This window comes from Lygodium microphyllum, chromosome 9 (genome assembly GCF_053477565.2).
Source record: "Lygodium microphyllum isolate KBCC chromosome 9, Lygodium_microphyllum_v1.1.10, whole genome shotgun sequence".
Taxonomy (NCBI): Eukaryota; Viridiplantae; Streptophyta; class Polypodiopsida; order Schizaeales; family Lygodiaceae; genus Lygodium; species Lygodium microphyllum.
The window spans coordinates 131360480-131504658 of record NC_141143.1 but is presented as its reverse complement, the minus strand read 5'-3'; the positions used below and the strand labels follow the sequence as shown (position 1 = coordinate 131504658).

Here is a 144179-nt window from a genome sequence, read left to right as displayed (position 1 = left end):
GGAGAGAAGACCTCATCAAAGTCCACACCATGTTCCTGCTTAAAACCCTTTGCTACCAATCTAGCCTTGTATGCCGGGTTGGGGTGTCCAGGGGTACTTTTCAGCTTGTACACCCACTTGCATGGCAAAGCCTTCTTGCCCTTAGGCAAGGCAACCAAATCCCAAGTCTCATTCTTATGCAGGGATTCTATCTCAGACTGCATAGCCCTCTCCCAGGAGTGCCTGTCACCCCTCTGCATAGCCTCATCATAAGTGAAAGGCTCTCCTGCATCTGTAACCAAAACATAATGCATAGAGGGCTGAAATCTGTCAGGTGGACGTCTGTCTCTAGCAGACCGTCTCACCGCAGGCTCTGCTGCCTCTCTAACTGCCTGTCCAACATCCTGGCCCTGTGGAGGAACTGCTGCAGGCTGTACTACTGGCTGTGCTGGAGCTCTAGGCTCCTCCTGAAAGATCACTCTGCGGATCTCAACCACCTTCTCAGGCTGCCTGTGCATCTTGTCTTCATGGAAGACGACATCATGGCTGCGTACTATTTTCCGCGCCTGTGGATCCCATAGGCGATAGCCCATCTCTCCTGACTCACCATAGCCAAGGAATATGCATTTAATGCTCTTTGGATCCAATTTACTCCTCTTGTCCTTGGGCACATGGCAGAATGCCTCACATCCAAAGACACGGAGATGCCATGGAAGACATCATGGCAGCCTGAGAAGGTGGTTGAGATCCGCAGAGTGATCTTTCAGGAGGAGCCTAGAGCTCCAGCACAGCCAGTAGTACAGCCTGCAGCAGTTCCTCCATAGGGCCAGGATGTTGGACAGGCAGTTAGAGAGGCAGCAGAGCCTGCGGTGAGACGGTCTGCTAGAGACAGATGTCCACCTGACAGATTTCAGCCCTCTATGCATTATGTTTTGGTTACAGATGCAGGAGAGCCTTTCACTTATGATGAGGCTATGCACAGGGGTGACAGTCACTCCTGGGAGAGGGCTATGCAGTCTGAGATAGACTCCCTGCATAAGAATGAGACTTGGGATTTCGTTGCCTTGCCTAAGGGCAAGAAGGCTTTGCCATGCAAGTGGGTGTACAAGCTGAAAAGTACCCCTGGACACCCCAACCCGGCATACAAGGCTAGATTGGTAGCAAAGGGTTTTAAGCAGGAACATGGTGTGGACTTTGATGAGGTCTTCTCTCCTGTGGTTAAGATGACCACCCTGCGCTTAGTCTTGGCTTTGGTTGCACAGCTTGACTTAGATCTATATCAGATGGATGTCAAGATGGCTTTTCTACATGGGGACTTGCATGATGAGATCTATATGGATCAGCCTAAGGGCTTTGCAGAACCTGGCAGGGAGTACCTAGTGTGCAAGTTGAAGAAGAGCTTGTATGGCTTGAAGCAGGCACCTAGGGAATGGTATCATAAGTTTGATGCCTTTATGCAGTCACAGGGCTACAGCAGGAGTGCTATGGATCCGTGTCTTTACACGAAGAAAGCCCGTGATGGCAGTTTGCTTATCTTGGTACTCTATGTTGATGATATGCTGATAGCAGGGAAAGCTCATGATGAGCTAGATGCTCTTAAATCTCAGCTGAAGAAGAGCTTTGAGATGAAGGATTTGGGACAGGCCTCACATATACTTGGGATGCACATTAAGCGTGATAGGCATCAGGGGCTTTTGTATCTCTCACAGCGGGAGTACATTCATAAAGTCCTTGAGCGCTTCCGCATGCAGGACGTAAAGCCTATTGGCTGTCCATTACCTTCTTATGTGAATGTATCACAGGCCGATTGTCCGCAGACAGATGAGCAGAGGGCCGAGATGGCCAAGATCCCTTATGCTTCAGCCGTGGGCAGTTTGATGTATGCCATGATAGCCACTCGTCCAGATATTGCGCATGCAGTTGGTGTTGTGGCACGCTATATGGCTACACCTGGCAGCAGACATTGGAATGCCGTGAAGGGTATCATGAGGTACCTGAAGGGCACAGCAGATATGTGTATTTGCTATAACAGCTAGGATACAGGGGTCGTGGGGTACACTGACTCCAATTATGCAGGACATGCAGATAGTAGGAAGTCCACTTCTGGCTATGTATTCACCTATGCTGGAGGGGCTGTCTCTTGGATGTCCAGGGTTCAGAAGTGTACGGCTTTGTCTACCACTGAGGCCGAGTATGTTGCAGCCACTGAGGCTTGCAAGGAGGCCATATGGTTAGGCCGTCTAGTTGCTGACCTTGGGATTGATGCTACACCTACACTGCATTCGGATTCTATGAGTGCCATTCAGTTGGCTAAGAATTCGGTCTTCCATGCGAAGACAAAACACATTGAGGTGAGGTATCACTTCATACGTGGTGTCGTGGAGGACAAGTCTGTTGACCTTGTCAAGATCTCCACTGACGAGAATCCTGCAGATCTGCTCACGAAGAGCCTCACTACTGAGCGCTTTGCCTTCCTCAGGAGGTTGATGGGCGTTGGATGAGATGTCGCCTTCCCTCATCCCTTGTACCTATGTACATTCGTACTGTCTTTTCTTTTTCTTTTCTCTCTCACTAGGGCAGATTCGCCTTTAAGTGGGAGGTTGTTGGGGGTAAAGGCGCCTCCGCCGTGCCGCCCCGTGTATTACTACACTGACAGTACCCGCCACTGCACACTGGAGGTGGCGGGCGCCCGTCACGTCACTTTATTCTTTATTCTTTTAGTGACAGTTTGAATAAAGGAAGGCCCGGTCACACATTGTGACTGTTGGAGTTCCCATTTCTTGTCTCTCTCTCTCTTGCTCTTGCTCTCCCGCCATAGCTCGCGTGCAAGCTTCGATCCTTCTCACCTTTCAATACCACCACTAATTAAGAATGCACTTGGTAGCTAGGTGACCCAAATTACTATACTTGATATACAAGAGGGTTTTGATGGTAGGTTTTCTAGCGCCCTCTTAGGGTTTGCGGGCCTTCTCCTTTCTCTTAAACTTAGTGGGCTTCTAGCATTCCTCTTCCTTAGAGTCCTTCTTCTCATTGCTACTCACTTTCCCTAGGTCATCCCAACTCTATATCAAAGTCATTGGGTTCCTTACAATGGGATTTGTCAGCGGGTTTGGCCAATTTCCTCCCTTTTTTTGACTTTTCCTTAGCCAAAAATATCCCATTAGAACTAACGCATTGGTAGAAATAATCCATGTTATTAATTGATAGGTCTTCCAAAGCCAAATCTTTGCAAATATCTTGGTTCAAGCCTTGCACATATAGAGAGTGCAACATTTCACCATTGGGTTGGGTATTTTGGGACATATATCCTCTCAAGTCCTTAAATTGAGCTATATAGCTTTGGGCTCTGGAATTACCTTGTTTTAGCCTATGCAGTCTCTCTAAATTCTAGGCATTGGTTTTGTTCAACTGGAACCACGAGTGGGATGTTGTCTGGGTAGTGTCAAATGTTACCCAGTTGTTTTCTCCCATGAGCCAAGTTTCCACCTCTTTCCACATCAATGACTTGATATATGGCCACCTTATGGGCCTTATGGGCCTTATGGGTAGGGAAATTGACAGTATATGCCACTTCGAATTCCTAAAGAAAGGCATTTGGATCCTTGATTGATGGGGGCCATCAAAATTTAGAAACAAAAGCCATGCATGGGTAATCATCAAGCGTGGACTATAATAACACAAGATAGAATGGGTAAGACCACGATTGGTTTAGCTAATGCAAATAGCAACCTTGCTAGCTCTAACAACGTCATAAGAGCAATTGGTGGACTAGCATGCACATCTCGAGGTCTAGGAATAGAGAGTGAGCATTGTTTGTGTGGATGTGGAGTGGACTACTCTTCTTGGAAATCATCATCACTAACGAATGCCACTATGAGAATACAAGCTGGGGGTGGTGGACCCTAAGAGCATGTGTACATACAGACCTTTGCATGTGGGAAAGATTAATGTGTTCACCATGTGTAACCGAGTCCAACTTTTGATTGTGGTCACCAAGTGCAAACTAATTGCACTAGCTCTATAGTAGAGCCTTAAATACCTAGACCAGGAACAAGGGTATGCTAGCATCATAAGTTTAACAACAAAGTATATGAAAAGAAGAGACTATCATTTTTAGTAACCGAGACAAGTACTTAATCGGGAAAAAAAAACTCATATATTCTAGGAAGAGTTTACAAAGTTCAATAGCAAACTTGGTGCATGGAGGGCATCCCAAAAGGATAATCACTTAGAAAAAATACATGACAATGAACTAGACAATCATAGTTGCAATTGCAACATTACAATATATGGAATAATGTAAGGTGACCTCGGAGTTTGGGAAACATTAAGACCCAAACAGAGAGTCAAAGAGAGTCAAAGGGGAAGCTAAGAGGAAGAAACACAACACTTCTTCTCTGATCTTTTATAGCTTCTAGTGCTAGCGGTGTCTTAAAGTCCATCTGCATAATCTATGGCTAATTTGTTGCCTTCTATTACTGTGCCATTGCCATTAGCACTGATGGCCCCTTTAGCCACCATTCTATAAATTCTATTTTGGGCCAACAATAAGGGTGTCCTACACCTAACACTTCACTTGAGAACTCTGTTTCATTTGAGATAGCCTCCTCAACTCTCCCTTGCCCAACCCACTATTTGGATTAGGAACAACAAGCTAAGATTGAACATGCATGCAGTGAATATCTACAAACCCACCTCCAAATCAATTCCACTACTCCCAATCCACCTTTTAACTATAAACCCCTACTTATTTGCCACTCTCTTCGTAGTATGGCTACCAACTTAGCCAAGAAAGACAATCTCTTTGAAGCTAGATGGTTACTCCAATTTGATTTCATACTCACAATTTTTGCTAAATTATTCACCATGATTGATTTGGACCTTATAGACAATGAGCCAATTGAGATTTCTTTCAAATGGAATCCTATATGAGAAGAGAATGAAATTTTGTTTTACAAAACTCTCTTAGCTCACATGTAATATGCCAAGATTCTTTCACAGAAGCATCCAATTCAACTTCATGATCACAACTTTTGCTAAGTTGTTCACTATGATTGATTTGGGCCTTGTAGACATTGAAGCAATTGAGATTGCTTCCAAATGGAATTCCACATGAGAAGAGAATGAACATTTGTTTTGCAAAAATCTCTTAGTTCACATTTAATATGCTAAGTTTCTTCCATAAAAGTTCTCTAGTCATCCCGTTTCATACCTTTCTATTGTTCAATCATTAAGTGTGAAGATGAAGCTACAATTATAGAACATAAGGCTATACAAACCACTTCTAGCCACTTTTTATGTTGATGGTATGGTCATTAACTCAAAATCATGTTAGTAATTGCCTTATGACCACTACTTGTCACAAATCACGTGGTGGGGGGACTTGCTTAAACTTTGTGCCAAACACACACCATACACACAAGAGGAAGCTCACTCAAGAACACAAGAAGAGAGATAAATGCCAAAAATATTTTCTTGCTAGTTTCTTCTTCTTCTTTTATACAGAATACAATGTACACAAAGTGTAGATAAGATACAACATAAAGGAAAGTGGCCTACAAAGTCAAATAGTGCACAACTAACTATACGGATCAACTAGTCCTATAATTATGCTAGTTGTAAGTAGGTGTAACAAACTATATATAATTTTTTAAAATTTTAAATTTTAATTTTCATTATTTATTTTTATTATAAATATTCATTATTTTTTAATTTTTGATCATTAAAACCGTGACTTACATTGGGAAAATAGCTTAATTTTTCATGATTTTAGAGACACATGGGCTACCCACTAATGCTCTACATAGCCGCTGCCAACCAGCTTCGCACTCCCTTGCTCCATTTCTTGCATATTGTCATGATCTGACACTCCTTTTCCCTCATCCTCTCAACCCACATGAATAACAAATTATGGCAAGAGAGAAAGACTAGATTTCCAATTCTTTGCATATAGTGCATCATTTTTCATGCTACAAAAATGGCTATTTGAAGCAAAAAATTACTACATCTCATGCCTAGGGCTACTCCTTCTAGATCAAAAATCTCATTTTTATAGGCTATGAGGGGGTGTGCCAAAAAATGCGACCCCCTCCCCCTCCCCCCTTGCCCACCCCTCTCATGAAGATTATGGTTTCATAGGAGGCAGTCAACTACTCAAATCTCCCTAGACATGCCTACCCTAATCTTGAGAATTTATGCCTTGACTACCAATCCCCAATAAAGAAAACCCATCCCCCAAGTACATTGACACTTTCTGCTTACAGAGAAGGAAATTGGAAAGGAAAGACATCACTTGGACTAGCCTTAAGAAGATCCACGCAGTAATTGGATCCCTCCATGTGATTCTCCAAACCTATCTAATGCAACACTAAAATAAAGAACCATTAAACACACCCGCACCAAATAGACACATGGCCCTCTTGGCCTAATGAGATAAAATATTTCACTGCAACAAAAGAAATGGCCCTCGTAGCTTAATGAAATAAAACAATACAGGTTATATGAATTCCCCCCTTGGAGTGGTACTGAACATACAACAAGATGTGCCATTGAAGCCCTTAGAGTGTGTTGAACATACAACAAGATGAGCCATTTCAAGGAGAAAATAGGGCTCTTAGCCCTAAACTAAATGCATCAAATTATGACCTATACCTCCTGTATATATAGCAAGAGATCTATGTATAACATGCCATCTAACAAGCCTATGGATCCAAGATAATAACATAAGATGGATCTTGGCTACTTTATGCATCACCCCAAACTATGCCATATAAAGCATGTTTAGATAATAGTCTCCATAATCGACCAGGTCCCATCTCATCATCAAGAGATATATTCGAGCCATGACCAAAGTCGAAAAAGAGGTCTTCTTCATAAGCATAATTTGCTAATGAATGGGCAAATTGGTTCCAATATCGTGGAACAAGTTGAAGAGAGACCCTTTCAAACTCATCGATTAGGTCTATAGTAGCATAATAATACATGGAAAGGATGGGATTGCGTATTGTGTACATCCCATTTAGTTGATTCAATATCAACTAGGAGTATCTCTTTACTAATAAATGGCAAATATTGCCACTCTTAGTAATGTTCAATCCCATTATCGAGGCTTTATATTCTGCCATATTTTAGTAAAGTCTACCCCAAAGTAGGCAGCTAATTTCATCGTGACTCTACACTGGGGATCTCCAATCCTTATGGTTCCTTTCTTATTGGGACCCCTAAATGCTCCATCAAAATACTTTGTATAGGTCCATAAAGGGTTTACACAGCCCTCACTTAGCCATTCATGGTCACTTTCTTTATTCATAACTATGATAATCAAAGGTCAGCATATACAGAGGGTGAACCAAAGGCTCCATCCCACCTTATTCATTGAAAGCTATAGGGATACTTGTTAAGAGACTCATATAGTGATGGTAGAATACCTTAATCTCCCAAACAAATTTCCCATCTTCTTGCTCAATCACCTTATATCCTTTGCTCCACCAAACTAGCCTTTCCTAATACTATATTTGTTCTAGGTATGGATACTCCAAATAGGGAATTAGTTGCCTCATCAACCAGTTGCAACTTCTCTTGTAGGTTTCAGATCAACATGGCATAGATCTACAAAGCATTTGTCCCATTAGTATGCTTATAGGTAATAAGGTTTAATCTAGTTAAGCTTAACCTTATTCTTAAATTTCACCCCCCATAGATCCACTAATAATGCGATGGACTTATTTTTACCTATTCCAACTATCTTGTATAGGGACCATCCCACTTAGGCTCTAATTTCCGAGGAAAAACTTCCCTACACACATCATAATATAGGACAAGTTGCTCTTTTTTAAAGGTGTACTTCTTTATTTTTATGTCATGAAGTTGTTTCATGCAATGCTTAGCCCACCTCTTGATATAATAAACTCCAAAATTTCAGCTCATCAAGATGTGCTAAGGTCGTAAAGCATTCAAGAAGTGCATCTTCATCCCTTAGAGAATGGTTAATTGCAAATCCTATTGTAGGCAACTCAATCTCAAGGGAAAAAACACCATAAACTAATTGGGGTGTGGCCCACTTAGGCTCTTATTTAAACTAATTCTAGCAACTAGACTAAATGTCTCTTCATAATCTATGCCATATGTTTGAGCATAGCCTTTTGTAACTAGCCTAGTCTTAAACCTGCTAACATAACCATTTGCATTATGCTTGATTTGGTAAATCCACTCACTTATAGCCAATAGATTTTTTTCCCTTAGGAAATGGTACTAGATCCCAAGTATTATTGGCTTTTAATGTAGCCATCTCTTCATCCATTGCTACATCCCAATGAGCATGACCAACATCATTCTCAAAAAAAGTGAGCTCAACATCATCAACCACCGTTACCATATAAGCATAATGGTGAGCTCCATAACCTTTAAAACCAAATATTTTAGTAGGGTATTTGACCTTGTTAGACTTGCATATCACTGGATCACTTATTGGAGTCTTTACATTATCATGTACTCTTTGTACACCTGGTGCCCTATGGACTAAAGGAATACTAAGCTCATCATCCAAACTCTTTGAGCTACTCGAATCTCCATCAAATCCCAGTTGACTACTAGATACATCATTACCATATGATATTTTCTTCTTCCCTTTGTATTCACCTATAACACTTGATAACACTTGAAGATGCACCTGAAGATCTGGGACTACTCCTTGGTCCCCGAGACCAAGGGATAATTGTAGATGTAGTACAGATGATGTTTCTAGTCCACTAAGGCTCCATGATTCTTGCTTCTTTTTCCACACATAACTATCATGATCATGATCATCATCCAATGCATCATCACTAGATCCATACCAAATGCTCATCTCATTAAAAATAACATCCGTGCTCAATCTAAACTTACCTTAGATGACAAGGTTATAACAACGTTACCCTTTTTGCTCTAAAGAGTATCCAATAAAATTATATTTTTCAATTTCTTTTGTAGCTCATATATGCAATACAACCAAACACTTTCAAGTGTGACACATCAGGCTTCTTACCTATAAGGCATTCTTCAAGGGGTCATTCCATGAGCTGTAGCTGCTGGAGGAGTTCTGTTCATAATACTAAAAATATTTTGGCATATTCTTTTCAACCACAATTAATGCCTATGCAACTTCTACAATATGTTTGCTTTTCCTTTTTGCAACCCCATTTTATTGTGGAGTATATCTGCAAGTAAACTATATCTTTATCCCATGAGACCTCAAAAAGTTACGAAACTCATTAGAGAGGTACTCTCTCTCCATCCGACCTCAAGTACTTAACTTTCAAGCCTATTTCAATTTCAACAATAGCCTTGAAAGTTTTGAAGTGCTCAAATACATCACTTTTTTTCTTCATGAAATATATCCATAGCTTTTTTGAATAATAATTAATAAACATGACAAAATATTTACTGCGACTATGAGATATGTTCTGTGTAGGCCCCCAAACATCTATATACATAACATCAAGTATATTTCTGCTCATATCTCTATCATGCAAAAAATGTTGTTTTGCATGCTGACTAAACTAACATGCTTCATATACTTTACGAAATTCTCCAAGTCTAAAAGCAGGTAACCCTATAACCAACCCTTTGGACTACATTAATTTCAGTATTTGCACATTTGTATGTTGAATACATTTGTGCCTTATTTCAATGTCTGCAACACTCATTTTTCTTTAGTGTACATAGCATCATTCATAGCAAGAATTTTAGCATCTAAACTGAACATGCAGCTAACTCTACTTTCTTTTACAACCCACCTACACTTATCATTAAAGTCTTCTACAAAACAACCTTTTGCCTTAAAGCGAACTTGCAATCCTTGCTCTATCAATTTGGCTAATATACACTAAATTCTTTGTGGTTGATGGCACATGTAATACATCTAACAAACTCTTTTCTGGCCACTATGCAAGGATAAGGAAACATTTTCAATATGTGAAATTGGGTGGCATGAATCATCATCCATCTACACATAACCTGGACTTTATAAATCCTACATCTCTCAAAACCATTCACTATGACTGGTCATATGATTAGATGCACTTGAATTAACATACCATACATCATCATGTGTTTCCTTTCTTGTAATAACATTCATCATATGTTGCATACCAAACAGACACTCATTTCTGTCTTCATTCTATTGTAAAGATGGTGCATAGTTTTCTTGTTGTAATTTACTACTATGGATATCATCATCCTTAGCATAATAATGGGTTGCAATATGACTTGTTTTGTGACAATAACGATAAATAATACCTGAATTGCTAGAATATCTCTTCTGTCATCCACCTCTTCTTCTAGATCTCCCCTTGCCTCTAAAGTTTTCATGATCTCCTAAAACCTGCATTTTTCGAACTGCTCATTTAAGTTGTTTTGCTAGTTATAACCAGCACGTCCCATATTACGACCTCTTGTGAAGAGGATCTATCACGTCCTCTGATTAAACTTGAGTACTTGCTTGAACCTGTTCACCACTTCTTTTAGATGATTCAGCCTATATATTGATCTCTTCAATAATCATGAGAGAGGCTAACTTATCAAAAAGTGGAAATGACTTTCATACATATATATAAGTGACAAATGATTCCAGTTCTTCTCATTATTAAGGCCACCCAAAGTAGATGAAACCAACTCATCATCATAAGACATTGTATCAATAGTTGCTAAGGCATATGCAATGCTTCTCACCTTCAAAACATACTCATTGAACATACATTTTCCCTTTCTTCGAAATATTCAACTCTTGCTTGAATTAAATCTTCAGTATCTTTGTATTTACTAAGAATATGTTCTCAAAAATGTCCAAGTTACATGTGAAGTTTTTACATTTTTGGTATATTCCAACATAGTATTATCGATAACTACAGGTAACCAATACATCACCTTTTTGTCTTTTGCATTCCATTCTTTCCATAGCAGTCATCATAGGTTGCTAAGCTCTTGCTCATTTTCATCCCCTGAAACAAATATGTAAATACATTTTTCAATAAGGAAGTTTATCACACAAAACTTCCATGATAGATAAATATTCTTGTCCAACTCCTCATTGATGGGATTTTCACTATTCTTATCATTTTTCAAAAAATTGATACAAAATAATAAGCAAGTCTTTTGCAATGGTTTACAACAGGTGCACAATAACACATGAAGTAGCCTTTTTCACTGACTTCTCAATAGTACATGTAATCTGCAACTTGTTTGTAGATAAAACTTGTGTTTACTTCTTAACAAACACATCAAAACTTACAAATTTAAAATCTATAACTTAGGCACCTACTTTCAATCAACACAATTGAAATCATAGCATACTCTGAAACTATTGTTCGCAACCTTATCGGTCTAAAATGGGGCGTGAAAATGCTTCAGATGGTCAAAACAATAGTGAAAAAACCCTAAAGGGATATTCTAAAAAATGTGCAGTGCTTTAATTGTATACCAAATCTCATAGCAATCTAATATTTTCGGTTTTCCCTACTTCTAATGCCTCCACATGCAATATCCAAGAGAAGGAGTATTGAGAGGTAAGAAGGATCGAAGCTTGCTTGGAAGAGCTATTGCGGGAGAGCAAGAGTAAGAAAGAGAGAGAGAGATAAAATGGGAACTCCAATAGTGACAATGTGTGACCGGACCTTCCTTTATTCAAATTGTCACTAAAAGAATAAAGAATAAAGTGACAGTGATAGGCGCCCGCCACCTGCAGTGTGCAGTGGTGGGTACTGTCAGTGTAGTAATACATGGGCCACTAGGCAAAGGTGCCTTTACCCCCAACAACCTCCCACTTAAAGGTGAATTTTCCCCAGTGAGGAGTGAAAAGAAAAAGAAAAGAAAATACAATACACACATGTACAATAGGATGAGGAAAAACATCATCTCATCCAACGCCCATCAATCTCCTGAGGAATGCAAAGCGCTCATCAGTAGTGAGGCTTTTCGTGAGCATATCTACAGGATTTTCATCAGTGGAGATCTTGACAAGGTCAATAGACTTGTCCTTCATAACCCCACATATGAAGTGATACCTCACCTCAATGTGTTTCGTATTCGGATGGAAGAGCAGATTCTTGGCTAGCTGAATAGCACTCATATAATTTGAATGCAGTGTAGGTATAGACTCAATCCCAAGGTCATGAACCAAACAGCCTAACCATATGGCCTCCTTGCAAGCCTCGGTGGCTGCAACATACTCGGCCTCAGTGGTAGATAGAGCCGTACACTTTTGAACCCTGGACATCCAAGAGACAATACCTCCAACATAGGTGAATACATAGCCATAAGTGGATTTTTTACTATTTGCATGTCTTGCATAATCGAAGTCTGTGTATCCCACAACTCCTGTATCCTGGCTACCATAGCAAATACACATATCTGCTGTGCCCTTCAGATATCTCACGGTATCCTTCACGACATCCTAATGCTTCTTGCAAGGTGTAGTAATATAGCATGCCACTACGCTAATTGCAAAGGCAATATCTAGACAAGTGGCTATCATGGCATACATCAAGCTACCCACGGCTGATACATAAGGGATCTTGGCCATCTCGGCCCTCTATTCATCCATCTATGGACAATCGGCTCGTGAAACCTTCACATAGGAAGGTAATGGACATCCAATAAGCTTCATGTCCTGCTTGTGTAAATGCTCAAGGACTTTATGAATGCACTCCCTCTGTGAGAGGTAGAGTAGTCCCTGATGCCTGTCGCGCTTAATGCACATACCAAGAATGTGAGAGATCTATCCCAAATCCTTCATCTCAAAGCTCTTCTTCAGCTGACTTTCCCTGTTACCAGCATATCATCCACATAAAGTACCAAAATAAACAATGAGCCATCATAGGATTTCTTTGTGTAAAGACATGGATCCATAGCACTCATGCTGATACCACTCCCTAGGTGCCTACTTTAAGCCATAAAGACTTTTCTTCAATTTGCACACTAGGTGCTCCCTGCTAGGTTCTGCAAAGCCCTTAGGCTGCTCCATGTATATCAGATTATGCAAATCCCCATGCAAGAATGTAGTCTTGACATCCATCTGATACATGTCCAAGTGAAGCTATGCGATTAAGGCCAAAACCAAGAGTAGGGTGGTCATCTTGACCACAGGAGAAAAGACTTCATCAAAGTCAACTCCATGCTCATGTTTAAAACCCTTAGCAATAAGTCTTGCCTTATAAGATGGCTTGGGGTGCCCAGGGGTATTTTTCAGCTTGTGCGCCCATTTGCATGGCAAAGCCTTCTTGTCGTGAGGCAGTGCAAACAAATCCCAAGTCATATTCTTATGTAGGGAGTCTATCTAAGACTGCATAGCCCTCTCCTAGGAGTGATTGTCACCCCTGTGCATAGCCTCATCATAGGTGAGAGGCTCTCTTGCATTTGTAACCAAGACATAATGCATCGAGGGCTCAAATCTATCAAGTGGATGTCTAGCTCTAGTAGATTGTCTCATTGCAAGCTCTACTGCCTGTCGAATACCCTGGCCATGTATACAACTGCTACTGCAGGCTGTCCAACTGGCTATGCAGGAGCATGTGGCTCCTCCTGGAATATAACCTTGCATATCTCAACCACCTTCTCAGGCTGCCTATGCATCTTATGTTCATGGAAGACTCCATCATGGCTGTCGATGGCTTTCCATGCTTGCAGATCCTAGAGGCGGTAGCCCATCTCGCCTACATCTCCATAGCCAAGGAAAATGCATTTGACAATATTAGGATCCAACTCACTATGCTTGTCCTTGGGCACATGGTAGAATGCCTCACATCCAAAGACACGTAGATGCGCATAAGACAGAGGGTTTCCCAGTCCATACCTCCTCTGCAACCTGAAAATCCAAACCACTGGAATGTGATCTATTTATGATATGCATAGCTATACTGACTACCTCAGCCCAAAAGCTCTATGGTAGGCCTACATGGCTAAGCATACTACGTACACGCTCCTGGATGGTTCTATTCATCCGCTCAGCCAAACCATTCTAGGGTGGGGTGTAGGAGGCTGTCAATTAACGCTTAATACCCCTCTTGTCACAACCTGCTCAAAGGCAAGTGATACATATTCTCTCCCATTGTCAGTTGTCCTAAGGCATTTCAATCTATGCCTAGTTTGGTTCTCAACCAATGCAAGCCATCTTTGAAACACAGCCAAGACATCTCACTTAAGCTTAATGGGGTAAGCCCAGACTTTATGTGAAAAATCGTTAATGAACGTCACAAATACTTTGCATCACCCATAAACTGACATGGCATGGGCCCACAGACATTTGAATGTACCAATGCCAAGGGCTCACTCATGCATGACCTACCAGACTTCTTATGCGAATTCCTAGTCTGTCTGCTATAAAGACAATGCTCATATGAATCAAAACATGCATAGTCAAGGGGCGATAAATACTGCAAAACTAGAAAGCATTTTCATTCCCTTTAAGGACATATGGCCCAAACGGGCATATGCCAAAGAGATGCATGTGGGATGGAACTCATTGACAAAACATGCTCAACAGAGGACTCATCAACTATAAGAGGATAGAAGTTGTCAGCCTTGGCACCTCTAACAAGCACAAGTCTGCCACCAGGGGTGATCTTCCAGGCAGAATCCCCAAATGAAACATGAAATCCAACATCATCAAGCTACCTTCTGTAGACATACATGTAAGCACAGGTACATGACATACATCCTGTAACAAAAAAGTACTGCCAGTAGAGAACTGCAGCTATACATCCCCAATGCCAACAATAGCAAGTGACCTATCATCACCCAAGCGAATTGAACCAAAGACAGTGCGGTAGGAATGGAATCACTCATGGCATGGTGTAACATGAAATGAAGCACTAGAATCCAAAAGCCAACATTGCGCATACATAGAGTGAACCTCGGTCAACGGTGTAGCATCACAAGAACTAGATGCAAGTATGTATTCCCTATCGGAGTCATCAATCTTCATGACATTTATCTCCTCGATTTTCACATTGGATTTCACAGGCATAATGTTGTGATCAGAGAACTTTTCATGTGCTTTGTTTTTTTTCCTTCTCTTGCGCAACTTATGAGACTGTGGACGTATATGACCCTTCTTGTCGCAATGATGATATGTCATATTAGCATTTTCCCTACGAGACTTGTTACGTGACTTACCACGTGACTTACACCTAGAATTCTGCGAGTCTTTGTCACATCCATACCCACGGTCATTCTTTCCATTACCGTGTTTGCCTCTAACGATCAAAGCATGCGGCACATGAGAGGCATCCAAGTTCTTATGGTTGATCTCTTCTTGTAGAAGAGCACTCTCTACATAAGGCAAGTTCAAAGTGGTAGTAGGAGCACATAAGGCAGTGCGGAATACATCCCATGACTCACTCAAAGTCCCAAGCAAAAACAATGGAGTAACCTCATCATTGAAGGTAATGCCCTGTGAAGTCAAGTTCTTAAGAATAGCATGGAACTGGCTCAAATGAGCAGACATCATCATATTCTCTTTCATGCGTAGGTCCATAAGTTCCTTCAACTAATACGTTTGACTTGGTGGGCATTTCTTGTCATAGAGATTCTTGATTTTATCCCAAAGCTACCAAGCACTCTGTGCTTCCTCAACCACATTATAATGCATCTATTTAGTGAGAGACAAGATGAGGGTGGACTTGCATAACTCATCAAGCTTATCCCATTCGTCATCAGTCATAGTTTCAAGCTGCTCGTTATGCATCCTTAGTGTCTTTATTTGTGATTTCTGCACCAATACTAGCCAAACTTGGCTCCAATAGGTATAATTTGTACCATCAAGCTTAGTGATGTTGAAGATAGCATTGCCAGTGGAAGAAGATGCCATACTACAAGCTGAAATAATGCAGATAGTTCAAAAACTACTTGTTGTAAACAGCCAAAATACCACCAAAACCAAGGCAAAATGATTTTGAACAGATAGCTAATGATGTTGCCCACCAAGTACCATAAAAAATACATAAAATCATGATGATTTAGCATGAAAATTCCATGTCAATCCATGCATAACTGCTTGCTGTAATAAATTACAGTCAGGTACAATGAGGGAAAACTATATGTAAAATGAATGCACCAAGTCAACCACTAACTCTTAAAGCATAACTAGCATCAAGCAGGCATAAATCAACATGTGACAGTCATATGAACATCGAGCAAACACCTAATCATGTCAAAATGAATCCGTCAATAAGCCGGCACACCCCTTGTGTAATAGGGCAAAGTATCCACAACACTAGCAAGATCTGACAAAATAGGTGTATGCTCAAGGAGTACAAAGCCCAAATCAGCTCAAGTACATATGTGAGGACCACGTCATATCAACCATGCAACATCCAAGTGAAGATCCTAGTCTCAAGTATCCAAATGCTCAAGTAGCATAAACTGCCTGCTCAATGTCTGTCAAGCATCCAAAGATGCTCCCAATCGCACAAAACTCGTAAATGTCAAGCAAGAAAGCTCGAACAAAGCATGTAAGAGATACTTGTGATAAGTGTCCAAGATCAAGCATCAATGAGACCTCATGAGCATATAGGACGTGTAGTATCCGTACAAAGCATTGATAGACATCAAGTACATCCAAACTGTAACCCTGGCAAGCCGAGAAATAGTGAAAGTGAGCTCTAGACAATCAAATGTCAAGCCAAAGCAAGGCTCGATAGCATCCAACTCCAAACAATGTAACGAGCATGTAGTAGTAGCATAAGCCAAGCATGTCAAGATCGGTCAGACACAAGCAAAGTACATGCCATAAGTACATCAGAGATGAAGATCCAAATGCTATGCAAAATGAGCTCAAGCTCAACCAATGATTTGAGAGCAAATCCAAGCTCTCTGTCGATCCTCGAGAGTCACTACATCAATGTATATATCCAAGACAAAGACCGAATGCAATAGGGATATCCAAACATAAGAAAAATAGCTTCAACCTTGAATATTCCATCAGCAAATAAATGTCTAAAATTGAGCAAACAGTGGCTCAATCCAAGCTCAAAACCATAGGCATACTTTCCCATATGTACAGGCACCAACCGGGCATAATTGGGCATCAAATGACCATGTAGCATAAGCATAAAATGTAATGAAAGGGGGCTGCCCTATTTTGAGCTGCCTGTGGACTATGTAAAACAGTCAATGACTGAGCAAATTTAGGCCCCAAAAGCATCTCATATCATAGGCAGACATTTCCCTAGCATTCCGGGAGCATTCGAGACCAATCGAGCAACCAATGTCAATGCCAAACAAGCATAAATATAAAGTGCTGATGTAACAATGTTTGTGTGTGGACTTTGGAAAATAGTCATGGATTGAGGTAAATCATTCCACAAATCAATGCCAATGATAACCACCAATGTCGAGCATCAAGGGGGTGTTCCCAAGTGCCAAATGAAGTGTTTTCAAGCTGTCAATGAGTGCCAAGGGAGGACTAAAGAAAAAAATGAATTTTTTTACAGGTCTTCAAGCTATCCCAAATTGATCTAGGGCCTGTGGAAGTGCTAGGCAAGGTGAAGGCAAGGTTGGGGGAGTAGTCAAGGACCCCCAAGAGCTCCCTCTTGAAGGAAAAAGTCACCAATAGAGTGTAGGCTTCACAAGAAGCAAGAGGACATGGATGCCTTGCTTCACAAAACCTGTGGACTGAAGTGAAAAATAACAAAAGAGAGCTCCAATACCTCCGAAGGAATGCCCTGAGGGTGGACAAATGGGCCGGATAGGTGCTTGGGAAGTCGAGGAGTGATCGGAGCTCAAAGGAGTCGGATATGGTTGCCGGGAAGGAGACCCAATGAGTGTAGGGATTCAATAGGAAGCTGAAGGAGTCACGAACCAAGTTAGAATGCTCGAGCAACCATGCTCTGATACTAGTTGAAAGGTGAGAAGGATCAAAGCTTGCTTGGAAGGGCTATGGCGGGAGAGAAAGAGCAAGAAAGAGAGAGAGACAAAATGGTAACTCCAACAGTCACAGTGTGTAACTGGGCCTTCCTTTATTCAAACTGTCACTAAAAGAATAAAGAATAAAGTGATGGTGATAGGTGTCTGCTACTTGTAGTGTGCAATGGCAGGTACTATTAGTGTAGTAATACACCGGCGTCTAGGTAACAAGTATAAGAATGGAAGAGCTTCTTACCCGTTGCTTACTTGCTTGAATCCTTGCTTCTTCTCCTTCACTTCAGCCTTCAAACAACTAGACTCACTTAGTGGTACCACTCTAATACCATATCACAAATCACATGGTGGGGGGACTTGCTTGAGCTATTGCGCCAAATACACATCATACATACAAGAGGAAGCTCACTCAAGAACACAAGAAGAGAGATGGAGGCCAAAAACATTTTCTAAATGGTTTCTTCTTCTTCTTCCACACACAATACAATGTACATAAAGTATAGATAAGATACAACATAAAGGAAAGTGGTATACAAAGTCAAACAATGAATAATTGACTATACTACGCTATAATTATGCTAGTTTGTAGATAGGTGCAACAAACTAAATACAATATGCAATAAGTTAGTAGCCATGTGAGGATCGTATAATGACAACCAACATACTAAGTGTAGATATGTGGACCCATCTAATTAGGAGATCCATTTTCAATGTCCACACGTGTTGAGCCCATCTCAACACTATTGAACAATGGTGTGCCATTAGCACTCTTCATGTTGATCCTATGTTCCATACCAATGTTTCACTCCATTCTATCATTTTGACTTGCAAGCTAGAGGTACCCCCTAATTTGTAGCACCACCCATTACTCGTTAGTATCTATACTGAGGAGGAACCACATGCGTGGATAGTTGGTTTGCCAACCTTTGTAAGCACTTGATGGTCATGTTTAGTTGGGAAGTCAAGAGCTTTCATCTTTTAAAGCTAGCCACATTAATATATGGGGTACTGTAAGAAGATACATCATGAATTGTAATTTGAGATCATGATATTTTGACCTTTTTTGTCTCTCCTATTACTGTTGGAGTTTGCCATTGCACTCTAGCTAAGCCTTTGCTCCCTTCTCCTTTGAATTCTGGGGGAGGTTGAAATATGGAAGTGAGAAGAGGTTGGGTATGTTATACCTAGTCTATGCATTTAAACTTGTAAATGAATGTAGCCTTAAGGAGCTTGCTCCAACTCCTCCCATATTGCATGCACGTATCTTGGGTTCATAAGGTATGGCCATTGTTTCATTGGTTTGATGTAAGAAGGCATTGGTATATGTGCGTAACAAACTCAAGGGGCATTCCGTTTAGGTAATCAAATGACTAGGCAAACATGTTAGAGTATTCTTTGAGTAGATCTAAAAGTTTGGTAAACTCTTCCTTCGTGAGAATGCGAGTAGTAAACATGGGTTGGAGTGTTTCACCCTCTCCAACTAGATTTACCTTCTTCATCTTGGTGGGTTCACTAGTGCCCCTATCTCATTTTTATCATAGCATCATTACAACTTGACCTTCTTTTTAAAACTTGTAAAGCACTAAGAGAGATCTTATGATTTCTTTTAGAATTTGGCTTTAGGGTTTTTTACTTTTGTCCATTGCTTTAGCTATCTTTGTGATAAGTGACATGATATATCTCTTTTTGTGCCCCTAACTTTAGCGAATTGCGGAAATTTAGGATCCTTGTTAGTGATAATTTCTAACTTTGAACCAGACTTTGAAAAATTGTTTATGGATTCTTTCCTGTCAAAAGTTTATTCACGTGCTTTGATATTACAAAGAGTAGCCATGAGTTATTTCAAGTTTAGCTACTTTGTAGTCCAGGACTTCAAGAAATCCTAGCCATTCTTGTTCGATATTGGGGTTAATCACTCCATTGTGGACTAATATTCTTATAGTATCTTTTGAAGTATGATTGGCTAAGATCTACCCTATAGATCATCCATTGGTGTTATGATCTATCATTTCCCACTAATTTTTAGGGGCTTCATACTCAAGTTCACATTCAAACTCTTCTTTTTTTTCGAATTCTCTTCCAAAGAATCATCACCATTAGGTTGTCCTTTAATCACTTTGGGTTGAGTGCTAAGAGTGCACAATCATACATGAAGTTCATTGATGATGGTTAACATTTAATCTTGACAGTTGCATTTTATGATGAGCTCAACATCATGCAAAGTGGCACAAAAGGTATGGTGTCAGGCTCTTCTAGGCATTACTATGGCCTCTTTGTTTTCTTACTTGCTTGCTTGAATTTTTCCGGCTTTGTTTGTACTTGTCAAACTTTGAGAAGTGTAGATTGATGGTTACTAGTACATGCTTCCAATATTTCTCATACAATGGGTATAGAATGTGCTTGCTAAGTGGCATAAATCTTACAAAGCATTAGATGTCATTTTTGAGAAGTGAAAATATAGTTGATGAAGGACTGTACTGCTCTAATATGGAACGACTAATCCTTAAGGATAGATTTCACTTTCGATCCATTCGTCATTTTCAAACCAAAGTGTATGCTCTCAATGGCTAGATTTTCCCATCCTTGGAGTCTAGAGTTTACAATTCTTACACTAGCAACCATGACACTGATCCCTCCTCGGCATATAAGCTAAGGCAACCACCAATAGTATAATGTGCTTCTTGGTTCCTTTCAAAAGGTATTAACTCTTAGGGATCCTAGGGTTTTGTTGGATATAATGCTATACATGATTTAAATGATATCCAAATCAAGGGATATTGTTTTTAAAAAAGTCTCATGATACATATGTGGATAACATGATCATTTCTAAATCCAATTTAAAATTATCGTGTTTAGTTTTTTGAGCCATATCACTTCATCCTTGGAAAGATATTAGTCAAAACTCTAATGTTTGACTTTAAGCAAAGAGATTGATTCCCATGTAGAATTCTTTTCCAAAGAAATTATCACACATTGCATAGCCCTCTACCACTTATGACTGTCATCCCTAGCCATAGCATCTACATAGGGTCAGATAAAGTAGTTAAGATGATACCAACTAAGTGACCCTTGGCTAGAGGGTATCAAGGAGGCTAGTAGCACCCCTGAGGATAAAGGGAATATTCCCTAGCTGACTAGGGAAGACTCATAATATGTTGGACAAGCTAACTAAACTACCTTCTCGGGCTATAAAATGAAGACACCTCCAAAGCCGCCATCAATCTATCCTTCACCCAATCAGAGTTCTTCCAGCTAGCATTAAGCTCTTTTCTTGTCATCTCTCTAGATCACCATCTAAGCTTCATAGTGGAAGTGCACGTGTGGATAGAGCCATGCTTGTATTAGTTTTTTTTTTTTTTTTTGGAATTAAAGAAGTTTCTATTATTTGTTGTGTATTCTCTACTCCTTGCTCAAATTTTGTTCGTTGTATTGTGCAATTTTTACATTCAATACACAAAAGTCTCTTTGAATCTAATATAAAGTTGAGCATCTAGTCCCATTCAAAGATTTGGATGCTACCAACACTAGAAAGAAGGCTCTTCCCACAAATAGATATTGCATGAGGGTCGCATTCGTCTCAATGGCATTCTAGAACAACTTGGAAGACCCCTTCACTGAAATCCCCTACATATAAAGACCTCAAAGGGCAAACTCAACATACAAATTTTTTGATCCTTCAAAGAGAAAAGGCCATTGTGCTCATACACTTTTCTTCTTACATGAGATTACTACACATATCGTCTCATTGAATCTTCACTAGTCCTCTCAACATAGTCTTTCTAGGTAATTTCATTCTAGGTAGCAAGCAAAGTAGATGTATAATCCATCTCCACATTTTTGAGCTTTGCCAATCATGACCTTTGCTACTCTCTTGCCCCTTAGGTGGGCATTGGTAGTGGCATCCCTCATGCATGCATGCAATAGAGGGAGCTTGCCACATGTCAAAGAGTTTAATGATATTAATGAACACTAACTCACGATGGCTATTGCATGCACTTGATGAGCACATGGTGTCTATGTGCTTGTATGCCACTATTTCAAGAGGCAAACAAAGAATTGGTAGAGGTCTCATGAAGATTGTAGCTTGAGAGTAGATCAAGCTTACTATGCTCTTGCTTGCTTGGAGCTCAAGCTAGCTATTAACCATAAGAAATGCACAAATCATTAATAGCTAACTTGAGCTCCAAGCAAGCAAGAATAGAGCAAGTTTGATCTACAAGCTATACCCTCCATAAGGCCTTGATGACAAATGCCCTAACACACTTTAGGACACACAAAGATTCATGCTTCATCTTTCCAATAAGAACTCGAGCCTTTCAAAAACAAAGTGGAAACTTCGTCTAACATGTGTAGCTAGCAAAAAGACAATTAAAGTCCATTCATTTGAGTGGATTTCCTTCTCTTAAGAGCATGGCCCCTTGACACTACACAAGGACAAATTTCCTAACAAGTACAAAATTTCCATCAATGCACTCCCTATAAATACTCAATATGAGTAAGTGTGTCAACATCAGTAAAAGAAGTACAACACTTTTTTGCTTCAAATAGGAAAAAAGACATAAGCATTGGGGAGTTAGAGCTAGGAACATTGATACTCTTGTACCTAAAACATTCAATTTATGGTGAATAGTTGTATGCATGTGCAACAAAACTAAGATTGTCACCAATCATAAAAGACCTAGTACTTACGTACTTGATCCATGTATAAATATATATGTGCATGACAAATCACAGAGATGTAGAATAGGAGATTAAGAGATGTAGAATAGGAGATTATCTAGGCCGATGAGTGTAACCTAGATAATAATATTTTCATGAAATTTCCTTGCCACTATATGACCATTTTAGATATGGCCATAGAGTCTTTCTTATTTGAAAGGCATCTATATTAGTCATTGATATACAACAATGCTAGATACGGATGCAACGATATACATGAATACCGTCCAATAGTAGCACTCAAAAAAGGAGCAAAATAGCTAATGCATCATATGGTGAAAATGCCCTCTATACGTATGAGAAATAATAGAGAAGTATGAAGCGATTGTGGAATCCTTGGGATGTTGGTAAAGAGCGTAGGTAATCAAGGATAAGAGCATAGGGTTAGGAATAGGATAGAGAAGGTAGGACTTACAAAGTGGTGTGGAGAGAGAGAGAGAGAGAGAGAGAGAGAGAGAGAGAGAGAGAGAAGGGGTGGTAAGTAGTTAGGCGTGAGGGGGAGGGATGGCGTAGTAGAAGTTGGGAGGGAGGGGAGGAAGAGGAGGGAGGGGGAGGGGACTGGTAGTAGTACACTACAGGCGGGAGCTGGGTGATAGGGGTGACCGGAGCAGCCGGTTGCGTAGTAACGGCGGGGGTCGACGGGCTGGCATAGTTAACGGCAGCTGGCGGGGTGGTGCTGGCCGCGGTGACGGAGGCGGAGGGCGGGGAAGGGACGTAAACGATGACGGTGGTAGGAGAAGCCGGAGGGGAGTCAGAGGAGGTCCTCCAGGGCCACCATTTGGCCCATCCACGGTCCCCCCCCGTGGGGGCGGCAGTGGCTGGGACAGTGTAGACGGGCACCGAGGGCGTCGTCGTCGTCGTGGCCGGCCCAGCCGGCGCCGTGCTCCACCACCACTATTGGCGTCTGCGGCTAGATCACCACCACCGGGCTGCCTCCGCTGCCGGACGGGAACGCGAACTTGCTATCAGACGTCAGCGGCGGTCGCTGCTCTTGGCTGGCTGCAAGCTGCCGGTGCCTCGGGCATCGTGGCTCCGACGATCAGGATGGTCAAAGCCAGCGGCAGGAACCTCCTCTGCATTTTCAAGGAGCTCTCTCTCTCTCTCTCTCTCTCTCTCTCTGTGTTTTCCTGCGTCTGCCACCCTCGCCATCATCGCGTCCAGCTTTGCACCTGACTAAAAACCCATCGTAGCTCCTTCCATCCGTCGACGTCCACACCAAACAAATAAATTCATACATACCGACGTGCTCACTTATTTGTGATTGCCGCCAATCTTTCCACCCCCAAGGTTAACACTTTGCTTTTAAAACGCTACTTTTTGTCAAGTTATTTGCGATTGCCAATCTCTCCACCTAGAAGGGTCGGGCATCGCAGAGCCACTCACGTGCAAGAATGAACTGTTGACCTTCCATTACTCACACATCCATCTTGCCAACTAAGTCGCTACTTTGGTATGATGGGCATTCTCCATGATGCTAATGGCCCATCTACTAAGTTTAACTTGCCTCACAAAAATGCATTGCTATGATTACAAACAAATGCACAAGATAGGTCTGCCTACTATCTTACCAAAACAATTGCACTGCTGTAATATTTTGTTTTCTCCCTTAGAGCACATGGCAAATAGCTCCTTAGTTCATAAGAGCAAAACAATTACACTACTTTAATATCTTTTTTCTCCCCTAGAGCACTTGGCAAATAGCCCCTTAATTCAAAAGAGCAAAACAATTGCACTACTTTCATATATTTTTTTTCTTCCCTCTAGGACATGGCAAATAGCCCCTTAGTTCATAAGAGCAAAAATTATTGAAGGTTGAAACACAATGATAAAAGCATAAGGACTTACCAAAAGAAAGGGTTGAAATATTGAGAAAAGCTAAAATATAAGCCTAACAATCAAGATATACAATGTTGTAGCTTAGGACCATGTTTTGTTTCGAGATTGGCCATTTATCAATGTTAACCCTTAGGAGACAAGTAAAGAGGCTGTTGAAGTCAAACTAGAGAGAAGCAAGGGAGATTGGATGGTACCAAAGCCCATACTTTTTAAAAATCATAGTGGGAATTTGCGGAGCTTATTATTTGACCTTGATGCTTCCCATTTATAGGATGCACATGTACAAAATTCTAGAGAAATAATCCAATGACATTTTTTAAGAGTCAAAGTTGAAGAACCATGATTGTTGCAAGCATCCTCTATTCCTTTCACTTAGAGTTGGTCTAATCAAGCCTTGTCGTATGCACAAATTAAGGGAAGAATTGGCCAAGAGCCACCAAAGAAGGGCATGTAGGACAACTTAAGTGGGAAACCCTAACTCTACCATATAAAACGTGAAAAAAAATGAATGGATAGCTCATTCACGTGTGTGTGCACTTTGAAGTTTACTCTTCTTCTTTGTTTACACACTTGTGACCATTGTTGAGAGAGAGAGAGAGAGAGAGAGAGAGAGAGAGAGAGAGAGAGAGAGAGAGAGAGAGAGAGAGAGAGAGAGAGAGAGAGAGAGAGAGGAGAGAGAGAGAGATCCTTTGAGAAAAAGCTCTTTTCCTTTCTCCTCTTCATCTTTTTCTTGTGTACATTGCTCCCTTGCAATGGGGTATCTTGAAATGAACATGAAGTAGTCAAAGTGACAACTTGAAGCATGTGCTAGTTGAATTGTGAGATTACACATTGCCCATTCATTAGTCTACAACGTCAAAAGGTGATAGATGGGAATTTGAATCCTCCATGCGTTCTTGCTTGTGTAGAATAGGAAGGTAGAAGCTAGATTGCTTTGGAGATAGAGTATTAACCAACTAGGTGAGAGATATTTGAGCCATGGTCAATTTGAGCTCTTGAAAGAATAAGCGTGTTGTCCAGTATTCTATTGTTGAACACTATTGAAGCCAACATTTTGGTTCCATTAATAGGGCATAGGACGGAATCAACTTGCCAAGGTGCTTGTATTCTCATTGTGTGGTAGAATACGAGGCTTATGTGCTTGAGTAGGTTGGAATGGTAATGAACATATTTCCCACTGTTGGGCCAACCACTATCAACACATGGATTTCTATAATTGTTTAACTTGCATTGTGTTTATTAATAAATATAATCATTCTCATTTTCTTTGAAGTGCAGGTTTCTATGTGATTGTTTTATCTCCATATTATACTATGTATATAAATTGAACCAATGCTTAGGGTGCTTAAGGTTTAGAAAGATCATTATCATTATGACCTTGTCATGAGAGGTAGCTATGATATGTATTAGTATTTGTGTGATGTTGATTGGATTCCTATTAGAGGAAACTCTAAAACCAATGGAGTCAAGTGTAGACAAAGAAGAGGAGCAAGAAGAGATCCCATTAGAATTCAATTTTAATTAGATTCAATCACAAAATGTATCATTATTCTTCATTAGTGTAAGATATGTTCAAGGTCATGTCATGTGTTTTTTGGGCATATGAGAGACCACAAAGTTTCATGTAGAGATATCTATTTGGTTGCTACTCTAATTCAATGTTCAAGCATTGCTGCGACTTAACAAAGGCACATTCCAGTTCATCTATAGCAAATTGGCTCCTATAATGGCACATAAGAGCACACATTTCCAAATATTAATAACATTGGAGAAATGTGTGTGCATTGCATTGCATAAACTTGCAACATGTGTTCGCATACTTATCACAAAGTCCTTAGGGTAGTTTAGGGTCACCCAAGTGTAGGTATGTAAAATTTTTACTCCTAACGTTGTTAATATGTTCAGGGAATTGTCTTGTAAGGGTGGATCTCGGGACAGGTAATGAGAGGCCTTTGAAATCTTGTCACATGTTCTTCAATCATCATGTGTGGAGAGTAGTGTTGTGAGATGCTCTATGAGAGTTTCTCAAGGGACAGGTATTGAGAGGCCTTCAAAATCATGTCACCTATTCTTTTAATCATTGTTTGTGTAGAGTAGTGTTGTGAGATGCTATGTGAGAGTTTCTTGACCTGGCTCCTAGTAAGTTACTAATGATGTGCTTGTTTATGTTTAGTTGAAGGGAGCTCTCTAGCCTTGGGGAAGTTACTGTATGTATATTATGTACATCACGTGCATTCAAGGCCTAATTATAAATATCCTTATCTGTGAATTTTTCCTAAATAAAACATAACCCTTTTCTATTCCATTTGTAAATAATTCCTCTAAACACTATAATGGGGAATATGGGAATTTCCCATAAGTTTGGGACACGTGGTCAAATCTTTGGATTTGTCATAACTTGAACAATATAACTCCAAATCAAGCACTCTATAGCTCAATAGATTCCATTTTTCAAGCGCTTTCCAATGATAGGTCACATCATATGGTTTTGAGAAATTTATGGGCATGTTATCCAGGTGCCACCTTTTTAGTATTCAAAAAATGGGAATTGGGAGATTCCCAAACTCACTAATATTGTGTTTCTAGATTACACCCTTCTATATGTAAAAAATGTATAGAAATGGTATTTAAAAAATACCTTATTTTGAACCCACGTGATACACACATATATTCATGAGTAACTTACCTGATTCTTGCTCAATCCCCGAGACCTACGGACCACTTATTGGTGTTTCAAGCTGAGTGGCCATGGCTACCTCTCACATAGCCGACGCACTATCCTTACCCATGGGGTGTAGTGAGCTTACCTTGATGCTTGATCGAGTATCCTCCTCTCTCTTGCACGCTGGTAGCTCTATGATCCTTGAGGTAAGCTCAAGCAACCTCAATCCCTCTCTGTCAAGCTCCATCCTCCATAGCTGTGCGAGACAAGAGAAGAGAAGAGAAGAAGATGAAGAGAGGAGATGGGGAGCTTCTTCTCCTTGATTCCTCACTCTCACACACTCCCTCACTCAAGCACAAGCACAAGCAAGGAGACAAGAGAAGAGAAGAAGAAGAAGAAGCTTTTTGCCACACGCCAAGAATGAGCTCTCATTCACTTTTTGAACTTTATATACAAAACCCTAAGTCCCTTTTGGGCGGTCATCCCCTTATCCCCTTTTTCTTACATGGCTAGCCGTGGCTCTTTTTCCCATTATCCTCGTCTCTTCCTAGCTTAGTCCTATCACCCGTTCGTGGTTACAAATTGCACATGAGGGAGCCTAGTGCTCTTTTACAAAGGTTTTGTCTGCGCCTTTATATTTAAAGGTGTGCCTTCTTGCTTTTGGCTTCTTGCGCCTTCCATGGTTGTGTCTTGTACTCATGGTGGTTGTTCCCATGCTTTTAGATTTCTTTCGGGCTCACTCTCTTGTAGAGTGTCATTTTCTAATTTCTGTCTTGCGCTTTTCCTCTTGATGCCTCCTTTTCCACTTCCTTCGCTTTGCAGTAAACACATTACCCCCCACCTAGTTGAGTGCCAGTCCCATGGCACTGTTGGGTGGTGAGTCGAACGGTGTTGCTGGGGTAGCCAAGTGGCTCTTTGAGTTTGTATATGAGCCCTATTGGAAGGTGTGTTGGAGGGATTTATGGTTTTGGAAGGCCCTTGAGTTGGATATGAGCCATGTTGTTGGAGGGATTTATGGTTCTAAAAGGCCCTTGAGTTAGATATGAGCCATGGCGTTGGAGGGATTTATGGTTCTGAAAGGCCCTTTGAGTTTGTATACGAGCCCTGGTGGAAGGTGTGTTGGAGGGATTTATGCCTTTGAAATTGAAGATAAAGTTGGACGAATCCATGCATGGAGAGAGGTGGATGTGCGGATCCATCTTTGAAATTGAAGATATAGTTGGATAGATCTCGTTGTTTGGCCCTCCATGGCTACCTTCTCCTACGCTGTTCCAAATGAGCTTCTTCATTCACTTTTTGACTCGGGTTGTTGTGTCCGTCCCTTGCTTTGTTGTGCTTGCATGGTGACATGTCGCATAAGATGGGGAATGCATTGCATGGATGATGGGGCCTTTGGAGCTAGTGGTCGAGGCCTTTGTTTGTACCTGGAAAGAAAAGAAGGTACACTACCTAGGGTTGTTTTTGTCTTGCCGTGGAGTGCGTGGTGCCCGTGCTTGGGGAACTGGGAGATGGGTTGGTGGTGTCCCACACTTGAGGATCCAGTTTTTGCATCAGGGAGGTGCGGTGCAGGGGGCTTAGGGTGACGGGTCAAACCATAGACAAGAATTACCTTGCTAGGTATGTCCTGCCCTTGATGTGCCCTAAGCATGTGTCGTGGGGGACGGGGCTAGGTATGGAAACCCTAGGTGCAGTGATTGTGGCGCTCAAAGTGCTTTTGGGGGGGTTCAATGTTTCCACTTTTTCTTTCTTTCTTTCTTTCTTTTTTTTTGAGTAGATGATTAGAGCCAACATTTGGATGCAAGGGGTACTCTTGGGCTCTATCCAGACGGTTTCGCAAGGTGGTCTTAGGGACTTAGTCAAAAAGGTGCATCTTTGCATGTATTCCTTGATGCTAGCCTTTGCATTAAGAGGTGTGGTTGACAAGAAAGGATGATTACACCTCGTAAAGTGGCTATCACTCATGTCTTCAAGGATCCTCATACAAAATGAGGGAAGTAGGGTTGCCCTCATCATGAGCCTAGCCATAGCACATCTATCTATTCCTAGGTTAATGTCAAAAAAGAGTGGGGGAAGGTGGGCTTCCTCAGCTCTGCTGGCTTTTGTTTAAGCAAAAACCTAATGGTCCTAAGGTAATTACAAGTAGTTATAAAGGTTGGGTCCAAGGAGGAAGTGTTTGAGGAAATGCTACATTGACATTGTAGATCTTTGGGAAGTCATACCTTCCATGCACCCCCCTATCATAATCCACTTCGTGTTTGCGAGGGTAGGGCATGTAGATAGGATCATTCCATTCTTCTGTAGTGTGCGCAAAAGGCCATCCATGCATCAAAATTGGTGTCCCAAATCCTCCTCTGCCACTTTGGCTACACCTCGTAATCTTGGACGATTTTGGGAACCTGATAGACCTTATCTTACCAGTAGTCTGTGGGTTCCCACCCCATTGTGTGATTATAATGCTCCACTTCTCGACCCATCGGTTCGCTAGAGTATTACCCAGATGAATGATCCTTTTCACTACCTCCAGGGGTAAGACTCGGTCCATGACTCATGGGTAGAGGAAGGAGAACTCGAAGGGTCGGGATTGGAGCTCCTGTTGTTGTAGGATAGTCAGCTCCTACGCCTAGTTGATAGGATGGTGATCCTCGCATAGTGACATAGTGGCATGGGCTCCACAAGCTCCCTCTTCTTCTTCTTGCAATAATAATGCGCTTGGGAACCTGGGCACCCCTCTGGCTCTTCTAGGGGTGGATCCGACAAGGGCGGACTGGGGTCTCTGATTTGTGATTCTTCTTCAAATGCCCGCTTGAAGTTCGGCCCTTCCTCGGTGTTTTGTTCCATTGTGGGTTGGATTGGGGGTGGATGGGGCTGCTCTTGTTCCTCGAATCCAAGTTCCATGAGCTCATTGGTGGAGAGGCCAGCTTGTCGCAAGTACTTGCATTGCTGCTCCTTGTTTATGAACGTGTTAGTTGGGAGTGTGCACTCTTGCAGGCATAGCTTAAAGCTTTGGTTGTCAATTCCAACTTCCTTTTCATTCTCTCCACCCAATCCTTGCCTTTAACTTGTGTGACATGAAGCAGAATGCTCAAAAGGGCTTGCCTTTACATGTTGGAGCACACTTCAGTGGCCTCAGCTCTGGATTTTGTGAGCACCCTCTCGCACTCCACCACTGCTAGCGCTTTGTCAACCCTCGCACTCTTTCAAAGTTGTGTTTCTCCCACTGATGTGCCTTCTCTTCCATATCTTCCTTGCCCCTTTCCATCTCCTGAGACAACATCATTACCACCTACTGCTGCTCATCCCACACTTCCAGCATTCGGGTCTTCTCTTTATCCTAGCGATTCTCAGCTGCTCTTCACCTATTCTTCTACCTTGATTAGCCACGAAGAACTGCTGGAGCCTTTCTGATAGATCTTCGGTAGTTTGTGTGTGGCTTTCTAGCTCTGTCAGGTGTAGTTTTATTTCAATCATGGCCATGGCCATTAGTCCCTCCACTTTATGTTTCTTCGCAGGTTGTCCTGCAGACTCTTGGTCACTTCTTCTATGGCCTCTTCCTTCTCCTTCGACACGACTCCTATCTCTCTCTCTAGCCTTCCTTACTCCTCCATTTTCAACCACAACCGGAATACCATGGCATCCTTCTATTCTTGGCATCATTCTTCTAATGCTTGGTCGTCTCCTTCTCACTAGCTCTTCCATAGTTCTACATACATCGCTTCCACCCGTGGCATTTGTTGCTAGAGCTCACTGTATTGTTTGATGAGCAACTTGTGGCCCCACTTTGTCTGCCACTAGGTCTTGGGCTTCATCCTCTAGCCTTTGCCTTAGGCGATCTTCATTCTCTTGTGCCTCCTTTTCTTTAGCATTGAGTCACTATTTTAGGTTTCAAATTTCTTTTTGATGCTCCGTGCCTTGCCGTGTTATCTCTAGCCTTAGAGCCGCAGTAACTTCTCGTTCGGCCTCTAATTCTATAGCTGCGGCATTATTCTCTTCCTTAGCCTTCTCTAGTTGGGCTAGGAATTCAGCTACGTAGGCATCATAGTCCTCACTCGAGGGCATTGTTGGTGGTGCTATGGTGGTGGATGCTTCCAACCTTTGTCGGTTTGGGTCTTGCCTTGACTCGACATCTGCTCTACAACCGGCCTTTTGGCTCCTACCCCCTCGTACTATCTCTTGTACTTTCGTGACTAGGAACTGCATCATGGACATGAGTTGAGTGGTGTCCATGGCAGGCATTGGCTCTTGTGTTGTGGAGATGGTGGTGGTGTTTTGAGGTGTGAGAGTCGAAGGGAGGGGATACAACAAGGCTTTGCCCTTTCATGCAACAACTGGGGTTACTTCATTGCTACCACTTGGTTTGCCTTCATGCCGTGGGCTCAACGTGGCCATTTCTATGGGGCCATGGGTATCCTCTACATACCTGTGCATGGCCTTCACCATGTCTCCATCCTTCTTTCTCCTTAGCTCCTCCACCTCTTCTTCTCCTCTCCTTCTCCTCTCCTCCTCAACTCTTTGTGATTATTCTCTCACTTTCTTCATTTCTTCCTCCTTTTTTCGCCTTTGTTCTTCTTCCACCCTTTTGGATTATTTTTGAGCTCTTTTTAGCTCCGCCCGTTCTTCCTTCATCATCTCCTCTCTCCTTTGTCGATGGGGCTTCGTGGCCTTCTTTTTCTCTTATGCCTTGTCCTCCTTCTGGATTGCTTGCACTTCCTACCCTCCCCAATCCGCTGATGGTTCTCTCGCTAGATTGCTCTACATCAGGGTGCGACTACTGTTGGGGTATCTCTCCTACCTCCTCCTCAACTTATTCTGCCTCCTTTATGGCCTCTTGGATGTTAGCCTTTTAAGACTTCATCGAATCTAATCATGGAGGCCTCTGAGGCAGGCTTCTTACACGTTGATTTGGCTGTTGGGACTGGGGACTCCCCTCCTAGTGGTGCTGCGCTTATGGCTAGGACGATGGCCAAGGTCTTGATGGTTTTTATGGCAAACCCATTCTAATGCACCTCTTGAAGGGACCCTATGACTATGCTCTCTAGCAGTGGCACGCCATTCCTGTTCATCAATGCGTTGTACCTCTTTCCCGAGAAGAGGGCATGGGCCATCTTTGCATGCATCCTCACTTTTGGGTTTGGGATGTCTACCAAACTTATCCCGTCCACCGTGTGCACATCATTCTTATTCATACCCAACATTGCATACACGTCTCTTCGATGGCATTTTTCTTTCTTGGGGGTCAAACCTAGGGCCTTCTCCACCATTGTAGCACTTAGGGGCACCTCCACTTGGCCTTCTTCTCCTCCTGTCGTCCTGACTGTTATTGTGCTGCTGCAGTTTCTTGCATCATCAAAGCTTCTCAAGAACTCTATGCACATGTTGTAGTCAACTTCTTGCCCTACTTTCTCCATGTACTTCCGAAGGGCGCATTTGTCCACCAACTACTTTATAGCCGGCTCTTCCAGGATGGCTTCGTCAAGATTTAGCATGTGCTTTCCCCTAGTTTCTACGCTTAAGCTGTATCTCATTTGTTCTTCCTTCGTGAAGGGGAGTTTGCCACCTTTATCTTGCCTTGCCATTGTGGGTACCTGTCATTTACCATAGTCCAGCATTAGTATTCCTTAGATGGATTTTCGGTGAGTAGGAAATTGATTTTTCTTCCATGAAGAAAATTAACAAGCTGAATTAACGACACGAAATTTTCGAACATCAACCTATTCATTCCCACTCTTCCATGGCAATCTTCTTAGAATACGTCCATCCAGTTGGGCGAAGTGGCAATACGAAGATGAACCTTGGAAGTCCTGCCAAGTAGGCTCTCAACTTCTAAGGCCACAAGTGTTCTATGGGCAGAACATATAGCATTGTGTTGCTTGCATCGGTACAAGGTATGCGAACAAGTTCAGACTAGTCGAGAGCTTTCAGAATACATCAGAGAAGGTGTAATCGACTGTCTTTTTAAGGCATGAGGACCCGCTTTGCTTTTGCCATTGTTTGCGCTAGGCTGCATCAAATTTGAAACATGCATCTGTACTCTCAATGCTATGCTTTTGTAGTGAAACAGACCAAGACTACTTCAGATTCGGCTACCACACTCTCTATTATAGTAACAGGCTAGAGCCAAGACCAATTGTAGGTGATCAGCATTGAGGCAAGAACTTCAACTCAGACTCATGAAAACTGAAGCATCCAAGGACAAGCCAGCTTCAGAGAAACAACTTGCAAGGTCAAATAGGTGCTTCATGTGTAGCAAGAAAGTGGGTTTGACTGGATTCAAGTGTCGTTGTGGCAATATCTTATGTTCACTTCATCAATACAATGACAAGCACGACTGCTCTGATACCATATTAAGATTCTGAGAGAGAGAAGTGGACCAAGACACAGGCTCAGGCTCAAAGGGTAGCAGACATGCTCCCTTCAGTTCATTCTCCATCATCAACTCACACAGTTTCCAAAGTCAACTCTATGTACCATACACATTAAGGATCAAAATGACCTAGATCTAACCATGGTTAAGTCAGTGTGACTTAACCTTATTCACTAAGGTAAACAACTGACAGAAGACTAATGAGCTTGAATCTCAACGATAGGTTAGGGAGCTGGGGATATTTATGCCATTAAAACATATACTACCATCATAAAAGGGCTAAGATTCATTAATTGAAAAGAAACTAGCAAGTTAGGGGGTTTATCACGCATGCCATAATCATAATCTGATAGATTTATCCACAAGAGTAAGAAATATTTATCTGCAGCAATATTTCAACATAAATAAACTAGAAAAATAGGTGGGTAGGTCGGGCGGGCATCGGGGGGGTAGGGTGAGGATGACATTACAACATGTAGTATATTCATAACATTAGCATTGTAGAAAAATTTCAACATTACAAAACTAAAGAAGGGAAGCAAGCTGAAAAATAAGGGGGGATTATTTCACATGCTATAATCATAAAGTATTTAATTTAACAACACTGGTAGAGTTGCCCACATTAGAGACAAGAGAAAGAGATGCTAAATTATTCGCTTGATCATTACATTATCTACAAATCATTTCAGTTAAATTATTGTAAAATCAGAAGGGGAAAAAGCATTTGGCGATATGGGAGTCAATCATATAATAATTTGCAAATCTTATAATTAAATTATTGTGTAACCAAAATGAGGAAAAAACATTTGGGGGTATGGGAGTCATTTATCACATCATGATTAAAAAAGGAAGATATTACTGGCATGCATGCCTGTGTAAATCACAGTATAAAATGGCAAAACGCAGAATTCAAAAGGGCTATCCCCAATCCAAATTACTACCTTACATGACACCAACCAGAAGCTGATATCCACTGTCTACAAGACTAATACCAATCCACATTATTTCCGGGCATAATCGAGATGCATGGGGTTACTATGGGTTTGCATCAGCGACATGCCTCGGCAATAGGGTAATGTTGAAAGATAAGCATAGGAACTCTTCTTGCACTAGAGAGGATAAGGGTAGCTAGGTGTAAATGGACTAGAGGACAGGGGAAACCCTAACCCTAACTCCTCCAATGGCTATATAAACAACATAAAGTACACACTCATTGTAGAGGAGAGTGTACTAGTTATACCTTGAACAACTGACTAAACAAGATCTTGTTCTTGTACTTGAGCTCTCTCTCTCCCTCTTGTGCATACTCTCTTATGCTTCCAACTCTAATTTGCAACATGGTATCTTCGCCATCTCTGATCCTTCAGCTTCCCTCAGCCTCTTTACACATCTGAGTGCACAAGAAGTACACTTGCCATCTCAGTTACCTTCCTCTCCACCATAGCCAACAGCCAAACCCTCTAACCTTGGAGGAGCTAGTGTGTGCAATAGAAGCAGTTTCAGCTCCTGATTCCTTCTGGAGACTTCATCCTCAACTTAGGGCGCATCAATCCCTGACATTGGACAACGTGGTGGGCAGCATTGTCACAAATGCAAAAAATGGTGCAGTTCTGACAGCGTGGCAGTTCATACAGCAGCGCAGCCTGCAGCAAACGTAATAAGGGCGGCCACCATGGGGCTTCGATAGCCCCCCAAGTGGGCTATCTCCACCCAAGAGGGTTCTCAAAAATTATTCCTTTGCTACTCCAACAGAGTCAAACCCTAACTGTGGGTCTCCTGGCAACCATAGCCAGAAAGCTTCAAGCTTCTTCAACCTTCAAATTTTTCAATGGTTGGTCACTAACAGTGATTTTAATCACTGAGTCATCTCTTCCAGATTTAGTTACTAATCTGGAAACTTCATTTCAGAGGTTGTTTTACTTGGAAGGTCATCATCAAGCTCATCAAGACGGACATCTACCATCTCTAGCAACATAAACTAGAGATGAGTGCTTGTAAGCACTAAGGCACATTCCTCAATCATTATTGTTGCTGGTACTTACACAATCTAAGTTTTTTCATCAGAAAATTAAAACAATTGAGTGCTTTACTTCATTTTGTAAGGCTATGTGTTAGGACTATAAACGCATAGACCATCCTATCCTAAACTTGTATTGCATATCATGTGGTTTTTTTCAAGTACCTTGGTCAATGAAATCAGAAGGATGAGTGTCATTGTACTCTCCTCGGAGTCATCATCAACAAGCATTGAAATCATAGACCGTCCTTGTCCAACACAAGGTTCATCTACTAAGCCATACCACAAGGAGGAGCCCGAAGTCCGGTCTAGGTTCACATCATTAAAGCCTAAAAATACCATTAAAGCTCGGAAGAAGATTGCACATAAGAAAGGACCACCAAAGTCATATTTTGAAATATTACATACGTATGATTTTTAGTCTTTCTCCTCATTACAACTTTGATATCAATTTTTTTATTTGCTTCCATATTCAATGGCAAGGTTGTAAGGGACTAGACGCTGCCACATGCAATCCCACTTTTCTCAAGATTGAGTTTTTCAGCTTGAAATACAAACAGGGAGAAGATCTAAGCAAGTTTATTTCACATATGAAGGGGCTTATGGCACAGCTTGCCTCCATTCAAGCACCCATCCATGATAAAGATGCCATTGCCATCCTGCTAAAGTCTGTGAAGGTCTTTCCAACCCTTGTGACTACCCTAACTAATATCCTGAACCCAACTTTAGCAAGTATCATCCAGTCATGCCTAGATGAAGAGAAGATAAACAATACTGAAGTGTCTTTAGCATTTACTTCCCGTGAGCAAGTGTTAGTCCATACAACTACTTAGTGCTCCTTCTGTCACAAAAAGGGGCATATTATGAGCAACTGCTGGAAGAAATATCCTGACAAAATGAAGTGTAATAAATGCAAAAAGATAGTGCATATCACCAGTAAGTGTCATCACCAGTAAGTGTCTCGATGTTCGAGAAGTACCTAAGGAATTGGAGGTAAACTTTGCCTCCCAATCCATAGGTGACAGACTCTTTTGAGTTTTGTAACACTCTCTACCTATAACCTTTTCTTATAGTCTAATTTATAAAGGCATCTCATTGAGAATTAAGGGGAGGCATCCTATTATGTTTTATCCAATGCTACCTGGCATTGAGGAGGGGTGTTGAAAGATAAGCATAGGAACTCTCCTTACACTAGAGAGGATAAGGGTAGCCAGGTGTAAATGGATTGGAGGACAAGGGAAACCCTAACCCTAACTCCTCTAGTGGCTATATAAACAACCTAAAGTACACACTCATTGTAGAGGAGAGTGTACTAGTTGTACCTTGAACAACTGACTAAACAAGATCTTGTTCTTGCACTTGAGCTCTCTCTCTCCCTCTTGTGCACACTCTCTTATGCTTCCAACTCTGATTTGCAACAATAAGGGTATGGACAAGCCTCGCTCAAAAGAGCCATTAGAAAATTCAAGAAATAGTAAATAATGATTGGGGGGTGGGGGAGGGGGGATTATACCCATCCCATAAATTGTGGCAATTCTGATATTTGGAAGATAATTGTGCCAATCATGGAACCAAGTGCAACATGTATTGCAGCAACCCAAGTGCTCAATGATAGCATTTAAGGCTGCAAAAAAGGTTGTGCAAGGCAAGAAGGAAAGCCATATATATGGAGCAGGAGGCATGTATGCTTAGTCCATCGAGGGCCACATGTGAGCGTCGTCAATCTACATGCAAGCTACAATGAAGGGGTGACAACAAGTAGATCCATCAAAGGGTGCAAGTTTACCGTCATAGTTAGAGCAAATGTAGAGAGACTAAGAGGAAGAGAGGGGGGAGGGGGGTTTAGTTCTTTAGGGTTAGCATATGAGGTTAGGGTTCTAACCCTAGCTAGGGTATAACTAAGGGCTACTGATGATAGGAGAGAAAGAATACACTAAGGCTAGAATGGGTCTTCATGCTTGTGGAAGTAGCTATGGTCATGCCCACAAGCTTTACCAAGACCTTTGTTTCTCACAATGGGTTATTACCATATTTGAGATTATCCACATACCAATATGAAGAAGTGTATTGAAGAGGTGAGTGCATATGTGTGTGCCCAAGCTTAATGCATATGATTTATAACCCTTATGCATATTGAATTTCTCCAAATTTTGAAGGCAAATTAAGTTCTTTCAAGTGCAAATTTAACTAATACTTTATGTTTTACTGGATTTCCAACTTCAATATCCAATTAATCATCTACGGCTTGTAGAGAGTTAAGCATTATGCTTGCTACTTGGCTAGAACATCAAGGGGATTGAAGGGTAGGATCGCATAGTATCCATGCCATAGTGTATAATGCACAAGTAGCATCCTCTCGCTAATTTTTTGGGTTATAGCTACATTGGGATCAAGATGTCCCTGAAGATCCAAGCTAGTGTAGTAGGATAAAATCCCTTCTTCCTCACAAACTTTGTAATCTAAGAATATGAATATAAGTAACATGCTTGCATAGAATAATGTATCTATATTGACATACAAATATGTGCAATGTTGTGAAAGCGTTAGATTTCTAAGTGATCAATGTTTTAAACTTTCAATTGTGGAGGTTTAGAACTTGAAAGTATTATACCCATTTCCAAAATTTGTGAGGCCATAAAATTTGGATAGTGGGGCAAACATGCATTAATTATGCATACCAATGAACTGGATTCACCATTCAGGCACACATAAGCTTAAGGCAATAATGGGCCCCAATCCTAATAACAAAGGAGCTAAAAAACGACATGATAATAAAAGAGCTTAAGTACTACAAAGTATTAGGAGCCTACAAACAACGGTTACATGTTATATAAGAGAGAAAAATAGAAGGGAATGTTCAAGGGGGAGACATAAACCATCGGATGAAGGGCAATCATTCCATGTCAATCAATCCTTTTGTGCACAAAATGTGTTAGCTTTGGTGGGCTTTTTGGGTTAATGGTTGTTTGGAGTACGATGTAAGTGATAGGGAAGGTGACAAAATTGGCAAAGCAAATATAAATAATTGATGTTTCTTTCGAGTTCTTTTTTGCTCCAAGTGTGCAAAGGGATGTGCCACTAAATTGAGAATATGGAAGAGTAGGGAACAAGGGATCCAATTGGATGTAACATCTTCATTCAACTCTAGACATAGGCCTTGCTAGAGAAATACCCCACAGTGAAGGCCTTGCCTCAATTTCCCCCAATCTCCTTATGTAGAGCCTTTTGATCTAGCAACACACGAACAACCCCTCGTATCATAGAATCTCTCAACTGTGATGCAATCAACCCAGAATGAAAAATCTCAAACCTGGGAAGAGGTATTACAACAAGCCATGCTAAAGCACTCTAGCTTGCATCATTGTGCAATCCTCTTAGTTGCAAACCACAGTCTTACATCTGTTGTATAGACCTTGGTGATGAGACATACCATGGATAGGAATGCATCGTCTCTAGGCTCCATAGACCCATTGGGTCTCACTAGATGCTCAACTTTCTTTCCATCTAGTAATCTGGAAATTGCCTGGCATTTTGGAACATGACTTTCTTTCTTGAAACAATCATAGAAGACAGATTGTTTAGAGAGATTAGCTTTCATGCTCACTTGCAAGTATGTTGTGTGTAGTTAGTCACCACGAATTGATTACACAATTTGCAAGCTTCATGTAAAAGAGGAGACCCCTGGGCTCCATAAGTGCTAAGTAAGCAGAGTTGTTATTATTGACTAGCTTCCTACCCAAGGTGATCTGCTCTTGAAAAAATGCCTCCTTCACAGGGCCTTCCAATCCTTTTCCATCATCCCCAAAATTCTGTAGGACCCTTCTAGCATCGTTCAATGGAGTTGCAGTTGTTCAACAGATCTACATTGTTCAACGGAGCTACAATCAAAGAAGTTGTTTGCATGACACCTGCAACTAGCTATTCCAATCTATTGACAAGATGCTCAATCCTAATCTACTGGTAGCACACTAACAATGGTGCGTGTGAAGAGATTAGAGCCACATGTTTTCATTGCATTACTAAACCTCCTTGATTTAGGATTATCCTCCTTTTTCTAAGGGCATGAGTTTTTTTCCTTAATGTCACAAGATTCTTGGCACATAAGCATAAGCCATAAGTATTAGATTCTATACTCGTCTACCATGCAATTGTAGTCTTTGCCCAATTGTCTTTTTGATAATTTATTTATAGTCTCCTCTTTTAAAACAATACTTGCACTATATTGTTGAATCAATTGCCATATCAAATCTCTCTCTCTCTTTGTCTCTCAAAATATATAAAGTGTGGTGTACTATAAACTATAATCATCATTGAAGCATCATTGCGAACCTTGTTAAAGAAGAACCACTATCTAACACGAAACATTTCCAAAATTGTTAGTAAAACAACTTCGCTCACAAGGTCCTTCCAAGCATAATCACATAGATTAGGAACTAGGTGCACTGTAACTACACATCTCACAAACTTGATCATGTAGGTTTAGAACTAGATTTTATGTAGCATCTTTCGTTGACTAGGACACCTTTGAGATCAGTTTTATATATTGCTTCCTGACAAAATCCTTGGCAGACCACCTACTATGTCCATACCTGTCCAAATTGACTCCTTCCAAATTAATCATCCAGTATTGGAACTTTGTTGACTTGAATCATTATGTATTTCAAAAATCCAGAAAACCCAGATAAAATACTTTGGCCACCTCCTAAACTGACAAAATACTTAACCCAAAAAACCCTGTGCACATAATGGACATACATTAAAAGTAGGCATTTCAATTACTGCTCCAGATGGAATACACCAAATCAAAATCTCTATGATACTAAGAGGTTTAAAAACTCATGATAAACCAAAGTTTTTTTGCCTTTGAAGATAGATACTCTATTTCAGTGATTAAATGCTACCAGCAAATATGGGAAATTAAAGGAGACCTGCATAGAAAAGTCCCCTCAGGATGTAATACTCATCTTCAGTGGGTTCTAACAACTCAGAATCTGCATTCTTCCACTGTCCTATGGGTACAACCCCCCCGCTTATGGATGCTGATCATCAACAAAACTGATCTGCATAATCAGAGCATCAAACACTCTCTACAGCCACTCTCTGTACATCCTATTGAGTAGAGGTGTTGCTCCCTTATTTATTGAATGATGATCTGTACAGTGCTGCCACAAATAACCAGCTTACAGACTAATGAAGCAACAAGAATCTACTGATAAAGGGCTCAAGCTCCACAGAAAAATCTTTTGGTTGATATGAGAGCAAACTTCTGAATCCCTCAGAGTCATAATCATGGGATTAGTCCTCGTCTCATTCATGGAAATGCTTTCAGGTGGGCCATAATAGTGGCTGTGATCAAGAAGTGAAGCCATTTGATGATGACAAGTGAGAAGAAAGGATGTTTGAAGCCACTCAAAAATACTTCGCAACAAAACAGTAACATACTGATCAGTAAAAATATAAATGTGGGCAGCCAAAACATCAGCCTGTTACCACTTTTGATGTTGTCTGTGTCCTCCCTTACCATTAAGACTTCACAATCCAGTAAACTCCAATCACAGCATCTCAAGAAGCTTGGGCTTCCACAGCGATTTCATCAGTATTGCCATTTGCAGGGGCTGATTTTGGGCCTTCAGGCATATGCATCTCTTGTGGTGCTGGTGGATTAATGATGGTCATAGGCATAACAACATCATCAGAGAGCCTTCCTTGCATTTCACGATATTCTTGACATATTGCACACCAATGCATGCAGCAATGGACTACACATGGATCACATGGTGAATTCTGCAGCATAAAACATAAGTTTAACTAGTCATATACTCCTGCCTCCTCAAAAATGCACCGAAAGAAACCAAAATGGAAAGAGGAAAATCCATACTTGTAAGTGGTACTTCCTTTGCAATTCTTGCCTGAAAAGGCCTGTATAAATGCCACACATCCACCAAGCAAAGAGCAATCCTTCTCCAATCAAGAAGGTAGCACGGGGATTTACACCATGAAATGCCAAAGTTGCAGCTGCAAGGGCCAGACCACCTTCCACAAAAATAGCATGACACGTACAAGGTGTAGTCCAGGGTATGTCCTCTTTCATTCTTTGAACGTTTCTTCCAAATAAGACACATGGGCAAGCAAGTCCTAACAGACCTGAACAGAAAGTGGACCCAACTTAGCAACCTCAGACTGTATTTGCACACAGCAGGGTTTTATCTTAGAACTCAAGAGTCAAGCTGCATACAAGAATCCATGTCTTCGGCACAGCCACAAATGCCTGTTGTCCAAGGTTCATTTCTAGGTGGTTCATAGCTCTCTGGAAGTGGTTGACCGCACTCCCCACATCGATGTACCACAAGCTGACATGGCCCAAACTTAAAATTTGTTACTCAAAAAAAAAAGGCATGGCATTCCAAAACAAGCATGTGTTATAGAGTAATTACATAGGAACTGCTTGTTTATACATTATCATGTCTATCCGAGAAACACCCCAAAAAAAAAGGGTTATCTAACAAATTGATGCCTAATAATTGAAAAGGAGATATCTCAACCATGCACCATGCATGCTGCAGGTGCAGATCACTGCAAATCTAAATTCTTTAAACTCAAAAATAGTGAGCTTTGGGGAAAAAAAGATTATCTAACGAGCTCATGCCTAATAATTGAGAAATAGAGATCTCAACAATGCGCCACACATGTTGCAGATGCAAGGTGCTAATGGGTTTGTTGAGCTAAAAAATGCATTATGAATTGATTAGCTCTATAAATAGGCAAGCTGCTCACCATTCAGTCTTATCCCTTGTCTTGCAAGTTTTAGCCATCAGCTCTCCCTCCAGTGGCTATCCAGCCCATCACAACTATTATTACATCATCAACAGGCCCTATCACCCTGTCCACTGCTGCTGCCGATTGATTCCAGGTCACCCAGTTTCTGCACCCCGCTGACGCCAACAGCTGCACATTACAGTTTAAGCAGGCCACACGACCATCCAGTCACATCCAAAGCATGCTGCAACTTGCATTTACTGCAATGCTGGCCCAAACAGCATCATCTTGACCTTCCTCCACTATCACCTAGCTTCCTACAGCCTCCAGTGATCAACTGCCATCATTTTCAGACAGTTACATTGCTGCGTTACCAATTCCAACCCCAAAGACTGCTGTGTTTTGGTTTCCAGCCTACTATCATTCCACTTTCAACATTGTCACAGCTCTAACTTGTAGTTACAGCACTCGGGATTCGTCTCGGCTGCACATCACACTCCGGCTACTTCCTCAGCCCACTTCCACAAGAGCCATTGGCTGTTGGAAAGCTCTCCCTTGAGCATCTTGTACACTCTCCTTCATTTACAACTTTCGCTCATTCACTTCAGAGTTCTATTTCTTCTCTATTTGTGTTTCTCTGTTTTGGTTTTGCATTTGTGTTTGCATTTTCTCTGTGTTCCAATCATGTCATATACTTGGTGTTGTCTTTTGCCAATCCTACCATATCTCCACATGGTATCAAAGCCAGTGCTCTTAAAAAGAGTATCCTAAGGCTATCATGGATTGCTTGATTTGTTTTTTATTACACTATGTCACATGCTGATTTACGATGGCTCAGACCACTCAATCTTTGGATTCTCTGGTGCTTTCCTAAGCTATTCCTTCAACAGAGGCTTTGTTGAGGCATTAAGGTCTTGATTTAGAGGGCAATGCTCCATCTACTAGCATTTCTTCTGGGGATCATTCACAAAGGCCCAACTCTTCTTTGTCACAATGCATCTCAATTGGAGCACTCTACTAACAAGACTCATCACCTCTATTGAGGAAAGACAATCCACTCGGGACACGGTTGAAAGTTGACACTCTTCACAATCAAGCCCAATGGCAAGTTCATACAATCCTTTTTTTTGTAATTTTGATTATGTCAACATTACTTCTTCAATTATACAAGGACCATCTATAAGTCACCTAGGAGACCCAATTCAATATTCGTATGGATTGAAAGAAAACTCTATGTTCAAAGATATTGCACAAGGTAATCGTTCATCCTCTATCTTATTTTAGCATGAGTTTAGTGCTTCTCATTCATCTTCACATTCCAACCTTTCCTACAAGTACACTACACAAACAATACTAAAATCTTTACATCCTACTGATTGTAGCTATCTATTCTCGCGAATCTAGCCCACACTTCACGGCATTAATCCTTTCTATGTGCGAGTATGACCCCGATATGCTTAAATTCTAATCCCATGTACTCAATCGGCTCATATAGACGGAAGTGTACACTATCTTTTCCTTAACACACCGCATGGGTCCACCATAGCCTATAAGTAGTCATGAGTGGCCAGCTCTAATGCACTTTTCTTTATATCTAGTAAGTCTAAAGGAAACAAATTAATAAACAATCAAATAAAGAAAATAATAAAAATGATACAAATTCTTTTTCTATTGTATTATGGCAGCCCTCCAACTGTCCTCAGTTGAAACGCTTATTCATATGGCCGAAGAATATTTGGATAATCCTTAATAAATTTTTTATGTACCTATTGTGCATCTATTATGAGTAAATTTTTTTGAATTTTAGCAAGCATGTTTGCATCACAAGGCCATTTCTTGTGGTTCGGCCTTCATGAAACAAAATCTGTTTAGCTTCCGAGAGTTGTTATGTTTCTTCAACTTCTAAGGGATCTTTAGTAATGGGTTCCTCTAGCTCTAGTCTTGTATAAGGCTTTAACAAACTTACATGGAAAGAGTTGTGTATATTCCAATAAGCAAAAAGCTCAAATCAATAAGAAACTTCATTTATTTTGTCAAATACTTTGAAGGGTTCAAAATATCTACTAGAGAGCTTTGGAAAAAAAAAAAATGGTTGGAACCTTATTTTAGCTTGCTTTTATCAAATTTTAGCAAGACATATTCATCAATTTCAAAAGCCAAATGTCTTCTTCATTTATCTCCTTGCTTCTTTTGTCGCTAGTTGCATCAATTGAAATCCCCCCCAATTCCAATAAATTGAGAATCAATCCCTCAAAATTCTAGAATAAATTGCTCTCCTCTCCAACTAGCAACCGTAAGTTTCAATTTGCCCCTTGATTTTGTATCCAAGCCAAAATTGATCCTTTTTCAGTTGCATGTGATTGAACCTTGGAATAGACCACCACATACCTTTCAATCTATTGTTTTCTAACTGAATTTGCAGCAACAATCTTCATGCATCACTGAAAAATGCATGCATGCATCCCAAGACAACTTAAATGCCTTGATTCTTGCTCATTGCAGACCTGAATCAACAAAATCCCCACAACGATACTTCAAGTTCAATGAGGCTTTGGACATCAATTTTAATCACCCATTTGCAACATGCATCAAGCATAGAAGAGAGAGAAGCAATAAAGTCTGAAAGGAAATAAATTTTTATGTTTGCTGCCCACAATTAGTGCCCAACAGCTGTCACATGCATCAAATGAGCCCCCAACAGTAGTCACTCGCATTAAACTATAAATCTAAGATTGTCGCCTCCTCTAGATAAGGCTCCAAATCAGGTCACTGACCTTGGATCCTCGAATGTTGTCAACTGTGCAAATTATGCATCAAAATCAGATCACTTGCCATAAATTAGGGTTGAGTTGCTATCAAACTATGTCCAGAAAGGTACATGTTGGGGGTAAAGGCACCTCTGCCTAGCCACCCATGTATTACTACACAGACAATACCCGCACCTACACACTGCAGGCAATGGGCGCCCATCACTATCACTCCATTCTTTATTCTTTCAATGACATTTAAATAAAGGGAAGGTCGATCACACATTATGATTGTTGGACTTCCCACATTGTGTGTCTCTCTCTCTCTTGCTCTTGCTCCTTCCACCATAGCTCTTGCTCCCACTCGTGCTTTCACTTCAGGGCTCACCTCCCTTCAACTGGAATCAGAGCCTTCTTCACGAGCTCGAGCTTGGGCCCGCACACTCTCAACATCCATTCGAATACTTACAGCAGTCATCTCTTTGTTGGCAACCATAGCCACTCTATTCGAGCTTCCTATCGATCGCATTCTTCTTAGGCACTCTTTGATCCTTCTCAAGCAAGTTGGAGTAGCCCTCACCTTGTCGGTGTAGCATCACCCTGTGTGGAATAGGCCCTTATTTTTAGCAGTAGCTCACGTTTTTAATCTCCTACAGCATATCTTCTTCATTGGGCAGCTATATAAGCACTTATACACTTGGTTTTGATGCTTGGCATTGATCCTTCCACTCTTGACATTTGATTTGAGTTCTAAGCTTCAGTTTTGAACTGTTATAACAGTTCACAAACTGTCATAAAACAAAGCAACACTTATCTTTGATGTCTACACTCATTGCCATTGGTTGGATGATGCCCGGTTATACCCGGTTGATGCTTATATATTTGGCGATGCTATGTCATTGATTGGAGTTGATTTTAGACTGATTTAACCACTTTGTTTACTCTGTTTTGGCTAAGGCTTGTTGGCTGGAAATACAGGGCAACACTCTATTTGTTGCTTCTGCGGTCAACTTTGTTGGTCTTATGATGCTTGGTTATGTTGGGGCGAGATCTACATGTATGGGAATGATATGCATGTGTTATGGATTGGATTTGGAGCTGATTTTGGTACTGAAACAGCTTGGTTTAGGGCAACACTCTATTTGATGCTTCTACGGACAGCTTTGTTGGTCTTATGATGCCCGATTATGTTGGGGCGATGTCCACATGTATGGGAACGCTATGCACATGTTATGGATTGGATTTGGAGCTGATTTTGGTACTGAAACAGCTTGGTTTGATAGTGTATTAACTCCTGTATACAGCAAGGCTGAACATCTTTTAACATGGATTTTATATGCCTATTGCTCCTAGCCATGATTCGAGTGTCCTATATGTACTACTAATGTAAACCATTGATACTAGTACATTGGTATATCATACGCCTATGATTTGAGGTGGCTTTGAGCTTGATTTGAGGACTGATTTACTCACTTTTGAAAGTGAATTTATTGTTGTAATAACCAGGGCGGAAGCCTATTTTATCAATGTATGCTCTACCTATTGTTCACAGGTGCTTCTCGAGTGATTCGTATGGCTATACAAATATATACGAAGGTTGGCACATGTCTTGCATTGCTCCAAAATGTCTTTTGAGCTTCAATCGAGCTCCGTCTTGGTTGGCATTTGATTGACATTGGTCTACAGTGGCATGCTTTGTGACAGTCATTATGCCTATGGTCTATACTTGACCCTTCGGTACATGCTTTGATGCATATGTCAAAAATGCATGCTCCTTACATTGCATGTGTTTGATTGCCACTTGGAGCTACCGTTGGGCTTTCATTTGCATACTTTGGAGCTCTTGGATGCTTATTTGGGTTGTCAGAGCTTTGACATTGACTGTTACATGATATACTGGATGTTATAAGCAATGCTTAACCGATCCCTTGCTCTAGATGTTCCGTTGATATATGGTCTTGGCTCCATGATGCCTTATGTATTCACAAGCTATCTTTGAGCTTGGTTGCTTGATTGACATCGATCTTTCTGCCAATGGGAGCTTCATGCTATATCTGGATATTGCAAAGCTTGTGGTTTATGCAGTTGAGTTGTTGAGTACATGAGACTGGGATCTCTTACATGTCTATACTCTTGATAGATACTTGTCTGCATTGATGCTTTTGGGCTGATTTGATCCGTCTTCTCTTTGAGCATACACCGATCTTTGTCAAGTCCTATCAATTAGGCATACACCTAGCTTGGCTTACTCTCTCAGCTCTTTATACTAGGGCTTGTATCCTTCTACTGACATCGATTGCTTTGACACATTTGGGTGTTTGGCTCATGGTTCTTGGTTGCTACAATGTTTATTACATGCTCGCTTCATGCAGGATCTGACCTGGCAGACATACTTGACTTTGGATCACTGTTAGCTCATTGTTTGCTGTCACCAGGTGGTGATACTTTTTAAAGTTGCTTTTCTTATTTACTTATATAAATATTTTATTTTTCTTTTCTTTTGTTGCTGTTGCTTTTTACCCCCAGAGTTCTCTTGGAATAAGCGCGATCTTTACATGGCCAAAAGAGACAGCCATTGGGACAAATTGGACTAATGGTTTGTCTGAGCCTTAGGACCGGTTCCATATTGAATGGGCACTGAAGAATAAAATGCCAGTGGTTTGGGACTATGTGCTTAGCCACTGGAGATGGTACAGGACAATGAGCCTGGCAAGGTAATGTTCCAAAATACATAACCTGTGAACAGTTGGTTTTCATCTCTTCTAAGTAAATTCCAGCTGCAAAGGAATAGCACAGCATGTCCAGACCAACGTTCCTTACTATCCAGCATGTGCATAATTCACTGTTCTGGTACAGGACAATGAGCCTGGCAAAGAGAGAAAATTACAAAAATGGTAATGTTCCAAAATACATAACCTGTGAACAGTTGGTTTTCATCTCTTCTAAGTAAATTCCAGCTGCAAAGGAATAGTACAGCATGTCCAGATCAACGTTCCTTACTGTCCAGCATGTGCATAATTCACTGTTCTTACTGTTCAGCACACTGTTCTTACTATTCTAGCATGTGCAGAGTTCACTATTTTTACAATTCAGCATGTATAGAGTTCACTGTTCTTATTCAGCATGAGCAAAGTTCACTATTCTTACAATTCAGCATGTGCAGAGTTCACTGTTCTTATGATTCAGCATGTGTAGAAAAAAACACAAAATTGTACCTTCGATGAAATCAATCCATCATGCAAAGCATTTCTTCTGAGAATAGAGAGAGAGATGATAAGAGGGAGCAAGCTCTACCTCCGTGCTTGAGTCAGAGACGTAGAAGTACTCTCCATGGCTGGTTTTCTTGCAGCAATCTGCCCTCAGCTCCTCCAAACTTCATTCTCCCATCTGCCCCTTATGCCTATTACGTTTTTTTTTAAATGCTCTCTCTCTCTCTCTTTTGGGAATTTGTGCCACATGGCATACATGTAACAATTTTCCCGTTTAAACCTTCCGAGCTAAAATTCTCCATGATCGGTGCAATATTTAACCTCGGCATAAACCAGAGAATTAATCCTTGTGTAAAAACGAAGACAATGACGCGAACAGATTCTGAGGTCCAAAAATAGTAACTCCCTAAATTTTAGGGATGGTGACCCCTGCATTCCTCAAGTTGTTCTGTGCAACTTTTATCATTGCGACCACATCAAAAGTGTAATGTAGCTCAGTTACAGTGACTTTTATTCTGTGAACATTCTCACATATACATCTTCTATCTTGGCCAGGCTCATTGTCTTGCATCATCTCCATTGGCTAAGCACATAGTCCCAAACCACTGGCATTCTATTCTTCAGTGCCCATTCAATATGGAACTGGTCCTAAGGGTCAGACAAACCATTAGTCCAATTTGTCCCAATGGCTGCGTCTTCTAGCCATGCAAAGATGCCGCTTATTCCAAGAGAACTCTCAAGGTAAAAAGCAACATCAACAAAAGAAAAGAAAAATAAAATATTTATATAAGTAAATAAGAAAAGCGATTGTAAAAAGTATCACCACCTGGTGACATTTGCTCTCTTTTTCTCACTGTGATTTATCACAACAAGCTATTTTATGCAAACTATGATATATTTATTGAGCTTAATCATGCCATTTTGATGTACTTTTGGTACTATTTGATGGACAACTGATCATTTTAGTTGTTTCTCTTATTTCCAGCTTGTTTTGGCAATGGTTTTGGCTTGTTTATTGCTAATTACAGCAGGTTGTTTTCTGCATAGTCTGCCTCTATTTGACTCATTATGGCTGGTCATCTCAAAGATACGGCTATGTTTAACATTGCCAAGTTGGATGGCACCAACTATGGCTACTGGAAGTCTCAAATATGGCAGGTTTTGGTGCAAAAATTGCAGATTAAGCCATTAAGAAACAAAGGTATTAAACATAGATGAGTAGATGGCACCAACTATGGCTACTAGAAGTCTCAAATATGGCAGGTTTTGGTGCAGAAATTGTAGATTAAGCCACTAAGAAACAAAGGTATTAAACCCGAGAACATGAATGATGATGATTGGGCTGATTTAGATGCACTATGCAAGTCCACTATCATTTTATCACTCTCTGAAGAGATCCACAATAATGTTGTTGAAGATGAAGATCAGAGTGTATAAAATCTATGGGAAAAGATTCAGGAACTTTATACAAAGCAGAGCCCTGCTTCGCAAATGTATGTTGATGGATCTCCATATGAAGGAGGAGACCCCATTGCCTGCTCACTTTAGCTAGTTTCATTCTATCATGAAAAATCTACTTCAACAGGGTATTGAGTTTCATGATAATCTGCATCCTTTCTTTGTGCTTGGCACTTTACCTGAGTCCTGGGATGTATTTCACACTGCGATCTATACCAACAAACTTGATGGACTGAAATTGAAATATGTAGAGTGTGCTCTTTGACTAAAGAAATTAACAAGAAAAACAATTATGCTTCCCGAAGTTCACATGCTTTATCCGTAAGTGGCAAGAAAGATAATGATCGTCATGGGAAGGACTCTCAGAAGTCCCGATCTAAGTCATGTGGACACAGAAAGTCCCATGGACGTAAGTCTAATCTTACATGCCCTTATTGTGTGAAAGCAGGACACATACAATTGTAGTGCCATAAGATACGCGATGACAAGTGCAAAGAAAAGGGAAAAGAAAAAGTGCAAGAGAAATCCAATGATCGTAGCATTAAACTTGCAAAGTCCAGCATAAAGATTGAGGAGATAATGTCATGCAGCCTGAGGAGTCCAATGGTGACTACATCTTAACAGCCTCTTCATGTGATGCCTCTCAGCTAGCTCAGGCTCAGTCTATGCATGCACAATGTTGGCTCTTGGATTCGGATGTCTCTTTTCATGTGACCCCCTACCGTGAGTGGTTTCATACCTATTGCAGTGTATCTAGTGCTATGCGCTTAGGTGATGATCGATCTCTTGCTATTGTTGACATTGGTGATATCACTCTACACTTTTGTTCTACATAATGTACATCATGTACCTTCCTTGACTAAAAGCCTTATGTCTGTTGGGCAGCTTGATGATGCAGGTTATCATATATGCTTTGGTGATTCTGCATGGAAGATAACTCGTGGCAAGCTTGTTCTTGCAAAGGGTGCCAAGTTTGGCAACCTCTACCCCTTGGTTGTATGTCATGCTATTGACTATGTTTTGTCTGTGGGTTCTATCCCACATGTATATCTCCGGCATGCTCGTCTTGGGCATATGTCGCTTAAGGGAATGAAAATGCTTGGTGCTTTGCAATATCTTTCGCCTTTGGAATACAGTATTTTGAGTCGCGTGATCATTGTTTATATGGTAGGTAGACTGGAAATTTCATAAAAAGTCTAGTATTTCATGCATATGCATTCAAATGTATGTGGACCCATGCCTATTAGTCATTAGGGAGTGCAAAGTACTTCGTCACATTTATTGACGATTATTCACGTAAGGTTTGGGCTTATCCCATAAAGCAAAAATCTGATATCTTGGTAGTCTTTCAGCATTGGCTTGCTTTAGCAGAGAACTAATCTACACATAGACTGAAATGCCTAAGGACCGATAACAGGGGTGAGTATATCTCACCTGCCTTTGAGCAGTTTTGTGATGAGCGAGGTATTAAGTGTCAGTTGACCGCCCCTTACACCCCTCCCCAAAATGGTATGGCTGAGCGTATAAATAGAACTATCCAAGAGAGGGTCCGCATTATGCTTAGCCATGCATGCTTACCACAGCATTTTTAGGCTCAGGTAGTCTCTACTGCCGTGCATCTCATTAATAGATCACCTTGCAATGGTATTGACTTCAAGTTGCAAAGGAGATTGTTAGCAGATTAGCCAGTTCATGGTTGAGTCTATACTTGTGGTACAGTAGGCTGAGCTCAAAGATTATTTAGGCATTTTATTTGCCATTATTTATTGTGGTTTGGCATTATTTGCAACCAGTCTACTGGCCGACCAGTCATATTTTTGGCATTTATTTGCCCTATTTATTGTCAGGCTCCCTCTTCCTCATTCATTCATCACCTAACAGTTCTTGGGGAGAGGGAGCAGGTACCAGTACCTCCACAGCCGGTGACTCATATTGCTTCCGTATTGTCTCATGTCTTGGTATATGGATTCCATTTCCCGAGCATACTTTTGAGTTCTCATCTGTATTTCTCATCTGTATTGTGTTCTTTCTTTCCCTTTCTCTTTTGTCTTGTGTTTCAGCAGTTTATTACATCTTATGTTTACGCTTCCATTGCTGCACCACTTCTGACATGGTATCAAATTTCAAGATTTGTGTTTTTGATGTGTTTTCTTGCTGATTTCAGGCATGTTTTCACCCTTGCTGATCAAACGATGCTGCTCCAACCAGGCGCCCTGTTTTGCCTGCGTTTTTTGCTGACGTCAGCATCCCTACAACCTGTGCATTCGTTTCAGCCTGTGTTTTAGTGTCTCAGCATCTCCTCCTGGATGGGTGCTTGCATTGTTAGGACGTTTTTGCTGTTTTTGACTGATTTTTTGACTTTTTACAACAGCTTTTGTCTTATTTTGGTCAGATTTTGGATTCTACTGTATGTGAACTCTTGCTTTTTGCAATCTGTGATTGTGGTTTGGCTGTGTTTCCTCTCCAAATCTTTTCTTTTCTCTACTTTTTCTAAATCCTCTACAAATGGCTCCTCCCTGCACATCCACTGATGACAAACTGCATGGCCTTGATTATTACACGAGTACAGTGATGAAGGCTTGGTTTATCCAGCAACGGTTATGGTAAGTGGTTGGCGGAGCTATGGCACGTCCTTGGCAACCTTCTCTTGTTCCATCTGATTTTGATGAGGACAACCATGAGGAGGCAGTGCTTACATGGGATTCGGATGATGCCCGTGCTTATTCGGCCCTACTTCGGCGTATTTCCAAAGAAGTCCTACCGGCAGTCACCTCCTGTAGGACAACTTGAGATGTATGGTCGAAGTTGCAGTTGATGTACGAGGCTCCTTCCACCATGAGGGCCGTGACACTCTATGGCCAGCTCCAGCAACTGAAGTTTGAACCTAAAGATATGATTCAATCATTCCTACTTCGTGTTACCCAACTCCAGGACCAGCTTCGCACAATGCAGTCTGCCCTATCAAAGGCACATCTTGTTGGTACGGTACTCTACAAGCTTCCTCTGGAGTTTGATGGAGTGGCGAATGCTTTACGGGCGTAGACATCTACGACTCCTGTCAGTTTTCTTCATATGTCCTCGATGCTACTTGAGCACGAGGCTACTTTGCGACTACAAGGGAGGCTTCCGTCACATTATGGAGGTTCAGGTGAGACTTGCCACTTCAGAGAGGGGTTTGAAGACAAAGAAGTCGAAGGCCCAATGTTACCACTGTGGCAAGAAAGGTCACTTGAGGAAGAACTACAAAGAGTTAGCAACTTCCAGGAAGAAAAAGGAGCACAAGACGAAGCGGGATGCGGACTCCACTGACGACTCATCATCTGTCTTAGATTCCGACTTAGCTCCTCTGGGCAAGGCGAAGTCCAAGGCACGAAAGGGATCTTCTTCTTCCAATCATAGGAAGGGCTTAGTGGCCCCTTCCTCAGCTGCTTTCTAATGGTGGTGACGAGGTGATCCCTCACGACTCTCCAGTGCCAGAGAGGGAGTGTGAGAGGGTGGTGAGATGGGGCAGACGTGCCTCATCTATATTTCTATACAGATGCACAGGATCTAGAAAGGGACATCCCTGACGCATTGGCCAAAGTTTAGCAAGTATAAATCCTAGAGCTGGGATTGACATCCAGGCTCATGATGGGCTGGTTCTTTGACAAAGAGTAGATGGCTTTCGTCTGGAGCTCACATGAGGGGACACTTTGGCGGTCTAGCCAAAGAAAGGAAATTCATGGTCATTTATGCGCTGCGTCATTGGCGACAAGATGGTCACGTGTGCTACTTCAGAGGCATTGTTGACAGACATAGAGAGCTACTATGATCTTCTCTATCTTCAGGAGCTAGTATGATCGACATCGACTTCAAGTTCTCGCTGAGACACCTTGGTGGTGGCTTGCGCACCCACTTCTTGGGTATCCATGGTTCTACTCTTGTGGACCTTGTTGTATATACTATGATGCGACATTATCATTGTATATTGTATTGTATCAGATCACCCAAGATCTGAGATCTGAGAGAGGATGTTAGCAGATTAGTCAGTCCATGGTTGAGTCTGTACTTGTGGTACATCAGGCTGGGCTCAAAGATTATTTAGGCATTTTATTTGCCATTATTTATTGTGATTTGGCATTATTTACAGCTAGTCTGCTGGTCGACCGGTCATATTTTTGGCATTTATTTATCCTATTTATTATCAAGCTTCCTTCTCCTCATTCATTCATTACCTGACAGTTCTTGGGGAGAGGGAGCAAGTGCCAGTACCTCCACAGCCAGTGACTCACATTACTTTTGTACTATCTCATGTCTTGGTATATGGATTCCATTTCCCAAGCATACTTCTGAGTTCTCATTTGTATTGTGTTTTTGCTTTCCCTTTCTCTTTTGTCTTGTGTTTCCGCAGTTTATTACAGCTTATGTTTATGCTTCCATTGCTGCACCACTTTTGACAGAGATATGAACAGGAAAGCCTCCCTCATATGCTTATTTGCGTGTCTTTGGATGTGAGGCCTTCTAGCATAAGCCCAAGGACAAACGCAATAAGCTAGATCCTAAAAGCATAAAATGCATTTCCCTTGGCTATGGAGATGCAGGTGAGATGGGATATCATCTTTGGGATCTGCAAGCACACGAAAAGTGTTCCACAGCCATGATGTTGTGTTCCATGAGAACAAAATGTATATGCAGCCTGAGAAATTTGTTGAGATACGCAAGGTTATCTTTCAGAAGAAGCCCCTTGCTCTCGCACAGCCAACTAGACAACTCGCACCAGCAGTCGATCCTCATGGCTAGGATATTAGACAGGATATCAGACAGGATGTTAGACAGGTAGCACAACCTGCATTGAGGCATTCTACTAGAGATATACGACCTCCTAACCGCTATGAGCCCTCTATGCATTATGTCTTGGTTACAGATGCAGAAGGGCCTCTCACCTATAATAAGGCTATGCGCAGGGGTGATAGTCACTCCTGGGAGAGGGCTAAGCAGTCTGAGATTGACTCGTTGCATAAGAATCGTAAGTGGGATTTGGTTTCCTTGCCTAGTGGCAAGAGGGCTTTGCCTTGCAAGTGGATATACAAGTTGAAAAGTACCCCTGGACACCCCACGCTGGCATACAAGGCCAGATTGGTAACAAAGGGTTTAAGCAAGAGCATGGTGTTGACTTTGATGAGGCCTTCTCTCCTGTGGTAAAATGGCCACCCTACACTTAGTCTTGGCTTTAGCTACACAGCTGGACTTGGACTTGTATCAATTGGATGTCAAGACGGCTTTCTTACATGGAGACTTCCATGATGAGGTATACATGGAGTAGCCTAAGGACTTTGCAAAGCCTAATGGGAAACACCTAGCTTGCAAATTGAGGAAGAGTCTTCATGGCTTGAAGCAGACACCTAGGGAATAGTACTACAAATTTAATGCATTCATGCAGTCATAGGGATATAGCCATAGTGCTATGGACCTGTACTTGTACACGAAGAAAGCCCGTAATGGTTCATTACTGATTTTGGTACTCTATGTGGATGACATGCTTTTAGCAAGGAAATCCCATGATGAGCTAGATGCTCTTGAGGCACAACTCAAGAAGAGCTTTGAGATTAAAGATCTGGGACAAGCCTCTCATATACTTGGTATACGCATTACATGTAACAGGTCTCAGGGACTACTCTATCTGTCACAGAAGGAGTATATCCATAAAGTCCTTGAGCGCTTCTGTAAGCAGTATAAGAAGAACCGGCCTTCCTTCCGTGGATGGGTGGTAAATCCCTGATTACAACTAATGCAAACAATTAATGCAAATCTGAAAATACAAATTTACCTACTGATCTTGGACAATACACACCCGATTGGCCCCAAAATTGACGCCCCTTTTGGTATTTCTTTAGCTTTATTGAAGAAGAAGTTGATTTACAATGGGATTCTTCCGATCCCCTTCGCAATCCAAACTCCCCTTGCTGTCCAAAGTGACCAACAAGTCTTCAATCTATTTTGCCCCTTGATTCGAGAACTTAGTTGCCTTCACCCACTTCATAGACAAGAGAAATGCCCCAAATTCAATGGCTAACTAGTCATCCACCTGAATTTAGCTGAAATTCACCTTCAACCTTGAAATATCCAAGTCCTTGAGCTTCCAATTTCTGGCACACTTCTCGAGGCTGTTGCTAGATCCTAATTTCTACTGTAAATTAAGATCTACAACAAAGAAATTTGCAATTTCTCAACCTCCAAGGGTCCAAATACTGAGATCTTCGGAGCAAGGCTGTGAAATGTTTGGGAGATGAGAGAGAAAGCTGTAGAGAGAGAAAATTCAAAGTTTTGTCGCGAAGAATGACTGAAAATCTGTAAAATGCAGCTGTTGCTCTACCACAGCAGCTTGTAGATGCAAAGAACTGAAGAAAATCAGTCATTAACTGCTGATGCCCTATCTCATCAGCCTGTAGATACTGTCACCTGCTGTTGTTGATTGGTCTTCTCCTGCCCCATGCTGCCTTAGAAGGTCCTCCAATGGCTGCAAATCAAACCAACAGCACCTCCTCCCTCTCTTTTGCAAGCTGAATACACTAAAAATGCCTCTCTCCAACCTCTAAAGACGTTTTTCAGTCTTGCATGGGCATTTTGGACTAGTAGCCTTTCCAAATGGTTTTTCCAACATCATCCATAATTAAATATTAATTTTTATTTTTTAAATATGAAAATTAATCTAATAATTATTTCGGTTTCCTAAAAAATAATCTGACTGGCCAATAATTAAATTAGCTAGGCATCTTCCATTCCCAAGTGTCTCTGCGCCATCTTTGACCATTAGATTGACGTTAGATACCATTAAACCTCACTTCTCTAATGTCACCAACTAACACTTATGGCCAAATGAATAACCTAGGCCAACAACTAGCACCAAATACCACCAAGTACATGTGCGACATAACTTATAGTAACTATTGCCTTTGGCATCCTGTGATTTCCTCGAGTCCCAGGCTCATAAATTTATTTTAACTCCAATTGCACCTCACATATGCAACATTTACGTAATCATGTAATAAAAAATTAATCCACATGTTAAGTGTGGTTTCAAAAATACATGTCCTCATGACAATCAAGATTCCCAATCCATCCGCAGTAGTCGTCTTATGTATGCCATGATAGCCACCTGTCCAGACATTACATTTGCAGTTGATGTTGTAATACGTTATATGGCTACACCTGGCAAGAGGCATTGGGATGTCATGAAGGGTATTATGAGATACCTAAAGGGCACTACTGATATGTGCATATGTTATGCTTGGACGGGTGGCTATTATGATATACATAAGATTCCATATGCATCCACAGTGGGCAATCTTATATATGCCATGATAGCCACCCGTCCAGACATTACATTTACAGTTGATATTGTGGCACGTTATATGGCTACACTTGGTAAGAGGCATTGGGATGTCGTGAAGAGTATCATGAGATACCTGAAAGACACTGCTGATATGTGCATATGTTATGGTAGCCAGGATACAAGAGTCATGGGATACACTAACTCTAGCTATGCAGGACATGCAAATAGTAGGAAGTCCACTTTTGGCTATGTGTTCACTTTTGATGGAGGTATTGTTTCACGGATGTCCAGGGTGCAAAAATGCACGACTCTTTCTAGTACTACAGAAGCCAAGTATATTGCAGCCACTAAGGCTTGCAAGGAAACCATTTAATTGGGTCATTTGGTTGCTGACCTTGATATTGCAGATGCTATCTCTACATTGCATTCGGATTCTATAAATGCTATCCATTTAGCCAAGAATTCGGCCTTCCATATAAAGACGAAACACATTGAGATGAGGTATCACTTCATCTGTGAGGCCATTGAGGACAGGTCTGTTGACCTTGTCAAGATCTCAACTAACCAAAATCCTACAAACTTGCTTACGAAAAGCCTCTCTATAGAGCGATTTGCCTTCCTTAGGAGGTTGATGGGCGTTGGATGAGATGGCATCTTTCCTCATCCTGTTGTATCTATTTATAAGTTGTACTGTCTTTTCTTTTTTCGTTTCACTCCTCACTAAGGCAAATTCGCCTTTAAGTGGGAGGTTGTTTGGGATAAAGGGGCCTCTGCCTAGCCACCCGTATATTACTACACTGACAGTATCCACGCCTGTATACTGCAAGCGGCATGCATCCATCACTTTCACTTCATTCTTTATTTTTTCAGTGGCATATGAATAAAGGAAAGACTGGTCACACATTGTGACTGTTGGAGTTTCCACATTATGTGTGTCTCTCTCTCTTGCTCTTGCTCCTTCCACCATAGCTCTTGCTTCCACTCGTACTTCCACTTCAGGGCTCACCTCCCTTCAATGCACAATTGTTGTCTCTAGATCTCAAACTACAACCTTGCAAGGGCCCAAAAGGTAATTAATTGCCACACGGTTTGTCGGTCCTTAATACTTAGCAAATCTATCTATGCAATCTCAAGCTCTTTCTAGCCAATTGGCCACGCCTTAACTTTGGCCACCACGAAGTATCAATTTTAAATTCCTATCCTCTATGAGCTCGAAAGCATTGAAACTTCCACAAACCTTAGTCAAACATGTTAAACGCTTTAATTCTCTAATTACCACGACACCAAAAGTCATTCCCAAGTGATTGTGACCAAGACCTATCCAAGGTGCCCATTGACGCATGTCCATAACTTCAACCAATATCTCTCAATGCCCAAGGTAGGGTTGTCTATCAATGTGACTCACATTCAACTTAATCTCACATGTGCACAACTTAATTATCCCCAAGAGCATTAAGTTAAAATTCACAACCCCATCAAATAAGATTCACAAGACTGAAGTGTTCACATGAAACCAAGAAAGTTCACGTGTTCACGTGAAATAGGATTCATAGAGTGCAAGAATCTACATAGGACTTAAGTGTGGAATAGATTTGTAGTTCGCAGCTTAAGTGTGGAATAGATTTGTAGTTCGCAGCTTTACATTTGGATTTTATTATCTTCTTTGAGTTATGAATTTAGGACACTTGTATGTTACAATTGGTATAAGATCCAACTTGGTGACCAAGTGAAGATCTGATTGGAATTGGAGGATTACAAATTTTTCATTTATTCTTCACAGCAATAGGACCAGGGTTCATTGTCCATAGAGGGGTCATATAAAGAAATCGTGTTAGAAGTGCCGGAAATAGGCATGGAGACGGTGGTACTTCACCAAGAACTCGCTCTCTTGTACAGAGCCTCTTCTTTCCAACCACTCTAGAATCTCTCAATTCCAGAGTCAAGCAACTCTCCGTAAAATCCATGCTCCTTCCACTTCATTCACAAGGTGACAACTCGAGACTCTAGAAACTCCCGTGAACATTCTGGTATTGAGTGGTTTTCAATCCTATTTTTTCAAAATTATGTACAAGATATTTGAAGGTTACTGTTAATCCTTTGTCCCAACCATTCGATGATGGCAGGCCTACGGTATCAGTTGACATGCCTATCAACTCCTTTCCTCCACCATTGACCTCAGCTTAGGGTCCACAGCTGGCGCAAGCTTAGGGTTTCTTAAGAAACGCATTATTGTACAATTTTCTTGTTTGTGCATTCTTAGAGACAGAAGGCAATTACTGAAACTCTAACAGCGCACAAACATGTTTTGCACACTATAATCCATCAACCCATTGATCCTCTTATAATCCGATCTGTTAAATCACAACCGAGTAGATAAATCTAGACAGGCAGGCAAAGGGCGGCAGAATGGAAAAATGCGCCGGATCCTGATACATCGAGATTTGCAAAATGCGCAATGGATCTCGGGCTCACACAAACGAAGACCAAGAGCAAAGAAGCTAAGGACGAAGAGACAGAATGGGATCGGGTTTTTCTTTTTTGTATTGAAGAGACACAGCGAAGAGCGATGGACGAACCTGAGGAACAGTGACGGGCTGATTGAGCTCGCCAGGTTGAATCTCCTCCAATGGTGCTTCCTGCACCTTTCCAAGCTTCACATAACGCGAAGGGTTCCCCTCGTCCGCCATTGCTCCGAACGAGCAGGACTAAACGCAGGAATCCGTGTGAAAACTTTCCCGTGCCCGGGAGGGGAGAGATCGCCAAGTAAGTCAAAGGTAACCTCGATAGCAAGTTACAACGGTTGATCAATCATCTCACCAAGCGTCTAGTGTTTAGAATTTTATATACATAACTTGGGTGCGTGGGGGTTTGGGGGGGGGGGGGGGGGGGGGGGGGGGGGGTGGTACTTATAGCTCCCTACCATGCTTCGCTTCACAAAGTTGGCATCATTGCAAAGCTTTTGATACATAAAATCCCGCACCTCTTAACACAAAACTTTATTGGCATGCTAGGGCTCAAACTCCATGAAAGTTCGAAAGTAAAGTGAGCCTATATTTCTTTTAATAAAATTACGATTGTGTACATTAAAACGGGAACTCTACTTATGTTCTACATTGGTTCAGAATCTCATAACTCATAAGGTTATTGGCACGCTCGGCTCAAACTTCATCAAGTCTAGTAAGTAAAGTGAGCCTATATTTCTTTTAATACAATTAAGGTTATGTACATCACAACTCACGTAGTAGTGTTACACTAGGACTCAAACTAGACTTTCATGAAGGCTAGCAAATAAAGTGAGCCTATATATTTTTGTAGAACTATATTTGAAATTTTAGAAAGTTTTTATACATGAGAAAAGGGACTCTAACCAAGTCCAACTCTTGGATGATCTTGAACAAAGTATCACTTCTATGGAAGACTAGTGACTGTTCCTATATTTCTAGTTGGCTCTATCGCTAAGAGATGATTATAAGTTACACCTAAATCCTTAGCTAGCTGATACAAAAGGTTCTAGGATTTTTGCCACTTCAATACTTTTGGCTTGTAAATTAAGCTCTCTTTTCTTCTTTCTCTAATTAACCTCAAGCCAAGTAGAAGTCTAAGTACAATCTTTGGCTTGTAAGGCTTAATAATTTCCCCCATCTCTTGTTCTCTTGCCTTTAGTGTTTCCTCTTATTGACATTTTGTGAACTATCAAACTTACTCTTTTGTTTTCATTAGCTCCTCCTTGACGATTCTTTCCTTTTGAGTAGAAATAGTAGGAGTAAAGGTTTATGGATGCTCATTGTTGTTTATACAAATTATCTCATCATTTCTTTGCATTCAAACTTCCCACATGTGTAAAGCTCTTATCAAAGTCTAGAGTGAGAGGGGGATGTTATAGGCTCTCCCTAGAATCATCCCCTTTTGGGACAACTTGAAGGGTGGTGTGGGGAAAAATACAATATAGCTCATTAATAACTTTCATAGGTTTAGGACATTTAACGAATAAATGATTTATGGTTTCCACCCCAAAGTCCTATCTCATGCAAATGCCTTAAATGATACCCACCTTGCTCCTAAGTCTATACTATTTTGCATAAAACTAGCTACATTAAACAAGATCTCAAGGGATAGGAAACAACTCTATATTTATTTGAACAATAGTTCCACTAGTTGCTAGTCCAACTAACCACCAATCTTTTAGTCGGTTTTTGTCTAATGATGATGCCATCCATAATTATATCGGGGAAGGGATTGATTTGCTCCCTATTATCCCCTTTATAGTAAGCTACTCTTGATGGGGTAGTCAAAATTAAGAGCCTAAGGGTTGAAGCCTTTCTAATTCAATACCTTTTGACTAGTGATCAACATGATCTCTCCCTTAATTTTGTACTCCCTCTTAAGAGTGTCTTTTGAAATCCTATACTTTCTTCTACTATCATGCAAATCCCCCCAATTGATGAGGCCTTTGTAATAGCACTATTGTAAGATTCAAAGCTAGTTCTTGTAATCTTTAGTAAAAGCTAGTTCTTATATCCTTACGTAAAGCCAATTTGGAGAGGCTTAGCTTAATAAAGAATTGTTTCTAAGCTTAAGGAGAGAATGGGCTTATACATCTCCCAAGCTTGTAAAATGCCTTTGAAAAGGGGAGAGATATCCTTGTTCTTGAATTTATGAGGATTGAAAACTACAATATGAAGAGGACCTACGACATTCCTATAAGAATACCTTAACAAATCCTAAGGCTATGATATAGCATGATAGCCTAGTCCTCTTCTTGATTATCTTAGTAGCAAATTTGTCTACCAAGGAAGAGATATCATGAATACCGAGTGCACCTTTGCCTTTAGGCAAAGTGCAAGTTTGCTGGGCTTCTTTTTTAAGTAAATTACTCCTCGAAACCTCCCCTGCCCCCCCCCCCCCCCCAATGCCAAATAAGAAGTTTATGTAGAGAGTCCAACTAACTAAGACTAGTTTTTTAGGGGCTCTAGCAAGACAAAAACCCCATAAGGATGTCCAAGTCCTGACAATACAAAAAAGTTACATTCTTCTAAGATCATACAACTATTTTAAATGAACCAAGGAAGGGGATTCCTTAACTATAGCCTTGATCCCTATTTTATTATGATTAATTTTAGATCCAAAAGCTATAAAAATGATTTAATAATTCCAAAAGGTATTAAGAGACCTCTCATCATTGTGGATAATGGCATCTGTATTATCAACAAAAAGATTGAACAACATATATCTTCCATTAATTAGGAGTTTGATACATCTTACATTACATTTTTATATTATGAAAGATAGACTTTACTGGTCATTTTGTAAGTTTATTGTAGGTCATAAGGCAAAGAATGTGATAGGGATCAACTTATATCATGGGATTGTGCAATATATATTATAAAAATATAATAATAATAAGATTATTTTAAATTTATATTTGCATATTCTCATTGTTAGTTTGACTTGTTACACATAAGCATGTGTGATATTGGTCACATTGTGCTTGGTAGATAGATGGCAAGGAACTAATATGTTTAGTATTACGATGAGAAGATTATTAAGTGAAATTAGACAAATTATTATTTTTTAAGAATTGTTAACTTATTCAATTCTTTTATGTGTCATAATGTTGTCTATATTTAATATTTGGGATGTTAGACTTGCCACATGGTTTGCTTCATAATATTTCCATTCTAATCCTACAAAATCCACCTAAAAGCATTGATAGATATAAAAATGATAAGGAGACTAGGAGATAGCCCTATTTTATGGATCTTTTCATGTGAAAGGGGAGTAAGATTTCCATTAAAAACTACTCTAGAGGAGGCATTTCCAAAATGAATGAAATGCTTCCCACACACTAATAATGGCAAACTAAAATATATCTCCCTTTGGAGAACCATTTTTGTTATTTTTTTATCCACTTATTAATATGTCATGGTGAGCCTTCTAGCCAAGGCTTTAGCAAATACTTTGTAGAAAATATCAGTGCAATTTATAGGTCTCCAATTGGAAAAATCATGCTTTTGTAAATGAGCCTTACAACCCCTTCATTGCTATTTGGAAGGAAGGGTTCCATACGTGATAAACTCTTTCTAAAGAGCAAGGAGGGGAGGGATAACATATCTTTAAAGACTTGGAAAAACTCCTTGGGTAGGCCATCCAAACTTATGAACTTGCCTTTAGCTAGGGACATAATGGTGTCTCCTAGCTCAACCTAAGTTATGTCTGTGTCTAAGAGATTGGCAATCTCATGATAAGGAACTAGACAACAACTATTAGACAAAGAAGAAGAAGTAATGTAGGGTTGATCAAAGGTGGTAAAAGCTAACCGGAATGGAGTCAACATAGGTCAACTATCAATTAATTAAGCAATCATGAAATTAAGAAGGTGAATGAGACTAATTGGCTCCAAAAACAAAAAAGATAAATTCATTTCGAAGCGATCTTTGGTCATGGAGTCTCCTGAATAGGATGCTTTTTTTTTATTATTTGGATCTTGTAATATGTTGAGTTAACTCTTGTAAAATTTGATAACTGAGCTCACTCTCTTGTATTTAGTCTAAAATGAGAGCTTAAAACTTATGTATGCATAGAAAAATCTTGCATAAGTCCTTAAAGTTGTAGCAAGCCAACCAAGTCTAAAGACTCCACAAGTCTAATAGAAGTTACTACTATGGGCATGGAGGCCCAAGGGCATTGTAAGTAGGAAAAAGGACCAAAAATGAGAGAAAAAAAAGCAGTGAGGGTGCTTGTTTGTTGTAAAGACCCATATATTTAAAATTCAAAACTAAAAGAATATTTTTCTTATGTGTGAGAACTTGAGAGCGCTTACTTTCTTCTTCTTGCCTTTTTGCTTCCACCATATCCTCACACGTAGAGTTTGAGGTGGCCAAGGCCTTGCTTGAGAGAGAGAGAGAGAGAGAGAGAGAGAGAGAGAGAGAGTAAAGGAAAAACTTTGCCTTTCCATGCTTGCCTCCATTCTTCTTCTCCTCTTTCTTCTCTATATGGCATTCTTAGATATGATTGGAAAGTTAGATGAAAATCCGGAATATAATGTCCCTATGACACTTGTTCTTGAATCTTCCTTTTCTTTTTTGCATTCAAAGTGTGGAGAAAGTATGGTCAGTGAAAGGTAGAGCCCAAGTGGAAGCAAGAGCATGGCAAATGGAGCAAGAGAGCAAGAGAGAGAGAGACACACACACAATGTATGTGGAGACCCAAACAATCACAATGTGTGACCAACCTTCCCTTATTCAATAGTCACTGAAAGAATAAAGAATAAAGTGTGGGCACTTGCCAGCTGCAATGTACATGTGTGTGATCATGATGTGTGTAGTAAATATTGAGTGGTGTAGGCACAGGTGCCTTTACCCCCAATAACCTCCCACTTAAATGCAAATGTGCCTTAGCAAGTGAGGAGAGAATAAGAAAAAAGTGACAATGTACAAATGTACATAAATTACAACACGATGAGGAATAGATGTCATCTCATCCTATGCTCGTCATCTTCCCAAGGAAGGCAAAACATTCCGTTGAGAGACTTTTAGTTAGTAGATCTATAAGATTCTCATTAATTGAGATCTTGACAAGCTCGATAGACTTGTCCTCTATCAGCTCTCCCTAATGAAGTAATAACACACCTCAATGTGCTTTGTCTTCACACTGAAGATTAGATGAATGGTCTAACTAAATAGCACTCATGGAATTTGAATGCAATGTAGGAGTTATAATAGTACCAAAGTCTACCATAAGATGACCTAACCATAGAGCCTCCTTTGCTTTTGCAAGCCTCAATGACTACAATATACTCTATCTTACTAGTAGATAAGGTTGTGCATTTCTACATCTTGGACATCCAAGAAATGGCACCTTCTCTAGCAAAGATGGAGGCATACCTAGAGGTGGACTTCCTACTATTTGCATGTCATTTTACATAGTCGAAGTTAGTGTAACCCACCATTGTAGTATCCTGGCCACCATAGCAAATGTATATATATGCAATGTCTTTTAGATACCTTATGATACCCTTCACAATGTCCCAATGTTGCCAGCTAGGTGTAGCCATACAGCGTGCCACAACTCCCACTCCAAATGCTATGTCAAGGCGAGTGGCTATCATGGCATACATCAAACTATCCACTACATATGCATAAGGAATCTTGGCCGTCTCATTCTTCTGCTCATCTAACTAGGGACAATCGGCATGATTAACCTTCACATGAAAAGGTAAAGGATAGCCAATAAGCTTAACATCCTGCATATGGAATTGATCAAGCACCTTCTGTATGTATGCCTACTATGATAGGTAAAGGAGCCCTTAGATCGATCATGCATGATGTGCATACCATGAATATGTGAGGCCTCTGCCCCATGTTCTTAATCTCAAAGCTCTTCTTGATCAGCATCTTCAAAAAATCTAGCTCATTAGGAGCTCTGCCAACTATCAACATAACATTGACATAATGTACCATGATAATAAGGCTACTCTCACAAGCCTTCTTCGTATGCCCCAATCCTAATAATCACTCATGCTCCAAGTGATGCTCTTGCCCACTATATAGAGGAGCTAATCGAAGAAAAGCAATACAAAAACCTATACATAATCCATGACAATGATGGTGACACAATCCTCATGAACTACTAACCCCTACCAAACATGATATTAAGGTGAAAAAGAGGAAGAGATCCATTGCAATTGAAGGACCCCATTGAATGTTGAAACTACGACAACCAAGGATGTCAGGTTGAGGAAGAGGAAGAGCTCCAATGTAGCTAAAGGACCCCATTGAATGCTAGAAGTATGGACAACCTGGACATGTGTCTTCAAAATGTTTGCAAAAAATAGAAACCACCAAAGGAAGGTCAATCATATTGATGATGGCTTGAATGCAAGTTAACACAAATGTATCCTAATTTTCCTAGGTGAAAAGCTAGCATGAGCAATGCCATTCTTTCATCGATGCCCATTATGCTCCTTAAAGTAGAGATGATGAGGACACCGTATTGGTACCTATCAATACTATTATGAGAACCCAAAGCAAGAAGGCTTGCATCAACATTCTAGGGATATCCACCAACCAACATATCTAATATAGGAAAAACGAATGCCAAAAATAGCAAAAAGAAGGTAGGTAAGAAACTAATGTTGCAAAGTGAAGAAATTACCATTGAACCGACCAATAAGATCATATCCAGTGCCGAGAGTGCCACTATTTCTTGTCAAAATGAGAAGGTTGTAGCCTCAAAAAACAAAGAGAGTATCCCAACATGGAGTGATAGCTAGAGATGATTGAAAGTAGATGCAACATACTCAAGAAGCTGAGCAAGTGTCAAAATATATGTTCGACATGAGCACTATAGGATTATCAAGCTTTGCACCATTATCTTACCCAAAACAAGAGCCTAAGGTAGAAAAGTGTCTCCAAGCCATTTGAGTTCAAAATAAGGCAAATTTTGGAAAACAATAAGCAAAATAGTAGCCAATCAAACCTTTGATTCTAGTATAGTCCATCTCTATTGATGTATTCTTGAGTGAGCTTCTCCTTGCATGTATTGGGTGTGTTGGGCACAACACTTTGTACAACTCCTTCCACCATGCAATTTGTGACAATGTTTGGTACATATAACACATCAACCAAGTATTTTATTTTATCACATCATATATACCGAAAGGAATATTACTAATGTGAGTGATGGGTGAGCTATATCATCTTGTGTCTCCACATAGCCTAGAGACTCTAGAATCCACCTCTCTAAACAACTCTCAATGAGAAGCTAGTGGTTAGAGAAACTTGGATCTACATATTGTACATCGTTCTTAGATAAACCATTGACCATTATAGTATTCATGAAATATAGGATGAAAAATGACTACTTACTTCTGTCATCATTGTTTCTACTAGTGAAAGCATAAGTCTATCATGACAAGGTGTATCAGCAACAACATTCGCCATTTCCACATCACTGTCGTATGCCTAGGACACAATATTTGTATCACGCTGTATGGGATGGGCCTCTCTTGGCACTGCATTTATTGCAAACCTGGTCGCCGATGTGCAATAGGCTCGACATGCATAATAGGCTCCTCTAATACTAAACAAGACTCAAGGGAAATTGTATCCCTTGGTGTTTTGTAAGTGGCCTCCTCATGTAGTGTGCATCGAACTATCTTAGATCGCAATCCATGATTCCGTGGTGAACATACTGTCTTCTTTGGTAGGTCTTTACAATGACCCATAGCAACCTTGAAATTTTCATGCATTGAACACAACCAAAAGAACACCACATTGGTACATTATGCGATATGAAAATAGATAAAACACAAATATATACTCACATATTTTTTCTCTTACATCTCTCTCTCTCTCTCACTCTTGCCCACTCTCTATCTCTCTCTCTTATTGTCTACAAAGAAAAACATGCAAATATCCTACCCCAAATCCACGAAGGATTACGCATACATGATAGTGAATGTCACCACATCACATTCATGGAAGGTTCCCCTTGGCTAAATGCCATGGCCTCTAATACGAGCATCCTCCATGGTTAGGGTTGGTTCCCGCCATCCCCATCTTTGCACAAAGCATATCACAAACATAATCCCACTCATTCTTGTTTCAGTCTACAATTATAATCCAATGATACTAATCCAACAACTAGGTTACCCTCACCCACTCAATTAATGGAAAACAAGTGATGTGCATTGTTGCTCTATCTATGAATGCCTAACGTATGCACAGAGTGAATGAAGAGTGTGCAAGCATGCTTTATCTAAATAATAGTGATAAAGCAGATACAATCCTTCTTCTTTTCATGAATACAAAACTACTGTGATGCATTATTGGATCACAAAGCTATCAACAACGAGTCATCCTCCCTTGTGCTTGTTGAGGATAGCAAATGATGATATGTATGCCCATAGAGGCTGGATGTGTGCCCAAAAGAGGCTTGCCCATAAGTGGCTTTGAATGGGACATGGACATATGATGTATGCTCTAGGAAGAGATGACAGAATCCCATAAGCACAGTGAGGTATAGTGGTACTATCCAAAAAGCTACATAAGCATGTACTTGACACTCATTTTAAATATATAGTACTATCATTCTGTGTCACTCAAGATTGTGGTTATGAATCCAAGTTAATCTATATTGGAACCTAATTCACTTGAGTTACAATTCCTTATCTCAATCATGTTTTATGTTTATAACCTTCGTCCACCCCATAGCTCTAGATCTGTGTTTCTCAACATGGTATTAGAGCCATGGTTGAGGCAGGTAGCTAGTGGTGTGATTTCTTCTTCTTTGCAAGCTCTACAATTTGTCCCTCTTTCATTCGTCTCCTTGTACAAGTCTACTTCCATTCAAATCTCTCAAGCCATCCAACATCAAGTGTGCGTACAATGCGAAGAAACTCAAGGAAGGAGGTATTGTTGGAAGAAGCTATCATTTGAAAGGAGTAGAAAAGAAGGGTGCAGCCATTGCAGGTCGATTCAAGGTTCTTGGTAATGTGTCCATGAGGTTTGGCAAAAGGTAGCTTCGCTCATCAAGCAAGGGGCCTGCTTTTTCAAAAAAGCAGGGGGTTAGCTTTCTAGTTCTGAGAGAGAGAGAGAGAGAGAGAGAGAGAGAGAGAGAGAGAGAGAGAGAGAGAGTAGAGAGTACCCCCAAAGAAAAGAAAAAAAAGTCATCTCTCACAAAATCTAACAACATGGTCCAAATCCTGGAGCTCCTCTTATGCTTGGGTCCTTGACAGCTCTGCTGCTGCATGCCATCTCTTCTCTTCTGCTGCTTAAGAGCCTAGACATCAGACCGCCCTCCCTCCGACCTCCGTTTCTTCAACATCATCATAAGAAGAAGAAGAAGAAGAAGAAGAAGAAGAAGAAGAAGAAGAAGAAGAAGAAGAAGAAGAAGAAGAAGAAGAAGAAGAAGAAGAAGAAGAAGAAGAAGAATCTGGCCATGGCTTCTAAGATCAACTCTAAGCTCAAATCTACCGCTCTCCTTTTAAGATCGACTCTAAGCTCAAATCCGTCGCTCTCCTCTAGCAAATGAGCGAGCACGCCGCCACAAATGTAGGCAAGGAGATGATGTCCAAGGTCAACTTCATCTATTAGATCAATATTGCACCCCAGAAGTTGGGAAAATATGAGGAGACTTTTGTCGTCGATCTGAAGAATGGCAAAGTTTATTAGGGCACATATGGTTTTTCCCTTCGCCACCTGATGATGACTTTATTTCAGTGGCCAGCGAAAAAATGAGTGGGCATATGGCCTTTATCAGAGGCAAAATGAAAATCAAGTGCAGCATGAGTATCGCACAAAAGTTCACCCCTTGGCATTTATCAGAGACAAAATGAAAATCAAGGCCAGCATGAGTACCGCACAAAAGTTCACCCTTGATATTTTTCCAAAAGCTTCAAAAATGTGAAGGCTTGGATTGAGTTTAATGGCTTAAGCCTTTCAAGTTAGTGTAGCAACGACGAAGCATCCGAAGGAGCATGAAGACAAAGAAGTCCAAGAAGATCTAGTACGACAAGAAGAGAAAGAATATCATGAAGACCAGGAAAGAACCTTCTAAAAAAGATTAGAGCACAAGATAATGAAGAACAAGTCAAAGATTTAAAAAATGAAGAAAATACCAAGAAGACCAAACACAAATATATGAAGACCAAGAAGATCAATGACATCACCAAAGGATGCTAAAGAAGCAAAAGAAAAATGAAGAAGATAAAGAAATTTCCGTTGTTGACAACAAAGAATTTTCCCTTAGTGGATCATGTTTTCCCATAACGGATCTTTATTTCCCATAGTGGATATTGTTTCCCATAGTGGATGTAAAAACCCTTACCAAAATGTAAAGTTTCAAGCCTTAACTTGACTAGGCTACCAAAGAGCTAGTCTCCCGGGCCATGTCATCATATAGGGGGGGCAATAGCCAACAAGGGTAGAGACTCAACATTTGAGGGGGGTGTTGAGAATAACAAATGATGCTTGATATGTATGCCCATAGACGCTGGATGTGTGCCCAAAAGAGGCTTGCCTATAAGTGGCTTTGAATGGAAGATAACATGATGTATGCTCTAGGAAGAGATGATAGAATCCCATAAGCACAATGAGGTACAATGGTACTATCTAAAAAGCTATATAAGCATGTACATGACACTCATTTCAAATATATAGTACTATCATTCAATGTCACTCAATATTGTGTTTATGAGTCCAAGTTAATTTATCTTGGAACCTAATTCACTTGAGTTACAATTCTTTATCTCAATCATGTTTTATGTTTATAACCTCCGTCCACCATAGCTAGCATAACTCTAGATTTGTGTTTCTCAACAATGCTACTAATAGCAATCTCTAACATGAAGATGATCCCTAAAATGACATGATGTGTTAAAAATATAAATATTCATATTGAAAATATGATTGAAGACATCCCTAAGATGACATGATTGCTACCATGGCATATGCACAGCCTACAATAATACCCCACGTAGTTTTAAATACTTGTCTTAATGCAAAACCTATGCACAAATAAAATGAATTCATAACCCTTTCCAAGATATGCACAAACGAAATGGCTTTGGGCTAATGATACTGATTTGGACTAATGTGTTGATATTAAAAGAGACATTTACTTGGAGCTCAACTCAAACTCACACTTGTGTTGCCATTCTTACTCGACCCTGTTAAGCTAGCTCCTAGATTAGTCTATCAAATCAACTACAAAAAGGTTGCAAGCATGATTTGCTTATTAGAGTAGAGGCTACATTGTGAATTCCATAATGTCCATAATGTTAGAATCATTTCTAATGCTCCGTCCACTAATCAAAATTAGAGTCTCATTAGACCACTCAAACCCTAAACCCCTTTCGCTAGATAAAATCCAACCAGCAAGATCTAGCAAACATTTACATCCCATACCCTTAGTTTTCTCCATGTATATGTTTTCTTTAGCACTTCACAAGGTTTGTCCTATTTAAAGTAGTTTCTCTAGTACCTTCTCTTAAGGGCACTATTCTAGGATAAAAGATTTGTTAATTTGAACATTTGACTCTAATTCCAATTATACCAAAAGTTTATGGTGGTATTTCTTGAAGGATTAACCATCCACTAAAGTTAATCCCCCCCCCCTCTCTCTCTCTCTAATTCCAATTATACCAAAAGTTTATTTGACTCTAATTCCAATGATACCAAAAGTTTATGGTGGTATTTCTTGAAGGATTAACCATCCACTAAAGTTAATTCTCCCGTGTGTGTGTGTGTGTGTGTGTAGGGTCCCTATATTGTAAATTACTTTGACTAAGTAATTCTAAAGATATCTTACATGAGTTAATCTTAGCATTTAATTGGCATATTTTCACCTTGCCTCTTTGTTCTATTACATTATTCTACATTAGAAAAAAAAAGATATTAAGCTTACACCTTCCATTCAATCCATAAAACATTAAAATAAACCAAGTAGTGTGGCTCTAGCCCCTATATGATTAGTTATTTATATGCAACTATCCCATTTCACCATAAAAGTTCTAGTATTTCTCTTAATATCTAAAAACTTAAATAAATCTCATAGAAGTAAAACAACTCTCTTAAAAAAGAACACTGTCATTAACCCCTTTTAGGATGAAAGCAATGAAAGAAAGAAAAAGCATGATAAAATTTAAATTTGTTGAAGTGCAAGCGAGTATAGGAGCAAAAGTTTGAATGGGACCAAACAAGGAAAATAATTCAAGTTGTACAAGCACCAAGCTCCCTTGTGTGCAAATTGTAAAATCAGAGTTTTTAAAAAATATTGAATTGGGATGAGGGCTTGTCCTCCACACTCTTTAGCCTCTTGACCTAAGTCTTGAGTGAGTCATTGCATAGCTACTTCCTCTAAGCTTTTCCCATCTTCAAAAACCATCTATTATTATGGTCTCAAAAGGCACTTCGTTTCTTGGCCTATGCGAGGGGTACACCTACTTGCGTCACCCATTCCTTGCAATGGTTTATTTCCATGAGCATTGCTACTAACAAAAATTGAGCTTGAGTCTCTCCACACACTCTTGCATCCTATGGGGATCCTACTCTTTGAAAGGTGGAAGGGTTGAGCAAAAATGAGAGCACAAGCAGAAGAAGAAAGCAAGAGCTATGGAGATTGGAGAAAAAAGAGAGCAACATCATATGTGGAAACTCTAACAGCCACAATGTGTGACATGCCTCCCCTTATTCTATTATCGTAGTAAAGGTAAAAAATAAACAGACTGTGAATGGGCAACTACCACTTGTAGAGTACAAGTGTGTGGTCACTAAGTACAGAGTAAATGTGGGTGGCTAGGCACAAGAAGCCTTTAACCAACCTTCCACTTAAAGACAAATGTACTTGAGTGAGGAGAAAACAAGAAAAAAGTGGCAAAGTACAAAGTGTATATATACGTACAATTAGATGAAGAGAAGATGTCATTTCGTCATATACCCATCATCTTCATAAGGAAGGCCTAATATTCCACTACTAAGAGACTTTTACTGAGTAGATATGCAAGATTCTCATCCATAGAGATCTTCACAAGCTCTATCTGCTTGTCCTCAACCACCTCTCTAGTAAAGTTGTAACGAACATCAATATGCTTGGTCTTTGCATGAAAGACCAAATTATGTGCCAACTACATGCACTCATAGAGTGTGAATACAATGTAGGAGTCATATCTATAATACCAAGGTTTACACAACTAAGTAGCCTAACCATAGGGCCTTCTTGCAAGCCTCAGTGGTAGCTACAATGTGCTCAATCTCAATAGTAGATAGGGTAGTGTATTTCTATATCCTAGACATCCAAGAAATCTACATGTCCTACATAATCAGAGTTTATGTAACCCATGACTCTAGTGTCCTAGTGGCTGCCATAGCAAAGCCATAAGTTTGCATTTCCCTTGAGGTATCTCACGATACCCTTCATAGAATTCCAATGTCACCTGCTATGTGTCACCATATGAGGAGCCACAACTCCCACTACAAATGTTATGTCAGGTCTAGTGGCCATCATGGCATATATCAACCTACCCACTGTGGATGCATATGGGATCTTGGCCATCTCCGCCCTCTCATCATTTGACTAAGAACAATCTGCATGACTCACCTTCACATGAAAAGGTAAAGGGATGCAAACCATCTTACCATCCTACATATGGAATCGCTCAAGTAACTTGTGAATGTACTCCTTTTGTGACAAGTAGAGGAGTCCCTTAGAGTGATTATGCATAATGTGCATACCAAGTACGTGAGAGACTTAGCCTATGTCCTTCATCTCAAAGCTCTTCTTAAGCTAAGTCTTGAAAGTATCTAGCTCATCATGAGCATTCCCAACAATCAGCATATCATCAACATATAATCTTAAAATGATAGGGCTACCATCATGGGTCTTCTTCCTATAAAGACACAAATCCATATCACTATGAAAATAACAATGTTAATGTATAAATGTATGAAACTTACGATATCATTCCTTGAGTACTCGTTTCCATAAAGACTCTTCCTCAAGTTGCACACTAAGTATATCCCATCCTTTTCCATAAAGCCCTTAGGCTACTACATATGGATATCCTCATACAAGTCCCCATGCAAGAAAGTCATCTTAATATATATCCGTTACAAGTCTAGATCCATTTACGTAACCAATGCCAAAACCAAGGGTAATCATCTTAACCATAGAAGAGAATATCTCATCAAAGTCAACTCCATTTTCCTATTTAAAACCCTTAGCAACCAAGCATGTCTTATATATCGGCCTATGGCAACCAGGGGTGCTCTGCAACCTTTACACCCACTTACATGGCAATATGTGTTTTCCACTAGGCAATAAAACCAAATCTCGAATATGATTCTTATGTAGTAAATCGAGCTCAAAATGCATGCCTCTCTTCCAAGAGTGACTATTGCCTCTACATAGCCTCCTCATAAGTAAGGGGCTAACAAAAATATATTACCACCATGGCATAATACATAGAGGGCTCATAACAATCAGGAGGATGTGAGGCTCTAGAAGAGTATCTCAAAACTAGCAGAGAGGGGCTTGTACATCCTATCCTCTCTATTTAACATCGTAATCCTACACAATAGGCAAATCCCAGGCCACTACATCATTAGCAACCGTTGTAAGATGTTTAGTTAGGGTTGGTTATACAATAACATGAGGCTCCTCCTGAAAGATCATCCCACCCACCCCAATCATTGGCTCTAGTTGGTCATGCATATTGCCCTCATGAAAGATATCATGGCTATGAATAGCCTTCCAAGATTGCAGATCCCAAATGTGATAGCCCATCTCACCTACATCACTATATCTAAGAAAGATACATTTGTTGACAACTCTAGATCCACCTTATTGCATTTGTCTTTGGAAATATACCAAAATGCTTCACATCCAAGGACAAGCATATGAGCACATGATATGTTTTCGAGATCATATCTTCTTTATAACTCTACCACCAAGAGCAGTGCATGGAAATCTATTAATCAAGTACACAATAGTAGTAATTGCCTTAGTCCAAAATGTGTGTGATAAAGCCTTCTTGACTAAGGATACTATACACTCTTTCTACAATAGTCATATTCATGCGCTCTTCCACACCATTCTAAGATGGGATGATGTAACCAACACACTTAGTACCACTCTCATCACACATATTTATTCACATTATCACATCTCAAGCATTTCAACCTATACCCAAACTTATTCTCAATCATAGTAAGAAAGCATAAAAAAGTAAACAAAACTTCTGACTTTGCTTTATGGGATAAGCCTAAACCTTATGCAAACAATCATCAAGGAATGTAATGAAATACTTTACACCACCTAAGAATTGACAAGGCATGGAATCACAAACATTCAAAACAATAGCCAAAGGCTCACCCATGGGCATAGTACTAGACTTTTATGCATAATATGAGTGTACTTGCCATATAAACAATGATTATATGAATCCAAACATGAGAAGTCCATGGGTAGTAGATACTTCAAACGAGTCAAGACTTAAATTTCTTAGAGATATATCCCCAAGATGATGATGCCAAAGAGATACACGTTAAAAATCAATCATAACTAAAATATAATCAATAATATAAGAGACAAGTAAGAAATAAAGATTGCCAATCTTCACGCCTCTAGCTAAAATGAGATTACTATGCATAATTTTCGATGCAAATTCACTAAAAGAGACATGATATCCAATATCATCCAACTGTCCTACAAAGATAAGCCTTTTAATCAAAGTCAACAGATAACATATATGATGCAATACGAATAAAGTTTTAATGACAAACTACAAACGAACCTCCTTAATGTTAATAATATCAAAAACATGATCATCTTCCAATCTCACAGAACCTATTATAGAATGATAGATATAGAACCAAGCACCATGCGAGGTCACATGAAAGGAAGCCCCCGAATTAAGCAATAAATATTAAGAGAAAGATTACTTAGTATCAACCAAATGAACATCAAGAGAAACAACCGAAATGTACTCTTTATAACTATACCCCATTGTATCTGACAATCTTAATAGTAGACTTTGGAATCCTATGATCATCCAAAGTCTTAACATTATTCTATATTTTTCCATTTCCTTTATCTCGTCTATCCTAGCACATTTTATGGCATTGTGGCTAAATATGACCTTGCTTCCCGCAATGACTTGTAAGAGATGACTTAGAGCCACGAGATTTACTACAACCCTACCTTAATATCTAGATTTTACCCCGCCTTCCTATGCATCTTTGCCACAACAATCATTACCATATTTATCATCATTACATCCTCTAACATTAAGTGCATAAGAGAGACAAATTACATCAATATTATTCATCTTTACTTCCACAATTTGCAAGGTATCCTCTATATCTTTGAGTGTAACCATCCACAAAAAAATTTGTACTTATGATAGCGCAGAAAGTATCCAAGATTCAAGAGGAGTGAGAGACAAGAAGCCCCAACATTTTTTCAAATGTAATTTCATGCAAAGTAAGCTAATATGAAATGAAATGAAACTCATTCAAGTAAGAAGACATATCAATGTCTTATTTCTTAAACGAATACAATTGCAAAGGGAAGCTTTGCTTGTCATAGAGTTCACATATTTTCTCCCATAGCTCCCAAGCACTACTCTCTATCTCAATGGCATTAAAGTAAACCTACTTTGACAAAAACAAAATAACGATGGACTTGCATAACTCATGAAGATCAACCCAAGCCTCTACATCAAACTCTTCAAGCTTTCTACCTTTGCATTTCAATTGTCTATTTTCTTCTTTAAAACCAAAACGTGCCATATTTGGGTCTTCTAATAATTAAAGTTATTGGCATCCAACTTGTCTATATTGAAAATAGTACGATCCCTAAAAGCAAATGCTATGATGACTACAAAGCAAAGAGTGAATGGGCAACTATAATAACAATAAATCAGTTCCAAAATAAAAAACAACAGGTGAGATACAGTATAATGAATGGCTATCCACAAAATAAAATACAATAGAATGCTCAAACCAATTGTCCAATCTCAACAGACTGACTCAAAACCCAATTTCAACATTATTGCCTATGAAGCTACAATGAAAGAGTGCATAACTACATGCAAAAGTCCAAAATGACAAGCTTCCACTACCATGAAAATTCAAGTTGCGATCAATGCAATTAAGAATGTCAAGAAATAGCATAAACTACTAAGGTACCAAATACTATTAAATACCCAAAGATGACATGTATATAGATCCATTCCTAAGCAAAAGAGTAGCATGTACATGAGTCAATTCTGCATAAGAGATCTCCAAAACCAACAAAGATTCACCAATCTACAACCAACTCACTATACATGAACAATGCAGCCCAAGTACACATGCAAAGCTGACAAACCCATCTCATAAAAGAAAACATATGGTATACAAATCAAATCTAAACCATCCCTCCATCATCAATGTCTGCAGAGGCAATGTATGCATAAATCAATAGAGCATATCAATATAAACAAGAGACTCCCATTGTCTCTAGTAGGCCAATATTTGCATTGATAAATATCAATGTACTCTACTAGAACAAAATCTATAATAGCAAAGAGCAATTCCCATCGTCTCTAATAGGACAAGCTTTGCATTGATAAATATCAATGTACTTCCACTAGAACACAAATCTAAAATAGCAAAGAGCAATGCATGCTCAAGACATAAGTGCCAAAACATCCAACCACCCAAATGTACATATGAGAGCATATGCATAACATAAGTGACCAAGCCCAAAATTGATAAAGCTCCAAAGCAAGTAGTCACTACATGCATGTAGATATCTAACATCAAGGCTCAAGTAGAGCATATCCAAGCATGTACCTCAATGGCAAGCATCTATCAATCCATATAGCATCCCTAAGTAGCATGTAAGCATCAAATACAAAAGTATTCAGGTTGTATCCTTATTGTCCATAGGATATAACAATAACGAACCTTCCAAAAGTTTAGTTAAAGCTATAATTGATCCAAGAAGCTTTCTAAAGTATCAATATTCGTCATCTTGGCATCAAAAACTTACCCCAATAGCATCAATAGAGCATTAAATAGCATATGCTATCCCAAATAATGGACAACAATCTAGCCTAAACTATGAATCAATGGCTAACTTCAAACTTCTCAAATGATACTCAAGACAAAGTCAAAGAAGCTAAAAAGTATCCCCAAATATGAGGCAAGAAGCAAAAGAACCATCGACAAGGAATGATTAATGCAAGAGAAAGAAAACCTCTAAAATTGTGTCACAAAATATGGATAATCCCCTAGGGTCTTATCTAATTACTACTACTAATATTATATATCACTTAAGGAAGCCCAAATGGTCTTGGAAAAAATCTTGATTGAGCCTAAAAGCTAGGGGAGTGATCTGAGAGCAATGGGACTAATGCATACTTCAATGAGTAGCTACTATGAAAGCTATGAATGAAGCTCTTCCCAAACTGAAGTAAAGGTCGATGAACCTTCTCGAATACCACTTTGATACTAGTTGAAAGGTGGAAAGGCTGAGCAAGAGAGAGCACAAGTGGAAGAAAAAAGGAAGAGCTATGGAGGTTGAAGCAAGAAAAAAAAAGAGCAATGTATGTGTGAACTCCAACCACAATGTGTGACTTGCATCTCCTTATTCTATTGTCATAGTAAAAATAAAAAATAAAGTGATAATTATAGACAACCTCCACTTGCAAAGTACAAGTGTACAAGCACCAATACTCTTTCCAATGGACCTCCATTATGGGCTTCTAGGTACACACATTGGCTTGTGCCAAAAGAATAGTCATTGATCTTTTAAAATTCATTTGGTTTAAGTCGGGTATCCTCTATCTAGTGCCTGGAAAGGATGGCCCACAATTGAGACTCCCCCAAGTTACATAGCCAATATAAAGACATCCTTTGAGATTTTTTTCCAAAGTAGCTCTAGCCCCAACCCCAATCTTCACTCCAAGTTGTGAGCTACTCCTAAGCCATGATTGGGATTTACTCTTTGGTCTCTTGACTTCCACAAGAATTGACATCAATTTTTACTCTCAACTTTCAAGTTTTACATATTTTAGGTGAAGTGCACAACCAACTCTTGTGATTCATCCTAATCCAAACAGACCAACTCAATTTACAGACACCAATCTTGGACTTGGACCCAAAGACTGCAACAAGCATGTCGTATGTGCCAACAATTCCCTGAAGGACAGCAGCATGTGGGCGTGCATGTGTCATACAAAAGAAATCATGAAGTTCATAGGCACAAAAAATAATTATTCCTTCATGTTAAGTGCTTTTAACATTATACCAAAACAGCTTCAAAATATTCTCATTTCATTGTTCTGAAAAGATCATTGCACTCCAGGAAAAAAATAAATCCAAGAATAAACACAATAGCCTGGCCTACATGCACAACAATCATTCTAGTTTCGACCTTAGATCTCACACTACATCTTTTTCCTACAACCACTATGCACATGACAGGATTTCTCAGCCGTGGAGCAGGGCAGCCCTACTGGAAAATCATTGCCGAGGTTTGAATTCCAAAGGATGGAAAAGACTCAAAAAAATTGATGTCCTAGATCTACTCGCTCAAATCTCAACAAGACACAGACCATGCCCTACACTCACCTTCCAAAATTAATCAATGCATTCATCATGTCATATGCTCAGTCTTGCTACATTCTGTCCAGCACGTGATCTTGACAAAGCATACCTTTTAGCATCCATCAACACATACTACAGTTTCAACTTCTTTCATAAAATGATATCCAGCTCCAAAGACTTACAGCAATGAGAACCAAAATGATTAACTTGGGAACCCCATTCCATCTACACCTTGGGGAAACCCATTCCATCTACAGCCACAAATAAGATGACCCCAAGGAAAAAGCTGAAGGCATCTGTATGAGCTTTTAAAAAACTTCATATCAGTTTCCAAAACTTTCTTACTGCTTCAACAGTTCAAAAGATTTTTAAGACCTCAATCTCAAACACAAGGACAGAATTTGGCTGAATTCCCCAAGCAGGGAAACCCCCAGCACCATATGCATAATCTGGTGAGCACTGCACCCCACAAAAGAACAAACCAAAAAAAAATTAAAATGAAAGCAAACATGTCATGCCAAACAGCAGTAATCGTGTTACTTCAAAACTTCATCTGGCATTTTCCAACTTTGTGAATGTATGGAAAACAAAATTGACCTTGATATATAGCAGCTAAGGCTGTATAAGTCTTCTCAATGTACATTCTTGTTTTTTTACTCTTGAGACTTGATGAATGTGATACACAGATTTAAGAAACAAAAGGAACACAATCAAATATAGACCATAACAGATGTCTGAACTGTGTTATCACATAGAAGCACATTGTCAAAAAAGAAAACTGTAAAAGCCTTAATTGGGCTATATAAGCATTGTTCCATATGAGTTGTGCTTTTAACAGAATATGAGAACACGCGTTCACAACAAGAGACAAAACAAAGAGCACATACCCGGAGGTGAGCTACTTCTCCCAGCTGCATACTCAGCACTCCTTCATCCCAGCCTACTCCACAATAAGAGCAAATTATCAAGGCACATTTAAAGCAACAAAAATACATCTGATGACCATACATACTTATGCTAACATAGTGTGTCAAGACCTTCAACATGTAATACAATGAATCACTGTAATGGAATTGGATGAAATGTGCTGAACATCATTTAGACACAAGGAAGAAGAAACTGCTGCCAATTTTTGGCAGGCTTAACCTAAGACTCTTTCAGCTAAGAAAATGTAAAGTCATAAATTGACATCGCTACCCACTGGGAAGTCTGACGTGAGTGCAGGTTCGATCCTACTACCTAGTTAGATTACACAAGTCTGAAGTGTACAAATGACAGCATAATCGCTAGGACAGTTTGACTTTTCATAAGAAAAGAGAACAGAGGAATAACTTGGTGGATACGAGGGTTTATAAAAACTAAAGAGCAAACTCAGAGGACAAATAAATTTTGGCCTCCTTTCCTTGAGCAAACAGTATTCTAGTGTTATGGGGCCGTATCACTCTTCTTTCAGATGCCACAACCATCCACTACTGCTTTATTTACATCTATATTCATAACAAATTACACAGCGCTTTGCGCCGAAAAACTGGCACGAGACCCTTGGCATACCGAGTGGCACCTTGCCATGGAGGAGGAGCTTGAGCACATTGACCAAAATGGCATTTGGACTTTGGTGGATAGGCTAGGTCACAAGAAGGTCACGGTACAAAGTAGATCTTGCGTACAAAGCTTCAAGCTGATGGGACTTTAGACAAGTAAGAGGCTCACCTTATTGTGCAAGGTTTCTGCCAAAAGCATGGCAATGATTACAAGGAAATCTTTGCTCCTACAAGTAGTCCATGTCCTTCCATCCACTTCTTGCATTGAAATGGTTACTTGGATGAGTTAGTCTACATGGCTCAGCCACTTGGGTTTACTATTCCAAGCCATGGGGAAAGGGTCTTTCAATTATAGAAAGCTCTTCATGGGCTAAAGCAAGCCCCACGGTTTTGGTTCCATAAAGTGGATGATTATCTTAATCTCATAGTTTCCATTTGACCCCTTACAACTCAAAGTCCTATGCCAAGTCTCCTAAGGGGACCAGCTATGTACTCTTGTATGTAGATATTCTTTTGATCACAGGTTCAAATTCTGCCACCAATGCACATCTAACGGCTCACCTTTGCTCCAATTTTGACATGACCGACCTCAAGCTCCTTTCTTGCTTTCTAGACATGGAGATTGTTCAACATTTGGAGAGTATTTTTTTATCTTCTGGCAAAAGTACACCTTCACTGAGTGCATCAATATATTCTCAGGAGAAACAGTCCTAAGATCTCATTGTGAAGCTAAGCTAAGGACCCCATCTCATGGGGACGTGAAATCTTGATGCTTTGCTTAGCATCGATTAAGTATTAATCTAACAAGAAAATACAAAGTGCACATGTGATGTGCAAGGTTGTGCAAGTTCATTATTTCATAAAGACAAGCCAAGGACCCTAAGAAATCAGTGGATGCCAAAGGCAAAAGTTGTATTGAGTTATACTTGGTACTAGGTGGTACCTACAATTAGATGTTGGCCTAAACCACTTACTAGTTATTAATGTTAGTGACAACATAAGGAACCATGCACTAATTAATTAATGCGCAATTCAAGGGCTGGAAATTAATCATTAAATTGAATTTCAGAATAATATTCTGAAAATTGATTTAAAAGGCTGAAATTTGCTAGAAATTTGATAAGGAAGGCCGCCACTTGGAAAAAATTTCCATGCAAAAGTTGGAAAGGCTAAATTGGGGCTAGAGAGAGGAAAAATAGATTTTTTAGTTGTGACCTGTTGGAGGAGAGGTTTTGGCTGCTGGTAACAACTGATTTGGTGGCAATTCAATGCAAGAGACCATCAATTTGCTGTAAGCTTGCAAGCAACAACTTCTACAAGGCCCTCACAACCTAGACATTGTTGTCCAAGGGCTGGTGATTGCAGCTAGTCCATCCACCTCAACAGCCTCAGGCTTCACCACCATCGAAAGCAAAAGGCCCCAAGAGGCAAACTTCATTACAAGAAGCTACGTATGGCATTTTTAGTCCTTTGTCTTTACAGAGATGCAGAGATAGAGATTATGCACACTATCATTCAGTGCAATCTCCCATATCATTTTCTATAAGTCTTAACACTCAAGCTCAAGATATCACCTTTACACCAAGTAGCTATCGAAATCAACTGAACTTATCTTTACCTAAAGACTTGGTAAAGATATCTACTACCTGCTCATCCGTCTTCACATGCATAAGATCCACTCTGCCTACAAGAACCATCTCACCGATGAAATGGTAGTGTACCTCAATATATTTGTTCCGGTATGGTAAACTGGGTTTGTTGCCAGAAGTACACTACTAAGATTGTCACAAAATAAAATCATTGGAGCATCCACCTGCATATCCAAATCAGCCATCAGCTTAAGCAACCATGCAATTTTACAGGCTGCCAAAGCAACACCTCTGTACTCTGCCTCGGTACTAGACAATGCAACAATCAGTTGCTTCTTGCTATTCCAACTAATCATCCCACTTCCAAAGCTAAAGGCATAACCACTTGTAGACCTGCGATCATATGAGTATCCTGCTCAATCCGCATCACTGTAACCAATGAGTTTCAACCCCTTATCCTTCTCATAGAACAGCCCATGATCTACAATGGACTTTACATACCACATAATCCATCTGACAGCATCCAAGTGTGGCTTTCTGGGCTTCCGCATGAACTGACTTATGAGCCCAACAGCATAACTCAAATCACGTCTTGTGATGGTCAAGTAGATCAAGCTTCCAACCATCTGCTTGTACATAGTGACATTATCAATTTCAACTCCACTGTTTATGTTTAACTTAACATTCTGATCCAGAGGTATATCAAGCAATTTACATTCAGCCATGCCATATTTTTTCAGCATTTCCATAGCATAGTGTTTTTGCATCAGCCATAAACCATTATCTGCCTTTATCACCTCAATACCCAAGAAGAATTCCAACTCACCTAAATCCTTCATAGCAAATTCAGATTTCAGCATACTCATGACATTTTATATTCCAAAGTCATCATCACCTGTGATTATCAGATCATCCACATAAATAACCAGCACTATCAATCCTATGTCTGTCTTTTTCATGAACAAACTATGATCAGCCCTACCAACCATGAAACCCAAAGTCTACAAGTAACTGCTAATCCTTAAATGCCATGCTCTAGGAGCCTGTTTCAACCCATACAAAGCTTTCTTCAGCTTTTAGACAGTGTGTGAAAACTTAGGCTGTGTATACCCTTCACATTGATCCATGTAAACATCCTCTTCCAAGTCACCATTGAGGAAAGCATTCTTAGCATCCATCTACTGCAATTTCTAGCCTTCTGCAACAGCCAATACAATCACTATTCGTATGGTTCCCACCTTGGCAACAGAGCTGAAAGTTTCTTCGTAGTCTAGACCATAGTGCTAAGCATATCCCTTGGCGACCGGCCTGGCTTTGTACCTCTCTACACTGCCATCCGACTTGCATTTAATCTTATAAACCCATTTGCAGCCAATGGTCTTTTTCCCATCTAGCAGTGGAACAAGATCCCAAGTGCTATTTTCAACCAAGACAGCCATCTCCTCATCCATGGCTATGCGCCAATTCTTATCCATCACTGCTTCAGCATAAGTGACAGGTTCTTTAACCTCCATAACCTTCATCATATAAGCATAATGCTTCGCGGAGTAACCATTGTAAGTCAGTCTATCCATAGGATACCTAACCCTCTGCGAGCGTTTGAGCTATGGTACACTACTAGATTCCCCCCTCTCGTGAGGTGGAATGTACATGCTCTGTCCAGTACCAAGCATATACACAATAGGAATACCAAGTTCACTATCAAAACTATCAATCGAGTCATAGCCTGAAGTCATCATGCCATATGTATCATCAAAAACATTTTCTTTCCCTTTGCTGTCCATCATGTCATATCTCCCCCTCACTCACATAGTGGTGTCAGTGAACGATAAGCTAGCACTGTGCAATCTCCCTGTCCATGGAGATATAGGGGATGATACATTCGTAACACTAGGACCTATCAATGCAATACTCTGCTGCGAACCAACTGTAGAAACATGTACAGAAGGCATATCAGACGGTACCGTTGTACGTGATGCATACAAGTAGCCATCTCATCAAATATAACATCCCTGCTCACAAGTGTCTCGCAAGTAGAGGAATCAAAACATTTATATGCCTTCTTTTCTTGCGCATAACCAATAAAGATACACTTATGTGCTTTCGGATCCAACTTCCTTCTCTTTTCATCAAGAATATGCACATAAGCAATACAACCAAATACTTTCATGTGACTGACATCAGGTTTGTAGCCATACAACTTTTGAAAGGATGTCATATCTTGAATGCCTGCAGTGGGAGTCTTGTTCAAAATGTACATGGTTCTCATAACAGTCTCAACCCAATAGTAAAGCGGCATATTCTTCTCATTCATCATAGCACGGGCAGCTTTCATCAATACCCTATCCTTCCGTTCAGCTACTCCATTCTGCTCTGGAGTATAGCTGCATGTAAGTTGCCTATGAATACCATTTTCAGCCAAAAACTGTCAAACTCATGTGATACATACTCCCCACCACTATCGGATCTCAGACGGGATGTAGCAATCAAATTCTTTCTCAACCTGCTTCTTGAACTACTTAAAAACAACAAACACCTCATCCTTTGCTTTCAGTATATAAACCGAAGTCTAGCAGCTAAAGTCATCTATGAAGATCACATAGTATTTAGAGCCTCCCATAGATGCATTATGGGCTGGTCCCCACACATCAGAATGGACCAACTGCAAAGGTCTCATGTTGTTTCGTACATGCTTGACAAAAGGCAGTCATGAGTGTTTACCAAATTGACAGGCATCACATACATGACCAAGATCAGTGTAGTTAAACTTCGGTAAGCCAGTAACAAGCCGTCTCTTCTGCATCAATTGCAGCCATTGAATATTTACATGCCCCACTCTCTTATGCTATATTTCTAGGTCTTTGATTGTGCCTGAACCATGAGCAAACATTGCTGATTTCAACTATGGTAAAGTGGCATCTAATGTGAACATCCTGCCATGTCTATGACCACAAGCAATCAATTTACAACCATTACCAAACTCTTCAATGAAGCAACCATGCTTATTAAAACGGACCTGCAAATTCTGCTCACTCATCTGACCCACAAACAACAAATTCTTCGTAATGGATGGGACATGCAACACATCATGCAGGTTTTTCTTCTTGCCATCATGAATCACCAGAGGTACTATGCCTTTGTTCTCAATGTTATCCTGTGTATCATCGCCCATGCATACATGGCCATTCCTGTCAAGCACCATATCTGCGAACCAATCACCATGATGTGTCATATGATTCAATGCTCTTGAATCAATATACCAAACATCATCTACATTCAACTTCTTAGCAACCCTGTTCTGCACGTAAGTCATGGCAAACAACCGATCTACGGAATCATCCTCTGTATGGATGGACGATGCATAATATCCATGTTGCTTGCCCTTTTGATTGCCCTGCTTCTTCCAACAGTCCTTGGCAATGCGTCTGTACTTGCCACAATAATGACAATCCTTATCCTTGTTAGGATTGTCAGAGATACGTTGTGGCTGCCAAGAGCCTCTGCCCCTATGGCTAAATCTCCCCTTGGCTCTAAAATTGCCACCTCCTCGTGCATTTGAACCTTGCTAGGCATTACTGCCATGAGACATATTCTGTGATGCTCCTCTACCACGAGCAAATCCCCTACCACGGGTGCCACCGCCGCGTTGATTCGAGTAAAAGACAGCATCCTTGATCTTAGAGCTGCTAGAACCAGTAGTCAATCCTAGTTTGACTTCCTCATGAATGAGCAATGCCACAAGCTCATTAAAATCTGGCATTTCAGCCCGCACAGATATGGAAGTATCAAAAGATTTATGTCTAAGCAATAATATCTTATCCTATTTTCAATATTGCAGAAGTAAATCTCCATTCATGCTAATTCAACCAAAATAGGAGAGGTGCACGCTGAATAGAAAGATCAAAACACCAGTACGAGAAAACCATCTATGTTGGAAAGCATTTCTCTGTGGCATATAATGGACCAAGCATCTCAAAGTAGATGTCTTAATTATTCTTAAAATAAAAACATTGAAACTGCGTATACCTCTTAAAGGGTTTCAAGCATGCCAAGCACACAAAATTTCCCACAGGTTGTGGATAGAAGGGCATGTTCTACTAGCATTGATATTACAAAGCAGGGTTACAAACGTTTTTGTTGCCAACATACATCCAGCTGTCCGCATAGGAAAATGTATTTTGTTAGATCATGCCATAGGGGTTGTTATTGGAGAGACAACATTTGTGGGTTGTCAATGTGGCTATTCTGCATCATGCAACCTTAGGTGGGACAGGTAAAGTTGGTGGGGACAAGCATCCTAAGATAGGAAATGGGGTTCTGATAGGTGCCACTGCAACCATTCTGGGCGACATGAGGGCGACAATGGTCTTAATTTTAGTGACATAGTCCTAAATAGACCTACCCTTTCTCTCCATATTATTGAATTTATGCTTCAGCTATATCTTCTTGGCACTTGTGGTAGTACCATAGTACCTAATCAAGGTATTCCATGCATCCTCCGGAAAACTGCAGTTTATAATCTGCATTACCATAGCATCCGAAATACATAATGACAACCAATGTAGAACCCTGCGTGCTCTTTCCGTCCACGCTCTATGAGCTCTCTGCTGATCTGGAGTGGAATTCCTATCAGTAGGCAATTTGGGTTCACCCTCTACTCCTGTTACCAAATCCCAATATCCTTTTCCTATCAAGAAGTTCTCCATGCGGAACTTCCAGATGGCATAGTTATTGCTATCAAGTTTCTCACCCACTATCTGGGTTATGTTATCTATTCTCTCTGCATTTGCCATGTTATAAACACTGCCTAACTTCCTACAAACCAAGGTTTCTTAACTGATTAGTTTCAGCCTTCCAATTCAATGACAGTTTTCAACAGCAACCGTCAGTTCAAATCAGAGTATTTCAATCCATAAACATGTCAACCATATCCGGAGCCATGAAGATCCCTTGACCCATGAGAACTGCATCCGCAATCTATGTTGTGCCAATGCGTAGCGTGGAGGAAAAACTTTCTTCTGCAAAGTTGTAGACCATGTCGAAATGGTAAAGATAAAGGGCCATTTCTCCAAAATCCATTTATGTAGCAAGATATGGCTTCTGTAAAAAAACGGGCTGCAAGCACAGTCTCCTTTGATGACGTTTTTTTAGATTTGATGTCTTTGATGTCAAATGGCCACTCACATGTACTCAACGAAGCCTTATGAAGCTCCCAAACAAGCCACAGATGGCTCTTGCACAAGCACAAAGCATAAACCCTGATGCATACCTTAACAAGAACAATGGTCGTTTTTCTTTTCCAGCAGAGACTGTTATCTTCAAGCTCCAGATCTAGACTCCTTCAATGCCAAGCTCCAGAGTCCCCATTCATGTTGGCTCTAATACCATGTTAAATGACACAGTAGGTTTGGAGCAACAGAGAGTGATCAATCAGCTCATCCCATTTCTTTCATTATTCTCACACATAACTAGAAGAACTGAATAGTTACAACTAGGTCATCTAGTCAATGTACTAGCTGTGGTTAAATTAGAGACCACCAACTTACTAAATGTCCCACACTTGTTGTGTACAGCTAGACATACAATTAGACTGTCGGTAACACACATAGATAGATAGACAGAGCTTGAAGTCTTAACAAAGAATGGTCAAAGCTATTACCACGGTTGGTCCATGCGAGAGGTGATACAAGGTTACCTACAATGATATATGGACTAAAAACTCAATGAGGAGCGGAAGTGAATCATCAAATCTCTCAAGTTTGTGTGTGTCGAATTGGCAAAGTATCATTGCACCATACCTTCCCATGGATAGAGTGATAGGAAAAATTAAGAAGTTATAATATCCTCATTTCTTCACCTCTTGGCATATTTTACTTACACATCGTGGATACGAAGCAAAGAGAAAAAAAAACAATTAGAACTTTCATATACAAACACATAAAACAATCTATTATCGAGGTAAATCTTTAAAATAAAATTTTACTTTTTAATTTATAATTTGTTTTATATTTGAGCTTTCATTTTTTAGATTACTTATTATTATTCTATTTCCAAGTTTTATCTATAATCTCATCATTCATGATTCAAATACCCTAATGAATCTCATACATTCTACCCTAATCATAAATCTCTACCTTACCTACCTCCTCTTTCACTTATACCATGTAAGTTGGTACTGCCAACATGTTACAAGTGGTCATCGACAAAGTATCTAATTGATGAAGTATAAGACAATTGCTAGAAACAAAATTTTCATCCATTGTTGGACTCCATGTGCCTCACATTGCATAAATCTTCTAATGAAATATATTGAAACACTTTATTGGGTATAAAAATTTATTGTAAATACTTCTCTCATTATCGATTTTATCATAAAGAAAGTAAAGGTCTCAGCCATCTTCTGTGCCTGCATTAACGTAGAGCTAAATAAGCCATTCAAGTTCTATTTTGCCACCATGTGGTTGCTTTTTGAGCAACTATATGACATGCAAACCGAAATTTAGCAAGCATGGTTGAAGAAAAAGTCACTCTCAAGCATAAAAAAGAGAAAAGTCATTCGAAGACTTTACTTGAGAGACATTTTAACATTATGTACAAAGGTTAATAATAGCTATTACCCTCTTATATAGAATTTTCTACATGACTGATATAAAGAACGCCACCTTGGGGCTTCTCGTTCACTTCATGAGAAGCCATCAAGTAGATCAAAGCGTACGAAATATTTGATGCCAAGGATCCAAGCTAACTACATTTCCTTTTGTAAAATTTAAATAATTACTGTAAGTTTTAAATCCTAAGGACTAGAGTGTTGACATATTGGATGTGACGCCAAGGTGTGATAACATCCTCTATTTAATCAAGAAAAAGTGAAAGTGAAAAAAGAGACCTATCCACAATCTTACTATCCTCTTGCATCCTATATATAAAAATTTATCCCTTATCATGGATCAAGAGTTTACAACAAATAGAGATGTCTATCTCTCAAAGACATTAGAAAAGAACCACCATGCAATATTCTTATAAGAATTAAAAATTATAGTGACTCACGATAAAAAGCCTTTACCAGCATTGTGTATTGAAGGAGGTTTTCTGTTTTTAATCAAGCCTCTGTTTTGGTAGTGGCATCTTTTGCATATCAAGTACCTAAAAGCTTCCCGCCAAAACAGAAACTTCACCAAAGAGAACCTCTTCCACACATAGCACTTGATATCAAAAAGATTTCCACCAAAACAAAGACTTGACCAAAGAAAATCTCTTCCATCCACAGCACTAGTAAAGACAATTTCTCTTTAGTCACTATAATGTATGACTTATCACATGAACACTGCCTAATGGTCCTCATCTAATGCCTTTAGGATAGAAACATCTCTACCTCCTACCAACTCTTAATCTAAAAAAAGAGATAGACGTTTATATGTATGATATAAGAGGGTAGCAAGATCGTGGATGGGTCTCCTCATCCACTTCTATCTTTTTTGAAGCAAACAGAGCATATCATCAAGCCTTGGCATGAAATCCAATATATTAACATTACATTTTTTTAAATATTGCATTTAGCCTTTAGAATTTAAAACTTAAATTAGTTATTCAACTTGCACAAAAATAAGTATAACTACTTTGGATCCTTAGTATCAAGTACTTTGTATGCCTAGATCTCATCAATGGCTTATTTTATGAGAAGCCCAAAGTTTGTGCTCTCCATATTAGTCATGGGTAAAGTTTGTGTTTACATATGAAAGTCCTCAATGTTATTCTCTCTTTGTTCCCCATCCATGACTCGCAAGAAAAATATGCCTAGAGATAAAGAAACAATCTCTCAATTCTTCTTATCCCTCTATCCATCAGAAAGTATGATGCAACGATACTTTGCCCATTCAACAGATACGAGCTCGAGAGATTGGTCGATTCTCTTCCTCTCCTCATCCACCTTGTTACTCCGCATATCATTGTAGTTGATCATGTACCACCCCTCACATGGTCCAACCACGATAATAGCTTTGACTATCCTTTTCTATCGATCTACTCGAAGTAAATGGAACGGAAGATTGCACTCAATGATAGTACACACGATCTCTATCTCTATATTTCTCTCTCTCTCTCTTTGAGAAAAGACAAAGGACCGAAAATACCACCTATAACTTCTTGTAATAAAGTTTGTGTCTTAGATGAACTAGGAGTTTCAAAAGCATCCACTTCCATTTCAAGGGTCACAAGACTCGCAACCTCTTCTTGAGCCTTTGTCATACTTGATGAGACATTGCCACTTCAATCAAAGAGAGAGAGAGAGAGAGAGAGAGAGAGAGAGAGAGACACTTTTTTTCATAATATCATCGACTGCAGATTGAGGGATTTGGAGACATGGGCCACATTGAATATCCACCTTGGTTCAATGAATGATAAACCTTGCTATGCTACTTATAATGATCATCCCACACAACTTACAAGTCCATTGGTAAAATTTTTCCTTGCCCATAACCTTTTCAAGATTTGGGGTATATAGTCAAAAAGTTTCATTAAGAGATTTAGGTATCATGAAGAAAAATGAGAAAAAAGGAGAGTAAGAGAAAGAGGAATTTTAAAAAGGAAAAAGAGAAGGAAGTATAGATGAAAGTGAGAGGGATGTTGGAAATAAAGGGCCACTCTGCCTTGTATGCGTGCTCGAGTGTGAACACACCCTTAGTCCTCTACATATAACTATCAAAAACCTAAGAGTGGTACATCTCTTTTTTTTACCCATACATCGTGCCTCTCTCTCTCTCTCTCTCTCTCTCTCTCTCTCTCTCTCTCTCTCTCTCTCTGTGTGGCATTGCCGAACATCAAACCTTCACTGGGCATAAGCCACCACAAACAAGTATCAGAGCTCAAGGCCATCTCGAGACACCACAATTAATCAATCTCAATCGGGTCACAGAATGTCCAATCAGCACAGCCATCATGCAATTAGGCGTGTCAGGTCACATCAAGTGGACAGGGGATGACACGCAAGCTGCACGCCACATCATCAACGCAGGTGACGAGTAAGCAACACGCATGCGGGCTGTCAAGCGATCTTAGGAGGTCAGCATGGGCACAAGTTCGGTAAGCAATCAGCCATCACCAGTTAACATTTTTTTTATTTCTAAAGTAATCATTTTTTTTCAAAGGTCTATCCTTTGTTTAAAATCTGCGGGCTATCACACATGCCCAAGCACAGTTCCACAAATCCCAGAGATTAGGCACACATCTACTCATGAAATTTGGGGATTCTAGAGTATGTGTGAAGATTTTACTCAACTAAGTAAAATTTGTGGATTCTTGCACACTCTCGAGTCTCAAAAATTGAGGCTTTTCACATATGTGCAGAAATTGCAGGGAGACAGTACAATTCTTGTAATTTTGACACATTGGACCTTGTACAATTTGGGGCTTTCGCAAAATTTGCAAGATTTGAGTCAAATTTGGTCTTGGTATGTACTTGCAATGCACTTTCTAGGCAAACAAAGCACATAGAACCCCACACAAATTTGGGGCTTTTGAAAATTTTGTGAAATCATGGCGAAATTGGCTTGTGCAATCCATTTGGGAGTTATGTTTGATGTCATTTAAGCAAATTGAGCAATGAAATTTTAGGGCTTTGGACTGTTCAAGTCAAATTTGTGCCCGTGGATGCATTTGGAGCAAAAATTGCAACTTAAAATTGGGGCTTTCTCATGTAATTGATGTATTAGCCTATGATACGGCTGTAATTACTTATGGTGTGCTGTAGCACACATTTTATACCTCTGAAAAATTAATTTGCAGATCTGAAATTTCTGCAATTACATGAATTTTCATTGTTGATTGGTACTTACTTCATACCTTCATCATTTGTGTGACAATTGGGCTCACATTTGTTGACATTTGAGTCACCTTTGAGCTGTAAATCATGACAAGCAGCAATGATAGCTGCAATCTTTTGAACATTAAGAAGCTTAAGGGTGCACACAACTTTGCTATATGGCAAAAAACACGTGAAGCCTATAAAGACAAAAGGAGTAAGATGAGCAACCATGGATCTAGATGAGTGGGAAGAGTTAGATGAGCTTACATGCTCTACCATAGAGCTTTCAGTGTCAGCCATAGAGCTTTCAGTGTCAGACGCTTTGCTTTTCAACATCAAGAATCTGAAATCTCCCTATGATATGTGGCAAAGACTTGAGGAGTTATATGCTCAAAAAAGTGCAACCACCAAGGTTTATTGGTTGAAAAAACTAATGGACCTTCATATGAAGGTACAACCATGTCTATTCATTTGAATGAGTTTAACTCTATTTTCAGCCAGCTGATTGCTTTGGAATTTCACATTGATGAGGAGTTCAAGGCAACCTTTTAGCTATGCACTTTGCTTGAAAGTTGGAACACTTTTGGGACAGCAATGAGTAATTTTCATGCTATGCTATTATATTGAGATGTGCAGAGCTCTCTACTCATGGAGAAGCTCAATAGGCAAAAGATTTCAGCAAACAAGTCTTCCAATGCACTGCATACTAGAGGCAAATCCCAATAGAAGGGTAACTCTAACAACAAAGCACGCAACAAGTCTCATGGTAAAAATGTGCAGTGCCATCATTGTGGCAAGAAAGGGCACTTCAAGCAAGATTGCTTCAAGTGGAAGAAAGAAAAGGGCAAAGGCAAAAACACTGATGATAACATGAGAAAGAAGACGGTCAACATACAAAGAAGAGCAATGTGAGGATAGAGGAAGTCAATGTGGTCAATCATGAGAGTGACAGTCGCAATGATGTACTCTTTGCTTCTTCTTAAGTGCATAGTCATTGATTCTAGATTCTGATGATGGCATAGACACTTGGATTCTTGATTCAAGTGTTTCATTCCATGTAACATCATACCATAAGTGGCTTTCTGACTACAGTGGTGGTAGACATGGTGTTGTCCACTTGGGGGACAATTACGCATGTGACGTTGCAGGGATTGGCAATGTGTAGTTGGCATTTCAACATGGTTCAATGTTCACTTTGCATAATGTAAGGCATGTACCTCAACTCAAGAAGAGCTTGATAAGCACAAGGCAGCTAGATGATGAAGGCTATCATACCACTTTTGGGGATAGCAAATTGAAGATATGTAAGGGCTCTAGAATTATTGCTAAAGGCTCTAAATGTGATACTCCATATCCATTAAGATATGTAAGGACTCTAGAATTGTTGTTGCTAAAGGCTCTAAAAGTGATACTTCATATCCATTACATATATCTAGTGTGCGTGACCATGTTGTCGCCATAACAAGAGCAGCCAAATGTGTCTGTGTCATAGCCGATTGAGACACATGAGTCAAACTAGAATAAAAGCGCTTTGTTATTTGGATTATTTGCCGTGTTTAAGGTATGCTGATTTTGACCATTGTGATCATTGTATTTTTGGTAAACATGCTCAAATATCGCATAAAAAGTCTCTCACTAAAGTCTTCACCCTTAGAGTTGGTACATTCAAATGTATATGAGATGCCAAGGTTGTTTCTAAGGAGAAAGAAATATTTTATCACTTCTATTGATAATGCCACTCGCAAAGTATGGGGTTTATCCGATCCGTCGCAAAGAGAAGAGTTTGGATAAGTTTACAAAATTCTTGGCACTTGCTAAAAATATGACCAGCAAGACATTGAAGTGTCTTCGCTCCGACAATGGTGAGAAATATATATCCAAAGCCTTACGGGCCATTTGTGATAGCAAAGGTATATAAAAGGAGCTCATTGCCCCTTATAATCCGCCCCAAAACAGAGTTACAAAGTGTATGAATAGGATTATTCAAGAGAAGGTCCATACAATGTTATCTCATGCAACATTACCCCATGGATTTTGAGCAAAGGCTGTTATGACAATCGTACACTTGATAAATCGGTCACCAAATAGGTCTTTGAGGGGAGGGAGGGAAGAAGAGTCCCTCAAGAAGTGTGGTTGGGCAAGCCATCTTCATATGCACACTTGAGAGTGTTTGGCTACGAGGCATTTGTTCACATACACAAGGAACAACCCAGCAAATTGGAGCCAAAGTCTTGTAAATACATTTTCCTAAGATATGGTGATGAGGGTGGAATGGGGTATAAATTATGGGATCCCAAGAAATTGAAAATTTGTACGCAGCAATGATATTATCTTTCGAGAAGATTGCATGCATAAACAACCCGAAAAGACTGAGAAAGTCAAAAGGGTTGTGTTCTGAGAAGAAATACCTATAGGACAGCAAAGAGTGCCCGACGTACAACAGTAAATACCTGCTATAAATAACCCTATAAATGTAGGGAATGATGCTAAAATTAATAAGTAAAAGGTTGCGCATGATGTACCACAATTTTAGAAAGAAAATGTGCCACTAGAACAGCCAAAACAGGTTGGACAGCATTCTGAACCTTTTGAACAGCAAGCTATTAATGCAAATTTGTAGGCTGAACAACTAGCGAACACTGATCATTAGGTCCAGTGTTAGAGATTGTCATTCCTTGGACAGCTAGGAGAGTTTCAGCAGATCAAAGCAAGATAGCGCAGCAGGCAAGACATGTCAGCAGCCATGTCAACAACCACGTCAGCAACCAGCACAGATACCATGTGGCCGTCAGCCAGGCTGAGCAATCGAACAGTTTTTATGCAATCGGCTGCATTTAAGCCGACCTGATGCTGGTCATTTTCTTGGTATTTTCTTCTGCTATTTATAGCAGTCCTTTCCAGCACTTGTCTATCACTTGTATCTACATAGACAGCCTGCTGGTGACAAACGGCACTCGAGCTGATGGAGATGAAGGTCCTCAAGGCGGAGACATACGCAGATATTCTTGCTGCACCGTGTATAATTCTGCATCCCTATACAGCATTCTTCACTACAGATTTTCTGCATTTCACTATCTTTCTCTCTCTCTCTCTTCTCTTTGTGTTCACTCTCTCTCAGTCTTGGTCCCACGCTTCCGCATCGCTGCACTCTGATATGGTATCAGAGCGGTGAAGACAATTTGACTGAGTGAAGAACCTATCTGAAGCAAGGCTGCGTTTCCAGCATTCGAGGGCGAGCGGGAGGGCTACGCATCGGAACAAGGCTAAAGCGAGTGTGGGCATGCAAGAAAGGAGTCCAATTGGTGAATTTGTTGTAGGTTGTTACTGTTTGAAGAGGATGAAGGCTGCGTTTTCAACCTTCCATTGCAGATTTTACCTTTTCATCGTCTCCAGCGGCTGAAGAAGGTTCGGGAAGCGGAGGAAAGAGCCCTAACAAGCTGCGTCTTCATGGTCAAAGGGGGCTGCTTTTGCATTTGTGCAGGCATTGCAGGTGAAAATGTGTACAGAGACCGACTTGGAGTTCCAGGCGATCATGGACCGAAAGGTGCCTATCCTACCGGCTCTTCCATCAGATCAGAAGCTCGATGGTGACAATTACCGCATCTAGCACATGATGATGTTGGCCATCCTAGAGTCTTATGATTTGGCGGAGCTTGTGATGGAGGAGATCAACTGGCCCTCGGTGAGAGATGAGTCTAAACTCTCTTCAAATGCTCATGCAGAGTTGACCAAGGCCCAGTCTCACTAGGACAAACTGAATGCCAGGATTCGTTCTTTTCTTTTTGTCTTGTACTATAGCAATGATAGCTCACATCGAGCATTCGACGGTGGCTCAAGAGATATGGGTGGAGATTCGACCAGATGACCTTGATAAAGAGGGTTTCTCTGAAGGTGCAGATGTGGATCTTGTCTGTGAATAAGTCTTCTTCGCTTCGGAAACACATCAACAAGCTTCAGCAACTTCAGATGCAGGTTCAAAATCCGGGAAAGCCCATTTCCTCCAAAGATATGGCGATCATTTATTGTCTCAGTTGCCGCCACAATTTAGTACCTTTTGTTCCCTTATTGCATCAGGGCCGGAGTCGACTCTTCAATGGGAAGAGTTGATTTTCCTATGGTCTTGGACCAAGAGAAACGGTTGAAGGAACGTAATGCTTCCAAATCAGAGGCATTGGTTAGTCAAGCCTCTCAGTCTCGTGGTCCAACTCTAACCCAATTAACACTCCTCAAAGGGAGTCCCAACACATTGCCAAATAGCACGAAATACAAACACAGGAGGTCCTCCCACGGCTGACTGCTGCTACCTCACTGCGACTCTCCTACACCTTGGAGATTGGCCTTTCGATGCCCCGCTAAACATATATAACACAATATCGCACATATTTCCACTCAAGGTACCAATTATTTCGTATCCAGGAATGTACCATACCTCACTTTCTTTCCCCCTAGACCCAACGCCTAGCGTGCAGCTTGGAACAACCTTATTCACTCAACGTTGGTCACGATCTAGAGAATACAGGTGCTATGCATCCAGGAGGTATTGTCTGATACCTTTTATCATTTATGCTTCATGCAAATTGTGAATGCCCATGTACTCAAACAATTAAGAAAATCAACATTTATACACATGTGGAAAACATTTCTTTCAATGATTTTGACTATCGCTCGTATGCGGCGTTGCATGAATCTAGCACCGAGAAACCCTCGTACTACTAGGTTCTTAATTTTTTTAATTATTGACCAACCTAAATGGTATGCATAAAAACCAACAATCTTTTCATCATTTCATTCAGCATTCAAACACCTTTTATACACTCTATCCCCTCACACGTTTAGGTTGTGCATTATTGACCGGTTTAGGGTTCATTTCCATGTTTTTTTTGTTATATGAAAAGCAATAAAAACTCTCTAAAACATAAAGGTAAAGCTGAACTGAGGCTAAACCTCATACTTCAAACCCCCATCCACAAACATGAATCTTATTTTTCCTTAATTTTCGGCACTCAGAATCCATTTTTCCCTTATTTTTCTCCATTTTTTCTATTTTTCTTGTATTTTTTGCAATATTAAATAACTGAAAATTCAAAATGAGTTGTGGGTTGTGGCCCTTAGGTTCATTTGCAGAAAAAAACACAAATTTAGTTTGTGTGTCTTATTATATTTTCCATTTATATATCGAAAACACGCCATTTTTCCATATTTCACGTGTTTTACAGGTTTTACACTATTAATTTCAGTCACAACACTTACGATTTTCTGATTTTCCGAGCATAAACTGATCAAACTCATAGTAAGCAACATTATAATGCATAATCATCCCATGGGAATAAGTATTCATGAAGTAAATTGCATAAAACATCAATTTTCTTTGTAAAAATGAAATTACCGTTCTTTGCAGGTTGCGGGTTTTTTTTTGCCATGTCTCGGGACTGATTTCCAGCAACCATTAATGCTCATGACAGTCCACAATTAGCAATCTTTATTCCTCTTGAACCACGGAGCAATCCGGTCTTCATTGGACAAGGATTCCGTCATCCATTCTTCTTCTTCTTCTTCACCACATGAATCTGCCCTTAGAAGAGGGAGAGGGAGGAGAGAGAAAGATTAAAATCAGAGATCTTCATAGAGACCGCCATTGAAGGAGCGAAGGACGGCGATATGACCAACAGGCAGAGGGGAATGAGAGGCAATGATCAATTGGTGTGGTTGTTTGCAGGCAGCATGATCCTCCTCCCCGGCGCCCTCTATGTTGAAGTAAATTGCATAAAACATCAATTTTCTTTGTAAAAATGAAATTACCGTTCGGCACTCAGAATCCATTTTTTCCTTATTTTTCTCCATTTTTTCTATTTTTCTTGTATTTTTTGCAATATTAAATAACTGAAAATTCAAAATGAGTTGTGGGTTGTGGCCCTTAGGTTCATTTGCAGAAAAAAACACAAATTTAGTTTGTGTGTCTTATTATATTTTCCATTTATATATCGAAAACACGCCATTTTTCCATATTTCACGTGTTTTACAGGTTTTACACTATTAATTTCAGTCACAACACTTACGATTTTCTGATTTTCCGAGCATAAACTGATCAAACTCATAGCAAGCAACATTATAATGCATAATCATCCCATGGGAATAAGTATTCATAAAGCAAATTGCATAAAACATCAATTTCCTTTGTAAAAATGAAATTACCGTTCTTTGCGGGTTGCTCGTTCTTTTTTGCCATGTCTCGGGACTGATTTCCAGCAACCATTAATGCTCATGACAGTCTACAATCAGCAATATTCATTCCTCTTGAACCACGGATCAATCCGGTCTTCATTGGACAAGCATCCATCATTCATTCTTCTTCTTCTTCTTCACCACATGAATCTACCCTTAGAAGAGAGAAAGAGAGGAGAGAGAAAGACTGAAATCAGAGATCTTCATAGAGACCGCCATTGGAGGAGCGAAGCACGGCGATATGACCAACAAGCAGAGGGGAATGAGGGGCAATGATCAATTGGTGTGGTTGTTTGCAAGCAGCATGATCCTCCTCCATCCTCCATGATCAACATAGAGGGCGCCGGGGAGGAGGATCATGCTGCCTGCAAACAACCACACCAATTGATCATTGCCTCTCATTCCCCTCTGCCTGCTGGTCATATCGCCGTCCTTCGCTCCTCCAATGGCGATCTCTATGAAGATCTCTGATTTTAATCTTTCTCTCTCCTCCCTCTCCCTCTTCTAAGGGCAGATTCATGTGGTGAAGAAGAAGAAGAAGAATGGATGACGGAATCCTTGTCCAATGAAGACCGGATTGCTCCGTGGTTCAAGAGGAATAAAGATTGCTAGTTGTGGACTGTCATGAGCATTAATGGTTGCTGGAAATCAGTCCCGAGACATGGCAAAAAAAAACCTGCAACCTGCAAAGAACGGTAATTTCATTTTTACAAAGAAAATTGATGTTTTATGCAATTTACTTCATGAATACTTATTCCCATGGGATGATTATGCATTATAATGTTGCTTACTATGAGTTTGATCAGTTTATGCTCGGAAAATCAAAAAATTATAAGTGTTGTGACTGAAATTAATGGTATAAAACCCGTTAAACACGTGAAATATGGAAAAATTGAGTGTTTTCGATATATAAATAGAAAATATAATAAGACACACCAACTAAATTTGTGTTTTTTTCTGCAAATGAACCTAAGGGCCACAACCCACAACTCATTTTGAATTTTCAGTTATATAATATTGCAAAAAAAACAAGAAAAATTGAGAAAAATAAGGGAAAAATGGATTCTGAGTGCCAAAAATTAAGAAAAAATAAGATTCATGTTTGTGGATGGGGGTCTGAAGTATGAGGTTTAGCCTCAGTTCAGCCTTACCTTTAGGTTTTAGTGAGTTTTTATTGCTTTTCTTACAACAAAAAAAACATGAAAATGAACCCTAAACCGGTCAATAATGCACAACCTAAACGTGTGAGGGGATAGAGTGTATAAAAGGTGTTTAAACGCTGAATGAAATGATAAAAAGCTTGCTGGTCTTTATGCATACCATTTAGGTTGATCGATAATTAAAAAAATTAAGAACCTAGTAGCACGAGGGTTTCTCGGTGCTAGGTTCATACAACGCCGCATACGAGCGATAGTCAAAATCATTGAAAGAAATGTTTTCCACATGTGCACAAATGCTGATTTTCTTAATTGTTTGAGCACATGGGCATTCACAATTTGCATGAATCATAAAATGATAAAAGGTATCAGACAATACCTCCTGGATGCATAGCACATGTATTCTCTAGATCGTGACCAACGTTGAGTAAATAAGGTTGTCCCAAGCTGCACGCTAGGCGTTGGGTCTAGGGGGAAAGAAAGTGAGGTATGGTACATTCCTGGATATGAAATAATTGGCACCTTGAGTGAAAATATGTGTGATATTGTGTTATATATGTTTAGCGACACATCGAGAGGCCAATCTCCAAGGTGTAGGAGAGTCGTAGTGAGGTAGCGGCAGTCAGTCGTGGGAGGACCTCCTGTGTTTGTACTTCGTGCTATTTGGCAATGTGTTGGGACTCCCTCTGAGGAGTGTTAATTGGGTTAGAGTTTGACTACGAGACGTGATACAAACGCAAGATGTTTAGGAAGATGATGTATGTGCCATCCACGCTCCTGGCCGTGGGGTTGTTGAGCGCATGATAGAGGTCCGGCTAGTGCATGAGCCAGTGCCGGCCCGTTTTAGGTCTCATCAGTGGTACGTCTGCCGGGAGCCACTTATAAGTGTTGGTTTTCGGATTTAGGGTTTCTAGGGACCAAAAGGTAGTTGGTTTATGTCTCTGACAAGGACCGTCAAGCCGAAATTCAGAAAGCCGAAAGCGCTGAAAGGGCTAGACGGCGGTTAGAGATTGTAAGCCGTTATTCTCCTCAAAGGAGTAGTCCAGTACGTATACGAAGCAGTGGTCTTAGTCACCTAACTGCTCCACCTATTCCATTAGGTGCAGGAGGAAGCATAGGTTCTTCCTCTTCTCCATCAAGTCTACCCACTTTAAGTGGGGATGTGAATCCGTCATTTCAAGCTCCTATTGCTAATCCGATAGTCACCATGGCACAGCCTATTGCGATTTCTGCAGGGACGCCGGATTTACCAGCTTTAGGAGTTTCCTTGCCCATTTTTAATGGGTTAGCGGAAGAGGATGCAGAATTTCAGATTTGTGAATTTCAGAGGTTGATATTCAATTATCGCATCCAGGACGAGGAACATCTCATGATGTTCTTCAATATGACGTTAAAAGGAAGGGCTGTGGTTTGATATCACAGCATAGAGTCTGGAACCATAACCGCCGGTCGATATACCCGCCGGTCGAGTGGTTCTAGGTAGAGGTGCTAATCGAGTAATAGTCGATGCTTATCCTGAGGCTCCTCAAAGTGAGAGAGCTCCTTTATCGTCTACGGAATTAGAGACAGTAGACGACCCATCTGGTAGTGAGACGTCATCCAGTGATGAACCTAAAGAGGGGTCCACTACAGAGGATATCTATCAGATAACTCTAAATGAGCCGATAGAGCCTCAAGATAGGATAAGAGATACGGATGTGATTGAGTTAGACCTTGGCCCGTCGACTGATTCGCGACCAATTAAATTAGGTTCTATGCTCAGTTCAGCAGAAAGGGAGGACTATGTGTCCTTGATTCAAGAATTCCGTGATATCTTTGCTTGGAGTTATGATGAGCTGAGAGGCATTCCTCCCAGCCTGGCTGTTCATACTATTCCTGTAAAAGAAGGCAGTCGTCCTGTGCATCAGAAAGTAAGGCGTATGCCTTTTGAATTGAGGGACGGCCTGTTTGAGGAGCTACAGAAGTTAAGGAAAGCGGGTTTAATCTTCCCTGTACAACACACAGAATGGTGTTCCCCAGTTGTTATCAGGAAGAAGAAAAATAACCAAATCCGACTATGTATGGATTTTAGAGAGCTGAATAAGCAGATGGTTTATGCCTATCATGGCTATCCTTCCATTTAGAAGTGGGGCATTGATTTTGTGGGTCCTATTACTCCGTCGTCTACTACCCAGAAGAGGTACATTATAGTAGCCACTGATTATTTTACAAAATGGTCAGAAGCGCGGGCGACGAGGCAGGACAATGCAAAAGAGACTGCAAGTTTCCTTTTAGAGCAGATTATCTACCGCTTTGGTTCCCCGAAAGAATTAATGTCCGACCGTGGAACCCATTTTTTGAACAAAGTGATCAAAAGCTTGACAGAAGCTTGGCAAATCAAGCACAATAAAACGACTCCTTATAATCCGCAAGCAAATAGGCAAGTTGAAAATACTAAAAAGGAACTTGTGAGTATCTTGTCTAAGATAGTCTCTGAGAAGAAACGAGACTGGGACAAGAAGCTGTATGTGGCAGTATGGGCGTATAATACCACGTTCAAGCGAGCTACCGGCCATACTCCATTTAAATTGGTTTATGGGGAAGAGTGTGTGTTAACCCTTGAAATCGAATTGCCGACTATACGGTTTGCAATTAACAATTCTTTAGGAGATAAGGATTCCCTTTTTGAACGTTTCACAACTATAGCCCACCTGGATGAGCTGAAGTTGCAGAGCTTATTACACCACGAGGTAGCCAAGCGTCGAATGAAGCAGTGGCATGACCTTAGAGCGAAGGAATATACCTTTAAAAAAGGACAGTTAGTCCTCTATTACGATGCGCGTATGGAGCTATTTCCAGGGAAGCTGGAACCTAAATGGGATGGTTCCTACAAGATTGTCAGGTTAGGGAAGAAAAGGTCTACAGCCCTATTAGCTGATCTACAAGGAGTAGAGTTTAAAAATAAGGTTAATCTTAATAAGATTAAACCTTATTATTTCTAAGTCTGCTAATACAAAGAAGATGCATTGCAGGTCCATGCTAGGAATAATTTGAGACCTGCGGAAAAGAGCTTAAAGTCGGTTGATGGGTCGGTTAATTCCTTATTTGGAGCACCCATATCTGGAGCAGAGATACCATCATGGCAAACTCATCTGGTAGAGCAAAGGATACAAGGTGATTAAGCAAGAAGACGGAACTTTTTGTGTGGGAGATTAAAGTCTTATACCATCACTGCTTACGACTGTTGACAAGTATCCCTGTTGAGTTCAATGAAGAAGGTGGGATGGAGCCGTCAATGCATCCTCTCAACATGCTAAACTTTGATTACCATAATTACGAATAGAGGAGTTCGTGATGGCCAGCTGTGTAAACCCATTGTGGACGTATACATTATATTTTGACGGAGCGTCCACGAGCCCTAATAAAAAAAGAAGTGTTGGAGTAGTAATCCGAGATCCCCGACGTAGAGTTACGATGAAGTTAGCTGCTTATCTCGGGGTAGGATACACTAACAATATGGCGGAGTACAAAGCCTTGATTATGGGACTGCATATTGCCAAGCAAGGTGGTATTCGTCGGTTGTTAGTAAAAGGAAATTCCCAGTTGATCCTGAATCAGCTAGATGGGACATACACCGTACGGAATCCCATTCTTTGTATGTATCATCGGACTGCTATGACCCTACTTGAAGAGTTTGAGAGTGTCTTTTCAGCTGATTCCACGTTACTGGAATCAATTTGCAGATTCATTAGCAAATCTTGCTTATGAGGAAGACCTCTTCTTTAATTGTGGTCCTAGTTTGGATATTGTGATCAATGATGAAACAGGACCGGGTCGCTTGTGGGGAATGTTATTAGAATATGCAATATATGGCAGACGATGGTTGATATGGGTGATGCAAAGGGTAGCCGAGACCAATCTACCGTTATTATCCTGGACCCATAGGTTAATTAGACAACATATTATGCGTACACCTCTTGCTATCTATGCAGGAGGGATGGATCATAATCTTATGCATTTAGTTTAGGGCTGCGAGCCTGTTTTTTCTCCTTGGAAAGGAACCTATTATTGTATATCTGGATTCTTCCAGGTAAGGATGTGTAGGTGTTATTCTGTTTTATCTCGTTAGGCCAAGAGGGCCAGTTTGCGAGGTTTTAGTGTTTTATTTCATTAGGCCACGAGGGCCGATTAAGTTTAGTAGTGAAGTGCTTTATTTCATTAGACCAAGAGGGCCAGTTGTCTGTTTAGTGCAGGTACGGTTAATGGTTTCTCGTTTTAGTTTTGTGCTAGACAGGTTTGAAGAAGAGCTTGGAAGGAGCCTTTTGTTGCGTGGAAGCTTCTTGTGGCCCTATCCAGGTGATATCTCTCCTTTATGAGTACTGTGGTTTTTATGCTATATGTGTTTGTGTACTTGTTAAGGGGATTTTCGTTTCTTATTGGGGACCGGCGTCCAAGGCATGAGGTCCCGAGGTTTAGGTTCAGTATGTTTGAGGGAGGTCTGAGTAGTCATTGCCTCCTGTAAAGCCATTGTCAAGCATCAAAAGACCTATTTTAGAAGGGAGTCCTAGTGACCCTGTTCTGCTAGTCTGCTAGGCAGCCGTTCTAGGAGTTCTTGTTAGTTGTGAAGCAGATAGAGAAGCCTGCCAGAAAAAAATAATGATGATAAAGGAAAAGAAACCCTGAATATCCCAAAAGACAATAAATATATACAAAGGTGTGTAAAAAGGGGTTCTAACCCCTATTAAAAAAGAAAAAAAAAAAAAAGGAAAATTTATAAGCAGTTGATCATTGCCTAGCGAAGGCCTGGTAGATTCCTGGGGACGAGTCAGACCCGGGGCCGAAGCCTTGTCTTCCTAGAGATGGCATCTTGCTGGAAAAGAAGAAATCAAGGAAGATTGGAGCGAAAATAAAAGTGAGCGTCAGAAAAGGATTAAGTGTCGCCTTGCGAGGGCTTGGTAGGTTCTTGGGTACCGAGACAGGACCTGAGGCCATGTTCTCCTTGGGTCACCACGCTCAACTCCCTCCTTTTTACATGCCCAAGTATGTCAATAAAATAAAAACCCTAAAAGAAGAAATGTGCTACAAGAAAATACTTCTTGATCAGGCTATAGGAGTCCTCGCCTAGTGGGAGCTCCTGATTGTGTTGTCCTTAGTTAGGTAGATAGTTCAGACCACCACTTAGGGCAACCTCTTTGACAGTTCTTTTTAGTTTGGCCGTGTTGGAGCAGTTGGTTAGTGACTAGCTTCGGACCTTTTATCAGATTATGCTAGGCCTACTCCTTGTGGATATCATACCTTGGTTTTGTCAGGGGGTAGAGTGAGCATTGTGCTGTCTTTAATATGTATCTATTTTATGTCAGCTTGATACTTCCTTTGGTTGTTTTGTGCAGATATATTGTGGGATTCAACGGGCTGAGTCGCCCTATCCCGTGGTCGCCAATAAGAGCGGAATTTTGATACCGAGAAATGCTTAAAAATAGCTAAAAATTATGAATATCAAGGGAAAAATATTCAACATCGAAGGCGGCGGCTCGATCTAGGACGATTTTAAGCGTCAAAGTGCTTTTGTTGATTTTTCATAATTTTTCAGACTGTCGTGCAGGTGGACAAGAGTTACCGGCCAATGTGGGATGCCGAGCCGGACGCCCAGGATTTTTCAGAGCTCAATTCGGAGTCCGGACGGGGAAATGGCCACAAAGTGGGTAAGATTTGAAAAGGTGGACATAAGTTTGGCCAAAGGAGTGGTGACCTTTGGGGCTAGGGGCATTTTATGCCAACATTTAACTCAACATGAAATCGTGCAGAGAGAGAGAAGGAAGAAAACGTGATCAGGGAGGGCGCCGAAATTTGCGCTTGGAGGATGGAGAAGGATCATGCTGCCTGCAAACAACCACACCAATTGATCATTGCCCCTCATTCCCCTCTGGATGCTGATCATTTCGCCGTACTTTGCTCCTCCAATGGCGGTCTCTATGAAGATCTCTGATTTCAATCTTTCTCTCTCCTCCCTCTCTATCTTCTTAGGGCAGATTCATGTGGTGAAGAAGAAAAAGAAGAATGGATGACGAATGTTTATCCAATGAAGACCGAGTTGCTCCTGATTCAAGAGGAATGAAGATTGCTGATTGTGGACTGTCATGAGCATTAATGATTGCTAGAAATCAGTCCCGAGACATAGCAAATAAAAACCCGCAACCCCCAAAGAATGATAATTTCATTTTTACAAAGGAAATTGATGTTTTATGCAATTTGCTTCATGAATACTTGTTCCCATGGGATGATTATGCATTATGATGTTGCTTGTTATGAGTTTAATCAGTTTATTCTCAGAAAATCAAAAAATCATAAGTGTTGTGATTGAAATTAATGGTGTAAAAACCGTAAAACACGTGAAATATGGAGAAATTGGGTGTTTTTTATATATAAATGAAAAATATAATAAGACACATCAACTAAATTTGTGTTTTTGCTGCAAATGAACCTAAAGGCCACAACCCACAACTCATTTTGTATTTTCAGTTATTTAATATTGCAAAAAATACAATAAAATTAGGAAAAATGAAAAAAAATAAGAAAAAAATGAATTTTGAGTGTCGAAAATTAAGGAAAAATAAGATTCATGTTTGTGTATGTATGGGGGGTCTGTGAAGTGTGAGGTTTAGCCTCAATTCAGCCCTACCTTTATGTTTTAGTGAGTTTTTATTGCTTTTTATACAACAAAAAAAACATGAAAATGAACCCTAAACCGATCAATAATGCACAACCTAAACGGGTGAGGAGATAGAGTGTACAAAAGGTGTTTAAATGTTGAATGAAATGATGAAAAGCTTGCTGGTTTTTATGCATACCATTTAGGTTGATCGATAATTAAAAATTAAGAACCTAGTAGCACGAGGGTTCCTCGGTGCTAGGTTCATGCAACGTAGCAATTACGCGTTAGTCAAAATCATTAAAAGAATGCTTTTGCACTAAGCACAATGCTGATTTTTCTTTGTTTGAGCACATGGACATTCACAATTTGCATGAAGCATAAAATAATAAAAGGTATCAGACAATACCTCCTGGATGCATAGCACATGTATTCTCTAGATCGTAACCAACGTTGAGTGAATAAGATTGTCCCAAGCTGCACGCTAGGCGTTGGGTCTAGAGGGAAAGAAAGTGAGGTATGGTACATTCCTGGATACGAAATAATTGGTACCTTGAGTGGAAATATGTGCGATATTGTGTTATATATGTTTAGCGACGCATCGAGGGACCAATCTCCAAGGTGTAGGAGAGTCGCAGTGAGGTAGCGGCAGTCAGTCGTGGGAGGACCTCCTGTGTTTGTACTTCGTGCTATTTGGCAATGTGTTGGGACTCCCTCTGAGGAGTGTTAATTGGGTTAGAGTTTGACTACGAGACGTGATACAAATACAAGGTGTTTAGGAAGATGATGCATGTGCCATCCACGCTCCTGGCCGCGAGGCCGTGGGGTTGTTGAGCGCATGATAGAGGTCCGGCTAGTGCATGAGCCAGTGCCGGCCCGTTTTAGGTCCCATCAGTGGGACCCAAGACCCCAAGATATCAGTTGGTACCAAAGGCAAAATTTGTAATAAGTTATTCCTGACAAGTACTAGGTGGTACCTGATGTCAGATTTGGGCCTAGACCAATTTATTGGCCATAAATATTAGTGCCGACATTAAAGACTATGCATTAATTAATTAATTAATGTCAATCTAAGAATCCATAACTAATCAAGGATACTTGAAAGACAATTAGCCTAGCCAATTTAATTATTGATTGGTTAAACTAATCTTTTGAGCACTAGAACTATTACGTAATTAATTTTAAAAATTAATACTATGCAAATTGATTTAATAAATTGGATAATACTGAAAAATGGGATTAGAAGGCTGCCACTTGACAAAACTTTTCCATGCAAGTGAAAAAAACATCTTTAAGGACTGGTGAAAGTCCATTCCAGCCATTGTGAGAGAGAACAAGGCTGTTAGAGAGCAAGAAACCAATGGATGTTTGAGCAGGGCAGCAATAGTTTTTCAACATTTCTCACAGTGAAATTCCAAAAGTTCTCTCTATAGCATTATCTCTCATCCCCCAACCATCTCTCAAGTTATCTCAGCATTTTCCAATAGTTTCCACCATCAAAGGGAGAGATTTTAATTAATCTCTGTTGTAAACCCCAACTTATGCTGTAAATTAGGGTTTGACAACCACCTCACGATGCATGCTCAAAATTGAGGGCCTAGCACTTGAATTCTAGTAGCTGAAATCGAGGAATTTTAAGGAGCAGGCTGAAAGTCAATCCCCAAGCAAACTAAGGGGCAAATTGGTTTGAAGGCTTGCTAATCATTTGTGGCAGCAAGGGGCATTTGGATCAACGGAACAGATAAGGAATCTCACTTGTACTCCATCCAATTGCAATATAAGTTTAAAAAATACTAAAAGGGGCCCTAATTTTGGGACCAAGATATCCAATGTCCAAGATTGTATGGTAAAGTGTACATTTCAGTTTTGTGAATTTGTTAATTATTGTAATTAAGTGCTTAATCAGGTTTCACCACCCTCTCCAAGAAGGAAGGCTAGTTTCATTGAGTATCAATTCTTGCATTACGCGAGGCTGCACGATCAAGTCTACGAGAAGTCATTCACATATTCTTATTCAAAGAGGGGCCTGGTTACCTCTTGTTTCTTATGAAAACTGGCAGTGGCAGAGGTCGTAAGATGCAAAGGCAAACCAAAACAAGAGTGACACCCCTTTCTCCAATGGAAACAAAGAGACCAAACCTATCTGACGACAACTCCCTAAGAAACACACTACCAAAGATTGGGCCATGTGGACAAGGAATGTCGCACTAGGGCCCAAGGTCTTCCTCCTAAGAAACCTCAGTAGATTGCTGTGACTACCTCCACTCCTGCTAGACAATCCAGTGGGACTACACCTATTGTTGCCCAGTCTACTCCATCTGCCGTAATGGTCGCTAGACATATGGCACGCAGAAAGTCTCAACAATCTATATCTTTGAAGGATTAGCCGATTGGTCGACTAGCTCCCCACCCATTGCACTCTTTGCATCGACTTCTAGATCATCCTCTACGTCACCATCTAGGATCACTTCTCCACCTTGTCTGGTGTTTCATTGGCAACGACTTGATGGACATATGCGATAGTAGCCACATCCTTAGTTTTTCCCTCTTTAGTCTTCCACTACATTCACTCACACATACACACCTATTGCATTGTTTTTCCATTTAGCTTTCATTTTCTGTTTTGTTTTGCTTTTGAGCATCTCACTATTAACCTTTATTTTGTAGATTTTGATTTCTCTTACAAAGTCTTATATTTCAACGTGAGGCTAACATGTAAGTTTACACTAGTCCTTCCTAGGCTAGAGACTTAGGGTGCGTACCATTCCTTTCATGGTTTCATGTTCCTAAGCGATTTGCTCTTCTACCAACATGGAGACTTCCCCTCCCCACGTAGATTATACATATCATGGCGATGACTTCAACCTTACTCTTCCAATCAAGGTGCTTCATCCTTACCTTTATCGTGGTTCTCGGTACCATATAAAGACCAACATCAAGCTCCTCTTTCTCCTTCAACCTCGCTATCTAGGGTTGAGAGGAGATTCCTACCCTTTCTTAGTATTCAACAAGATTCGACACTTGTCTTAGACATCAACCTTCCCCCATATTGTACCTTCTCATTTGCATTGCATGATTTCATCATCTTTGTAAAGGGCACTTGGGCAAGTGAAGAATTTTCCCATGAGGGGCACTATTATGAGCATAGCAAGTGCTCTTCAAGAGTGAGGAGATTGCTCTTACAACTTACAAGAGAAGAGCTTGAAAGAAATTTTGAACAAGAACTCGATTACAAGATCACTCAATTACAAGAGAACTTGATTACAAAAGAACGCTCACAAGAGCATGGCTTGATTACAAGACCAAACTCGATATAAGACAAGACTAGAACAAGACAAGAACTAGAAGATAACTTACTTTACACGAGTCTCACAATTGGTGTTGGCAAGATTGAAGGGCTTGTAGCCCATGCATAGAAACATGAAACGGCCGGAATGGTCCCCCCGGTGCGCAGAATCACCGTCCCCGACACGAAGCCGTCACGGGACGCGTTGCAAGTCAATGGAACGTTCCCTGTCCCATTTCAGATAGGGAACACGCAAGCATTCCTTGTCTGAAACGGGACAAGAAACGCCAGGTGGCACCCACTTACCTTCGACCAGCCACTGCCCCCGTCTACGATCGTCTGCGACTCTACACCCAATCGTCTGCGGCGCGTTTCCTGCCTGCTCCTCCCGCCCGATCCCATTTCTGCCCCTTATGACCAGTCCACACGGCGCCTGCCAACCGCCAATCCCCCCGCTCCCATCTCCTCCTGCCTCACCTCCAACCTCTCTTCTTTCTTCTTCCTTCTCTTCCTTCCTTCTTCCTTTTTCCTTCTCTTCACTTCTCCCTTCTCTTCTTCCTTCTTCCTTAGACCTTCTCCCTTCTCTTCCTTCTTCTCCTCTTCTCGAGTCTTCCTTCTTCTTCAAGTTTCAAGTTCTCCATTATTCTCCTCTTCTCTTCTTCCTTCTCCCTTCTCTCCTTTTCCCTTCTCTCGACTCTTGAGCCTTCTCCCTACTCTCGAGCTCGAGTTCTCACTTCTCTCAAGCCATTTTTATTTCAATTTTCAGCTTGAAATGGCTTCATCTTCTCGCCCCGCTCGTCAAGCTAGTGGTCGAGAAAAAAGGTCCCATGATTGGTCATGAAAGAAAGAAGTAAATGCTGACCACCCATTGAGTGGTGGAGGATCTCGACCATGGACTTGCAAGCTTTGCCCATACAAGCAAACTAGTGGAGCAAACAAGGTAACCCATTGACCCAAGCATTTGTATTTCGAATTTTAATTGATTTTAATTTTTCAAAGTTACTTGAATATTAGAATATGGAATACCAGTTGCCACTTGTTCCGTTTTATGCATAATCAGGTCCGAGCTCATCTCCTACAAGAGTCAAATTCATAGGTACAATTTTGTCCGAATGTGACCTTGGAGAAGCAAAGGGAGCTTCGTGGCCGTGTAGCAGATCAACAAGCTTATCTTGCATCTAGACCACAACATGTTGCAATTAACCCTGCAACTTTTGTGACACCATCCCCATCAAATGTGTCTAGAGCAGGGTCAGTATCAGGAAGTGCTACCTCCATACCTATAGTAGACATTGCATCGGCCATGGCATCAACAACGCCACATGTTGCGCATAGACAGAGCACACTTGATGCTAGTTGGGATCCCAAGAAGAAGAAAGAGGTGGATACATCAATGGCACGTTTTTTCTATCATGACCACATTCAATTTGATACAGCCATATTAGTATTTTAAATTGAAGTGCAAGAAGATTGGTGAGTATGGCCCTTTGTATGTATCTCCATCATCAGAGACCTTACGCACCACTTTGCTCGACAAGGAAAAGCACCTTGTTGAGCAAGTAACAATGACTAAAAAGAGCCTGTGGGCTAAAAATGGAGTTTCCTTGATTGCTAATGGTTGGAGTGATACGCACAAGCGATCCATTCATGGTACGGTTGCTTATTCTCGTGGAGAAATGTATTTCATATCTTCACATGATGCATCGGGGACAGGAAAGTCAGCAGATGTACTTGCAACATAGTGGTTTATAGGTATTGAGCTTATTGGCCCACAGCATGTTGTGGAATTTGTTGTAGATAGAGAGCCCACAAATAGGGGACAGGTGCTATTATCCAAGGATATTATCCGCATATCACAGTTTCATATTGTATGGCGCATTGCTTGGAAAACCTACTAAAGGATATGGATAACTTGTCATGGATTGCACCTGTCATAGAGCAAGAAGCTCAAATGGTTAGCTTTATTTTGAATCACCAATTTCTTCGCCGTCACTTTTCTTTGCAGTCGAAGAAGACACTTTTAAAATACTTTGATACCAAATTTACCTTTAACTTCTTGATGCTAGACAAATAAAAAGAATGCACTGATGCCTTGAGATAGTTATTTCTTAGTAATGAGTTTACCTCATCAACATTGGCAAATACTCCTACATGTATCTTATGCTTGGAGAAAGCAAATAACTCCACTTTTTGGGATAATGTAAAGCGGATAGATGCTATGGTATCACCTATTGTGTATTTATTGAGGGTTATGGATGCTATGCAACCTTGCATTGACAAGGTATATGAGGCTATGGATAGGTTGAACGAAAAGTTGCAAGAGTTGGCACCAAATGATGAGGCGTATGAGGAGATACGCCATTTAGTTGTGACAAGGTGAAACTCCTATAGCTCACCCATGTATGCAGTTGCATTTGTTGTGGATCCTGAGTTTCAGGGCAATGGTCAGGAGAATGACATTGAGGTTATGGATGCATACAGACTTATATTGTCTCGTCTAGTGCCTGATCATGGCACTAGACGAAAGATCAAATATCAGCTTTCATGTTATAGGACTTTTCAGGGTTCTTTTGGTTGTGGGGATACACAGAAGGATCACTGTAAGATTGGGGCAGCTTTGTGGTGGAAGAACTATGGTTCGGATAATCCTGAGTTGCAGTAACTAGCCATCCGTATTTTGAGTCAGTCAATTAGCTCCTCTTGTTTGGAGCAATTGTGGAGTACATACGCTCACATTGCTTCAAAGAAGAGAAATCGCCTTGGTGTGGAGAGGGCAAACGATCTAGTATTTGTTAGTGCTAATTTGAGGATGTTATGTAATAGTATGACAACAAAGCCCGATCCATTCACAGAGTGGGAGATGCAGCAAGAAAAGGAAACACATGCGGATGTTGAGGGAGATACAACAATTCATGGTACACATGATGATGAGGCTAGCACTTCAAGAGTAGCTAGAGCAGCCTCAAATCATGACGATGATCTTTGATTTAGTTTACTTATCATGAGTCTCATGATACATGACACATGTACATTGTATATGATATTATGATCATTGATGATAGTGTGACACTTGGCTGTTGTGCCATGCTGATATTATATTTATACGTGCAGTCTTGCAATTGCCCTTTGGGCTATTTTGGCATGCCGCATTTTGCTTCAGTCTAGAGATTAGACTTTATATTTGTAGTCTTTTTTGAGGCAATGAGTATGTTTTTTCAAATATTAGACTTTATAATTATAATCTTTTAAGTTTTTTGGCAATGGGACCATAGGTATGTTCTTTTAACTTAGACTTTAAAGTTTAGTTCATTGTTCATTGTTTTATCATTTATGGCATATGTATTATGCATTTTATAATTGAATAGCTTACCTCCTGAGCCTTGTAAGTTACAATTCAATTTCTAATGAGTAGTTTTAGAATAATGCATCATACCTTAAAGTTAAAACTTAAAATGATTTGTCCTTGTGGATTATATACCTTGGTTTTAACACTCCAAAGTCCACATGGGTTATAAGTGAAATATTAAATTTTTTTCATGAATTTTAAATTTTTAAATGCCATTTCTATTCCCACATCCTCGTTCTCTAGGTTTGGCGTGCCCGTCATCGTCCCCATCCCCGTTTCCCGTTCCCATTCCCCGTTTCATGTTTCTGTGAGCCCATGACTCCTATTTATACTATAGCCTAGAAAGGTTAGGGGAAACACGTGTCGTTACAAGAGGATACCACATGGCATGACATCCACATTGACACATCGTATACTGACATCAGCAATACAATAAGCAATAATGTAGATATCTTCTAAAATATTCTAGAATCTCCTAGAAACTTCATAGAACCAAGGCCTGTCCAACTTGCATACGAACCAAGGGTTGTCCTTACTCGAGCGTTCATTACATTACCCCTCGGACCTCCCCCTTCTAGCACTGAGTTCCACAAGGGATGAAGGTGTGCTTTTAAATAGGCCTTGGATTGGTTGAGTATTGTCAATTGAAAATGAAATTCGCGAACCTTAACAAGGGCTCTTTGAAGATGTGAAGCTAATTTCCATGTTTGTTCACCTACATCATAGCCCTTCCAATGGACAAGATACTGTAAACTGCTTCTTGAGATTCTCAAATCTAGGATTTTGTAGCTTGATTGGAGGCAATGGCTTTGGTATTCTTCCAGGGATACTAGATATATGATATGGCTCCAAGACTGAGACATGAAATAGAGAATATATTTTCGTAGACTAGGAAAGCTAGAGATAATAGGTGATTGGATTTACTTGGCCAAGAATCTTTAAGGGCCCCAATCATCGATAATCCAATTTCTAAGAGGGGCAAGAAAAACATAGATCACGTCAAAAAAGCCAAACTTAATCTCCGATTTTGTATAATGGATATTGCATGGGAAGCTTATCTACATTTCTCTTCTATTTCTCTTGAGCTTGTTTAATTTGTGCTTGCACCTCTTTATGAATATCAAAGAGGTATTGAGGTAAGTCTATGGCAGCCGAATTCTACTCCTATGAGCATACATGATTGTCTATCCTCACGTGTTGACCATAATTAGCAAAGAATGGTGTGAATTGAGTGAAGGCATGGAAGGAATTATTGTATGCAAACTCACCAAGGGTTAATAGATCAACCCAATTGTCCTTATGATAGTTGATTGTGCATCTAAGGTATTGCTCCAAGACTTGATTCACTCTTTCCATTTGTCCATCACTTTGTGGGTGATTGGCTGATAGAAAAATCAATTTATACTCCCAAAAGTTTAAAGAGGCTTATCCAAAACTCATATGTAAACTGGAGGCCACAATCACACACAATATCATTAGGTAACCCATGGTACTAATATACATGTTCTGAGAAGAGCCTTGGTGTCTCATCTCCATTGATACTCTCCGTTGTTGGGATAAAGTATGTCATTTTTGTTAATTGATCAACCACCACCAAGATACAATCATACCCTTTGAAAGAAGACAGTTCAACAATGAAGTTCATGGATAAGAATAACCATGGCTTACTTGAAATAAGTAATGGTTGAAGAAGGCCGTGAGTTCGATGACAAGGGACTTTAGTTCAATTGCGTGTGTCACAAGTACACACAAGTTCCTTGACTAGTTTTTACCTTTGCGACCACTAAAAATCCCTTGAAACCAGCTTGATTGTCTTGTTAACCCCAAAATGCCTACTAAGGAAAATCATCTCTTCTTGAGTATATCCACTTGCAAGGACTAGGAGGAATGTAGAGTCCTTTATAATAAAGCAGCCCATCAATGTCTTGAAAATCCTTTTGAGTTTATTCTTGGCCTTGATGTAATTGCCTCCTTATGTCCTTAGCAAACGAGTCTTGTAATTTCCTTCTTGACCTTTGATAAGAATCCAAAGTCTTTTGGGGCCTTGCTGATAATTGCCCTTGACTTCAGTTGCTCAGGTTTCAATGTTACTAAACTCTGTTGGTGGCCACAAGCTTCATCGCCTTCTTTTGGTGCCAAGTAGGATCTTCGAGATAAAGCATCTAGCTTTCCTTGTTGATGGCTAGGCCTATAGGTAATGAGAAGTCAAATTTGAATAGAAAATGGAACCGGCTTGTTCACTGGGAAGGGCGGTAGTGTACAGCCAAAAATACATAAATGCTTCCACCCAATTTACAGCCATCCACTTTACCTGAACTTAAAGACACAGAAACAAGAAGAAATACAGGAAGCTAGAATGCTCTGTTGCCACACAGACACCCTGTTGGCCCCTAAATTAGGCACCCCTTGCGGTATTTCTTTTTTTTTTTTTTTAAGAGAAAATACAATGGGCTGTCTTTCACCAATTCTGGGTGAAATTTGGCAGCATAACAGTACAATTACTGACCCAAAACAAGTTGACCAGGAGGGGAAACTCTGCCCAAGACTGAATCTTCTGGTTGGAGTGCAGAATTGACCATTTCAGCCTGCTGTAATTACTGGTTCAGACCTGTTCTGAAACCTGATTACAACTCACACTGTTCCCTGTACTGTTCAGCCCACTGTAATTACTGGTTCAGACCTGTTCTGAAACCTGTTTTCAGCTCATACTGTTCCCTGCACTGTCCTGCATCATCTGGGCCAAGTGCCCCTTGATTCTGACATCAATTGGGCTCTGAAATGACCTCTGAACAGTCCAGAATCAGAACTGATTTAATGCTGTTTCAGACACTTGCTTGGTGAGGTAACCACCCTCACCTATTCCTGCTTGTGGGTAGCAAACAACTACTCCTGTTCCTGGAGAAAAGAAGCTCTTGCCTCATGCAAAAACAGCATATTCCACACAGCTGTACCTGAATCAGAAGAAAGGCCCTTGATTCTGAGCATAACCATACTGTCAGGGAGAGAGAGAGAGTGAGTAGGAAGCAAGCTCAGCCTTCTGTGCATCATTGACAAGGAAGACCAGCTCTCAAGAGCTCTCCATCTGCAGCAATCCATCTCCTCCTCCACAAATGAGCCCCTCATGCATTGAAACTTGTTTTTGTGCTGCCCTCTCTCTCTCTTTTGGGAATTTATGCCCAAATTGTGACACATGGCATACATGTAACAATTTTTCTGTTTAAACCTTTCGGTCTAAAATTCTCCATGATCGGTGCAAAATTTGACCTCGGCATAGACCAGAGAATTAATCCTCGTGCAAAAACGAAGATAATGATGCGAACAGATTCTGGGGTCCAAAAATAGTAACTCCCTAAATTTTAGGAGTTGCTTCCATTGCATCCCCACTAGTCTTCTGACCATCTTTGCTCACTATGGCTACATTCAAATTTGCAATGTAGCTCAACTGAAAGTGAATTTCCACTGATAACCCCACATGGACTAATCTCTTGGAGATTTGTCCATCTTCACCTTGAACTAGTCTCTTCCAGGCTAGTTCTTCAACACACTTGTCCATATACACTTTCACAAGTCTCTTCCAAGCTTGTCAATCTACAGTGCCATTAGTCTCTTCCAGACTTGTACTGGACCTTAACTGTCCAGTCTTGACTCACTAGACATTCTTGTCCGTATCACATACTGGCCATGCAACTCAGGCGTTTAGATTTCAAGAGGGATCCTTCCAAAAAGAAAAACCAAATAAAATATGTAATAAAGAAATCAATAAAAAGGTAATAGTTGTCACAGTCTTGTGACACAAAACCACTCCATCTTGCTTGCCGATGATTCAAGACACAAGAAGTCATAAAATAATCCACATTCTTATGATCTGTATAGATAGTGATCTTATGAGGGGCACCTTCAAGTAGGTGTCGCTAGGTCTCCAAGGACTACACAATAGCTAGAAGTTCTTGATTATAACTTTCATAGTTGATTTTTGTAACAAAGAATTTTCTTGAGTGAAAAACTACTAGATGAATCCAATTGTCATCACCAATCTAGGATAGAATGGCTCCAAGTACAAAATCTAAGGCATTTGTCTCCATGATAAAGAGCTTCAATGGATCTGTATGGATGAGAATAGGTGCCGAGGTAAAGACTTGCTTTAATCTTTGGAAAGCTTGTTTAGCCTTCTAATCCCATACAAACTTGCCCTTTCCGATTAGGTTGGTTACAGGAGCAACAATATCAGAGTAATTATTGATAAAGATTCAATAAAATTTAGAGGAGCAACAATATCATAGTAATTCTTGATAAAGATTCAATAAAATTTTTCAAATCCCAAAAAGCATTGAGCATCTGGCATAAATGAAGGAGTCTCCCATTCTAGATAGTTTGTACCTTCTTAAGGTCCATAGAAATTCCCTTCTCAGAAATGATATACCCCAAAAACTCAACTTCAGTTTGATAGAAATAACACTTTTCCAACTTTGAATACAAGCCTACTTTCTACAATTTACTTAAGACTATTTTGATGTGATGTTCATGCTCCTCTACGTTCTTGGAAAAGCTCAAGATATCATCCAAATAGATCACAATAAAGTCATCCAAGGATTCTCAAAAGATATCATTCATTATATGTTAAAAAACTGCTATAGCATTCATGGAGCCAAATGGCATGACAAAATATTCAAAATGCCCATACCTTGTGCAAAAAAGCCATCTTCCATTCATCACCTTCCTTTATCCTGACAAGATTGCAAACACCGCAAATATCTATCTTGGTGAAGACTTTGGCTTTCCCAAGTCGCTCAAGGAGTTCCGAAATCAAGGGAAGAGAGTAGTGATTCTTGATAGTAATCTTATTAGACCCTCTATAATCCACACACATACAGAGAGATCCATCTTTTTTCTTAACAAATAGAATTGAAGCACCCGCTAGAGATTTTGAATGACATATGAATCGGTTGAGCTCCTTCTTGTAAATCTATTGCACAATCATAAGGTCACTGTTCTGGTAGCATATCCATGTTCTTCTTTTCAAACACATTATTGAACTCTGCATATTGAGCTGCGAGTGTATTCAGGCTTTCGTTCTTTGGCTTCTCCATTGGAATTACATAAATCAAAAGGATGGATTCTTCTTTGTTGGACGCATGAACACCTTTGCCCCAACATATATTGGTCAAAGAATTCTTCCGTTTATTATTTTACACTAGCCTTGGTTCAACCTTTCTAGACCTCCAACTGATGTCAAGGTTATGTAATTCTAGCCAAGGTAGCCCAATAACAACAAGACTATTTGGGAAATGGATGATGTTGAAGGCTATAACTAATACAAGACTCCTTGTCTCATACCTGACATAAGCAAGATGTCAACCATCAATTGCTTCTACACATACTAGCCTTGCTTTCCTTAGAAGTTGTATACCATGTTGCTCTGCAAATTTCTCGTCCATGAAACATGTTGTGGCTCCAAAGTCTAACAAAGCTTGTATGTTTATCTATCTTTCCTCCATGTGAATCTTTATTAGTAACATAAAGCTAAACGTTGGATCTGCAAATAAAAGACATTTTAGGTTTCTTAAAGCTTTGTCCAACTGCATGGTCTCTACTGAGACTAAAAGTCAACATTTCCTGACAATGATGAAGTAGTGGCACCAAGGATTCTCATCCTTCCTTCGTTAGGACAATATTTAGCTATGTGTCCCAACTAGCCACAATACATACATAATCCATTAATGTGCCGCCTTTGTTTTTCTTGAGCTATCAATGGCTTGAACCTCATTATATCAATTTGCATAGGCTTGCCTCAAGTACTTGGTTTTCTTCGGCAGTTGGAGCTTCAAAAGTCTTCATCATGCTTGAATTCAAAGCAGCTCCTCGACATCTTTCTTGTCTTCTCTTAAACAGACAATTGTCACATTCAATTGCTTGAGGGATAAATTCACTAAGTGTATGCACCTTTGGCATAGTTGACAAAAGATCTTTAATATCATCTTTCAATCCCCAACAAATTTGACTAATAAAATAATCCTCATGCCATATTAAATCGCATGAGTTGCCGAAATTCTAATACATATAGCAAGGCAGGTCTCAACCCTTGGCATAGATTTCTAATATTTGTTTCAACTACTCTTGCTTTGTCTACTTCTCCAAATGCGGCAAAGAACTCTTGTATAAAAACCTCAAAATTATATAGCAATGGGGATTCCTTCTTAAGGAAGGGGACAGACCAAGAGAGAGCTGCACCTGAGAGAGTTCTTAGGAGGCTGACCCGAGAAGCATTGTTTGGGTAACTATCTAGTTACAGACGTACAAACAATCATACCTACTGGAGAAACCTCTAAATTTTGACCTTATGCCATCAATATTCTTTAGAAGACTCGTCTATGATTCTTTTCTATATTGATCATGGAGGCTATCCGTTAGCTGATAGATGTAGAAATTACACAGCACAGCGGACAAAATCTGAGCAAGGAGTAGAGAACGCACACCAAATATGAGAGGAATAGAGACCACTTTAATTTTAAATGAACTGATACAAAGATGGCTCTATCCATCCATACGCTTCCACTGTGAAACTTAGATGGTGATCCACACAAATGATAGACGAAGAGCTTAGGGTAACTCAAAGAACTCTGATTGGATAAAAAGATAGATTGACAATGGCTTTAGAGAGGACTTCCTTTTATATTGATCATGAAGGCTATCGATTAGCTGATGAATGTAGAAATTACATGGCACAGCGGACACAATCTAAGCAAGGAGTAGAGAAAACTCAGCAAATATGATAAGAACAAAGACTGCTTTAATTTCAAACAAACTAATACAAAGATGGCTTTGTCTACCCATACGCTTCCACTATGAAGCTTAGATGGCGATCCAAACAAATGATAGATGAAGAGCTTAGGGTAACTAGAAGAACTCTAACTCGATGGAAAGATAGATTGACAATGGCTTTAGAGGGGTCTTCCTTTTATAGCCCAAAAAGATAGTCTAGTCAATATGCCTCAATATATTTTATTAATTCAATAATCCAACTAGGTAATAGATACAAACTTTACCTTTTATGACTTTTCCCATCCCAATCTGGAATTGAAATTCCTTCTGACCAGGATCCTTTGTGCTACATTATCCACCAAAAAATGAGTTAGAAACATCATTGTCTTTCCTACCTAATGCTACTTAACTATTAGTTCTTCTCACCTCCAAAACTTCTGGGAAAGATCACCATTTTTTCCTACAAGCACAAGTTACTTGTCAAAAGGTACAATCGCATTGGATAATCTACGCAATAATACGATTGGCAATGCTGCCTTATATAAATTTGAAAACTCAAACCAAACATCATTTATGTTGCACTCAAGCACAATGTGTAGACAGAAATCATTGTTTCATGAGTTGATCATTCACTTTCATGTCTTCCTATTTGACGTTCTAGGCCCGTCACACACCCACAACCTTCATCCTTGCCCGAGAGCAACCAAGAACCTATGCACCTCGAGAACAAAACACGTCAGATGCAAACTAGCCAAAACAATAGAATGATTTCGACAAGATTCTCCCTGGAAAGGGCAGAAGCCATGGTCAACACTGTAGGACAGTGCAAATATCCCTACTTACAGTCTGAAGCCACAATCTTTGATATTAGGAGTTCAATACCTACCAACAAGGCTACATGTAGAGGACTCGCGTAGTTAATCTGCGCATTAGTGCACGATCTTAATCATAATCAAAACACACAATTCACACACTGCTTAACATGAGATCACCGTTTGTGGATGATGTAGCTCTTAACAAGAAGAACCTCTAGAATCGTGTGGGCAGCTCCGGAAGAATCGTATGCGGGGCTTCAGCCTGAAGTGTATACGCGTGTAAATTGAAACCAGACATCAAATGCAGCAAAGTACCAGAAACAAATTAAAACTTCGGGGGAACAAACCCACAACATTGGTTTGCCTGGGAAACAATCCAAGCAAAATGGAGAAAACAACTGATGTGATCGAGCTGTGGTGATACCATCCAATCTAAAACCAGGTCGAAGTATTGAGAAGCCTCACCATAGCCTGTGCAATGCACGGTGACTGTTTGCCCAGGAGCAGGCTTAGGGCCGAATCCAGGCCGCAAGATCTCCTTCTCCACGCCCATTGCCTGTTGCTTTTGCTGCAGGACTGTTTCCTTCCCTTCCCTTCCCTTCCCTTCCGTTTAAAAGGCCAGAGCAAAGAGCAATACCAAACCTACATTGCAGGGTAAAGGAGCCAATAGAGTGTCATGTAATATAGGCCCCCAACCCACTAATATCTTCTTTTTTTCAAGTGAGTTACTTCAAAAATTTTAATAGTTGAACTATATACAAATTTTTCAGAATGGGGTATTTTGATAGTTGTTGATGCGAATGTATATTGAATTAAATAATGACTTGCAGCCACATGTGTCTATCTAGAGAATGCTCTAGCTATTTCTGTCAAGTTGCACTCCCTAATTTTACCTTACCAAATACCTGCAAAAACCATGTTACCTTATACAAAATTCATGCCGAAGTTGTTTTCTCTTGGTTGGCCAAAAATACCATTGCTTCTTGGTTCCCAAATGTCTTGCAGGACATAGATCCTTGATGCATGGAACACCATTTTCCCCCACTTGTTAAGCCCTTCCACTCAACTAAAGATGCAAGCTAGAATTTTAGAACTATCATCTCCTACCAAATTCTAATGGTTGAAGACTTTTTGCCAGATATCCTTGGTTGCACACCAAATCCAGAAAAGATGCTCTAATGTCTCTTCGGCTCCATGGCTACAAAGTCCATTTGTTAGGTCTCTCTTCTTTAACTTATACCCAATTAGAAAGGCTTTGCTTGCTACCCTCCATTAAAACAATCAATCCTACAAAGGAAACTTTAGCTTCCAAATGTCCTCAAGTAACTTTGACAACAATTCTTTTGAGCGCTCCAATTTCTGCACTTGTTTGCAATTGATGCAAGATGGGGAGTCACTTAGTAATAATTGCTTCACAACCTTGGTACTTAAGCTTTTCACTAGTTTTTCCTTTCCTCCCACCAACGAGTCTAATTCCTTTTGATTCCTTGCCTTCAAGCAAACAAGTGATTGAGAGAAACTTAGCATGGGGTATCTGGATGTTTGCAATATCTTAAGTTTTGCATGAAGTGGCCAACTCGTGATTGACCAATTCTTAACTTTCTTCCTCGCCTTATCTAGAACCCATCTAGTTCTAGTGCCTTCATTGACATCTACACCGACAAGAAATCCCAAGAACTTGAAAGGAACTCCCCATGTTGAGGTCATCCTCTATAAGGCTTATCAGATACTTATTGAAATTTATTGAGAAGCTCGCCACTACATTGTACATGCTTAGTAGTTCCGTAGCTTTGTCTAACTTTAATGGATATATCTGCATAGCCTTGGCCTATGATTTTGTTTCCCTTTATATTTTATGACTTGTAGTGTGCCTTGGCATTTTGAAATTTTTATCAAGTAGGCTTATTTAGAAATGAAGGGTTCACAAAATAGTGACAAAAAGGGACTGATAGAGTGACACTTAAGGATGCATTGTTTTCAAGTCTCACAAAATCCAAAATATCAAATACTTTACATGACACAATTGTTTGGCTCATATTAAGCTTATGTATAATACATAAGAATTTGAATCATAAATTTAAATGGCTAAACAGATGCAACTTTTATGCAAAAGCATCACTTCAATTGGGGTGGGTTGTGTTTTGCTTTTGGAGGGGTGTCACCTTATTGGCCCCTTTACCCTAGCTATGGTCCTACCACATATAACATGTGACATAGAGATGGATTGGCAATTAGGCTCCTGACTATGCACAAGTCTTGAACACCACCCAAACGAGGAGAGAGAAGTGATTGGAGAATGAGAGGAAGTGGAGAGAGAGAGAGAGAGAGAGAGAGAAAGAGGAGAGCACACAACTTGCCACATTCAAAATACTTGTCATACTAAATGAAGTAACCCCCCTTTGATGGGTACTCTATGAACAAGAGGCAAACCCCTAAAAGGTTAAAGGTCAAGTTGACAAAGCCGGCCATACGTGCGATATATGGAATTATGAAAACAAGAAGTCCCTTCAACTTACCTTAAACCTATGAGTTCAAATTGTGCAATCAATCCACATGTCTTTCAAATTATTGGTTACTTATAGTTTTTGCATTGACAAGGCACTCACAATAGTCACTTTTAGATAGCAATAGATGAGTTTGCATGCCAATACACAACAATCATTTTATACTATTAGTCTTCATACAAGTTCACACCTTAGCCTCCCAAACTTCTTAAGGCATGAGAGTTTTTTTTAAAGATTGAGAAAGTTGTTCAAGTTGTCAATGTTGCATATCTTTTAGATCATTGGTTACCTATAGTTTTGCATTGACAAGGCACACAAAGTAGTCAAATTCAAATAGCAATTGATGGGTTTGCATTGCCCAGGTGCAAAACTTATTTTATACTATTGGTCTTCATACAAGTTCATACCTTGGCCTCCCAAACTTCTTAAGAGATAAGATTCTTTAAGGGATAAGATTGAGAAAGTGGTTCCAACTTGTCAATATCGAGTGGTTAACACCAATCTCATGTATGTTATTAATCTTATCAATGTAGGTGGTGTAAAAGTTCACCTTTACAATATATAGGATGGTTTAATCACGTAAGATTTGTTGGTAGGGACCTCCCCAACATCCAGTCAAGTCACGCAAGATGCTTGGATGACCTCAAGCCACCAAAAGTAAGAAAAGCCATCATGTGAGAAGCATCAATTCCTTCACAAAGGTTCTCCACCATTGCCATTTAATATTCTCCCTTCTTTTGTGTTGTTGGAGGTACCACATCAAACACACTTTGTTTTCTCTCTCATTCGACTACTCATATAGTATTATTTAATGTTTATAAAACATTTCATGCTTAAGACTAGAAAATTAAGATGGCATCTTAACCACCTCACATTTTAGGTGTCCTTTTTGCAAATCACCACTAAGACCTAGCATAACCAAGCCTATTCATTCAACTCTAAGGATCCAATTTAAGTGATGTAGAAAATGCACCCAAAGATTTTGCATATGATATCAATGCAATGCATATTTCATGCAATATGAGGATACAAAATCTTAAATTGTATCAAAGACCATGGTGCTCAATCATGGCCATCAAATTGTCAATGGTGAAAACGAAAAGTAACTTGGGACATCCCAAATGGAATTGTACTCTTTTGCTAAAAGTATAGATGCCCATATGACAATGGGCAAATGACAAGTAATAGTGGTCATTGTCGATAGAATGGTTTTATGAAATCTTGCCTATCATAGATGAATGAGCTAGCAAAAGCAACATGAAAGTGCACCATCCACTAAATTGTTGCATTCCTCAATAAAGAAGTTTTACCATAGTTGCCAATGAAACATTATCACATGGTTGCTCCTACTCTTTAGTGGGTTAGACTACTACTCCCATGATGTTGCATTGTTGTCATGGTCTCCTTACTATCAAGTGAGTTTTTAAATGATGATTGATGCAACAGTATCTACTTTGATGATTGATAGCAAGGCAATTGAACAATTGTCCTATATTTTATTCCTAAAATATGGGTGAGAAAGTCCATGCCTACTAGTAGCTGAAGCTCAATAGGCTTGGTAGTTGATGTTGGTTAACATTTCAATCCTATCTATGTGTGAGAACATTGATGCTTTGTAGTTGAAGCTAGACAACATTTAGAAAAAACCCAAGTATAATTAAAATGCCAACTAATAACTTCCATCTTTGTTCAAGCAATAGTTTTAAAGGCACTACATCCTGATGCATTTTTAAATGAAACGTGGAACAACATGCTTGGTGCTATAGACATGGATTTTAGTTCATTTAAGCTAGCTAACAATGTTAGAATGGAGCTCACATATTGTGTAAAGTAGCATCATATTGGTGTTAGTTAGACGCCCTCTCTCTCTCTCTCTCTCTCTCTCTCTCTCTCTCTCTCTCTCTCTCTCTCTCTCTCTCTCTCTCTCTCTCTCTCTCTCTCTCTCTCTCTCTCTCTCTCTCTCTCTCTCTCTCTCTCTCATCTTTGTGTGGTATCGATATCAAGTTTTGCAATGTATGGATGTCATCCTTATCTTCACAATGGTCATCCTTCTCTATACAATAAAGTCAATATAATCAATCAAATGTATCATACCATTCATACCTTTATCTGACCTACTATGATTTTATTGTTGAGTTGAGCTAGATGACCATAGCCTAGAGTAAGCAAGGGGGGGGGGGGGGGTTAAAATATTATGGAAATATGTTAACAATAATAAAAATACAAGTATAGGGATAAAGCACGGTGAGATAATCCCCAAGCTTGCATGCATAGTTAGTTAATGATCACCTCCTATTAATGTGCTTTCCATACCATGTTCAATTGTATAAGTCAAGATATTGTACCTCTACTTTGAGAGTGTGTCAATGGGTACTCATTGAACCTCATGTATTCCTCAAACTCTTTGTGCCATGGGGATCCTTAAAATCATCAAGATGCATGTGTAGATGATGATATCCTAGTGGTAGGATTTGAAGTTGGGCTTTTGTTTTCAATCCCTTTAAATCAAATTGAGCTTTCCCTACAATTTTAATAGAGGTGATTTCCTTCCTAATAGCTAACTTTACAATCATTTCTTTGTAGCATTTGAACCTAGATGCAACCACTTAGCTATACTTGGGGCTAGAAAGGAATGAGCACTACAATAGTCAATCTAGATTTTGAAATATCTACCCATATAAGTTGCTATTATCTAGCTTTGTAGAACAATGATGATCAACTTCCTTGTTCTCAATAGCCACATGAATAGTCCCACATTTAACTTTTTCTCCTAGGGAATACTCCTCATCTTTTGGTTTTTTCTATCATAGAGTTTATCCAAGCTCCAACTACTCTTCCACGTCTTAGGATATTGGTATTATTTCCCTTTCCACTATCTCTTCCAACTAGTTGATTTGGATTAGGATTTTGGGAATGGTTTGGGCAATCAACCCTCAAGTCTCTAGTCTTTCCACATTGATAGCACTACTTACTGCTTAATCCTCTTAGGTCTTGGCTAATTACAATAGCCCACCCATTAGGCTTGGCATTGTTTGTTTGGGCACCACACTTTGGATAATCCCTTTCATAATTATTGTTCATTATACAATTCCTTTGACCATTCCTAGCAATCTCCAATTGGATAAGCCAGTTCTCAAGCAAATACTTTAAACTCTAGTTGCTTGAGAACTTAAATCTTCCTCTCTTACCTTATGTTATAGCCAAAAAATAATAAGGTTTTTATTATGTTAGAGGATTGGTATCCAAATACAATAGAGTTCTAGTCATGAACTTCATGTAATAACATTGGTAAGATAATTGTCTTCTCATTACGAGTCACAATATCATTAGTCCTTTGTCCTTCAAATAAGAAGCAATGGACTAGCTTCAATTCTTCTATCCATTGGATTCCCTTGAGATCCACTTGAAGGTTCCAATATGTTCAGGTTTAAAGTGAAGAAGTTATGGGATATTCAGACTATCCTCATTGGATTCAACTATATTATAGATCTAAAACATTCTTGAGAATCATCATTCCACTTTCTCAAAATTCTAATTTTGAGCATTAGCAAGCAGATTGGCACATTAACTTGAATACCATAAATCAGGAATAAGCATGCACAACATATCATAAGACCATAACACACCCATTAGAAATTAAGAATGTAAATGTAATGTCCCAAGAAATCGATGATAAAAATCAACACCTTATTTGTTTCTTCTTGACACAGGGAATCTTGATGTGAGTATAATAAGTGTCAGTGCATTAAAAGTATAAGGAATTGGAGTATGCGTGTGAATAGGGGGCTTATACAAAAAACATAATAATGCAAAGGCTTATAAATGAAATTGTTTGTTCCTTTTCAATCGTTTTCTATTCATCCTCATTGATTCCATCAACTTGGGCTTGAGGACAGGAAATGCTTTTTCCCTCTTTTTGCTAGCCACTTTTGCCTAGGGTTGTCGGCACTAGAATAGCCCACAAAATGTGGCAAAATAAGCAGGATGTTCCCTGCTCCTCATTCTCACTGTGATCCTCCTCTTATCTAGGGGCATAAATTTTATCCACTTTGTTGTCCTCTATAAGCACTTGACACTTCTCTCCTATCTGAGGTATGGGGCTAGCTTAATCTTTATGATGGATACTCATTGATTGTATGTATTCAATATAAGAAAATGTAAATCCAATCCCATAGGCATACAACTTTAATATTATTAGTGATGAACTTTCATAGAGTTTTCAGTCATTAGACCTTCATCCACATGACATCCACCCCCTCTAAACCTACACATATCTAATATGTGCCATATCTCTTATTGTTTAGTAGGTTCAAGATCATCTTCATTGTCAACCTCATCTTCTTCTATGCTATCATGAGTAGTCTCAATGTCATCCTCATCTTCTTCTATGCTGTCATGAGTAGTCTCATGTCATTCTCGTCTTCTTCATGTGTGGTAGAATCCCTTCTTTTAAATGGCATGATCCTTTTTTCAACTGTAGGAATCTTCAACTCCATTTCATCAAGCTCATAAAGAGGATATGTAGCATTGTCATATGCATGTTTCACAATGTAAGAAACAACCATCTCTTTGAGACTTTCCTGATGATGCTATGCTGACTATCTAGACTATTATCATATTCAAGCACCGAATCTCCTTCTTCCACAACTCTCGATTGAAGTCTATGCTTCTTATCAAACGTCTTTATTCTTTAGCCTAGCTTCCTTTAGTCTTTTCACAGCAAGCTCTATATCTTCAGGCCTTCTCTCCAACTATTGAATTTGTAGAGCTAGTAGCTTTCTATGCTCCTTCCTTCTTCCTAATGTAATATATTCCATGTAGAAGACACTTCCTTTGTTGACATGATTAGTTTTTGTCTATACATCGACTATGTGGCCATATAACCTATAGTAGCACTATGAGTAGTGCAATCAACCCATAAAGCATAAGGAAGTAACATTGGCCACTCCCATATCTTCCCTTTGCATGATTTTGCTAAAGCCTTGACAATTGGTGGGTGTCTTGTTTCACTCTTTTCATTCCCTTCAAGATTGTATGTCAATGTGAGTGTAAGCTTAATCCCCCATCTTAGAGAAGAAATCTCTAGCTTTATCAGCATCTAGCTCTCCTCTATTAGCGGTGATCTTTTCTACATATCCATATCGACATATCACATCTTCCAACAAAAGCATTCATATAATACTAGTAGCCTTTGTCCTCAAAGCTTAGAATTCTACTTAATTTGTGAGATCCTCTTGTGCAAGTACATAACCCATTTATAATGAATAGAGAGTGGGTAAGTAGGATGTAAACCATCATGATATCTTATAAAAGAGGTCTCCACAAACGGTAAGATATCCTTATACATCCCCTTGCAACAATATCTCACTTTTATCTTTTTAAATGTAGCCCAAACTCCTCCATGACTAGCCCATAAGCTCTCATGAAATTCCCTCATAATTTATAGATGAGTATATCTATCATATACTACTTGTAGTGGGGTACTTGTTCTATGCTTTGGGTGCTTCCATAGAAAGCCATTCTTTAGAAGATAGCCATATGCTTTTCTTTTGATTCTCTTGAACCCTGAATCTCTCCACCCTTCCCTCCTTGTCAAAATGTTCAAGTATTGCCCAATTTGCAACTAGTATCGTTCATGCAACTCCTCTGAAAAACTTTCTACTAAAGAGATAGAACATACATGGTTAAGTGCTATCCTAGCACCTTTAGCCTCTTCATCATGTGCAATCATATCTTCTTCATCCTTATACCTTGCTCTTGAAAGTATATTAGCCCCACTTGATTATCCTTCCTTATTACATGTCAAATCTCTAGTTTCATGGACTTAATGTAGTCAATCCATTGACGTATAAGTAGGAATAATTAGCCTTAGTCTTTAAGATTAGGGTTAGCCTTTAGAGTTTGCTATAAAAGGAGCAACTGTGCTAAATGTAGAAAGCTCTTATCATTTTGATCATTTTCAAGATTTAAGGACCTTTCATGGTTCCTTCCACCATGGCTTGGATGTGTTCATGATCTTAGCTAGGTTGGAGGTGAGTATCTAACTCCACCATTGCAAAGAGATGAGTTTCTTTGATGATCTTCCATCTCACATCCCCATGTACTTCTCGATTGGTTTCTTTCTTAGTCATGCTCTTTTAATGTAGGGATAGTTAGCCTTAGTCTTTAAAATTAGGGTTTGTCTTTAGGTTTTGCTATAAAAGGGGCAAGTGTGCCAAACATAGGGAGCTCTGTTGAGTGTGGAAATGATTGGTTTTTTGGCTGATTTTTTTTGTTGTTTTTGCTACTGAATGGTTGTTTTTGGTGGTTGATTGTTTGAGTTTGAATATGTTTTGAAGTGTTTGGAGCGGTTTGAGTATGGTTGAAAGGGTTTATGTTGGTTTTTGATAAAATATGTTGTTCTAAAGAGTTCTGTAATTCTCTCTGTTTGGTTCTGTAAGGCCTGATTTTCTTCTGTTTTGTTCTGATTTGGTAGTAAAGATGGTTGAATGGATGTTTTGAGAGATGATTGAAGTGGTGTGAAGAGGTTTATGAGATATTGAATTGGTTTGGTTTTGGTTTTTATGGGTTTTGTTGATCTTCTATAAAGTTCTGTAGCTTCTGTAGCTCTGTAGTCCTGTTGCTCTGTTGCTCTATGGATTTATTCTGTTGTTTCTATTGAGTGTTATGATGGATGTATGGATGTTTTGGGAAGTGTTCTTGTCTTAGGAAAAGGATGAATGGAAGCTCTATTCAAGTCAAAAGAAGTGAAGAAGTAACTACTGAAGATTTACAGAAGGTTACAGAAGACAGATATCACAGGAACATTATGAAGTCTCTGGTGGCCCTTCACATCTGACATACCTTTTGGGAGGTGTATTCATGACCTAATTAGGATTATTGTGAGTTATTATTGAGTGATTGTAGTGAGGATATGATGTAGTATTGAGAGCATACTATGGTGAGAGAGATCATATGCAAGAGATAGTCGATTCTATGTGAAACATTGTATCTTTCTATGAGGGAGAAAACTATGAAGACAATGAAGATGAATACTATGTGATTTCTTTCCATCAAAAGTTGTGTTCTCTTTGTTTATTAATGAAGAATATGAAGAACATGATCAAGTTTGTTAAAGATAAATCCGTGGGAGAAATCTACTCTAATGCTGCGTGAAGAATTGCTGTTTTCTTTGTTTTGATGATCAAAAGAATGAAATAAAAGCTTGTTGATGTCATAAGATAGATTTTCTTGCAAGAGAATTCCATTTTCCTTGGTGTTCTTCTTGGAGCTCCATGTTTTTGGTGCGCATCCGGGGAAACTTGCTATCAACAAGCACCAGAAGAGGCTGAAAATGAAGGAAATGGCATTGCCAAGAAGAGGAGAATTCAATGGATGTTTGTAAAGTTCCTTCTTCCACTGAAGAGTTGGAATTTCTCATAATTAAATCCACTTTCAACAAGAAGTTCATCCCACAATGGCGAAAACACATCACCATCATGATGCATGCTCTATGTGGTGGATTGTTTCCTCTTCCTGTTGAAGCAGCAGAAACTTGCATCTTGGTGGCAAACTGTTTGGGAACAAACTGAAGAGCAGAAACAGAGAGAATGACCATTCATGGAAGATTTGGCATTCATTGAGAAGTTTCCAGACATCATCAAGTGGGAGATTGTGAAGAAGCTTCAAGAGTCTTGGTCTGTGGAGGTTCACAAAAAGAAGAAGGAAAAGAGTTGGAATTTGTTCGTGGATGCTCAATAGCAAGATACATGGGATGCTTGGTGCATTGATAATCTTCTGTTTGTTCAATTAGCAACCCACTAGAAGTTGGTAGACAGAGTGTTCTTTACAACATACACTGTTGAAACCATTAGAAGCTGGCATTACTATGATGATGGCACCACCACAATGCTTAGACGTATGCATTTTGACACCTTTTGAATCGAATACCTTCCTCTGTGCAGTGGCATGAAAGCAGAATTCAGAGATGTTGAAAAGAAAGAAGTAGAAGAAATGTCGGCAAGAGAGTCCTCCAGAGACTGAAGCCTTCTGTTATCCCTCTGTGGAGCACTAACACCATAGTGGAGCCAACCCCCTGATAAATGACGCAATAAAGAGGCAAGCATTAGAACGAGTCCAAAGGTATGTGAGAAGAGAGAAGGCAAAAATCAAAGCTGAGAACGTGCTAGCAGGAGAAGCCGCCTTTGATGCCCTTGCGGAACTCTTTACAAAAGTCTCAATGGCACATCAAGCCCTTCCTCCTCCTGCTGGAGTTCCACTCCCAAGCCAGATCCGTCCTGGAAATATTGATGACAGGCCAACGAATGTAGTCCCATGCTAGTTTTTAAGGGAGAGTACAATGAAGACCCTGATCTTTATGTAGCAGAGTTTATGGTAGCATGTGTGGCTAACAATGCCAGAACCCCTGAGCATTGGTTAGCAATATTCCTCACCACTTTCAAGGGTGCGGCGTTTCAGTGGTATGAGAGACAAGCAACAGGAACTTTTGGCACATGGGACGACCTGAAGTTGGCCTTCCTCACTAAATTCAGGCGTAAAGGTTTTGAAGAGTGGATGCGAGAGGAATTTATGAATTTAAGTCAGTCCTCTGGAGAAAGAGTAGAAGCTTATGTCTCACGAATGGAATCCATCCTGAAGAGATGGACTAACCATAATCTAGATGATGGCATTCAGAAGGGAGTGTTTCTCAGAGGATTACAACCAGAAGTCCGTAAGTTTGTGGAGCTGCAAAGACCAGCCACACTGCAAGCTAAAGGTGCAAGACTGTACGATGAAGTGGAAGCTAGATTGGCGATGAATCTAGAAAGAGGAGTCCTACCTCCTCTGATGCCAGGAATGATGTACCCACCAAATGCAATCCCAGGGACTGTCCCCTACCCCTACCAACAGATGTCCCCAGTATCATAGTACAGTGCACCAAATCCACAGTGGCCACAATCAATGCCTCAAATGATGGTTCAACCACAACAACAATGGTCCCAAACCATTTCCCCAATGCCAAATCAGCAGCAGCAACAATGGAACCCTACTAACTGGAGCCAACAACCAACAGTTCAAACAGGAGCTCTGAATCAGAATCAGAACAGAGACCCCTCTACACCAGCCCAACCTGTTTATGCAGTGGTTACAAAGACTCCTCAAAACCCTACTGCCAGTGCCTCAGGAGGAGAAAGCTTGAAGGATTATTTATCCAATTCTGTTGCAAATATAAAAAAGGAGTCGATGGATGTGATTACAGAGCAGCTACAGACGCTGAAAGTGAATACCGCTAGTATATCCAACATTGCAGGAGCAGGAAGAGATGTGATGCGATCAAATACTTGGTGTGGTAAGTGTTATCAAGCAGGCCATTTAGCCACTGAATGTACACAAAAGCCAACAGTCGCTGGAGCTTTCTGCTCCTACTGTCTTAGGAAGAACCATACAGAGGATATTTGCTCGCTGAAGGAGATGCATGATAGGAGAAGGAAGGAAGAAGATGCAAGATTCTACTTGCTAGAATCCAAAATGACAACACAGGATATTGGACCAAAGCCTAGGGAGTTTGGTCTTAATTTCAGACCCATAAGATTTCCATCCCAAAGTTACAGAGGAAGACAGTCTGGCGGTGGTCTCACAGATCAGAAGTGGAGTGTTACAGATGCGGAGAAAAGGGACACATTTCACCAAATTGTCCAAATCCTAGAAGGTCAGTTCCCACACAACCTCAAGTAGGCTGGTACAATGGTTTCCTCATCTTCAAGATTGACTTCAGCATTTGATACTTCTTGTGGTAAAGAGGATGATTATGATGATGACAACGACAAACATGATGATGATTAGGATTGGGAGGTGCCCTTTATGGCGGTTGTCAGTTTTATGCCCCCCCTTTGTTTAATTTATAATGATAAATTCTTCCAAAAATGTGATGTGAAAAGAGAATCACGATCATTGATGATTCTTTTAGGTAACCCATGTAACCTAAAAATCTCTTTTACAAAAATTCTTGCAATATTTGAAGCTTTGTAATGTGAACGCGCTTTTCTTGCTTCGGACGAGTGATCTGACATCATAGCCCTGACAACCACTTTTTCCCTGACATTTTTACTTTTTACTCCCTATCCTTTCGATGCACGATTTGTCCAATATTAATTTTTGCGGTTTTTCGGGACCTTTTCAAATGTCTTTTTGACATTTTTCCATGTGAACCTACCTTATTTGCATCGGAATTCCAATTTGACTTGACAATTGTGTCCACCGCGACTTTTCCTACATTTGTCCTTTTTTCTCCCCCTTATTTTGACTTTCGAATTTTTAATTATCAAATTTTAAATGTATTTTTGCGTGTCTTTTTGGTGTTTTTTGTATGTGAACGCCTCCTAACCCTATTGGAACTACGTTTTAACATGACAAGCTTGTGACACTCTGTCCCCCGCACATTTTTTGTTTTTACTGCACTTCATCTCGATGCCCGCATCTTCTGATAGTAATTTTTGTTTGCGTTTTTGGACCCGTTTTTTGCGTTTTTTGCATGTGAACGCCATGTTTTCCCCCGGAACCGCCGTTGCACTTTTTCCTGTCTTCTCCCTGCCGTCTTGCATAATTTTTATTTTTACATCATTTCTTTTTGACAATCGGATTGGGCGATATTAATTTTTTCTTGTTTTGACGTGTCTCGCGCGACTCGTCCCGCGCGTGAACACGCCCGTTTTCGATTTTATGCATCTCCACATGCCCCGATTGCGTACGCGTACCCCATGCCGACATCTCGGTGCCATTCCGATCCCGCCACGACAAATTTTTTTACCCCACCCCACGCATGCGCGCGGGACGGGGGCACGCCTTTTGTATTTTTCTTTATTTTTTATTTATTACTTAATTAATTTATTAATTAATTTAAAAAAACTTATTATCCCCCCTCCGCGTGCGTCTATTGTAACTACCTCTCTCTCCTTTCCCTCTCTCTCTCTCTCTTCTTCTTGCTTCTTTCTTTCTCTCTCCCCTCCTTCTGTTCCTCCTCCCCTCCTCTCTCTCTTCCTCCTCTCTCTCCTCCACCCTCCCTTCTTCCTCCACCACCTCCGGCTCCGCCTCCCTCCTCTGCCAGTCACCCGCCACCTGGCCTCCTGCTACCCCCGCCCTCGCGTTGCCACCCGCTGGTGGTCGCCACCCCACCTGGAGATGCCCACCACCTGGCCTCCAGCTGCCCCCCCTGGCGTTCACCGTCGCCCGTCGCCTTCCCTTGGGCCCCAGTCCCACTCTCCACCCCACCACACACCCCCACCCTCCAAGCCCGCATTCACCCCAACACACACCAAACGCCCCCCCCCCCCCCCCCCCCCCCCCCCCCACTGTCACACAAAACACCCTCCAAGTACCTATTCCCACCACCATTCCCAACCCCCCTCCTAAGCCCCCATTCCCATACCCTTCCCACACACACACACACCTCCCCCTCCTAAGCCCCTTTTCCTACCCACCCCCTTGAAGCGCAGAACCCGCCCCCTTCATTTAACCAACCACAAGAACAATTGTACCCCTTCTCGGCCCCCTGTCACACGCAGGGTGTACGTACGCACGAGTGTGCATGTGCGTTGTTTGTGCGAGAGCGTCTTTTACTGGCTGTTCACGCGCGGGTCGCGTGTTCCGCCTTGTTCGTGCGATGGTGTGTTGTAGCCCGCCGTTCACACACAGTCCTGATCAGCTGTTCACACACAGTCGGTTACTACCCTTTTAATTTAAAATCCTGAAAAACCCTAAAAACACATTTAAAAATTCAAAATTTCATTAAAAATCAATTAAAAATAAAAAAATTATAGAAAAATTCCTTAAAAAATTCCCAATATTTCTGCAAACCATTGACATATTTTTCCAAACTAAAATATTTAAAAAATTACAAAAAATTTAGATTTTTTTTTCAAAACCATGCAAAAAATTTCCTTAAAAATTCATAAAAATACCAAAATAAGGTCATTTTTTTGGGAAAATTTCTACTTTTTTTTTGGGTACATTTTGCCAATATTTTCTCATTCAAAATGCTTTTTTTAATTGGCAAAAGTATTAATTGGAATTAAAACCCTCATTTAACAAAAAAAACAATAAAATATCATTTTTCATCCCCCAAATGAGCTGAAAAAACTGAATTAAATCCGATCACCTTCTTTACACTTGATGCTCATAATTGGTTGCTGAAATTTCATGTCCACATCATTTTTATAAAAAAAATACAATCAACCAAAATAATTTAAAAAAAAACAAAAAAACAAACACAACCCCACAAAACCAAACAATCATAATCTTAAATCCCAATCAATCCAAACCCCTAACGTCTCCATTTTTTTTCTTTGGTCACATATCGCCTTTGTTTTATTATTTCTTTTTTGTCAATGTGTCAGTGGTTTTTTCATTTTCCTGTACGACAGGACGACTAGTCTTAGTTGGCCTTTTATCAGTTTTGGGATTATCAGTGGATTGCGTCTCTCCGTTTTCAAGGCCGTCGTTTCAGACTTTATAGATAGACCCACACATTGCCAGGCTTTTTCTCTTTTTTCCTCTCTCACGTTGCACCATAACACACATTTAAATTGTAATTAAAATCAATTGATCGTTGCACATACACAAAATTAACAGACTACACTTCATAAAATTGTAAATAAAACGAACCCGAACGTTAATTGTAAAAGCAACCCCGCGGTTGCACGAGTACCTTTGCACCATAACACACTTAATTTTGTAAATTAGAACCCATTCACCAATGCACACGCACACACGTTATAGACACCTTTAACTTGTAATAAAATGAATCCCTCGAAGTCACGCATGCACGCACTTAAGTGCCACAGATCATGTAATTATAACAATGAACTGCATTATTAGAGACCCAGTCAAGTAACGTCGTGTCAAGTCTGAGAGGGGCTGGGCTATGTTTTCGACTCACCATGCATTAACGGATTAAACATTAATAATGAACTATGCTTAATTGATTATTTAAACAAAATGAGTCGTTAGTTTCACCCATCCACTTCACCGCACTGTAGGACTCTAAACGTTTACGGGGATTGGGTTTTCTTTGTCAAAGATGTCGATCATATTTGTTCATGTCTATTTTACTAGTCCGAGTCTGTGATTCTGTTTGGAGTCTGGTCAGTGTCTGGGTTACGGTAAGTGTGACACTTTTGTTTTATTTTGTGTGCTTGATTACGGGGTTTTGGGTGCATGTTTGTACTGCATATTCACCAAGCTTTCGGTCGCATATGTGCGTAGGTCATGTCGAATTTTTGGTAGGATGTGGTTTGCTTGGGGTGGTTTAGTCCAGTCAGTCTTGTCCTAAATCTTTCTCTTGTCGATGGTCTCAGTGGTGGTTTTGTTTGTGGGTTTTGCAAGTTTTCTCTTTGATTCCTGGTTTGTGTGTGTGGTTTTTGCTATAGTCTGAATGGCATCATCATCTTCTTCTTCCCCTCCGATTGTGGTACAGCATGTTCCCCTTGCAGTCCATGATTATTCTCTCCTTCTAGAGGCGGATAGCATCCGATGTGCAGGCCTAAGACCATTTTTTGCCCTTACATTGCCGTCAGTAGATGAGAAGCTTTGTTACTCCTTCTTGGCTTCTTATAAAAACCAGTATGGCCTGGTTTATAACCGTACCTTCTGCTTATCTACAGCTAATATCCATGAAGCGCTGTGCTTGCCCCTTTCTGCTTCCTTTGTGCCTAGCGGTAACCAGTTACTTACTGCTCTTGAAGAAGGAAACTTCTACCCCATTGCTTCTCAATCAACTTATTAACAGTTCAGGGGTCTCTATTGCTCCTATCTCTTCTCCAGTATGGAAGCAGTTATGTCAGTTCCTCCAGGACCGCTTTATGACGAGTAAGTCAGCTTCTAAGTATCTTTCCAAGAAACTATTCACAGCTTCTGTGAAGATCCTAGAGGGTGCTAGGTTCAATTGGGCAAGCTTCTTACTCTCCAAGATGGATCAACATTTCCAGCGTGTACGGAAGGGTCAGATCATTAATGTTTCCTATGATGCTTTCTTACAGCGCATTATCACTTTTGCACCTCCTCCTGGTGGTGTGCCAGTGCCTGATTTTGTTCCTTTACCGCCGCAACCTCCACCATCAGTCCCTTCCCCTCCACGTATGCAACCAAATTCAGAAGATGAGGAGTCCCTTGTTATATTTTCTCGCAAGAAATGCCTTCGTACAAAGGGTCCTTCCATCCCTCTTGTACTTGCTTCCCTTGTACCCGCACCTATTCCTGTTGTATCTGGTAGTGCCCTTCCTTCTTTCCTCTCTTGTCCTAATTTATTTTCAACCCAAAAGGAAGGACAAATTGATCAGCAGATGCCTTCATCCTTACATACTATATTATCTGGACCTATGCTTTCATAGCTAGTTTCAAATGTCCAGTCCACTCTGGAAACCTCCCTTATCTCTTGTCTTCAGACAATGTATACCAGTGTTTATACTTCCTTACAAGACAAGGTGGATTCTTTGACTAGTCAGTTGACTAAGGCACTAGAGGATTTGTCTGTAGAAAGGGCTACACTCGGTGATATTAATACTCAAATGACTGCTGCCACATCCTTAATGGATTCCCAGAAGGCAACTATCCAAGAGTTAGAATCTAAGGTTGCTAAGTTGGAAGAGGAGAATGCATCCTTGCAGCTTGAGAAAAATTCCACCCTTGAGGAAATGGTCACTTTGGCTAGTAAACTTGGCACTAGTGAAGGTCAGTTGCAGCACTTTAAGGCAACTGTAGAGTCCCAACAGAAAGTTAGTGAAGAACTTAACCAAAAAGTGACTGTTCTTTCTGTTCCTCCTCCAACTCCTATTGTCCCTTCAGTCATATCTTCCAAAGGAGAGCTTGATCAGTTGCACCATAAAGCTAAATTATGTGATGGGTTCTCCGCTAAAGTGGAACGCCTTCAGCAAAGGATGAATTGTGTGCATCAAGATTTTACCCGCTATATTGAATTGGTGTCACCTCCTCCATCCTTTTGGATCAAATATAATCAGCAGAGGTTTGCCTTGTATATCTCCTTAAGCAATGTGGATTTGGAACCTCCAAAGGATGGGTGGTCAAATCTTTGGTCTGCGGGTCTCTTGAGAGCAGTTTTTGATAGATTTGTGGATGAGTTGGTTTTCCATGAGGTTCAGTTATTATCTTTCATGTATCTTATCAGACACCTGTAAATTCCTGATGAAGAGGACTTGAATCTTTATGTGGGGGATGTCATCTTACAAGCAGTCATGTATGTGCACTCAGTTGAGCTCCTGTTAGCAGATAGTTTGAAGTATTATCATGAGCAGATGTCTTGGTGTAAGGGACATGCTTGGCATCCACCTTTGGAGGCTGATGCTTTGGAACCTCGTCGTCTTCGAAGTGTTTTCCATAAATCTGATATCCAGTCATTACAATCTCAGTTGTTGAGCTTTATTGCTGATCCTCCGTTATTTACTGATTCCTTTTTCCAGGACCTTAATTTCCGTTGTTCTATCTATCCTTTGGATCCTGGTGATCTTCTTTCTTATTCTCTTATGGCGTATTGTTTTCCTTTTTATATTTCCCTTCTTTCCTCAAGTCCTGACACCATTCCACTTTTATCTTTTACCCCTTCTGGATTTCCTCATATCCCTGTTTTTACTACATGTTCTTTTATTCCTTATCCTACATCATCACCTACCCCTTCTGACCCTCCACCTTTTGTTCCTCCTATTCCTTCTGTTTTCTCAGTGGATTCCCTTCGTACCTTTTTATTGAATTCTCCATCTTTGCCATCTTCCTTATCCCTTCATTTGCCTTCCTTTTATGATTTATCTTATCCTCCTTTACAATGTTCTCCTCTTATTCCATTGCCCCCTTCATTTGATTATATAAATCTTCCTCCCTAGTCAGTGCTGGATACTCCAGGATATGACAGTGACATACTCCGTCGAAGACAATGGACGCTACATGATTATGTGACAAAACTGGCCTTTCATTCCAGGGTCTTGGGATACATCTACAGCATGTTCGAACTCTTACCTTCATTTTGCCAAAGTGCATGTTACTTCTGAGGATACCACTGTTCGCCTTGCAGCTCATTTTTGTTGGTATCTTGCTTTCATGCGTCAGTAGTCAAAGCTAAATACTCGAAAGAGTATCCCTTAGTTGCTCATCAATCCAAATGTAGACGTGACTGTTGCTCAGATGGATGTTCTGTACTACTTTGCACAGGCCTTCCCTACCAGGTTCCTCATCTTATTGGAAAGGATGTGTTGCTTACAGTTCCTCTAGAATGTGCCTCAGCATTTTGTTGATGAGAAAAAAGCTTTGGAGCGTTTAAAGCTTAGTATGCAGTTTAAGAAGAAATACCTTCATCCTACTTAGCAATGGAGTTTTTTTTCCTCATTGTATCATTCCTTCTTTATTAATGGAAATTTTCTTTTTGCTCTCCAATTTTTGGGGATCCATGCCATTCTGACTATATTTGTATATGGGTATTTTTTGTATTGGGTGGGTTTTTTTTTTTCAATTGTGTGGAGCTGATGAAGATGAAGCTGTGAAGATTGATGCAGTTGGTTATCATATGGTGCAGTTTGAGCCCTCTATGGATTATGATATGGTGACATATGTTGTTGAGTCTTTTACTTATGATGAGGCCATGTGCAAAGGTGATAGTCACTTGTGGGAGCGGGCCATGCAGTCAGAGTATGACTCACTACATAAAAATCATATGTGGGATTTGGTTTCTTTACCTAGTGGCAAGCATGCTTTGCCATGTAAGTGAGTGTATAAGTTGAAAAGTACCCCTAGACACCCTACGCTAGGATACAAGGCTAGATTGGTTGCTGAGGGCTTCAAGTAGGAGCGTGATGTGGACTTTGATGAAGTCTTTTCTCGTGTTGTGAAGATGACTATCCTATGCTTGGCTTTGGTTGCTCAACTTGACTTGGATCTTTATCAAATGGATGTCAATACGGCCTTTCTTTATGGAGACTTACATGATGAGATTTACATGGAGCAGCCTAAGGGCTTTGCAAAACATGGTAGGGACCACATAGTGTCCATATTAAGAAAGAGCCTTTATGGCCTTAAGCAGGCACCTAGGGAATGGTACCACAAGTTTGATGCTTTTATGCATTCATAAGGATATTCCCACAGTGATATGGATTTGTGTTTATACACAAAGAAGGCTCGTGATGGCAACCTTATGATTTTGATCCTATGTGTGGATGATATATTGATTGATGGGAGTGCTCATGATGAGTTGGATGCCTTGAAAGGTGAACTCAAGAAGAGCTTTGAGATGAAGGATATGGTACATGCCTCACATATTCTTGGGATGCGCATTATGCGCAATTGCTTTAAGGGGCTTCTCTACTTGTCACAGAAGGAGTACATCCAGAATGTCCTTGAGTAGTTTCATTTGTAGGATGGTAAGACTATTGGCTATCTTTACCTTCTCACATGAAGGTTAATCATGCCAATTGTAAACAATTAGATAAGCAGAAGGCCAAGATGGCCAAGCTTCCTTATGCATCTGCAGTGGGCAATTTAATATATGTCATGATAGCCACTTGTCCTGATATATCATTTGTAGTGGGAGTTGTGGCACGCTATATGGCTACATCTAGAAAATTACATTAAAATGCTATCGAAAGTATCATGAGGTACTTGAAGGGCACAATAGCTATGTGTATTTGTTATGGTGGCTAGGATATAGGAGTCATAGGAGACATTGACTCTGATTATTCAAGACACACAGATAGTAGGAAGTTCACCTCTGCTATGTCTTCACCTTTGCTAGAGGTGCTATTTCTTGGATGTCCAGGGTGCAAAAATGCATAGCTCTATCTACTACAAAGGCAAAGTATGTTGTAGCCACTGAGGCTTGCAAGGAGGCTCTTTGGTGGGTGACAGACCTTTGGTATTACTGATGTGGTCTTTACACTGCATTTGAATTCTTTGAATGTTATTCAGTTTGGTCTTCCATGTGAAAACAAAGTACATTGAGGTGTGTTATCACTTTATTCGAGAGATCATTGAGGATAAGTCCATTGAGCTTGTCAACTGACCAAAATCCTACAAATCTGCTCGCTAAAAGTCTCACAGCGCTGAGTGTTCTGCCTTCCTTAGGAAGTTGATGGGCGTTGGATAAGATGACATCTTTCCTCATCTTGTTGTACTTATATACATTTGTACTTTGTCACATTTTTCTTGTTCTCTCACTAGGGGCACATTTGCCTTTAAGTGGAAGGTTGTTGGGGGTAAAGGTGCACGTGCTTAGCCACCTGTGTATTAGTTACATTGACAACCGCACACCTGCACATTGCAGGTGGTAGGCACCCATCACTACCACTTCATTCTTTATTCCTTTAATGACGTTTGAATAAATGGAAGGCTAGTCACACATTGTGACTGTTGGAGCTCCCACGTCTTGCGTGTCTCTCTCTCTCTCTCTCTTATTCTTGCTCCTTCCACCATAGCTCTTGCTTCTGCTTTGTACTTCCACTTCAAGGCTCACTCCCTTCAATAGCCAATGTTTGTGCCCTTATTGAGCTATAGGTCTTCTTACCCAATAGAAAATATTACAACTTGCATGGGCACTACACCCAACTTTCAAAATTATATTACAATTGATTGTATGATTGCAGGCTTTAACAAAAGATTAAATGGCTTGCATCTTTTGCTTGATTTGCACTTCTCTTTACTTTTTTTGCCTTTGTACGTCTTTGCCAATTTGCTTTGCTCTCTTGTTGCCTTCCATTTTCGCTTTATTCTCTTGTTGGCTTTCATCCTATAGTTAACATTACCCCCCTTCTAGATGAGTGCCAATCCCATGGCACTCTTTATCGAAGGTAGCATGCTTTAGCTTGCATTGAAAATGAAGAATATCGAGGATGGTTGGGGGATCATTATGAAGAGAGTGGTGGTTGTTACTAGAGCTTGATTTGAATGTTGAAGTTGTTGGAAGGTCTTTGTGGGAATTGGAATTGGTTTGCACTTTAGATGCCAAGTAAAGAGTGGTACTGTCAATTGAATATAGCTCATGGAATTAGGATCTCTTGATGGGAAACCATTTGGAATCAATTAGACCGGGCACGACAAAGGATGCTACCTTGAGATAGAAGCTGCAAACCACTATATTCATTTGTGCTTGCAAGGCCAAACCTCTCGTACTCTCTCCCCAGGGGAGTGCTAGTTGGATTGCATGTACAAGACGTGTGTATGGATTGGAAGATGGGTCGCTCAAGGCAAAAGCCAGAGTGTTGTCCTACACTTGAGGACCCAATATGTGTATAGGTTATGGTGCAATTATTATGTGAGTGTACATGTTTACATAGGCTATTATATAGTTAAAGGATAGCATGGCGGCTTCAAATGGTTGACAATCAATGAAGTAGGGCACCTATTGTTGGTGGGTAGGTGATAAAAGTTGAGGGTTAAAGGAGTCAGTGGGGCATCATGAGAAAAACCTCAAAGTATCGTGCAAGCAATGGAGTTCACATTCATGGACATGATGACTAAGGTTCCTTTTAATGAATAGATATTACAATGCTCAATAGGAGTGCAGCATTGAGCGATGCTCATATGACTTACTCATTCTCATGCTTCATGTATTGTTGTTGTAGCTAGGAGAGATTGGTAAAGATTGTAAGAATTTGTGCAAGTGACTCGGGGAGATAGATTGAATGAACCAAGGTTTCCTAGGTGTGTCCTGCCCTTGATGTTCCTTGAGTTTGTGTGGGGGACTAGGAAGTGGGGCAAGGGTGTTAAGGGTGGAGTTGGCCAATCAAGGCCATTGAGCATACCTAAGGACCCCTAGTGTGGTACTGTGTTTGCGCATACATATATTTTTTTCATTCTCTTTTTTTGATTTCCTCTTTTTTTTTTTGTGGAAATACAATATAGTGCAAAAGGACTAGAAAACTTTCTAGCCCTTGTGACAAGAATACGACAAGATTAATAGAATTAGGGAGGCTCTTAAGAAGAGACAACATGATCAATATCAAAGAAGCAAGGATGGAGAGGTTCATGGGAATCAAGTGAACACTAAAGTTGGAAAAGGAAACAAATTAACCAAAAAACCTTCAATGTTTAACATTTTTAAAAACTTAACTAATTTTCTTGTTGCCTTGGACACCACACATTGCTGCTACATACATCCAATAAATACTTTGCCAAATACTAGGAATAGCCTTCTCTATTAGCATACCTTCATCCACTTTTATAGACACATCCTACACTACCTTTTCTAACATAAGCATAGTATGAGCATCCTCATACTCATAAGCATACTCCAATAGATGAGAGCCTCCATAAGAAATATCCATATCAAGAACCTTTTCAAAACCGCAATTTGTATAATCATCTGATAGCACACCCTACAAGTGCAAGTCATAAAATATACCTTTATCCAAAGTAGAGGAAAACATAACAAGTGGAAATTCTACTCACATCAGCTCTTGACATACAATCTCATTATTGTCATCACTTCCCAAACTATCCAAAAACATCTTCTTGATACTAGAAGTATCATCGAACTCCAAGAAGTACTCATCAAGAATTCCCTCATCCTTTAGCATACATGACAAGTGCTCTAGTCTACTCCCTTTAATAACCATCTCTGCAACCAACTTATCACCATCAATAATTCCAAATAAGTCACCACAATCATCATGGATCTCTTCATCATGATGACTCTCAACATCACTCAATACATCACCAAATCTTGAAGAAACATCAAGATCCTCCTTGCAAACCAAGGACTCCAAACCAATATCATAATAACACCTCTTATATCACCATGAGATGTAGGAGACTCATGAAAGCCCTCCCCCTCTTCTTTGTCACTATCATAGACTGTCATACTTGCGTTTGATTTTTCTTCAAAGCTAAAGAATAATCCACTAATATACATCTTTCCCTCTCTGTTGTATACATGCATGCCTTCTCTTCAATATACTGAACACTACTTTGCATATATACCCCAAATGCCAAATCTTGTACACTTTGCCAAAGTGGATCCAATACATCCATGTAATCCTCATAATAGCATCCCATCTATCTAATGTCATTGAGTCAAAGATGGCACAATCCTTGAAACTTCCTATATGTTTGATCGCTCATGCTAGAACCTATAGGATGATCGAAAAAGAAACTCTGTATAAACAAATATAGGCTTTCCCGACTACTAATAATATCATCAAAGATACAACCGATAACTTCCAAGGCATAATCTTCAAATCCCTTCAAAGCAAGATTCACCATATCTTCATCATCCACAATATGAAACATATACATGCACTGCTCCACATATTCAACCCGAGCATACACATCTTCATCCAATCTCCTATAGAAAGTAGCCATCTCTATGATCAATAAAATTGCAAATAAATAGTACCAAATCCCTTTCAACACTCCTCAGTGGAGGCACCAAAAAAATATGTGTCACGAGCAGTAAACGAGGATAAACCTCTCACACAACCCAAGACATAAGAAGTAAAGGAGCGTCGATATTGGTTTGTGGGTTG

General features: G+C 40.1%; 2 protein-coding genes across 4 annotated transcripts; both read right to left on the bottom strand.

The window, feature by feature from the left end:
- Positions 1-40221: 40221 nt before the first annotated feature.
- LOC148031594 (cell number regulator 6-like) lies at positions 40222-59787 on the bottom strand. Of its 2 annotated transcripts, XM_087685172.1 has the most exons (5): positions 59525-59787; positions 41702-41816; positions 41345-41610; positions 40988-41250; positions 40222-40812 (listed from the first exon to the last, which is right to left on the bottom strand). In XM_087685172.1, exons 1-4 carry the CDS (start codon positions 59633-59635, stop codon positions 41029-41031), a joined length of 714 nt encoding a protein of 237 aa, XP_087541298.1. In that variant the 5' UTR covers positions 59636-59787; the 3' UTR covers positions 40222-40812; positions 40988-41028. The 2 variants fall into 2 exon arrangements, with proteins under 2 accessions (XP_087541298.1, XP_087541297.1); XM_087685171.1 differs by having other exon boundaries at positions 40222-41250; positions 59525-59786.
- Positions 59788-79067: 19280 nt separating this feature from the next.
- FKBP12 (FK506-binding protein 12) lies at positions 79068-120854 on the bottom strand. 2 transcript variants are annotated; one of them, XM_087685168.1, is made up of 6 exons: positions 120650-120854; positions 119796-119829; positions 119654-119715; positions 89236-89322; positions 79930-79982; positions 79068-79501 (listed from the first exon to the last, which is right to left on the bottom strand). In XM_087685168.1, the coding sequence occupies exons 1-6, from the start codon at positions 120735-120737 to the stop codon at positions 79400-79402; spliced, it is 426 nt and encodes a 141-aa protein (XP_087541294.1). In that variant the 5' UTR covers positions 120738-120854; the 3' UTR covers positions 79068-79399. The 2 variants fall into 2 exon arrangements, with proteins under 2 accessions (XP_087541294.1, XP_087541295.1); XM_087685169.1 differs by lacking the exon at positions 89236-89322 and having other exon boundaries at positions 120650-120852.
- Between the last annotated feature and the right edge of the window lie 23325 nt (positions 120855-144179).

Bases quoted from the DNA above. Each gene is read 5' to 3' on its own strand.
- FKBP12 (XM_087685168.1), bottom strand. From the start codon at position 120,737: ATGGGCGTGGAGAAGGAGATCTTGCGGCCTGGATTCGGCCCTAAGCCT. The intron at 119,716-119,795 runs GTGAGAAGAACT...TGGATAATGTAG, and splicing joins CTTTCCCAGAAGTTTTGGAG to CACAAAGGATCCTGGTCAGA. The intron at 79,502-79,929 runs GTATGTGCTCTT...TGTGGGGTGCAG, and splicing joins GAGAAGTAGCTCACCTCCGG to TGCTCACCAGATTATGCATA.
- LOC148031594 (XM_087685172.1), bottom strand. From the start codon at position 59,635: ATGGCGGACGAGGGGAACCCTTCGCGTTATGTGAAGCTTGGAAAGGTG. The intron at 41,817-59,524 runs GTTCGTCCATCG...GGGCCATGTCAG, and splicing joins AGCCCGTCACTGTTCCTCAG to CTTGTGGTACATCGATGTGG. The intron at 41,611-41,701 runs GTATGCAGCTTG...CTTTCTGTTCAG, and splicing joins TGCCGAAGACATGGATTCTT to GTCTGTTAGGACTTGCTTGC.